Source organism: Dendrobates tinctorius, unplaced genomic scaffold (genome assembly GCF_039654945.1).
Source record: "Dendrobates tinctorius isolate UK_male_01 unplaced genomic scaffold, ASM3965494v1 ptg000048l, whole genome shotgun sequence".
In the NCBI taxonomy this organism is placed as follows: domain Eukaryota; kingdom Metazoa; phylum Chordata; class Amphibia; order Anura; family Dendrobatidae; genus Dendrobates; species Dendrobates tinctorius.
In genome coordinates, this window is record NW_027361716.1 from 16,545,242 (window position 1) to 16,689,420 (window position 144,179).

The window sequence follows — 144,179 nt, forward strand, 5'->3', positions numbered from 1 at the left end:
CAATGTCTACATCTGTCCCTGTGATCACAATTTGATGGAGATGAGTAACGGTGATGGGTTCCACGGTACTGCGATACAGCAAACCATTCTTCACAAGAACTGTTTTCGCTGTCTCCACAGACAAAGTAATTGAGGGTCAGCATCGCCTCTGAGAATTCTCCCGGGAGTTTTTACCGTGATTAGTAATTCCAAAATTTCTGCAATCAGTCGACTAGACCGTCTGAGTCTGCCTCATGATATATAGACATAGGTTTTTAATGTTTAAACTATGCTATATATACCGGTTATCCGGTGATACTGTACCCTTTCTCAACTTTGTACAATCACATCAAATCCATACTGGGCCTGAGACCCTCTGAGTCTGCCTCCTGATATATAGACATAGGTTTTTCATGTGTACAATATGCTACATATATTCCTGTTATCCGGTGATACTGTACCCTTTCTCAACTTTGTACAATCACGTCAAATCCATACTGGGCCTGAGACCCTCTGAGTCTGCTCCTGATATATAGACATAGGTTTTTAATGTTTAAACTATGCTATATATACCGGTTATCCGGTGATACTGTACCCTTTCTCAACTTTGCACAATCACATTAAATCCATACTGGGCCTGAGACCCTCTGAGTCTGCCTCCTGATATATAGACATAGGTTTTTCATGTGTACACTATGCTACATAAATACCTGTTATCCGGTGATACTGTACCCTTTCTCAACTTTGTACAATCACGTCAAATCCATACTGGGCCTGAGACCCTCTGAGTCTGCCTCCTGATATATAGACTTAGGTTTTTAATGTTTAAACTATGCTATATATACCTGTTATCCGGTGATACTGTACTCTTTCTCAACTTTCTACAATCTTGTCGAATCCATACTGGGCCTGAGAACGTCTGAGTCTGCCTCCTGATTAGAGATGAGCGGTGTTCGAGTCGACCTGTTCGCCAAGTTAAAATTCCAGCTCTTTTGGGCGGTGTTCGAGCCGTTCATCGAACTCGAACACTTTGCTTAAAATTCGGCTGTTCGAGGTTCCGTTCGAGAACGGTTCATTCACCAAAAGCGTAACTTCATTTTCACATTAATAATGGTTTTCAATGTTAATAGACTGTTTCATGGCATAGTAGCGGTGCGTGGTATCAAGCGGTGTAGTACACCTGTCAAGGAGCTACACCGTGTGTGTTTCTAATTATTTTTTACCGCATCTTGTCCAGAAAATCCTTTTGGGCCTTGTAGCACTGTCTGCTACTCAGCAGAGGAGCCCACCAGTGAACCTAGCTATGCCACCTGTTTATGAAAGAACCAGTTTTTGACTGCATTTAGCCCGGTGAATACTTTGGGACTAGTACTGGTGTCTACTGCTCAGCAGAGGAGCCCACCTGTGAACCTAGCTATGCCGCCTGTTTAGGTAAGCACTGTCTGCTACACAGCAGAGTTGCCCACCCGTGAACCAAGCTATGCCGCCTGTTTATGTCAGAACTGCGTGCTACTCAGCATAGGAGTCCAGCTGTTAAGCAAGCTACAGCACCTGTGGTTTGGACACTTAATTTTTTCATTTTTTCTGGAATGCCGGTTAGGCCTAATTCCGGAATTCCGGTTGACCTGCACTTACTGGGAAATCCTCGTTCGCGGGGAAGAATTGGAATCCCAGATTCCCATCACTAACGGGGTTCAGCGGGTTATCTGCACCTGTAAGCGACACACGCTGGACCTTTCAGTGTAGCGCGCATGCAGCCCCAGACATGTAAGGGCATGACAGACCTGTTATTGATCGATCTCGCGTGCCAGAGCCTCGCGTGTCCCTCTATTAAGCTTGACGCGTACCGCGGGGGCATGCCGGAGTCTCGCTTGTTAACGGAATTAAGCTGACAAATCGCTAGCACAACTAAAAACCGACATCCACCACCACCCACAGAATCGACAAAGCTTGCAATCTGTCAATCTTTTCTGTAGTTGGCATGGTTGAGGTTTCCCGGGTGGACTCGAATTAAGCCGCAGGCTCCACTCCTGGTGGTGCCCTTCTGGACATTCCTTTAAGGTTCAGCTTTGCAACCATACTGCCCCCGGAAACCAAACACTTTGCCTTCATGGACGCTGCTCGCAGGTTCGTGGGAATAATGCCGCCCGATCGGCAGTTGGCCTCATTTATGGTGGGAAGTCCGACGGTATATGATCGTCTTCGATTTCAGATTTTTACTGTTTTTTGATACAGGAAAGATGTATATCTTTGTACCGTGTTAGCCAGTGGATAGAAAAATATTCAGGATTGAGAGTCCTCAGTAGTTGATACCTTTTAATGGCTAACTGAAAAGATGGTAACACATTGCAAGTAGTCTCGAAAGCTTGCAATGTGTTACCATCTTTTCAGTTAGCCATTAAAAGGTATCAACTACTGAGGACTCTCAATCCTGAATATTTTACTGTTTTTTGGTATTTTACATTTTTATTCCAGACTTTCTTGACTTCATAAGGGCATGACATGCCTATATCTGTGACTCCTCCTCCTCCTTTTACTCCTCCACCTCTTTTCTATATGTAGTTGCCATTTTCCATATGTTATTTTTGTATTCTGAGCATTTTGTCTGCTTTGGGACACCTTTTAAGGTGTTTTGTAATTGTTTTCTATGTGTTTGTATGTGTTTGTGTTTGCCTGCCATTGTTTTCAATGGTGTTCGACGTTGTTCGTCGAACATTCGACAAACATTCGACGAACTTGCCTTGTGTTCGATGAACCAAAATGAACTGAAACACTAGAGGGGTGGCTCAACACTACTCCTGAATATATAGATATTTAGGCATACATTTTAAATGTTTAAACTATGCTATATATACCTGGTATCTGGTGATACTGTACCCTTTCTGCCAGGAAGTCCTCCTCCACCCACCACTCTAAGTGTATCATTGACACCTGGAACATTGGCCCACATGTGTGATTATTTCTTGCGGATCTTCTTGTAATATTGTCGTGTGATCCATCATGAGCGTGTGACAGTCTGTGGGTTACTTCTGCAATTTAGGTGTACATTTAAAAATTATCCCAACACTAGTGTATACAGCTCTACGCTTGTGATACATTACTCATTTACTGGTTTTTATATTCTGGTCTAATCCAAACTGACCAAGTGAGAGTTATTTTCTGACTGTGGAAATAAATACTGAGATTAACAACAATGACCCCTACACTGTGTACAGCTGTACTCTTCAGATCCATTACCGTTTACGGCTTTTTACATTGTGTTGTAATCCATACTGAGTCTGAGAGCGTCTGTGTCTGCCTCCTGAAATATCTATGGAGATTTAGAATGTTTAAACTATACGATATATACCTGCTATCTGATAATACTGTACAATTTTTCTACTTTTTATATTCTTGTCTAATCCATACTGAGCCTGTGAGCGTCTCTGTGTGACTGATGGTATATATAGGGAGATTGACAATTATCCTTTCACTGTATAGAGCTGTACGCTTCTGATACAGTACCATATATCTGATGTTATTTTGGGTTCATTTTATACAACATTTTGAAGTTTGGTGGAAGAGGCCGCGGATGAGGGCGTGGGGGGGCAGCTGGTGCTGATGGTGGTGGTGCATCTGCTAGTTGTGGCAAAAGCACAATAGCAGCTAAGGCAGGAGGTGTTGAGCCTGTGTCATGGTCTGGCTCCGAAACGCCTGGAAGGCTACCTTTTTTGGGAGTAGGTTAACCGCTTTTAAAGCCGGAGCATGAGGAACTGGTTTTGGGCTACATTGCAAAAACAGACCCCAGCAAATATGCCCTCCTCTTCTGAAGTTTCAAAAAATGCAAGCACTGAGTCGTCAAGTGCTGGCTCCTGGTCAGGAAGAACCTCTTTCCTTGTGTCCTTCACCCCCACCAAAAGTGAATGATGCAGCAGGCCACACTTCACATTAGTCCATGTAGCTCTTTCTATCATACCATGCCTGGGTTATCAAGTCAAATCGTGAATTCCCCAGTCCATGATGAATCTGACATGGAGTGTGGGTGGCCAGCCAGGGCAGTGGGGTTAATCGGTACTGGGCCGGTGTCTCAGAGGGATGTGTCACGTTGGTGGTGATGACCCGTTCCGTGGCCCTGAGCGTCCATGCAAAGGGGTGAATAACGTTTATAGGTGAATGATACGTGACGCCACCTGTGGTTTCTGATCAGATTGATCCGCACTGCAGTGTCGCTTCTCTGGGACAGATGTTGTGGTGCAGCTAAGATGTAGAAGCCCTGCACAGGTAGGGCAGTAGTCGCAGGGCTGATGAAAGAGTTGGTGGATGGTGTGCAGTGCAGGATGTAGCAGAGCCATGCGCCAGGCGCAGGAGAAAGATGACAGACACAGTCATGCAGTTCCTTTACGTGTACTTGGTAAGTGCCGTCCAGGACCCAGAGTACAGATGGAGAAGGAGTTGGTCAGCCTGGAAGCAAATTTGGAATTCTCTCTCTGCAGATAGGTAGTGTGGCCTCCGTTCTAGCGCTTATCTGAGGTATTCGCAGTACTGAGTTCACTGAAGTTCCCCCTGTTGACTCTCTTTTGGAACTTTCTCGTATGGCAGGCAGCCATAGCCTTTTCCTTCTGGCTCACACACGTCGCTGCTGGGGCCTCCCAGCCTTAGTTGGGAACAGAGCATTTACAGTTGCTACTTCCTCCGATTTCTGCTGCAGGACCGTCAGTGTCCCTACAAACTCGGAGACCGGAATCCCGACCATGCGCTCCAGCTAGGAGTGAGCCTTAACTCTGCTCATCCTCCAGCTCCCCTTCTCACGTCCACACACTTCCCCTTCCCTTCACAGACTGCCCTAACTTACCTCCTCCCGACCACAGAGAGCAGCTCCTCAGCAGTCAGGTTCAGAGGTCTCCCTGCTGGCCTGGAGTGGGAACTGTGTTGTGTGTTGGTTTAACTGCTAGAGAGATCCTTCGTTGCTCCCAAGCATGACATCACACTCCCTAGGAGGAAGGTAATGCCACTGTGGCGACCGTACTCCTGGGGGCACCACAAGTGCACTGATGCCCAGCAACTGCTAGATGATTCTGCTGGTACATTGACCCAGACCACTACATTCCCCTCGCACTCTACACAGCCAGAATCTGACCCTGATGAAACTCAGGTTCCCCTTCCCGCATACTATACCACCTTACACGGTGACAAAGAGGAAGGTGCAGATGAAAGTGCAGGTTCCTTGAGCAGGTGGGGGGGCATACTCATGGGCGACGGCACTGGCACAGGGCCCCTCATAGTACGCAAAAGTGTCTCTGCCGGTGGGAGGGCCCACCACCCGCCGTCAGACACACCGCCATACTATGAGGGGCCCTGTGCCAGTGCCGTCGCCAACGAGTGGCCCCCCCCGCTTGCTCAGGATCACAGCACTTGCAAAGTTGAAATACTTACCTCTCCCTGCTCCACCGCCGTGACATCTTCCGCGTTTCCTGACAGTGACATTCTGGTCAGAGAGCGCAATGACATCACGTCTGTACGCCCTCTGCCTAAACAGTCCAAGTGCAGTGAGATGGAAGATGGGGATGACGAGGAGTCCAGACTAGTAAAGGGATTCCCTAGCGAGGAGACTTATTTAATTGTTTTCAATGTTGGGAGCAATTTTTGGGAGCACTATACTCTGGAGAATGATACATGAGGCCCTCCATACACTGGAGCATTCCAAAGGTGGACATCAGACACTGGAGCAGCATTTACAGGGCCCATTATGCACTGGAGCATTAGAAATGGGGCCCATTATATATGGAGCATTATTTGGGCCCATAAGACAGTGGAGCTTCTTCCATGGGGACCAACATATACTGTAGCATTATGTGGAGCTCATCATATACTGTATGGAACATTATATGGGACCAATGATTCTGTATAGAGAAATATATGGGCCTCATTACTCTGTATAGTGCACTATGCGGTGGCCATAATACTGTATGGAGTAATATACTGTCCGTTTTGGGAGCTATTGGAGAATTTAAAATGGATATCAGTCATGAGATGTAAGAAGTGAAGCATTTTTCATTGTACTATACCACTATTTCTCTGCCGTATCAGAGGATCATGAATTGTGGCATGTGTTAAAAGAGCCCAGTGACACTCTTTGGCCCAGGGCCCACGAAAATCTGGAGCCAGCCCTACCCTCCCACAACTTTAGCCAAATAACCCCCAGTTTTCAATGCCTAACTATTATTATAAAGTAAATTAAGGTTGACAAGCTTAAGTAATAAGAATTGATGTTTTTGGCATTAAAATGGGCACTGTAGGTGTGCTTCCTGTCCTCCACTCCCTGCCGACCTTGGCTCCCCATTGACTTGCATTGGGTTTTGTCCTTCAGTTGGCCTTCGACTTTTCATGATAGTCAGACGATTTTGTTCAACCCGACTTTTGAGAAAGTCGGGTTTCATGAAACCCGACTCGACCCGAAAAAAGGCAAAGTCGCTCATCTCTAGTGGCTAGTCCTGCACGTCCTGTGCACTGCTGCACTTTTTGTCTGTTATTTGCACACGTTCCCCATTTTGTCCGTTTCTGTCCGTTCCCTAATAAAGATGATATATTTATATATACTAATATGGGATCTTTGGTCGTAATGTTTTGTGGTTTCCACACTCCCGCTCTATGAATTATAGCGATTGATCCTCGACTGTCCAGGATTAACAGCACCTGTGTGTTGCATTGTCATATACAGGATGCTGTTATATACCTTTGCTATTGTGTTGTCATTATTGTTCTGTGTTTTGCACAGGGATTTGCTTTGGTAAAATGGACTACAGGGCCAGGGAAAAATCCTGGCTGGGGCAAGCCGATGAAGTCTTTGGACAGGATGGGACCAGTGGTATGCGGGCTGACGATCACAGGAATGATGTTTTATTTGAGTCTATGAAGAAATTACTTATCATACGAACCAAAATTTGGTGGAATAGAATCTTTTTGGAAAAATATATTGCTAAGAATATGATACCGAGGGGCCTTCGGGTCCGCGTTCTACCCACATTTCCCATTGATGATGCTGAATTTGTGTCTAGATGGGAGGATGCATGTGGGACATGTTCTGTTGTCTTCATGAAATTGCTTGTGGGCCTTAATACGAAATCGATTGTTTGGATAAGGATATTGAGCAGGCTTTGATAGATCTTCGTGCCAATTGCTCTGCGGAACAGTTGAAATCTTATGAGGATAAAATTGAAAAATCGGTAGATAATGTGGTGAAGGAAATCAATGATACGCAGGTCTCTAAATTCAACAGAGACCTGAAGGACTACCAAGCAAAAGTGGTTTACCGATGGAAAAGATATGCTGGTAATCCGTCATCTATGCATTGTAGTGTTTCTAACACTTCGGTGTCATCACTCAGTACCCTGTAGTAAACTCATTTTCTGGTTTACCTCTGGCTTCTGGTGAGGGTGGTGGAGATGGCTGTGTTGACAGAGGAGTCGTGAGTTCTCCATCCGGGCTCCCTCTGGTGGTGACAGCAGGTAATGAAGCTGATCTAAATTGCAGAGACCTGCCACCTGAGGAGGAGGACTTTGAGTGGACATCAGGAGTCTCTGACTGGATTTAATTTTATGCTGGTGATTTTCTCCTGCCCTAAGGTTCTGGTTTCCAGTTCTGTTCCTGCGTTCTCAAGCTAAGTGTGCTCTGCTATTTTTCACATGAGATTTGGTCTGGTTTAGTCAGGTTTTGTGGCCAGCCAGCCCCTGCTGGGGCTGTGCTGAATTTCCATTCTTATGTCTCTGTTTATGCCAGTTTGCTTTTTGTCCCTGATCAGATTGGTCTCATTTTGCTCTGTCTTCAGAATATACCAGAGTGCTGATATAGGGAATTGAAGTCTAGCGACTTCAGGGTTTTTGTTATCAGAAAGTGTTGGACATTTTTTGGCAGGGTTTTGTGCGTGATTGCAGACAGCATCTTTCCTTTCCTGTCCTTTCTAGTTAGTGTGGGCCCCATCGTTTGCTCAGCCTATTTTTCTATCTGTGTTTGTGTTTTCATCTTGTCTCTCCGACAATACATGTTTGGGGGCTGTCTATTGCTTTGGGGTCTGCTCTGGGGCAGTTTAGATTTCCCCTTTTCTTGTTTTAGGCTTATTTAGTTCTCCGGCTGTGACGAGGCATCTAGGATCATCGTAGGTACACTCCACGGCTACTGCTAGTTGTGTGGATTGGATCAGGGGTCTGCAATCCGCTTAGCTACCAACCTCTCTGGTTTTCTGGGGCTTAGCTTGTTTTTGTTTTTTCCTCCTCGGTGACTCATTCATAACAGTATCCAGTCCGATGTTTCCACCTCCTCAATAGTCACCCGGTCAAGGGTTAAGTATGGGCGGATGAGAAACCACAACTTTCACCCATGTAAATGGAAGAAACATCGCTCACCTGAAGGCACTAATAGAGACAACAAGGTAATTAATCTCAGTAATCACACGCTCACTAGAGCTGATTGTACATTATTACATAAAGGCCTGTCTGTTTCACCAGTGGCGGGATTTAATAGATTCACGGCTATTAAAGACCTGCATATTTTTGCTAGGCCTCTGTTATCTAAACGTTTTTTCTTTGATGATAATGTGAGCAAATTGTTCCCCACAGAAAAAGAACAATCAGCTCTGAGGATTCTTGAGGAATTGGCTGATGAACATCTATCCACTGAGGGAGGTAAGATACCTCTATCCTTGAGGGTGCGCTCCAAGAAGTTCCCCCCTCTCTCGAACTGTAGTGTCATTGACCTTTTTGTGAAAGTGGTCAGTAATGAATTCCTGAAGGTGCCACAGTACATATAGAGGGATAATTTAACTGGGGAGGAGAGGAAGCGTTTGAGCTACCTAAAGGGTCTCCCTGATGTTGTGATCAAACCGGCGGACAAGGGGGGTATCATCGTATTATGGCCTAAATAACTGTATGAGAAGGAAGCCATGCATCAGCTCTCCAACACTACGTGTTATAAGAGACTGACATACAACCCCTTGTCCGCCTTCTGTACACAATTAAAGGGGATCCTGACAAGAGCCAGGGAAGCTGACATCATTTCCAAGGAGCTCTTGACTGCATTAACAGTAGTTGAACCTACGATACCTACCTTCTATCTCCTCCCCAAGACCCACAAGAACATCCAGACCCCTCCTGGTAGACCTATAGTTTCGGGGCGGGGGGGCTACTTGGAATGTGTCAACAGGTGGTTGGATTCTTTACTTCAGCTGCTTGTGGAAGATCTACCCTCATACCTCAAGGACACAAATCAGTTGTTACGCCAGACAGATGGCCTCACCTTCGATAGTGACACGATTCTAGTCATTATGGACGTAGAATTGTTGTGAGCTACGGAATTTTTTCTATCTACATCATGTCTCTCTCCGAGTTTAAGGACCCTTGTCTTGGAAGTTCTGGAATTTGCCCTTATGCATATTTTTTTTTACTTTCAGGGGGTCTTTCTTCCTGCAGCTCCAGGGGACAGCCATGGGTGTGGCATTTGCGCCCTCCTATGCTAATCTGTTCCTGGGGCTGTGGGAGAGAGACCTCCTGATGTCTGATCGTCTGTCATTTATGGAGCACGTCCCCTTTTGGACGTGCTACATAGATGACATTCTATTGATCTGGCAGGGGAACATGTCATCATTAGAGAGTTTTATTTTGGAACTAAATGACAATGGCCTGAACATTCATCTCACCGCCACTTTTGATAGGGATAGGGTAGAGTTCTTGGATGCCTTACTGAGTAGGGGCGATGAAGGGACCATCCAAACAATTATCTTTAGGAAGCCACCGGCCACGAACATGCTCCTACATGCATCCTCCTCATATCCGACGCATATGGTGCGTTCCGTACCTGTAGGCCAGTTCCTACATCTCTGTCGTCTCTGCTCAACCGATGAAGAGTTTGAAATTCAGGCTAAGGATTTGAGGAGCCGTTTTTCTGAGAGGGGGTATAGTAATCGGTCAATCAAAAGAGCTTATTTACGGGCCAAGTACAGCAATATAAACTCCCTCCTTTATAAAACTAATGATGAACCAGGTAAACATGATGTTGTGAGATTCATCACTAATTTCAACGCTCAGTCTGAGCAGGTACGCGGCATTTTAAATAAATCTTGGAATATTTTGAAGACGGACCCACATATAGCTAAGATTATCCCTGATAAACCTCAAATTACCTTTAGGAGGGCTAGGAATTTACGGGATCACCTGGTACGTAGTCACTACGTTGGGGACCCCCCTAAGACCTCTTTGGATGATTTTGCCCGGAATAGAAGGGGTGGTAGTGCGGTTTGCGACCATTGTGTGGCATGTGTTAATATGATCAAAGATGACACCTTTATGGATTCTACGGGACAGAAAAAATATAAGATTGTTCAAACCATTAATTGCATGTCCCGTAATGTCATCTACTATGCCACATGCCCCTGTTCACTGATTTATATAGGGCTCACCACCCGACAATTGAAGGTCAGAATCAGGGAGCATGTTCTAGGCATACAAGCCGCTGCTAATGAAGAAGAGGTGCATCTACTCAAAACATTACCCAGGTATTTTAAGATACATCATAACTGTGACAGCAGTGGCCTGAAGGTTAAGGGTATTGATATGATAGATACAGGGATTCGGAGTAGGAGAATATCCCAACGTCTAGCTCAAAAAGAGACGCGGTGGATATGGACCTTGAATACGGTGCATCCTAATGGGTTAAATGAGAGTTTGTCATATATTCCATTCCTGTGATTGTGTTTGTTCGCTTTGGGACTGTGCTTTGGCACACATTAGTGTGGCGGTTTTTATGTAATTTTATTTGGTTTTAATTTTGATTCCCCTTTTTTTAGTTTGTCACTATTGCCTACTGACTGGAGCTGCTTTTGGACATTTATATCCACTACTTATGGTTTGTTCGGAGGAAGAATTCCATGCCATTTTCTACCATTAATGGAAGAAGTCGAGAAGAAGAATTATTAACTTATATAAGCCTGGTGCCTGTTGTTACCTATATATGGTGTATGTGAATGCATTTTACTCTGTTTTGTATTTTTATATAATTTATATACGGTATATTGGTTATTAATATAATATCTCCAATGTCAGATTCTAGCGTATTATGTATATAAGGTATCATGGTATATACTAATGATCTGTATATATTGATCTTTATGCAGTTTGAATATAATGTGGCACTGAGGGTATATCTTCTCAGTGGAGGTATTTCTTCTATAGGGATATATCGCCATTTTTGCACAATGGCATATTTTGGATACCTTCCCCCTTTTTCTTTCTATTGCAGTGTTCTAATGACGTGGCGACAGTCCTGTATGCATGCGTGTTGTGCCCGGGCACGCCTGATGGTCTCAGCATCTATATGTTTGTGGGGAGTGCCTCCTCTGGCGCCTCCCATTGCATGATGCGGCGGCCATCTGGCGTCCTCAGGTTGCCACGGCGCTTCATGCGTCACTTCCGGTCCGCATCACGGGCATTTCCGGTCCGGCGTTTTTTAAACCTCATGTCTTTTCCTCATTCTACGCCCCCTGACGAGGGAGTATAGCTCCGAAACGCGCATCGGGGAGACGTGCGGACCGCCCACCCATCTGAATTTTCATTTGGAAGTAATGTTGTCTTGGGGTATTAACCCCTATCTGGGTGGGCGCTACATATGTCCCCCAGTGGGAGGGATAAGAGGTCTCTCTGATTTACTGCGTGCTCATTGGTAATATTCCTTGTTCCTGTGGCAGCAGCACATAATTGTCCTACTGGCATTGTAGCCGTATAATTTATAGGAGCATATATTTAGATACTGTTCTATATTGACACATGTCTGTTTAGTATAGTGATCTTTTTGTATATGCCGTTGTGAGCTGTTTAGGTGTTCCATTGTTGCGCGTCGGGGAGATGGGCGGACTTCCCGGCCATCCAAATTTTTGTTTGGAGGTAATGTTGTCTTGGGGTATTAACCTCTATCTGGGTGGGCGCTACATATGTCCCCCAGTGGGAGGGATAAGAGGTCTCTTTGATATAATGCGTGCTCATTGGTAATATTCCTTGTTCCTGTGGCAGCAGCACATAATTGTCCTACTGGCATTGTAGCCGTATAATTTATAGGAGCATATATTTAGATACTGTTCTATATTGACACATGTCTGTTTAGTATGGTGATCTGTTTGTATATGCCGTTGTGAGCTGTTTAGGTCGTCCATTATTGCGCGTCGGGGAGATGGGCGGACCGCCGGGCCATCCGAATTTTCGTTTGGAGGTAATGTTGTCTTGGGGTATTAACCTCTATCTGGGTGGGCACTACATATGTCCCCCAGTGGGAGGGATAAGAGGTCTCTCTGATATAATGCGTGCTCATTGGTAATATTCCTTGTTCCTGTGGCAGCAGCACATAATGGTCCTACTGGCATTGTAGCCGTAAAATTTATAGGAGCGTATATTTAGATACTGTTCTATATTGACACGTCTGTTTAGTATAGTGATCTTTTTGTATGCTGTTGTGAGCTGTTTAGGTGTTCCATTGTTGCGCGTCGGGGAGACGGGCGGACCGCCCGGCTATCCGAATTTTGGTTTGGAGGTAATGTTATCTTGGGGTATTAACCCCTATCTGGGTGGGCGCTACATATGTCCCCTAGTGGGAGGGATAAGAGGTCTCTCTGAAATAATGCATGCTCATTGGTAATATTCCTTGTTCCTGTGGCAGCAGCACATAATGGTCCTATTGGCATTTCAGCTGTATAATTTATAGGAGCATATATTTAGATACTGTTCTATATTGACACATGTCTGTTTAGTATAGTGATCTTTTTGTGTATGCCATTGTGAGCTGTTTAGGTGTTCCATTGTGGTTCACCTTTATGTGGACCACATTTGGTAACTGTTTTTGTGAGCACATTTAATACATTATTTGCCTCCATAAATCTCATTCAATATATATTTGAACATCTTGATAAAGGTTTTCTTTGGCCGTGGCTAATCCTGCATGTCCTGTGCACTGCTGCACTCTTTGTCTGTTGTTTGCACACGTTCCCCATTTTGTCCGTTTCTGTCCTTTCCCTAATAAAGATGATATATTTATATATACTAATATGGGATCTTTGGTCGTAATGTTTTGTGGTTTCCACACTCCCACTCTATGGATGAGAATTAGGCCAATTTTTCCTACAATAGTGTGAGCAAACCCCAAAACTGAATGTCCACATGTTTATTTGAAGAAACCCCTCTAGTGTGCACAGGGAACTCCAACACTGCCTTTCAAGCTTTCAGTAACAAATATACCCCTTCCTGGATATTATTTCTGCATGATTAACACTATATGGGATACAATGAGCATAAACTGCTAACAAATGACAAAACAACTATTTCTTCTCTTTGTATTACATTTTAATACCATTTAAGCAGCATATTTACAATTATTGGCCACAAAACCAGTGCAGCCTTTACACTGTTCACAAATGTCAAACTGCTTCCAAGAATTGAACATCATAATTTTTCCTCTGAAATACATGACAATACTGGAAATGGATATGCAATCAGATAATTGGTTCATAGAGAGAACTTGGTTGTTGTAGTTGTGGAATTTACTATTTACCCATCAACAAGTATTACATTAATTCCAGAGTTAACTCTAGTGCCTTGGATAAAGTAGAAGCATGCTTGGTCCCTAGGCATGTTAATTGGCAAACTGTTCACTTTTATTCAAAGCTGTAAAATAAATTAAAGTCTACAAAAAATAATTCTTCAACGCAACATTCAATAATAAAAATATAAAAAAATCCCACTCACACACACGCTCTTACAATATTAATCTATTGGACTCATGTATTGCCCCTTAAAAATTTGGATATTTTATGTCCAATCTTTATAAATGTGATGAAAGGATGAGTGCAGTATATGCAACTTGACTTTATATACTTTTTAGAAGTTCTGCACCTTTCTCTGTAAGTGCAGTCAAGCCTACATGATTGCCAGAGGCGTATCTAGGGGGAGCAGGCAAGGCATGGGACCCGGTCACAGGTGTCAGGTGATCCAAGGTGTCTCCCTAGCAGCTGCATTTTGCTGTCCCCCAGACTGGGAAACGCTGCTAATGTCAATTGCCGGTGCACAAACTAGATTGGTGGTAAGTGCTCCAGTAGAGCTGAAAACACCGAAGATTTTGTGTAGCGGGCTTTAAGAGTGAGGGTGTGGGGAAGGTTTAGTAAAGCAAGGAGAATGGGAAGATTTAGTATAAGGGGGGAAGATTTAAGGACACAGTTTGGGGGACTGGATAAATTTGAGGACACAGTATTAGGAGCAAGGTGTGAGATGGGAGGCTTCTCAGATTTTCACTGAACATTGAGAGAATTAAGGAGAGCAGCAAGACGGCTTGTGACTGTAAGTATGTAAATTGCATATGTGGGAGGGGGCGGCAACTGAATTCTTGCCAGGGTACCAGAAAATTTATCTGGAGAAATTTGCCTTTCATCCTAACTCCCAACCCAAAAACAAAGCTTTCAGATATGGGGGCATGTGCAGGAACACACCAGTGCTCATGCTGAAACACTCTGTGTTTGTGCTGTTTGATCTTCATAATATTGCCTAATCTTGGATGGAATGAGTTTCAGTGGAGGAGGCTGATGAGCATATTTCGCACACGTGTCCTCCACTTGTGGCCATTTTCCCAATAGGGAGGGCTTATAATTAAGGCAGTTCACTTTGGGTTGAGTAGCCCTACAGATAGAGAAAAATAGAACAAAACTTCTATAAAGTACAGTATATTTTAAAAAGTTGCTTTCACAGTATTCACATTTCCAACATGTTTGTTAACATTAGACACAAAATGGCCAGCGGGAACAATGGTGGATCCAAACCTCCTTCACATCATGGAGTTTGTGAATTGTAATATATACAGTTAGCAAGATGTCTATACAGGAGGACAACTTACTTCCATTTCCATGACATAAAGTAAGATGATAGTAGTTTGGCCCAAAAATGTTGAAGATGTGCAGTATCAACTATGAGATGGAATGAGATATGGTCTCTGGACAACCAATCTTAGAGTTAAAATCAGATCCTTGCACTATGGTAGCAATTTTTAATTGTTAGAAATTGTGTTTTCTATTCAAACATTTTGATCAATAGGAGTATTTTTCTGGGCTTTTAGTCTACCTCATGATGGAGACCAAACCTTACGAAGCTGAATGCTTTCTTTGTGAGCCATGCAGCTGTACCTTTCCTCCCATCACTCCAGTTCCAATCAAACTGCATAGACAATGACAAATGCCATCAATGAAGTGAGATGGTTGATGCAACTGTCAAAGATACCCATGTGCTGGTAATATTATAGCATTAAACAGAACATCTAGCAGTTTAAACTATGCATTGGTATCAAGGCTTTTTCTCCTGTGAGGAAAATCAGAAGCTCTGACACCTCATCACACAACACTACATCAATGTCACCACTATAGATTTGTAGTTCATGCTGTAGATTATATTGCATCTCTGCAAGATAAATAAGTGAAATATGGTTTATATACAGCATAAGTATAGCCATTCAATTGACCAGTGTTATCCAAAGTTGTCCACATCCAGTTCATGGGTCAAACACCAATTTTATCCAAAGGAGTCTAATGATCATTCCAAGAAAGTGACAGAGCACTAAAGGGATGTCGAAAGAAGCTATGTGTCTCTTTCTTAATGGCCGTTAACAAAGATGAACACGCTAATTCCTGTGGTCAGGTCAGCCAGCCAGAATCGCACTTCTTCAGTAATATCTAGTAATCCGCTGGGTGGATGTGCTGAAAGCTTAATATATATATATAATACAGTAGACGTAAAAGTCTAATTGACCTCATCCCTCAGAGCCTATAGAGCCAGCTGGAGTTTGGTCATATTTCTTTGATGCATGTTGTGATGTCGGACCAATTCATCAGACCTGGCAAACTTTTTCTGACAGCTAGGCCATCTGCAACTGAAAGGTTTCTCACCTGTTAACAAAGAAATGTCCAGTTATCATAGAGGAACATCTAAAACCAATAATTGAGAAAGAGAAATGCAAAAAGTAAGCATGCAAGGAACTCATAAAAAAGTTAAAAGGATTTGACCATAAACTAAATTTATCACGCATCACAGACTAATCTCTATCAATCCCATAAACTATGAATAAAGTGGTGGTGCCCTGTGGATATATGATAAATGTTGTCAATTGTCCCATCCCTGTAAACATAGAATTTATGAACAATTCTCTACATGCAGATACGCTAAGCCCAGATTGGACTCATCTGCACGTGTCCTCCTCCCCTACAAGCAGCAAACAGTGCCACAGCTCGCTAAATTGTATCCGGTAGTGTCTTCTAAAGGGTGCCTGACATTGGCCAGTAGTACAGAGATAATTGCAGCTATGGGAAAAGGATTCTGCAGCTTTGATTTGCTCTGTGGGCCCATTGAGGGTGATTTACCACTTACAATATGCAAGTACTCTAAAGACAATAGCACCTGCTTACATTCCCTACACCAAATGACTATTATGTTTCTGGCACTTTTTGTGCTTTGAGAATATTGGTGTTAAGTATTAAGTAAGTCAGTCAAAATATGGTGCAAAAAGAGGAAAGTGTTGGACGTATGTTGAATATATGGTCAGCTATGAACCACACCTTACAACTTTCATATAGATAACAGGTTATATATATCAAGGTAAATACACCATAAATCTTGGGCCAAAAATGTCTTTCATGCTTCTAAAGCCAGTAAACTGTATTACCAAAGAGTTTTTTTCTTTCTACACTGTATTACACTTTCCAGAATGTAAATCCCCCGAGAACGCTATTGGCAGCACTGAACAAACAGGGAATGCTGGAAGATTATAGCACGGCAGCAAAAAGAATTGGAACTGCAGCTGTGAATGAGAATGAACGTTAATACAGGATGTTACTAGGAATCAATACAAGGTATCGCCCGGCAATCAAAATACTTTCATCCGGGGTTCTTTTGTTCATTTGTTTCTCCAACTTTCCTTCTACTCCTACTTTCCTTATTGCACATCCTCCATTTACATTAGGGGATGTGCTAACCAACAATCATTTTTATAGGCACACATTTTGGTCGGTATATCTCCTCATGGAAATGGGGGATATGCTGCCAACAATATGGAAAAGTAGGAGTAGCAAATGACTGGATGAACCACCAGACTCACTGGTACGTGAAATTATGCTGAATCACTTGCTGTAAATCATCGATTGGTGCTCACTAGTGATGAGCGAGTATAGTCGTTGCTCAGTTTTCCCTGTTGTTCTCCGATTATTTTTGTGTGCTCGGAGATTTAGTTTTCCTCGTCTAAGCTGCATGATTTGCGACTGCTAGACAGGCTGAATACATGTGTGGAATGCCTGTTTGTTAGGGAATTCCCACATATACTCAGTCTGTCTACAAGTCGCAAATCATGCAGCTGAGACGAGGAAAACTAAATCTCTGAGCACGCCAAAATACTCAGAGAACACCCGAGCATGCTCGGGGAGACCCGAGCAACAATGCTACTCGCCCATTACTAGTGTGGGGAGGTTGAACTGACGGACAGGTTTGCTTTTGGAGAGAGGCAGAGGGATAGCGCAGTGTAGGCTGAGATACAGAGAAAGGGTTGTCATGTGGTAGTTTGACCATTAGAAGGCAGTGGGGAGTGTAGGAGAGAGTGACTGTGTAACTGCCATTGGTCGAGGTAACTGCCATTGGTCAAAGGTAACTGTCAGGTGATATTGGGCGGAGCTACCAGAACTGGGAGTATAAAGGCTGAGGGAAGGTTCTGGAAGGTCCAGTCAGCCAGGGGAGCTCACTAGAGAGGAGGATCTGCCGTAGAGAGAAAGACGGTAAAAGCTTTCCGGGAGTAGCTGACAGTGGAGATGGTCACGGGGGGGGTGAACCAAAAGGACAGTAGCAGCAGACGGAGACGGTCTGGGGGTACCAAGTGGATGGTGTACTTTGAAGGGTGAAACACTGTGGTGGAAGTGCCTAGGGCAGCCACGGTGGGAAGAGCCACAAAGGACGCCACGACAGTGAAACTAAAAAGTGAAGGTACCCGGGTCTGTAAGCAAGAGAACAGTGAAATTCCTGTGATGAAGTGCAGTGGTCGTTAGAGAGGCGGCCAATAAAATCGGACCTGTTGAATATAACTCATGTCTCTGTCTCGTGTCTGTCGCCGGCAAGAAGTGGGTCACCCCCCCATTCCTATTGGATTATCACCTCCCCTCGCCTATCCTACACTAGCACTGCTCACGTTTATCTGATCATGTAGGTAGACACACTGTTGTGGAATAGCATTAGGACAGTAAATGAATAAATAAATATGAATAAAGGTTTACGCACTTGTTTTACCTGTATGAGTCCTGGTGTGCGTCTTCAAGTGGTCAGAACGGGAAAATTTTCTCTCACATGTTTTACATTGGAAGGGTTTGACACCTGAGGGCAAAAACATGATGGTTACAAAGAAATATTCACTTTTCACTGTACTTTGTTACATTCAGTACAGATATCAATACTACTAACTTGCCTTGTATAGCTGGAGTGCATTCCAGAGCATTAATAAAGTTCAGCCATATGGTCTACACTCATACAAGTTCACGTTTTACCTTTATTACAAAAAATAAACACTTCACTAATTTATTAGTTCTGGTAAATTAACAAATTAAAAAAAGCTGTCAATTATTATATAGAGCTTCATAGATTTCTATGTTGCCATCACATTGGCTGCAGATGGGACTCTAGCTGTCTACGGCTAAGGAGGTATTGGAGAGAAGCTCTGGATGCAAAAGGATCTTCTAAACATTGAGTCAGGTTACATGTTATCCCTGTATTTTATATACTAGGATGTTAATGGAGTTTTCCTAAGAAAGTAAATAAGAATAGGGCATTACTGATTCCTGGGGTTCTGATCTTTTGAATCCCTAGAAAATCGCATTCTGCGGAGCTCCATCTGAATGGACCAATGTTATTCAATGAGGCAGTGCAGATGTGATTATTTTTTTCTCAGCTGTATTCGATATATGAGAAAAATCGCAGCATGCTCCAATTTTACTCCAAAATAAAACAGTGCAAGAAAAAAATTGCATCCCATACGGACTATCAGGACTTCTGGATGAGTATGGGGACGATCTTTTATACCCAAGTGTAAGCAAACCCCTATGATTAGTAGGTGCAGTTGTGTCTCCCATTTTCTTGATAAGCATATATTCATAGCATCATTTTCACACACATTTTGGCTCGTATTGTGCACCAAAATCTATGTGGAAATTTTTTTCTGTTTGAATCCACACTGGGTTTTTTTTTCTAGCAGCATATTTGGATCCCAAGTCCTAAAAATAACAAGTAAAATGTGATTTTTCAGTATTGAATAGAGCTGATGGAATCTTTTGAAATTTAAATTTGTTTGATTGACACATTTTTCAAAAAATTAAGTTTTATGCAAATTGCAATACTGTAAAGCCTTCAATTTACCTGAAAAGATGGATGTGTGCAACACTCTCCGCCTGACTGTTGGTCTCGGGATGGTAGGCAGAGGAGAAGGTCAAGCTAATACCCAATCTTTTGTAAAACGCCCTACAAAATTTGGACATGAATTTCACCCCTCTGCCAGACATCAAATTCAGAGGCACACCATACAGCGTGCTCAATATACAACTTAGATAGTGCTTTAGCGTTAGGTAGTCCTGCCAAAGGAACAAAATGCGCCTGTTTGCTAAATCTGTCAACCACTACCCAGACCAGTGTTTTGCCATTGGAAAAAGGGAGATCAGTGATAAAATCCATGAACAAATGAGTCCAAGGTCTATCTGGAATTGGTAATGGCACCAATTACCCTGCCGGCCAGGTATGGAATGCTTTAGCACGAGCACACGTATCACAAGTAGACACAAACACGGCGATGTCGGAAGACAAGGAGGACCACCAAAACAGTCTAGCAATAGCTCTCTGGGTGGCCACTGGGAGCAGATTCATGGAACTCTCGGAGCACCCTCAACCGATACTGAACTGGCACGAAGAGCTTGTTATCGGGCAATGACGGAGGAGCAAGAGACTGAGCCTCACAAATTTCAAGTTCCAATTCGGAGGACACCCCAGTCACAACCACCCCATGCTGATGAATGGAGGAAGGAGGTTCGGGAGGTGGTATCGGATCCAAGCTGCAAGATAAGGCATCGGCCTTGACATTCTTGAAACTAGGCCGAAAGGTTATAGAAAAATTAAAACGTGAAAAAAATGCGACCACCTAGCCTGTCTAGGAGTCAAACGTTTGGCAGACTCAATGTGGGACAGGTTCTTGTGGTCCGTAATCACCGTGATCCGATGAACATCCCCCTCCAAAAAATGCCTCCATTCTTCAAAAGCTATGGCTAATAACTCCCGATTCCCGACATCGTAATTTCTCTCAGCAGGAAAAATTTCTTGGAGAAAAAGGCACAAGGTCTTAAGTTAGTCACAGTGACGAGTCCCTGAGACAGCACTTCCCCCACTCCCACCTCCATTGTGTCCACCCCTCTACAGTGAATGGATCAGACGAATCAGGCTGGACCAACACAGGAGCAGATATAAAGCATTTTTTACATGTAGAAAAGGCTTCAACTGCCGAGACGACCAGTTTTTAAGATCAGCCCCCTTATGAGTGAGATCAGCGAGAGGCTTGACCACCTGAGAAAACCCTTTAATAAATTTGCGATAATAATTGGCAAAACCTAAAAAATGCTGAAGACCCTTGAGGTCTCTGGGCTGCACCCACTCAAGAATGGCCTGTACCTTTCCATGGTCCATACGAAACCCATTGACAGAAAGGATGAACCCCAGAAAGGACAGCTCTTGGACACAAAATAAACACTTCTCAGGTTTAGCGAACAGAGAGTTCTGCCGTAGCCTGTGAAGAATTGCATGTAAATGACCCATGTGAGATTCTTTGTCACATGAAAATACAAGAATGTCATCTAGATATACCACCATAAGGCACCCAATGAAGTCAGAGAATATATCATTAATGAAATTTTGAAAAACTGCTGGCATGACCAAATTTTCAAGCAAACTCTCAGAGGTGAGAAATAACATTTTCCACTCATCCCCCTCCCGAATACAGAAAAGATTATATGCTCCCCTGAGATCCAACTTGGAAAGCCACTTAGCCCCAGATAATTGGTTGTAAAGATCTAGAATCAGTGGGAGAGTGTAGGTATTTCTCACCGTAATTTTATTTAGTTCCCGAAAATTGAGGCAAGGGCGTAAACCACCATCTTTCTTTTTGACAAAAAAGAATCCATCAGTCACAGGAGAGACAGAGGGACGGATGTGACCTTTGGATAAACTTTCTGAGATATAATCTTTTATAGCAGTATGTTTCAGGCCAGAAAGACTGTACAAATGGGCCTTGGGCAATTTAGCACCTGGAATAAGATTAATAGTACAATCATAGGGGAGATGTGGTGGCAAGACCTCAACCTCTTTTTGGAAAACACGTCCTTAAAATCTTTCAGGTACTCTAGAATACCCTCCAGATATATTGATGACACCAGAACAGCAGAAAGACAACAATTTCAACAATTAAAACCCGATTTCACAATATTCCAAGATTCCCAGTCAATAACAGGATTAATCAATTTTAACCAAGGGAATCCCAACACAAGTCCCGCTGGAAGAATATTCAGAAGATAACATGAAATTCGTTCCTGATGCACGGAACCCACCTTGAGGAGAAACTCCTCAGAGACAATCTAAACAATATTTTTAAAAGAAGAAAAATATCCGGCACCGTTGTGTGAGAAAAGATTACCCTCAATGATAGCACCTGTGACTTCACATCCGTGGTCAGTAACACATTTTTTTCCCTATAGAACGGGTGCTCAATCCCATGTAGAAAAAACATGAAATTTCATTGTAAGAAAAGGAAACAGGATGGCACTCACCGTTCTCTTGTAGCAATTTACTTTATTTCATAAAACGAGGCATAGGCATCGGCACAGGAGCAATGTGTAAAAGACGGACAACAGCCGTTTCGCGCACAACGTGCTTCAACAGGTCCTATGCTCAGACTGAGTGAAACATCTATTTAAACCACATGTGTAGGTAAAAAACTCCACCCCTTCACCTGAACTTGTTTCATAACCCTTCTATCCCAAAAAGACCAAACAACAAAAAAAATAACAAAAATAACAAATATCCATATATTACAGACACCATATCATAATTAAACACATACAATCATAACTGCAAAGCCGGTCCGGGTTCTTCTGTTGGTGGTTCTCCTCGCACCTCCGTCTGCCCTGGGTCCATCCCGCCGTGCCTCCTGTACTCCTGCTTTCCGGCAGTTGGCTCCCCGGCGCGCTCCTCCTCCTCTGCCGTCGGCCGCGCGCACTGTGCCTCTGCACATGCGCCGGAGGGCCAGGCCGCGCGTCCCTGCAGCTCGTGTGCCCTCTCATGTGACCTGACCCGGAAGCCCCCTCTGACCTATCGGAGGCAGCCACCAGGTAATTCAGGCCGCCCTCCCTCAGTGGAGGCGCCTGACTATTGAGTTAGTTCTCTTTGTGTCCAGGCCCTGCTCGCTCCCGCTAGCCTCGCTTGCTCCCGCTCGCTTCCTCTGGTCTCCGTTGTTTCCCGTCACTGGTTCCTGCTAACCGCTGTTTGTCCTTTGCTTTTCAGCTCCTGCTCCAGCCCCGTCTCCTTCTGGCCTTCCGCTTTTCTCCACCATCCTACACCCTACTAGCTCCTCCCTCCGGACTCTGGTTATCCCGGACCCCTCTCCGGATCCTCAGCTGCTCTGCATCGTCTGGCCATCTTCTCGAGCCGACCCCTGGTCCTGGCTGCCGTGGCGCTTGAACTCCCTGTGCCTGCTCCCTAACAGTCCCTGTATAGGGGTTGGTCCCACCTGGCGTGCTCGCACAGGAAGGGTTCGGCGTCACGGTCCAGTGGGTCCATTCTTGCCCTCGTCGCCCGGGACGTAACAGTCCTGTTCTGATTTTAGGGGGCATAATACTCTATGGCTAGGAAATCATTCCGCATAAGGACCTTGAAAGGGTTGTTGTAGTGTGTGGGACACTAAGAGGCATTAGTAGGGGCTTTATTTATGCTAGCAATAAATGTCCCACTCCCTGTAATTAAAAGTTGGAAGGTATGCTCTTTTGTGACTACGCGTATGTGTCATAACCCCACCTACTGTGCTGAATAAATTTATTTGGAGGGGCAAGGGTCCAATTTGGACTTTTGCTATGAGGTCCCATGATTTCTATGTACGCCCTTGTACATGCAGGTTGTTTTCACAGGTTAAACTTTTGGTATCTAAGGGACTGCGTTATTATACACATATAAACATATGCTGAGAAGGACTGACCTATTAAAAAAATAATAGGGGCAAGGCAAATAACGTTTGAAAATAACAAACTGAGCTTTACTTTACCAATGAGCAGCTCTAGTGCCTCAGTGGTCTTGTGCTGTCTATCCCTGCATGACTGCTGGTGTTACCTGCAGTGGTCACATGTTGTAGAGGTGTCACCTCTGCAACCCTGTAAACCATAAAGTCCAGAGAAAAGGTGTGGAGAAGCTGCACTAGAATTTCTGTGGGTCACCTGGTAAGTATTGCTTATTTTGTTATTTTCAAGTGTTATCAGCCTTCCCCCATTTTTTTGTCATCAAACAACACTTTAAGTTGTTGATTTGAGTTCTATTTGTTTCTTGCATTTTAGGTTAAATTTAAAAAGCACCATGTTCAAATGCTGTATGAGTCCTAAATCCTGTCAAAATACATACAGTAATAACACTGCTTCTCTGTCCAGGATAAATGGCTACCTCAGATGAGACAGTGCCAGCTCACATATGACCACAAGTCATCTGTCACTTTAAAAGTGTAATCCAGATGCACTCACTGCTGTTTTTGGAGCTGCTTGGGACACTGGTGGTGTCATGTCTACAATTACCTGTCAGCACACAGGTACCACGCTCTTGCCCTATCTTAATAGAACTGATTTGGGGTGTTATGTATTGTTGGTTGTAGTTACCACATTATGCAGGGTGGGCCATTTATATGGATACACCTGGGTGGGCCATGTATATGGCTACACCTAAATAAAATGGGAATGGTTGGTGATATCAACTTCCTGTTTGTGACACATTAGTATATGGCGGGGGGAAACTTTTCAAGATGGGTGGCGACCATGGCGGCCATTTTGAAGTTGGCCATTTTGGATCCAACTTTATAAATGGCCCACCCAGGTCTATCCATATAAAAGGCCCACTCTGTAGATTGACTTGTTTCTAAAAATCTAAATTATCGATGAACTTTATGGTAGTTGATTAAAATTCACTTGACTGTGGGTTAATCCTTTGCAGCATATGTGGACAATTCAGTTTTTTTAGTGGCTCCTTTGTAGGAGGAAAATTCTGATGATGCGCAGTTTGCCAACAACATTTCCAATAGGTAGAGAACCTATTGCTTAGCATATTAATCCCACTTCTGGTATGAAGTTTTGAACTCTAGAACCTTGTTCCAAAACTTTTCAGACCCCATACGTACTGTATATTTCACCAAGGTACCAACCTGTGTGTCGTCTTTGATGCCTCTTCAGTTGATCTGATCGTGAGAACCTTCTCTCACAGTCTTTGAAATCACATTGATAGGGTTTCTCACCTTAACAGAAAATATGTGTAATAAGACACAGAATCTGCTTTTTTGGTAGCCCCAAAAACATTCATGGCATCTGGACATTTGCCTGTATATCCGAAAACTATTTACAAGATGATCAGCACCAGAAATGCAAGGCTGACAGTTGGATTTCTGCCCCACATGTGCAGTTGATGTGCCAAGAATCAACAAGAGGGCTGACTCCTTTAAATGGGTTAATCCACAGTGGGGCTAATGCTAAACTTTTCCATATGGAATCTACAAGAATAAACATGAAACAACATCCTCACAAGAGAAAACCTTCTCTTTCTTATCAAGGAGGGAACATATTAGTGGTGCTGACAAAAATCTGCTCAATTTTACTCCCAAATCCTCACTAGCTCCCAGACGTGAATGAGACCTCTACTGTATAAGCACATTAGTTTTCATGTAAATAAAAGACTTTCTACACAAACCTTTTCTCACGTGACCTACAGCTATAGACTTAGCGCAGAGCTCTGAGCACTGAATTACCTGTGTGCTTCCTACTGTGCATCTGCAGATGGGACAACTTAAAGTATCTCTTGTTGCATCCCGGATAGGCGCACATGAAGGGTCGCTTTTCATTGGTTTCTGATGTTGACCGTACAATAGTTGGGGTCACTCCCGGAACACGTCTGACATCCTAAAATAAGAAATACATAAATATTAAGTCTTTGGTTTAATGATACTGTTGATACTCCTAAATATGTAAATAATTAAATTACTCATCAAAGTTACCATACTTGTGTCCAATTTGCAACTTCAACATCAGTCATGTTGTGCGTTTTTGTATCACAGTTGTCTCGTGCTACAGATTTTATATCTGCGTTGTTAGCACTGCCCCATAGTATAACAATAGCCGAGTGCTATATGATAAAACATTGTAAAGTCCTCAGCTGTGAAGTAAGCTCGTGTTATTGAATCCTAAAGGGAAAGTCACAGCTGATTCATGCTTCCCTAACCACAGGCAACAATTAGAGCAATTAGGGCTCTGTCATTTCGGCCTATTACGTCTTAGTCTGAAAAGCTGCTGCATTTCAGCAGAGACTTACATTTAAAAACCATCAGGGCACCAAGCAACTTGAGGAACTGTCCAAGATCCTAGATCCCGGTGATTTATCCTCGGCCCTCTCCCCTAAAGTGACAGTTCTGTCCCTACTTGTGTGTATGGGGAGAGACCTATCACTCACCAGGAATGGAGTGGGAAGAATCCCTGGGGATTTGGACTTGTCATATGAGCCGCATTTCAAATCTAAGTTTTCTCTGAAACATTGCAGCTCTTCAGAGCAAGACATAGGTATGGAATAATGGAGCCAGTCTCTTATTCACACGGCCTTTTTAGTCAGTTGACAGGTTCCCTTTAAAGAGTTTTCATTCTTCAACAAAGCAATTGTATAATGAAAATTTATACAATTTACTGTCATTTTTTTTACCCTTTCTAGAAAATTTTCATGATCTTTCCTTGCTGCTAGGGTTGATAGAATAGCTTCGGATAAGTGCTTATCCAAATAGCTATAGCGCTTACCGAATAGCTGCATCGGGAACCCCGATACCTGTAGCACTCCCGATAATCAGCTGTTCGGCGCCGCAGGTGCAGGTGTCAAGGCTGTGTGACAGTCAAAGCACATGCATGGAGAGCCTGTTTGTTGTGACTGTCACACAGACACAACACATATAGCTGCAGTGCAGAACAGCTGATCATTTGGAGCGCTCCAATTATCCGGGGTCCCGATGCAGCTATTCGGTAAGCGCTATGGCTATTCAGATAACCTCTTATCCGAAGCTATTTGATCAACCCTACTTGCTGCCTTTCTATATGAAGTTTCATTGAGTAACCCCAGGGCATATAAGATGTCTCACTCATGCAATCACACAGGTGCTCCTTACAAGACCCAGATTTGGGAACTGAATTCTAACTGTAATAAATTGTCCATCCAGATGTCCATCACAAGACCATGGTGAATTTTTATCTACTAGAGGTCAACAATGAAGATTCCTTTTGAATCACAATAAACGGAGATCTTGATATTTGATGAATAAATAAAGGGAATCTGTCAGCAAGCTTTTGCTGTGTAATCTGAAGACAGCAGGAGATAGAGGCTGAAACACAGAATTCAGAGATGTGTCAATTGTCAAAGTGTGTGCTTCTGTTTGCTAACTGTGAATGGTTTATCACTAAGAGATTAATACTGCTGGACTAGTCCTGCAACTAAGCAGCTCACTGTCTATGGACTTTGTACACAGAGAGTCTGGTGTGGGCGGGGTCAGCTGTGGTGTGGGCGGGGTTAGCTTTCTCAACTCTGCTTCATTCTAAATCTAAAAGCTCTGATTGTGTCAGAACACCTGTTCCCAGTAATATAAGTGACACATTGTTGGATTTAGCTTCTCTTTGCCTACATCAGGCTGCTCTAAGATAAGGTAGCAAAAACCTGCTGAAAGATTCCCTTTAACCCCTTCACCCACCCCCACCCAAGCCTGTTTTCAACTTCATGACCAGGCCAAATTTTACAATTCTGACCAATGTGACTTCATGTGATAATAACTCTGGAAGACTTCAACGGATATCACTGATTCAGAGACAGTTTTTCCATGACATATTGTACTTCATGATAGTTCAGTATGACTTGCATTTATTTTGTTAAAAAAAAAATCAGAAATTTGTTGAAAATTTTCAAAATGTAACAATTTTCAAAATTTTAATTTGTATGCCCTAAAACCAGAGTGTTATGTCACACAAAATACTTAATAAATAACATTTTCTGCATGTCTACATTATAAGAGCACAATTTTTGAAAAAAAAATACTTTGTAAGGCTGGTTTCACATTAGCGCATTTTCAGCGCGCGCACGGCCGGGGGTAGCTCCGCCCCCGAGCCGGCTCTCTGCCCGGCGTGCCCGCCCCTTCCTTGTAGCGCCGCCTCCTAGCGCACAGCGGCGCCTGCGATCGGCGCACCCTATCTTTAGCATAGGGTGCGCAGATCGTGCGCAGGCCGTGCGCTAGTTGCGCTTTGACCTGCGCTGCGCACTTTTGACGGTGCGCCGTGCGCGCCAAAATCAAACTTTTCGGATTTTGGCGCGCACGGCGCACCGTCAAAAGTGCGCAGCGCAGGTCAAAGCGCAACTAGCGCACGACCTGCGCACGATCTGCGCACCCTATGCTAAAGATAGGGTGCGCCGATCGCAGGTGCCGCCGTGCGCTAGGAGGCGGCGCTACAAGGAAGGGGCGGGCACGCCGGGCAGAGAGCCGGCTCGGGGGCGGAGCTACCCCCGGCCGTGCGCGCGCTGAAAATGCGCTAATGTGAAACCAGCCTTAGGAAATTAGAAGGGTTAAAAGTTGAAAAAACATTTTTTTAAGGACATTATTTTTTTAAGTAACTTTGAGGGGCCTACTGTATATGACAGATAATACCCCAAATTGACCTGATTCTAAAAAAAACTCATTCTTCAAGGTGCTCAAAACCACATTCAAAAAGTTTATTAACCCTTCAGGTGCTTCACAGGAACTGAAGTAATGTCGAAGCAAAAATGAACATTTAACTTTTTTCACAAAAATTTGACTTTAGACCCAATTTTTTTATTTTCATGAGAGAAAATTGAACCCAAAATTTGTCATGCAATTTTTTCCAGAGCACATAGATAACCTATATGTGGAGGAAATCTACTGTTTGAGAGCATGGCAGTGCTCATAAGTGAAAGAGTACCATTTTACTTTTTGGACGCAAAATTGGCGTGGACACCATGTCACATTTGGAGAGTCCCTGATGTGCTTAAACAGCGAAACTCCCCCCCACAGGTAATGCCATTTTGGAAACTAGATGCCTCAATGAATGTATATAGATGCGTGGTGAGCACCTTGAACCTCCCATTTCATCACAGAAGTTTATAACGTAGAGCCGTAAAAATAAAAAATAATAATTTTTTTCCCACAAAAATACTTCTTTTTAGGCCCAAAATGCATAGTGCAATTTGCTGGGCAATTTCTTCTTAGTTCGTTGATATCCAATATGTGAAGGAAAATTACTGTTTGGGCGCACGGCATGGCTCGAAAGGGAAGGAGCGTCATTTGACTCATTAATGGATGCCATGTCATATTTGGAGAGCCCCTGATGTGCCTAAACAATGGACACCCTTCACAAGTGACCCAATTTTGGAAACTAGACACCTCAAGGATTGTATCTAGATTTGTGGTAAGAACCTTGAATCCCCAGGTGCTTCACAGAAGTTTATAAAGTTGAGCTGTAAAGATAAAAAATCAATTTTTTTTCCACAAAATTGTTCATTAAGCCCCAATTGTTTTTAATTTCACAAGGGTAACAAAATAAATTTCACCACACAATTTGTTGTGTAATTTCTTCTGAGTATACCGATACCCCATATGTAGTCGAAAACTACTTTTGAGGCACAGTGCAATGCTCAGAAGGAAAGAAACGCCATTATGGAGGTCAGATTTTGCTAGAATGGTTTGATGGTGCTATGTCACATTGGCAGAGCCCCTAAGGTGCCATGCATGACATCATTTTACAAACTTCTCATCTCAATGAATTCATCTAGGTGTGCAGTGAGCATGTTGACACCACATGTGCCTCGCAGAAATTTATACCAATGGGCAGTGAGGAAAGAATAATTACATTTTTACCACTAAAATGTTGTTTAGCCCCAATTTTTTCATTTTTATAAGGGTTAATAGGAAAAAATGGAACTCAGTTTGTTGTGCAATTTCTCTTGAGAACGCCAATACTCTACATATAATCAGAAACAGCTTTTGAGACACAGGGCAAAACTCAGAAGGGGATGAGCGACATAATATAGTGCAAGTTTTACTGTTATGGTTTACAGGTGCCATGACCAACTGGGAGAGCCCGAGGTACCAGAGCAGCAGAACCCACCATAAGTGATCCTATTTTACAAACAATACTTCTCAATTAATTCATAAGAAAATAGTCCAATGAACATAGTGGATAAGAGAATGAAAAAGTATATATTGTAATGGACACAGTCACAATCTCACATATCCACCATAAAGAGGACAAAGGAAGACCAACTGCAATGTAAACTCACAGACAAAAGGCAAATACAGTCAAAAGGTCAAAACGCTGAATAAAAACAATTTTATTAGTATATATAAAAATATGTATACACATATATACAGACAAACATGCATGGAAAAGGGCTGAGTGATGGAAAAAGGCTATAGCAACCACATACAGAAACCCCGGTAGGTATGTCACAGGGGAATAGCAATAAACAACAGGGTATTGTGAGTATATCAATCACTCATGGCAATGTGCCAGCAGGTAATGCATCACAGGTACCCATGCTAACAAATATACCATCCCCAAAAAGAGGGTCACACATCCTAGAAAAGGTGAATACCACCAATAATAATGAAGGCACGCCGAAACGCGCGTTGGGGTTGGTAGGTCGGTCCGGGAGGGTTGCCTCTTGCCTATAAGGTACCTGTATTTCTATATATTTTGTTTATTATTGGTGGTATTCACCTTTTCAAGGATGTGTGACCCTCTTTTTGGGGATGGTATATTTGTTAGCATGGGTACCTGTGATGCATTACCTGCTGGCACATTGCCATGAGTGATTGATATACTCACAATACCCTGTTGTTTATTGCTATTCCCCTGTGACATACCTACCGGGGTTTCTGTATGTGGTTGCTATAGCCTTTTTCCATCACTCAGCCCTTTTCCATGCATGTTTGTCTGTATATATGTGTATACATATTTTTATATATACTAATAAAATTGTTTTTATTCAGCGTTTTGACCTTTTGACTGTATTTGCCTTTTGTCTGTCAATTAATTCATGTAAGGGTGCAGTGATCAATCATATTGACACCACGTGTGTGTCAAATAATTTCAAACCATTGCGCAGTAAAGCAAAAATAATTACATTTTTACCACAAAAACTTTGTTTTAGACTCAGATTTTACATCTTCACAAAGGGAAATGGGTAAAAATTTCACCTAAATTTGTCACACAATTTGTAGAAATACCTCAAATGTGCCTGTACAGTACTGTTTAGCCACACGGTGAGATTCAGGAAGGACAAAGTGCTATTTGCCTCCTGGAGTGTAGATTTTCATAGAATAGTTTGCATACCTCCATATACAGAGCCCCTAAGTGCTAGAAGAGCAGAATACCCCCACAAGTGACCCCAATTTGGAAATTATACCACTTTTATCTACAGGTGTAGTGATGATTTTGACTCCATGGGTGTTTTCCAGAAACAAGCAGCATTGGTTGTTGCTGTGTGAAAACTTAAATTCTGCTATTGCAGACCCTGTACATTGTAGTGACCAGTACATTATGCCCAGCTTGTGCATCTGGAGACATGCATCCATAAATTAGGTGGGTTCACATCATTGCAAAAATGCCAAACATGTGGACGCCAATTGTGGTTTGGGCACACTATGGGGCTCAGAAGGGAGGGGGGCATTTAGATTAGGGAGTGCAGAATTCCCTGGATTCTTTTGGGGGGCGAGGAGCCATTGTGCTTTTCCAGAGCCTTTGTACTAACTGTAACATGGAAGCCCCTTATATTTCCATACCTGAGTGCGGACTTACTCTTTTGTGGATTGAGTTGAAGCTTTTATTGGGATCATTTTATTTAACATTTGGGATCACATTTATGCTATGCTCTTTGCTGAGCATTTATATTGGGGTTTTTATCTAAATTTCCAAATGTCGTGATTCCGCAAATGGCTCTATTCACTATAATGAGGCAGCAGAGTGACTCTGGACTCAGTCTGGCCTCTGTTCAGCGATATCCTTCTTTTCAGAGGTGCACAAAACTGTGACCGACCACACTTTTCTGCATGTCTAGAAAGACGGACACAGCCAGATCACAGGTCAGACAGCATAAACAGTGCCACCATATGCCTCATTATAGGGAATCTTCCTCTGGGGGTTCCGTCTGAATCACGTGTTTCAGAGATTTACACAGAAAACCCAGTGTAAGAGCTCAGCGCAGAGCGCAGGATAAATGTGAGCTGAGTCTTACTGTGGTTTTTGAACAAATCAACAGCAGGTGGGGAATTGGTTTTGTTTATTTTTTACAACGTTCCTTGTGCAGTATAAGTGATTAGATGACTTTATTCTTTGGGTCTTCGCAGCGATACCAGATTTATATAGCTTTTTTATGTTTGGCTGCTGTCACAGCCAAATATGCTTTTTTTCTATGTATCAGCCACCAAAATCATATGAGTGCTTGTTTCTTGTGGGCTGAGTTGCCGTTTTTATTTGCACCATTTTTGGAGACATGACATTTTTTGATCACTTTCTATTCTGATTTTTGGGAGGCAGAATGAACTAAAAATAGCTATTCAGGAATTGCTTTTAGGGGGTTTTATTATACCGTTCCGCGTATGGTAAAATTAATAATAATAATCTTTATAAAGCGCTAGCATATTCTGCAGCGCTTTACAGTTTTCACACATTATCATCACTGTCCCCGATGGGGCTCACAATTTAAATTCCCTATCAGTATGTCTGTGGAATGTGGGAGGAAACTGGAGTACCCGAAGGAAACCCACGCAAAGACGGGGAGAACATACAAACTCCTTGCAGATGTTGTCCTTGGTGGGATTCGAACCCAAGACTCCAGCGCGGCAATGCTATCCACTGAGCCACCGTGCTGCCCTTGATTAAACAGTTTTATTCTTTGGTTCATTACGATTACAACAATACCACATTTATCTTTTTTAATGTTTTGGTGCTTTTAGAAAATAAAAAGTATTTTATAGAAACAAGAATTATATTTGCATTGAGCTATAACTTTTACTTTTCCGCTAATGGAAAGCTTGGCAGCTTGTTTTTTGCGCGACAAGATGACGTTTTCAGCTATTCCATTTCTATTTGCATGCATCTTTTTGATTGTGTTTTATTACACTTCTTGTTTGACAGTATGATGAAAAAGCATTGTTTTCTGCCTCCTTTTTTATATAGTGTTTTCACTGAAGGGGTTTACTATTGAAACAGTTTTATATGTCGGGTGGTTCCAGACACAGCAATACCAAATATGTGTACTTTTTGTATTTATTTTTTTTTCATAAAAATATTTAATTATGGGTACAATATATTTCTATTTTTTTAATTATTTTGGGATTTTTTTAAAAAATATTTGCACAATTTTTTTTTTACTTTTTATTTTACTTTTTTACTTAGTCCCTCTATGGGACTTTCACTTTCACATCTCTGATCGCTGTTATAAAGCACTGCAATGCAGGAACATTGCTATGCTTTATAACTGTTAGTCCTGGACTTACACAAGTTAGTTATATCATGCACTGCGCATGATCAAACAAGCAGCTTGCTAGCCCTGGTGACCTAGATGTCATCATGCCCCCTCCCTCTCCCTGCCTTCTAAATGCTGTGATCGATATAGATGGCAGCATTTAGGGGGTTAAACTGCTCCGGTGAGGGCACCGCTCCTGGCAATGAGTGCCGGATGCCAGCTAAACACCTGGCGGCATTCGTGCTCCCACAGCTGCTGTGCACACAAAATCGCCATGATGTATCCATATGTCCAAGGTCGGGAAGTACTTCCCAACCTGGATGTATGGATATGTCTAAGGTCATGAAGGGGTTAATACAGAAAGTAAATTACACTAAAACCAGAATACTAAACTAGGAGATGACCCTGGTTAGATCTTTACATGGTCATGGTCAGTGCATCAGGTATACTTTCGTGGTTACCAAATTCAAATTTCAAAGGCTTTAATGGCTTATTTTAATCAATCAGTGATTAGTGGGGTCTGATCATTCTAATATACAGTCCGAAATGTACAGTATAGACACTTTTTTAGATTTTTCTCTTTAAATTTTTTTAATTTCATTTTTTAATGTTCCTTAAAATGTAATACAAAAATAAACCTGTAAATTTTGTAACGCCATCGCATACAATACAAATGTTATCATCGCATGGCTTCAAGCATATTTGGTCTTATTTATATCCCCTTTCAGCATTGTGTAGTGCTACAATGTAATATTCCTTGTCCTGTTTGTGTTCTTTGCTGTCAGATGACCCTTTAGTGATACAATATTGCGGGTTACTATATGTCCTGGACAGATCAGAATGATGACAAGTGATTTTCCAGTAAACAGCCCATCTCTTGTTCCTCTGCTGCTTCTATCTCTTTATAATTTGTAGTAAATAATTTAGAAGCTAAAACTGATTCATGCAGCAGAATTGAATCTGGAACCTGAAACCTATTCTTCACCAACAATACAAAGGAAAATGTGGGGTAGTTTTGTAGTGAAGAAACAAAGAAGGAACATTATGGACTTCGTTGGAAAAGTGTCTTATGCCTACTTTGGTGTAAAGCTAGGTGATCAGGACAAGTCATGGGCTCCACACGTAGTGTGTTCTGTTTGTGTAGAAGAACTACAACAGTGGTCTAAAGGGAAGAAAGGGAACTTTAGTTTTGGCTTATCTTTGATCTGGAGGGAGCATAGTGATGACTGCTACTTTTGTACATGCTATGTGGAGGGATTCAACCTTAAAAATATGAAGGAAATGATATACCCGGACCTCCTGTCTGTGATTCAATTTGTGCCACACGGTCCAAGGATACCTGTCACTTCACCTCCGGAAAAACTTGACAATACACCTGATTCAGAAGATTCAGAACATGAAGAGCAGGATTCTGATCACGCTAGTCCCAACATGCCACAGCTTTTTTCACAGCTTGAATTAATTGATTTAGTCAGGACTTTGACCTTCCTAAACATTCTGCAGAACTTTTAATTTCTAGACTGAAGGAAACTAACCTGCTAGATCCTGGTATCCGTTTTTCATTGTACAGAAGCAAAGAAAAGGAATTCCTCCCATACTTTTCTAAAGATGGTGCTCTAGCGTATTGCAGTGATGTTCTGGGGCTGATGGAAAAGTTTAACATTGAGAACAATGTGAGCGAATGGAGACTCTTTATTGATTCATCCAAAAAAAAGTCTGAAAGCTGTGCTACTGCACAATGGCAGCAAATAAACTTCAGTGCTTGTAGGGCATTCTGTGCACATGAAGGAAAGCTATGAGAATTTAGACTTTATTCTCAAGAAACTTAACTGCGGAGATCAAGGATGGTCAATATGTGGTGATCTGAAAGTTCTTTTTTTGGTCCTCGGGCTGCAAGGAGGATACACAAAGTACCCAAGCTTTATGAATGAATGGGACAGCCATTATAGGACTAATCACTGGAGCCAAGCAATTTGGCCTATGAAACATCTTTGTAACCTGCACTCAAGAACATAGTAACAGAAAGTTTAGCTGGTCCCACTAAAGTTCTCCTGCCACCACTCCACATAAGCATGGACAGATGAAGCAGTTTGTGGAAGCTCAAACGAAAGAAGGAGAGACTTTTAACTACCTGTGTGCCAAGTTTCAGGGACTGTCACAATACAAAACTGAGCAAAGGCATTTTTTGTGATTCCTGATATTTGGAAAATGATGAAGGACAATGTGTTTGAAACAAAAATGAAAGCTGTTGAAAAAAGGTTTGGGATTTTTTTTAAAGAAGTCATGAACAAATGTCTAGCTAAAAACAAAGGTCCAAAATTGAAGTCCATCATGGAGAACATGCTGCAGTATGCTGCAAGTCTTGAGTTGACTGATGAATTTTTTACATTCACATTTGGACTACTTTCCTGAGAACGTTGGTGTTGTTAGGGAAGAGCAAGGAGAAAGATTTCATCAAGATATCAAGGAGATGGAACAATGATACCAATGTAGGTGGAATATGAACAAGATAGGGGACTACTGCTGTATGCTTAGCAGAGAAGATCTGCAGACCTTCTATAAGAAAAAAGGTACCAAGATGAACTTTGGATAGAAAAGGAAAGGCGCAAGAATTCATTTCCAATAAAGTTGCAGAATAAATGTACAATAACTTTTTATATACATTGTGTACATTTTTGGCTACAATAAAAATGTTTCTTGTTCATCTCACTTATACTTAATTTCACATTTGTTTTGTGCAAAATCCATATGTGATGGTAAAAATAGAAGTGTTTTTTTAAAATCAGGGCATCAGAAAACATACTGCAACAATCAGTCACTGCATTTGAAAAAAAGTGTCATAAACTCAAATTTTGCATACCTGTGTAATGTGGGTGTCAGGAAGGAGCATCAATATCTCCTTTGTCCACTAACTGTCCCCTGACTTGTAATTCAAAGAATATCAAATATGTCTTAATTTCTGTGTTAAAGTGAACTTGTCACATCAAATATGCAGTCTGATAGGGGCATCATGCTACAGAGTATGTGGGGCATAACAGGTAAGAAAAGATTCAGTATAACTTGTACATTTTATTTTCCTGCTCATTCTAGACTTAGGAGCCAAGTGGGCATTGATCAGAGATTAACAGTTATCTGGATATATGTAATCTGTACACTAGCCACTAGGACTAATAAACTCATTTCACATAGACAATCAGTAACTTACTGGATCTAATCATACTGACTTATATAGAGGTCAAAAGATTTGAGAGTGACACAAACTTTGTTTTTTGCTGCTTCATTTTTGTGTGACAATTTGCAAGTACTTTAGAGTGTTACAATAATGGACCATATGAATTTTAAAAAAAGGATTTTCTCGCTATTAAACTTACCGTAACTTATATATAAAAAAGGCAGCATGAATCACAGATGGGCTGCAAGCTTCCAACCAAGTGTGTCAGTCTTTGCAAAATGTAAGTATTTCAGAAAAAATATTCTTTAACCCTTTAGAGACAGAGCCAGTTTGCAGCTTAATGACCAGGCCAATTTTTACAATTCTGACCACTGTCACTTTATGAGGTTATAACTCCGGAACGCTTTAATGGATCCCACTGATTCTGAGAATGTTTTTTCGTGACATATTGTACTTCATGCTAGTGGTAAAATTTCTTCGATTAGTCTTGTGTTTAGTTATGAAAAAAATGGAAATATGGTGAAAATTTTGAAAATTTTGCAATTTTAAAACTTTACATTTTTATGCCCTTAAATCAGAGAGATGTGTCACACAAATTTCTTAATAAATAACATTTCCCACATGTCTACTTTACATCAGTACAATTTTGGAAGCAAAATTTTTTTTGTTAGGCAGTTATAGGGGTTAAAAGTTGACCAGCGATTTCTCATTTTTACAACAAAATTTACATAATCATTTTGTTTAGGGACCACATCATATTTAAAGTCATTTTGAGGGTGTACATGACAGAAAATACCAAAAGTGGCACCATTCTAAAAACTAGACCCCTCAAGGTGCACACAACCACATTCAAGAAGTTTATTAACCCTTTACGTGCTTCACAGGAACTAAAGCAATGTGGAAGGAAAAAATTAACATTTACCTTTTTTTTTGCAAAAATTTACTTCAGAACCAATTTTTTTTATTTTCACAAGTATTAAAAGGGAAAATCAACCACAAAATTTGTTGTACAATTTCTCCTGAATGTGTCGATACCCCATATGTGGGGGTAAACCACTTTTTCAGCACACGGCACAGCTCGCAAGGGATGGAGCGCCGTTTGACTTTTTCAACTCAGAGTTGGCTGGAATTGAGATCGGTTGCCATGTTGCGTTCGGAGAGCCCTTAATGTGCCTAAACAGTGTAAACCTCCCATAAGTGACCCCATTTTGGAAACTAGACCCCTTAAGGAACTTATCTAGATGTGTGGTGAGCACTTTGAACCTTCAAGTGCTTCACAGAAGTTTATAACGTAGAGCCGTGAAATTAAAAAATCATTTTTTTTCCACAAAAATGATCTTTTCGCCCTAAAATTTTTATTTTTACAAGGGTAACAGGAGAAATCATACCCCCACAGTTGTTGTGCGATTTGTCCTGAGTATGCTGATACCCCATATGTGGAGGGGAACCACTGTTTGGGCGCATGGGAGATCTTGGAAGGGAAGGAGTGCCATTTTGGAATGCAGACTTTGATGGAATGGTCTGCGGGCGTCATGTTGCGTTTGCAGAGCCCCTGATGGGCCTAAACAGTGGAAACCCCCCACAAGTGACCCCATTTTGGAAATTAGACCCCCCAAGGAGCTTATCTAGATGTGTGGTGAGCACTTTGAACCCCCAAGCGCTTCACAGAAGTTTATAAACGCAGAGTCGTGAAAATAAAAAGTCTTTTTTATTTCCACAAAAGTGATTTTTAGACTCCAAATTTTAGACCCCCAAAGTTGGTAAATAGAGGAAACCCTTCAATTCTTGCTCCAACCCTAACCCCAACACACCCCTAACCCTAATCCCAATGCTAACCCTAATCCCAACCCTAATCCCTAATCATAATTCTAACCCTAATCCTAGTTCACCCTAACCCTAATTCTAACCCTAGCCCTAACCCTAGCCCTAATCCTAGCCCTAGCTCTAACCCTAACCCTAGCCCAACCCTAACCCTAGCCCTAGTCCTAACCCTAGCCCTAACCCTAGCCCTAACCCTAACCCTAATGGAAATCTGAAAAAAAAAATATTTTCATTATTTCGTTATGTTGGCCTAACTAAGGGGGTGATAAACGGGGGGTTAGGTACTATTTTTTTCATTTTGATCACTATGATAGTTTATCATAGTGAGCAAAATGAATGAATGGAATCTAGCAGCCGAAGCCGGCAGATTCCCGGCGGGCACACTGTGCATGCGCCCACCATTTTCTTCCGGATCCAAGATGGCGGCGCCCACCGGAGGACGCCGGTGGGACACGGGACCACCGGGAGGGGACCCTGGACCACGGAGAGGTACCGGGGGGTCGGGGACCCTAGTTCTCTCTCCTCTGATGTGCGATCACATCAGTGGAAAGAGAAATTTAATGCAAAATCGCAGCTTTTTTTTTTGCGGTCACCGTTATAGGGTTAATAACGGCGATCGCAAAAGCGGAGTCGGTAAAAACCAACCAATTCATGTTCTCTGGGGTCTCGACTACCCCGGCTGCCAAGACCCCAGAGAAAATCTGACACTGGGGGGCGCTATTCACTTTCTCCACAGCGCCGTGAATTAGCGGCGCTGTGGTTTATGTACACTTAATTACCGCCGTTAAAAGGCATATCGGCAGTCGCTATGGGGTTAAAGATCCATCTTAATATCATCAGAGGTGATTGGCATGTACATAGAGAGAGATCTGTCCCATCTCCTGCAACGGCGCTGGTCAGAGACGACTGGGTGTGGAGCCGGCTCTTTATGGTATATTATTGTGCTGCCATGCCGAGATTATTTAAGGTTCCCTTTAATATCTATTTAGTGAAGGTTTATTCAGCTAACAGCTTTTTCTCTTGACCTGCCCGCAGACATACACACACTCAAGTTTGACCATACTCATAAGTCTCCTGGTCTTTCTGAAATCATCGGGTTTGGCCACCTTTGCTCTTTTGTGTACGGACACCTTAAGATTTGATACTGGGTTCCACAATCAGCTGTGTTGTGTCGTCATCTAAATTTTACTAGTATAGGCCAGTTTATTGTTGGTTATAGGACCCCCTATAGAACAGTACATATTACCACTAACAAAAGAAAAGACAGAAAGTTAGAACGGAGACATAGAGACACTAAGGTATTAGATACATTTGAACAATGGCCTAATTTAACTAATCGGTAATCCAACCCTCCTAATAACAATTATATATTTCTTAGCTACGTTCTGTATATGTCCGTCTAAAAACAAACTTCCTAAAAAATTCATGATGCAAAGTTTCCATTCTTACTTGTATGCCTCTGAAAACGCCATGTGTATGTATCCGGTACTGACCCCCACAGCTGTATAACATTGGGGCGCTGTGACTGTCATTTTCATAAGTCGTCCCATGACTGTAAGTAGAAAAACATTGAATAAATAAGTGGATTTTTTTTTGCTGAAGAGTACATAAAAGTATTAGTAACAAGTCAAATAAAACTGGTAAAGATAGGATCTGTGCTAACATAGATACATAGTGAATTCTCCCAAGGACTGTACTGTGTAACACTTCGAAAAAACAATTTACCGTATCAAAATGTTGTTTATGTTTTTGTACAGATCAATAAAATGACATAACAGATGTATTTTATGCCATGTGAGGATTATTTTAAGGGGGTTTTACAACCATAGAAGGGTATGCATCATTTTTTGGTCACTGCCAAACTCACTTCTAGAGAAAAGGGTCCCAACGTTAGCAACGGATGTCATATACTCTAATAAAACCATGGTAATTAATGGGTAGGGGGCCATGCTTTAATATCTCTAGATTTCTAATAAGTTCATCCATCTTGGTCCAAAAGGAACTATAGGAACAACTCGGCAGCACTACTAAAAACAAACAAGTCATTAAAGGGGTTGTACCCTTTCAATAACATTTCTATCCCAACTGTAACCTTATATGAATCAACAAACCACGCTGTACTCACCTGGGTCCACCAGTTAGTCTCCCCTGCTGCATCTAGTGGACGGCATTGGCTGAGGTGCTGATGTCATCTCGACAGCCAATCAGTGAGCTCAGTCTGGACAGAAGGCCTACCTCCGAGCTACTGAGCTCACTGATTGGTTGTCGCACTGTCAATGTGACGTTAGCGCCGCTGCCAATGCCAGGCACAAGGGGGCATCGGTGGACTTGGGGTAGGTGAGTTTAGTGCAGCTGCAACAGATAGAAGCTTACTTGAAAGGGAACAACCCCTTTAAGAAAGCCAAGAAATGTTCATAGTTATAATTGTATGTAATTATGTTTTAATTATCAATGGTTCAAAAGATAATTATGAAAAAAGACCATAAAGGAAATAAAAAGGTGGAGGGGACTTCGTGAAAACTCTATATTATGGATGTATGAGGCTTATGTTTATGGCCACCGACACTAGAAGAGTTGAACTATGCATTGTAACTCTCAGCCAAACAAAGACTGATAAAAATGTTGGCATTCTATCTCAAAGATGAGGCCATGTCTAGGACTGATTTTCCTCAGATTCCGCAGCCTTGGACATAAAGAAGAGAACAAAACCTTTCATCTTCTCCTGAAGGGCTGTACATCATCCATACAGATTCTTTTCCTTTATCCTGAAGACATGCTCAGGTCAGATATTTTTTTTTCTAACAGGCTGTGAACTTTTAGATGGGCTGAGTTCCATTAATTGTAAAGCTGAGGGTCTGTATTATTTCTATTGTATTCTATTTATTAGCCATAAACTCCCATCCTCATCCTTTATGTTCAGAGTTCAGATATTCCTCAAGGTCAGAGCATTTCCTCACTGCCGCCTTTATAGAAATCCTCAACATTTTGAATATAGAGAAAAATGTAAAGTAAATCTACTTTTTTAGAACCACCTTAAAAATTTCATTATGGTACTGTACTTAGTGGTGACCTCTGGAAAATGTCATGTTTTTAGCATTTACTCATGTTTTCAATATTATGCTTTCTAGCATAATGGGTAAAGTCGCATTAATGATCTGTAATTTGGCCTGGAGAGCTGTTAGGAGACATTTTGGAGTCTAAGGGGTAACGTCCAGGCCTGATATGCTACTGTAAGAAGATTTAAAGGCCATGCAATGCTCCTCTTGGAAATTAAATATGCAAATTACCTCTACAGAGAGGAAGAGGACATGAACTCTAGTGCCACTTACTGGAAGCAGCAATCCTAAAATTCAATATCGACCTTTTAACAAGCCGTCTTGTCACATGACAAACCAGAATCTCAATTTGCAGGTACATGTTTCCTGGTGGCACTGGAATTGTAGTCCAATTTGCATATTTAATTTCCCAGAGTCAAGTAGTGAGAGAATAGGACAATATTGTGGTTCTCCTGATGAAGAAGTTGGTTCAACTTTGAAATGTGTTGAGATAAAGAGCATGGCCAATCCTGTGCGCCGTCTTCTGGATTCTTAAATTACATCAGCAGAGCAGACTACTACTCCTATCCTTCCCACTACTTGCCATATACAGCGGGATCTCCTGACCTAAGGGTACCACAGCAGCTGTCAATCCTTAATTCCTTGGTTGTGGGTTTAATAACTCTAAAAGGGAAGCCGCTTTCCTCTCTCCTATGCCAATATGGCCATCAGATAAGACCCTATTGCGTTTGGTGTTCCCTTTTTTTCTTAATTCCCAGAGGAACATTGCAAGGAGAAACATTACTCCTTAAATCCCAGTCAGAGTCCTCTCATACAGCCAAAACAGATCTCTTGCTTTGCACTGAGGAGGAGCAACACACTGAAACACGAGTCTGCAAATTGTGGTTTTGGTTTGGCTTTTATCCTAACCCCTCTGACGAGGCTCGATAAAGGGTCGATATTGACTTTTAGGAGTGATAATTCCAGTAGGTGGCACTAGAGTTCTATTCCTTTTCTCTGAAGAGGCAGTTTGCATAAGACATTTTTGGTAATGGCGGCTTAGGGATAAAGACATATTGGCTTTCTTTCATTTATGCTGCCCCATATGCACAAGCTCATTTTTGGCAGATTTGATCAACATTAATCTAATATATGTGACTGACTAGTTTTAGCCTCATCCCTGCATAATCATCAACTAAATACATGAAAATGTGATTCTGCAGTCGTTAAGGTAAATCATTTAGTCTCGGACTATAGGCTGATATTCTACAAATAACATTGTAATAGGGCTGCAATGGCTCCCCTATCCTGGTTTGTATGGTCCCCTCATCCCCATCCTGAGAAAGATGGCCCCCCTCATCCCTACCCTGGTATGCTTTGCCCCCTCATCTCTAGCCTGGTATGCATGGCCCCCTCATCCCTATCCTTGCAAGAATGATCACTCTCAATGCTATACTAGTATGCATGGTTCCATCTCTCTCCTGGTATGCAAGGTCCCCCATCTCGTCCTAGTACGCAGGGCCCCTCATCTCGGCGGTCACGTGTGCTTCTAATTAAGAGAAATGAATAATCACAGCATTCCACTCCCATGGGCATGGAATTCAGTGAATATTCATTTCTCTTTAGCAGCGGGAAGAGGAGCTAGCCGCAGCAGCTGGCTCCAGCCGATACCACTCCGTTGCTCCGCCGATACCACTCCGCCACGTCCCCACCACATTTTGGAGGAAAAAAAGTGCGTCTTATAGTCTGAAAAATACGGTACTACTCCTATTCATATAAGCTAAATAAGCAATTAGAAACGTCAGGTACTAAATCATGTAATGTACTGGAAAGTGGGGGAAAATTAAATTGAGTCAAAATTGCAAAAAAAAGTGCAATTTCAAAATTGTTTATTTGTTTTTTATATACTACATTCACTGTATGGTAAAAATGACACGGCAATATTATTCTCCAGGTCAATATGATTATTGAGATAGCAATGTTTATTAAGTTGCAAAAACAATTCGGAAATTTGTTAAAAAAAATGTAAAAAACAATTTTGCTTGTGTTGCCATTTTCTGAAACTCACCATGTTTTGAATTTTTGGTCGATGAAACTGTGTGAGGGCTTATTTTTTGTGGAAAAAAACAATTTGGCTCCAGCTGCATAAAAATTCTTCTTTATTGGATCGGTATAAAGTTCGCTATATTACATAGCCCTCCAAAGATTAGGCACACAAAGGACAGAGGCTACGCGTTTCGACCTGTACGGTCTTTGTCAGAGCCATCATGCAATAGCATAGATTTCCTGTATATTACAAAAATCAGTCTCCTATGAACACAAGCCAGAAGCTGGTTTTCACAAGAGTATCATAACATGCTCAGGGGTATTCAGCAGACCCCCAGCCATTAAGGCAACCCATCAGTGCCCTGTGATCACGTGACAGAGGTGCAAATGAGTGCATGGAATGTTGTGCCCCCCTGCCAATGCGGTGTAAGTGCCACTGTCAGAGATTGATAGCGTCAATTAAAAGGTTAACAGCGGCTCGTGGAGCTCTTAGAGCTACAATTAAAAGGTTAACAGCAGCTTGTGGAGCTCCGCTCCACTCATTAGAGGCAGATGATGGTTGAATATCACAACCATCAACTGACGTTAATGATGTAGGATCGGTTACTTGAAGCTGCTTCAAAGTCAGGGAACTGGCATATGTCGTCACTGTACGTCATAAGACAGTAAGGGGTTAAATTATTTCTCTGTGTGATGCATTACGTGGGCAGGCCTTTACTGACAGGAAATCAAATGAAAACATACATTTCAACATAAACCTACCTGGGTCATGGACTGAATCATAAGTATATTATATACTTTCATCATGCAATAGAAATCTGTAACATGAACTTTTACGTTTTGTGTCATCCCTATTTCCTCATAGATTGCAACACTTTTATGAGTAAGGACCTCATTCCTATCTTTAGCAATGATGACTGGGGTGTAAGGCTCTGTTCACACTTCCATTCGGACATTCTATATATCTGCTCGGATTTAGGAACAGGCAAGCGGAAAAAGTGATTGCATTAGTTATGCAATCAGAATCAGAGGAACCCATTGATTGTTATGGTGTCTCTTTTTCAGAACATAATATAGTGCCCCATGCCTTATTATGTGATGTCCGATTTTACTTATACATACACCCTCTATACAGTAAAATAATGTTCTTCACAGAATGTTTGTGTTCTATAAATAAATATTAGTATTAGTATTATTATAATTATATATTGCAATATTACTATTTTTTACTATTTACTGTATTTATTTCTGTTACTTTTTACTAAATGTGATAAATCTGTGCAATGTACTGGTGGCCTTACTCTACCATAGACTATGTCAAATAAGTGCTAAAGGGCCACATAAAAGTTTCAATAGCTTTGTAGTTAGAGCTACAAGTGCTTCTCATAAAATTAGAATATCACCAAAAAGTTTCAGTTCTTCAATATAAAAAGTGTAACTCATATTATATAGAGTCATTACAAACAGAGTGATCTATTTCAAGTGTTTATTTCTGTTAATGTTGATGATAGTGGCTCACAGCCAATGAATATCCAAAAGGCATTATCTCAGGAAATTAGAATAATTAACAAAAAAACACCTGCAAAGGCTTCCTAAGCATTTAAAAAAGGTCCCTTAGTCTGTTTCAGTAGGCTCCACAATCATGGGGAAGACTGCTGACTTCACAGATGTCCAGAAGGCAGTCATTGACGCACTCCACAAGGAGGGTAAGCCACAAAAGCTCATTGCTAAAGAAGCTGGCTGTTCAGAGAGTTCTGTATCCAAGCATATGAATTGAAAGTTGAGTGGAAAGAAAAAGTGTGGTGCAAAAAGGTTCACAAGCAACCGGGATTCCCGCAGCCTTGAAAGAAATGTTAAGAAAGGCCATTCAAAAATTTGGTGGAGTGTCACAAGGAGTGGACTGCTGCTGGAGTCATTGCTTCAAGTGCCACCACACACAGATGTATCCAGGGCATGGGTTACAAGTGTCGCATTCCTTGTGTCAAGCCACTCATGACCAATAGACAACGCCAGAAGCTTCTTACCTGGCCAAGGAGAAGAAGGACTGGATTGTTGCTCAGCGGTCCAAGGTATTGATTTCAGGTGAAAGTAAATTTTGCATTTCATTTGGAAATCAAGGTCCCAAAGTCTGGAGGAAGAGTGGAGAGGCCACAATCCAAGCTGCTGGAGGTCTAGTGTGAAGTTTCAACAATCAGTGATGGTTTGGGGAGCCATGTCATCTGCTGGTGTAGGTCCATTGTATTTTATCAAGACTAAAGTCAGCGCAACCATCTACCAGGAAATTTTAGAGCTCTTCAAGCTTCCCTCTGCCGACAAGCTTTATGGAGATGGAAATTTCATTATCCAGCAGGACTTGGCACCTGTCCACACTGCCAAAACTACCAATACCTGGTTTAAAAACAACAGTATCACTGTGTTTGATTGGCCATCAAACTCACCTGACCTTTAACCCCATAGAGAATTTATGGGGTATTGTCAAGAGGAAGATGAGAGACACCAGACCCAACAATGAAGACGAGCTGAAGGCTGCCATCAAAGCAACCTGGGCTTCCATAATGCCTCAGCATTGCCACAGGCTGATCGCCTCCATGCCATGCCGCATTGATGCAGTAATTGATGCCAAAGGAGCCCCGACCAAGTATTGAGCGCATTTACTGATCATACATTTCAGTAGGCCAACATTTCGGACTTTAAAATCATTTTTCTAGCTGGTGTTATAAAGTATTCTAATTTACTGAAATAATGGGTTTTCATTGGCTATAAGCCATAATCATCAACATTATCAGAAATAAACACTTGAAATAGATCACTCTGTTTGTAAAGACTCTATATAATATGAGTTTCACTTTTTGTATTGAAGAAGTGAAATAAATTACCTTTTTGATGATATTCTAATTTTGTGAGAAGCACCTGTATAACTTTTTGTTTTATATGACTTTATAAATTCTTGTCTATTAATTTAAGAAGGGGAATATTTACCTAAAGTAGCATCTGAGTAGGTATAAATTTCTGGGCTGATTAATTTTTTAAATCATAGCAGTTATCCTCTGTATAACCATAATATTCGTTTTTACTTCTAGCCACCACTTGAGGGAGCTTAAACGGCTATTCCCGTCTCCAAGATCCTACACCAATATGTAGTAGGTGTAATGATAATAGTTCAAACACCTCGAATTAGAAATGTAGTATAATTCTTCTGATTCATTATGTCATTTACCCCATGTGCAAGGCATTGCAGTAGCTTAGAGATCCATGGTTAGGATCACTAACTAACTGTCACTATGTGAGTGGTCATAACCAAGGATACCTCAGCTACTGCAATGTCCTGCACATAGGGTACATGACATAATGAACCAGAAGAAGTATACCACATTTTTATTGGCGTTATTTGCTAATACTATTATTATTATTACTACACCTAATATATATTGGGATAGGATTAGTGATGAGCGAGTATACTCTTTGCCCGGGTTGTCCAGAGCATGCTCAGGTGATCTCCGATTATTTTGGTGTGCTCGGAGATTTAGTTTGTGTCACCTCAGCTGTATGATTTGTGGCTGCTAGGCAGCCTATATACATGTGGAGATTGCCTGTTTGTTAGGGAATACCCACATGTATTCAGGCTGTCTAGCAGCCGCAAATCATGCAGCTGAGACAACAAAAACTAAATCTCCGAGCACGCCAAAATACTCGGAGGACACGCAAGCATGCTCAGGGAAACCTGAGCAACGAGTATACTCGCTCATCACTAGATAGGATCTTGAAGACAGTAATACCCCTTCAAGCACCTACTACATACAGTAGCTGTAGTAGGTGCTTGAAGGGGTATTACCATCTTCAAGATGTGATTCACTTTGGTCAGCGTAAATCACAGTCTGGTTCCACAATTACAAGAAAGTATACTTTGAAGATTTGGTTGTGAACCATAGCCGTATACAAATCTAGTCCGGCTGTGCTCTTGGAGGCTCTCTCCAGCACTGCTGCAAGTGAAGACAGGTCTCTGTCTATGTGCACGCAAGAGAGAAAGCTGTCGAAATGCTCCGTGGGGGTTGGAAAGTCAGTTCATGGTTTAAACTGCTTTCGTTTTTACCCTCAATATATACAGAAGAATGTTTTCATCAGACATTTGTGTAACTACTCATCACATGGGTTTCACCATAAAACATCCCTTTCATTTCACTTTGAGGCTCACTTTCTCTACACATCAGCTCTCACACACAATGAGTCAATTATTCTTAAAGTTGCATGAAATTATAAGAAAACATATTTTTTCTTACAGAAACAGAACTACTCTTATAATAAAATTGCACTTAATATTGTAGCTCAGCCCAATTGATTTGAATAAAGTTGAGCTGGGAGACCACACATACAGTGGGGTAAATAAGTATGGTATTTGATACACTGCCAATTTTGCAAGTTTTCCCACCTACAAAGAATGGAGAGGTCTGTAATTTTTATCGTAGGTACACTTCAACTGTGAGAGATAGAATCTAATAATAACAATCAGAAAATCACCTTGTATGTTTTTTTAAATAATTAAATTGCATTTTATTGCATGAAATAAATATTTGATCACCTACCAACCAGCAAGAATTCTGTCTCTCACAGACCTGTTAGTTTTTCTTTAAGAAGCCCTCCTACTCTGCACTCATTAATTGCACCTGTTAGAACTTGTTACCTCTATAAAAGACTCCTGTCCACACACTCAATCACTCACACTCCAACCTCTCCACCATGGCCAAGGTCAAAGAGCTATCTAAGGACACCAGGAACAAAATTGTAGACATGAACAAGGCTGGGATGGGCTACAGGACAGTAAATAAGCAACAACTGTTGGCGCAATTATTAGAAAATGGACAAAACACAAGATGACTGTCAATATTCCTCAGTTTGGGACCCTATGCAAGGTCTCACCTCCTAGGGTAAAGATGATTCTGACAAAGGTCAGGAATCAGCACAAAATTACACTGGCCAGTGACCTGAAGAGAGCTGGGACCACAGTATCAAACCTTACCGTTAGCAACACACTATGTCGTCATGAATTAAAATCCTGCAAAGCATGCTAGGTCCCCCTGCCCACAACAGCACATGCCCAGGCCCGTTTGAAGTTCACCAATGACCATCTGGATGATCCAGAGGAGGAATGAGAGAAGTTCATGTGGTTAGATGAGACCAAACTAGAGCTTTTTGGTATTAACTCCACTCACCGTGTTTGAAGGAAGAAGGAAGGAAGGATGAATACAACCCAAAGAACATCGTCCCAACCGTGAAGCATAGTGGGAGAAACATCATACTTTGAGGGTGCTTTCCTGCAAAAGGGACAAGACGACGCCACCATTTTGAAGGGAGAATGGATGGGTTCATGTATCGTTAGATTTTGTCCAACAACCTGCTTCCTCCAGTAAGAGCGTTGAAGATGGGTCATGGCTGGGTCTTCCAGCATGACAGTGACCCAAAATACAGCCAGGACAAGTAAGGAGTGTCTCCGTTAGAAGCATTTCAAGGTCCTGGAGTGGTCTAGCCAGTCTCCAGACCTGAACCAAAGTAGAAAATCTTTGGAGGGAGCTGAAACTCAATGTTGCCCAGCGACAGTCCCGAAACCTGAAAGATCTGGAGATCTGTATGGAGGAGTGGGGCAAAATCCCTGCTGTAGTGTGGACAAACTTGGTCAAGAGCTACAGAAATCAACTGAACTCTGTAATTGCAAACAAAGGTTTCTGTACCAAATATTAAGTTCTGTTGTTCTATTGTATCTAATACCTATGCACTTCATGCAATAAGATTCAGACTAATTATATAAAAATCATACAATGTGATTTTTTGGATTTTATTTTAATATTTTGTCTCTCACAGTCGAAGTGTACCTACGATAAAAATTACAGACCTCTCCATTCTTTGCAGGTGGGAAAACTTGCAAAATCGTCAGAGTATCAAATGCTTATTTTCTCCACTGTAACCCATGGACAAGAGTGGCACTGTTTTTGGAAGAATTTAGCTTTAGAATTTTTTTTGCCTATATATAGCAAAATAAAGTGCAACCTGGGGCAATTATTACGGTAAATCTCATCTAGCCGAGACAGTAACAATAAAAGTGATTGAACATGTTATAAAATACATATCTATCACTTGCCGCAGTAGAAATTAGATTCCGCTCACGATTTTTGCTTCTGCTTTTATGATAAATAATTTATGGGTGGTGTGTCATTCACAAACTGTTGGACGGAATTTACAAGTCCTCAAGTCACCTATAATAGCTCTAAGTCGCCTTATGTAGAAAGTGAAAGGAATAAAACTATAAAATAGTTTAGGCAGAGTCTTACCTCTTCAGTGATGTACCCAAGTTCATCTGATTCCATGTCATACATTCCAGCTGTGAGGTCATTTGGTAGAGGTTATCACTGTAAAAACCCCAACATAATAGACACTGGTTGTTGTAGTGTACAAAACATACATATCTCAAAACTTATTTAATGTGCCTCTCTAAATGTATCTATAAATTTCAAACTTAGACGTGTAAGCCATAGTTCTAGAGTTCTTAAAGAAGCACTCCTATTAAAGTTTTTATGCTCTTAGTATATTGCAGTCATCATAAACCGCTGCACGACCAGCTCTACCCTCGCCTACTGTATTATCACCCATCCCTTGAAGATTGTGAGCCCTCGCGGGCAGGGTCCTCTCTCCTCCTGTACCAGTTATGACTTGTATTGTTTAAGATTATTGTACTTGTTTTTATGTATACCCCCCTCACATGTAAAGCGCCATGGAATAAATGGCGCTATAACAATAAATAATAATAATAAATAATAATAATAATCATATTATATAGCATTGTGCACTTACAATTGCTCATTTCTCCCTTCTACTCTGTAAAGCCATCTCTGTTCCATTAGGTCTATGACATCACGTGATTAAAAACAGAATATAACAATAATTTTTAGCTCTATGTAGAAACAAGAAGTCATTTTTTTCTGCATGAGTCATCATTAGAACTACAATTCTATATCACTGCAAAGTCCCTGGCAGCCCAACTCCACCTACTGTTCAAATCCAATTGCAGCTGCTCCCACCCCATTGATTTTACCTCTCTTCTTTGTTTCCTTTTGTCAGTGACATAGGATTGTGTAGTTCTAATGCTGACTCGTGAAAGAAAGGCTTCTGGCTTCAACATGTAGCTTAGAAGGATTCAGCTAGTCTGTTTTTAGTCATGTGATGTCACAGACCTAATGGAAAACAGAAGATTTAATTGGGTAGAAAGGCAAAATGAGAAATTATGAGTCCACAGTGCTGTATAATATGATGTCTGCAATATATTGAAAGGATAAAAACTTTGATTTGAGAGTTTTTTAAGGACAAGTTTTTAAAAGGAGTCTGTCATCACAAATTTATACTTCAAACTAACCACCTAGCATTGTATGAGTATTGCTCTTTTAGTTTTAGCATCTGTTCTTCCATTGTCCCCAAAAAATAGCATTATTGTAATATGGAAATAAAGGTGTTTAGTGCAGCCTTGTTGTTGCTAAATTACTTGGTGCACAGTTCCACCTCTTATTTAGATTATGTCCCCTCTTTGTATGTTGTCTTATCCAGAGCAAGTGCTGCCTGAAGTTAAACCTCCGTTATGTGTGCACTGTCACTGTACAGCACAGACACCACTCTCTCCTCATTGCTCGCATTCCCACAAACTGGTGCCCAAGCAATGTGAGTAGTGAGGATAGGGGGATTTGTGTGCATTCACATCTGCAGTGAAGTGACAGCAAAGAAGACAAGTGAATGTCAGAAGCGAGGAGAGAGGGATTTGTGTGCTCACTCCTGCACAGTTAAAGTGCGCGCAGGCAACGCTGGCTCTGAACAAGACAACACATAGTCAACAAACATGGAAGGAGTGGCTGTAATCTTAATAAAGTGGGACTAATGCGAGCCAGAGCACTCTCATTTACATATTACAATATAGTTCTTTTATAAGCAACAGAAGAACAGATCAGAAAACCAGAAAAATGTTTTTTTTTTTATAGTTGCTGCAGCTCCTACAAGGTTATGCCATTAGTTTAAGCCTAATTTGGGGTAACACACTCCCTTTAAATTGTCCTGCTTATGCCAGGTCTCGTACATTGAAGACTTTAAGGCCACATTCACACTATCAGTATTTGGTCAGCATTTGACATCAGTATTTATAAGCCAAAACCAGGAGTGCGTGATAAATACAGAGGTGGTGACGTGTTTCATTTAGACTTTTCCTCTGATTGTTCCTCTCCTGATTTTGGCTTAAAAATACTGATGTAAAATACTGACCAAATTGTGGCCTAAGCCCTAATGAATTTTCTTAATTAGTGTTCATCATCCAGTAATCAATACATTTTGATTATATGAGGCTAATTAAGTTTTATAAATTTACAAAAGAAATTGACTATAGAGTGAGGAAAATGAATATTTGATTCACTGCTGATTTTGCAAATGTTCCCACCTACAGCGAATTTAATTTCTATCGTAGGTACACTTCAGCTGTGAGAGACAGAATCTAAAACTAAAAGGAGAAAATCACATTGCGTGATTTTTAATTAAATTGCATTTTATTGCATGACATAAGTTTTGATCACCTACCAACCAGCAAGAATTCTGTCTCTTACAGACCTGTTAGTTTTTCTTTAAGAAGTCCTCCGACTCTGCACTCACTACCTGTATTAATTTCACCTGTTTGAACTCGTTACCTGTAAAAAAGACACCTGTCCACACACTCAATCAATCATACTTCAACCTCTCCACCATGGCCAAGACCACAGAGTTGTCTAAGGACACCAGGGACAAAATTGTAGACCTGCACAAGGCTGGGATGAGCTACAGGACAGCTTGGTGAGAAGGCAACAACTGTTGGCCCAATTATTAGAAACTGGAAGAAACATAAGATAACCATCAATCTTCCTCATTCTAGGTGTCCATGCAAGATCTTGCCTCGTAGGGTAAGAATGATTTTGAGAAATGTCAGGAAAGCCCAGAACTCCACTGGAGGACCTGGTCAATGACCTGAAGAGAGCTGGGACCACAGTCTCAAACACTACCGTTAATAACACACTGCGCCGTCATGAATTAAAATCCTGCAGAGCACAGAAGGTCCCCCTGCTCATGCCAGAACATGTCCAGGCCCATTTAAAGTTCACCAATGACCATCTGAATGATCCATAGGAGGTATGGGAGAAGTTCATGTTGTTAGATGAGACCAAAATAGAAATTTTTGGTATCAACTCCTCTCGCCGTGTCTGGAGAATGAAGAAGGATGAGTATACCCCAAGAACACTGTTCCAACTGTGAAGCATAGTGGAGGAAACATCATATTTTAAGGGTGCTTTTCTGCAAAGGGAACAGGACAACTGCACTGTATTGAAGGGAGGATGGATGGGGTCATTTATCGTGAGATTTTGGCCAATATTGTCACTCTCTTAGTAAGAGTGTTGAAGATGGGTCATGGCTGGGTCTTCCGTCATGACAATGACCCAAAACACCCAGCCAGAGCAACTAAGGAGTGGCTTGGTGAGAAGCACTTCAAGGTCCTGGAGAAACATAGCCAGTCTCCAGACCTGAACGGAACAGAAAATCTTTGGAGGGAGTATTAAATTTTTGTTTTTCTATTGTATAAAACACCTATTTCATGCAATAAAATGCTAATCAATTATGTAAAAATCATACCATGTGATTTTCTGGATTTTATTGTTAGATTCTGTCTCTCACAGTTGAAGTGTACCTACGATAAAAATGACAGATGTCTCCTTTCTCTCTGTAGGTGGGAAAACTTGCAAAATCGGCAGTGTATCAAATACTTATTTTCCCCAACTGTATGTTGTGGAAACCTTTCTGATACATAAATCATAAAATGTCTATATTTATATTAGATGTATATATAGATATATTTCTTTATATATTTTGGATTATTGAAAATTCTAGTAAAATAAACTTAAGAAATGTATCTGTAAATTAAAAAGAAAGGAAAATGTTAGCCTTATTAAATGTCCATATCTGAGTCTTGCCTTTAAGAGTTAGTCTTCATTTATATCGAATAAATATTAATACTTTTTTTTTAATATGTCAGTTGGTTTGAAAAAAAATAAGAGAAGGCATGAACATTAATTTTTAAGGTTTTTTATATATTTTTTTCATGGTACAGAACTTCATCTTAAAAACACAAAACAATTCCTGTAAAAACTAGGAGCAAGTTAAATGAAGTTATGGACATAACAGTAGTGTTTATTTGAAAATTCTTGGAATTCTTTGTAGGACCTGTCTCCCCCTTTTCTCCAATTATAAGTCATGACAAAGAGAACTCACTGGTTATTTGGTTATTATTAAGCAGACTGTGTAAATATATGACTTAAAATATTTCAATTCTTGAGGGAATCCAAGAATGGCATACATGTATCAGATCGAAATTGAGTGTTCACACACGTGAGAGTAGTACAAGTGACAGGTTTTATAGATCACAGTTCTCATTTAGTTTAACACAGGTTGGTTTTTTTTTAAATCCATATTCACATACATATCAACATTTAAATCCTCAAAATCTGAATGTTTAAGGTCCACAGTGGAAACACCTCGAAAATGGCCACTTTGGGGCAAGCTTTAATAAACCCTCTTTTATATACCAGCTCGGTGAATTGTCCTACCAAAATCAGACATCTTTGTATGCAGTGAGCTCCCTCTAGCGGTTGCTCTAGGCAGCTAAAGTTTTTGTCTTTTAACTCTATCATGGTGCAAATTAAATTAGGGAAAAAAGACCTCTATCAGAAAAATCCAGATATAATATGTAATAACTGAACATAGAGGTTTTTCAAAAAAACAGTGTGATTAATGGGAAATGGGATGTATGAACAGTATGCAATTAACTACCAACATGTACAGCTCCAAAAAAGTTGACAAGCTGTGTAAAATATAAAGAAAACAAGAATGCAATGATTCGGAAATCTATAAGTCATTTTTTACTTAGAACATAAGACACAGATCAGAAAGTTAACGTTACAGACATTTCCATTCTATTTGAAAAAAAAAATTATTGTGGAAATTGAAGGCAGCACAAAAACCTCAGGACAGGGTTAGTAAAAGGCCCAAAAAGTAAGTGGAACTGATACAAAAAACCCTGTGTCATTTAAGATTCTGTTACCCAATCTCTGTGGTTCTCTGTGGCCAAGTAATGCTACCTTTTTCCCCAAGGCAGTGCTGAGTCAGTAAAGAAATAGTCAGACAGTTCATATCAGGAAAAGAAGGGTTTAAGTGGCACTCGTCACATAAGGTATCCAGGCCCATAGAAGCACTACAAGGTGTGAAGCTGCCATTCCAGGGACATGTGTTGCTGACATCCGTGTAGCCTTTTACAATGATTTGAATACATTCCTAATATGTACTAAACAAAAACAGCTGGAGGGTCAATGTTCAACCAAGTCACATGACTGTATAAAAAGAGTATATTAGAGAGGTAGAGTCTCTCAAAAGCAAAGATGGTCAGATGTTCACCAATCTGTGAACAACTGGAACAATTTCAAAAAAATGTTTCTCAACGTAAAATTGCAAAGAGTTTGAATATCGCTCCATCTACATATCATGAAAAGATTCAGAGATTGGGAGAAAATGAATGCACAGAGCAGTAAAAACAATAAGCATTTGGTTGTGCCTATCACTTCATGGGTTCAGGAATACTGTAGAAATCACTGCCTGTGAACACAACTCACTGTGCAATCCACAGGTGAATCAAAATGTTAAATACTTTATGGAAATCACGAACACTATGTCCTATGGATTCAAGAGTAGAGAGACCATCCAGCTTGTTATTAGCACACAGCTCATAAGCCGGCATCTCAGCTATGGTATGGAGTTATTAGTGCCTATCGCATTGGCAGCTTATTTATCTTGAAAGGCACCATGAATGCTAAGCATTATAAAGAGGTTTTAGAACAATTTATGCTCCCATCCAGACAAGGTAAGTAACGAACCCTGACCACTGCTATGTCGCTGGTGAGATCTGCCTGTGTGGCAGCTCACTAGTGACCACTTGGCGATGCACCAGCGATCCTGACCACGGCGTATCTCTGGTCGGGATCGCTGGTGCATCGCTAAGTGTGACAGTACCTTAAGGGTGTTGAACTGACCTCCTGCAGTCAAGACTTTTCTCCAACAGAAGACCTTTGGTGTATTATGTAGTGAAAAATTTGGCAAAAATGATGCAAGACTGTGGAGAAGCTAGAATCCTACATCAGTCACGAATAAACTAAATGAAGAAACAAAAATAAAGTGCCAGCCAACTGGAACATGAGTATGTTGTGGAATACAACAAAACAGTGGCGCTAAAGGGAGGACGTAGTCTCCCCTAATACAGATTCACCTTTCCTCCACAATGAATTGGGCTCCAGAACATGGAGTAAAACAAGCTGTAGCAGTCCAATAATATGGAACCGGATTTACTCAAATACATAATCAGCATAAATGAGTACACACCAACAGCTTTGTCAGAAAATCTTTAGTTTCCTTCCAGAGTCAACATTTTCTATGGGATACCATACTACTAAACACTCTTTCAAATGTGGGCCACTAGTTGCAAAAAGAAAAATAATAATTTTGCTACCAAATTCATTCAAGACCATGTTGAAGTGCTGGCACCCTTGAATTGTTCCAGAAAATGAAATATTTATCCCAGGAAATCATTGCAATTACACGTTTTGATTTACACATTTATTTCTTTTGTTTGTATTGGAACAACACAAAAAAATGGCAAATTTGACATAATTTCACACAAAACCCCAAAGATGGCCCAGACAAAATTGTTGGCACCTTTCTAAAATTGTGGGTAAACAATTTTGTTTCAAGCATGTGATGCTCATTCAAACTCACCTGTGGCAAGTAACAAGTATGTGCAATATGAAAATCACACCTGAAACCAGATAAAAAGATTGACTCAATCTTTGCATTGAGTGTCTGTGTGTGCCCCACTAAGCATGGATTACAGAAAGAATAGTAGAGAACTGTCTGAGGACTTGAGAACCAAACCTGTTGAAGCATGTCAACAATCTCAAGATTTCAAGTCCATCTCCCAAGATCTTGATGTTCCTTTATCCATGTTGCAAACATAATTTAAGGAGTTTACAGCCAATGGCATAGTAGCTAATCTCCCAGGCCATGGATGACAGGGACAAAATGACAAAAGGTTGCAATGAAGGATAGTCCAGATGGTGTATAATTAGCCCCAATCAAGTTCCAAAGAAATTCAAGCTGTCCTTCAGGCTCACGGTGCATCAGTATCAGCGCAAACTATCCATCAACATTTGAATGAAATGAAACACGATGGCTAGAGACCCAGGAGGATCCCACTGCTTACCCAGACATACGAAAACTAGACTGCAGTTTGCCAAAATGTACATGAGTAAGCCAAAATCCTTCTGGGAAAGCGTCTTGTGGACAGGTGAGACCAATTTAGAGCATTTTGGTAAAGCACATCATTCTACTGTTTACAGAAAACGGAATGAGGCCTACAAAGAAAAGAACACAGTACCAAACCTGAAGATTACCAAAGGATTTTGGGCTGCATTGTAGTGCTTAGTGTCAGAAAGCTGGATTTGTGTCTAAGGTCATGGGTCTTCCAGCAGCACAATGATACCAAACATAATTCAAGAGGCACCCAGAAATGGATGGAAACAAAGTGCTGGAAAGTTCTGAGGTAGCCAGCAATGAGTCCAGATCTAAATCCCGTTGGACAACTGCAGGGAGATTTTAAAATCGCTGCTGGGACAAGGTGCCCTTCAAACATGAGAGACCTGAAGCAATTTGCAGAAGAAGAGTGGTCCAATATTCCAGTTTAGAGGTGTAAGAAACTCGTTGATGGTTATTTATTTCAAAGGGTGTGCATCCAAATATTAAGTTGAGTGTGGCAATCTATTTGCAGGGCATCACCATTATGATCCATCTACCATCAAATCTCTTAATAAACTGACATCTGTTCTGGAAGCACGTTGAGATGCCCTGGAGGAGCATACTCATGAACTGATAAGTAGCATGAAATTTGTCATATATATAGAATAGAATAGAATACATAGAATCCTAGAGTATGTAATTTGACTTGCAATTTTTGCACTTATGCTCATCATGGCATCATGTATCATTGGCTGATTAATATTTTGGCAAAATTTGTTTATATGTCCTCCCAGGAAATTAGTATAGTTCTCATTGTGGTACTACAATACATGTGTGTCTATCATGGCATTACATGTGCTTTTTGTGGATCTATTGTAATCTTTGTCAGACTAGACTTTAGGAAGGTCCCTTACTTGAGGTTATTTGTTGGGGAAATATGGAATGAATGTACTGTACTGTATATTTATTTCCTTGGTTCTGCATGTATATTATAGTATTATCACTATTTTTACCTGTATGCATATCAGATATTGAGTGACCCTAATTCATCCTTGTCTGCCTGTGTACACTGCCAATTTTTTCTTAATTGTGTGGATATTAGTTTGTGGATTATTTTTATCTTTTTCCTTTGCAGTACAAACCTTTTATTAACCTTCTGTGACCAATGGTTAGGGCTTTATAGGGACTTCGATAGGGACAGATAGCTTGGGAGTACTGTCGTACTAATATAGGGTGCCAACGCCTGCTGTCAGGAAAGTCGTCCTAGGGCAATGTTTCCCAACTCCAGTCCTCAAGACCCACCAACAGGTCAAGTTTTCAGGATATCCTTAGTATTGCACAGGTCAGGTCAGAGAAATACGAGGACTAATCTCATCCTATTATCCCCTAGGACAGTGTTTCTCGACTCCAGTCCTCAAGACCCACCAACAGTGACCTTTTCCTGGATCTGTTATCCTATAAGTCTATGTCTAAATAACTATCTTGAGGAATGGACCATATGTGATCTGGATCACTCTTTCTAAGCATGCGGCGAACAAGAAGTGTCATGAAACCCCTATGCGCAGTGGGGCTTATCTGACACCGTAAGAGAAAGAGAATAGTCCCTTATTAATTATTGTACTCTTCAATTCAACCACTTTTTAGTGTTTTTCAGTGTTATCATTACACTTGCACAAACATTTCACACTATAAGATTTTTTTGCACACTCATCTTTGTAAAGACATACGGTACATTGTTTATGGACAATTTTAATCTACTGTAATAAAGGTTATATTTTACAAGGGTTTTTTTCTTATGTCAATCTGTTATTCATATTGAGATTTTGTAATCTGTTGGTCCAATACACACAAAGGAAATAAATGTGTTTAACAAAACGTGTGTAATCGCAATAATTTTCTGAGAGAAATACTTCATTTTCTAGAACAGCTTCAAGGCTACCAACATTTCAACATGGTGAATTTGACTGAGTGACTGAATTTGTATATATATAGTGACAAAGTCACTGGCAAAGTACTGGAGGAGAGATATGTGTCACTGAGGTTATTAGCTTCGGTGATATGAACCTAGGTAAAATGCTCCAGCACACTAAGTGCTGAGAGGGGTTAATTGACTATGTTAAGGGCTGTGTTTAGTGAACATCTGAAGAGTGGGTGGGAGGCTATTTACCATATCTTCCCCCCAGAGTGGTGGAGTCCAGAAGGTAAATGAACAGCTCATTCAGGGCTCAGTGTCTCTGGAGAGGAGAGCTCCAGAGGTATGCTTGTGGCAAAGGAAGCTGAACCTTGCTGGATTTTTTTATGTTTGTTTCTTGAGTGGGTGGATTCCCACAGCAATATTGACTGTACCATATATTATGTTTTGTTTTCCCGTTAAGCAAGAAAGGCTGTGCTTATTTTTGCTAACTCTGCACTCTTTTATGCAGTACCATTAATAAACCAGCGCAAGATTTGAAGAGACAGCGTTCCTGTGTCTACCTCTATGTGAAGCCGAGTGAGCTGATCTACTACAGTTGGTGCTTGAAGTGTGGGCAACTTCCCCAGGGAGCACGTGTGATGGCTGTGGATAACCTGCATTTCTTGGGAGAAGGCAGCAGTGAGCCTGGAAACAAAGAGACAGCAAGGAGATGAAGTATCTGGTCCAAACCAAACAGCACCAGCAGCCAACACAGCAGGAAATAAGTAAACTATTGGAGCAGCAGCTCCAGCAACAGCAGAAGCAGCAATGGCAACAGGAGGTGCATATGCGGCAGATGAAACTCCTTGCAGAGATCATTCGTGGGAGACCAGCTGCCCCTCCCCCAAGTCCAGCTGATGACTCATAGATCCTGAATGCGATAAGATGAGCTATGAAAAAGATAACCCCAGGTGATGATGATGAGGCATTTTTGACTGTTTTAAAGGAAAGTAGAGTGGGAGAAGCTGCTGCCTCTGCAGTGAGTGGAAGTGCTGGCAGCCTATTTAACTGCTGAACCCCAAAAGGCTTATTATGGCCTGGCTTTATAGGATGCACAGGAGTATGACAAGTTAAAAACTGAGATATTGGCATGTTCAGGAGTGACTATTTCTGTCAGAGCACAAATGGTCCACCACTGGGCGCATTGTAGGGACAAACCCAATTGCTAACAAATATTCGACTTACTGCTGTCACGGTCACGCGCGGCTGGACAGGGCGCCCCCAGCAGGGCGGATTTAGATGACACGCGTGACCCTGGATACACCGCCTCCAGTGGGGCGAATTTAAATAATAAGACGTGCAGCTGGATATGCCGCCTCCAACAAGCGAATTTAGGTAATACACGTAACACGTAAATCTGGAAACCCCGCCTCCAGTAAGGCGAATTTAAACAATAAGGGAAACCTGGGTAACAATAACAATGGTGGCCCTGTGATAGGGAACGGGGAAGTGGAGACCTCCTGCACTCCCCTGAGTCAGTGTCTCTACACTCCCTAGGCTGGTTCTGCACCGGGCACCGATCTGGATACCTGATATCCCTAGCTCGCCCTGCACCTAAACCCTCACTAGGGAATTGGTCGGTGCGGAAACTAATCCCACCACTGCACTAAACACACATAAGGAAAAATGACAATACAGGGGAACACCACTTAGCTTTGCTCTGTTTCTTACGCTCCCAGCAGCAGAGCCACCACCTGCGTGCATCTTTTCCTCCAACCGGATCCATCACCATAACTGGATCCATCATCATAGTGCAGCCTTGGAGCAAACAGAGTCCACCACCCGTGTGCAGCTGTCCAGAAACAGAGTCCCGAAAATGAGTCCAGCTTCTGCCAAAAAGTCCATCATGCTTGAATCCAACTTTTCTGCCAAAAAGTCCAGCATGCTTGAGTCCAGCTTTCAGCAACCAAGTCCAGCATGCTGAGTGCAACTCTACACCATAGTCGCCACTCCACCAAGCCATGCAAGCACTTCCTGCTGACACCATAACTGCGACTCCACCCACCATGCCAGCCCTTCTTGCAGACACCATAGTTGAACTCCACCAATCCATGCCAGCACTCCTTGCAAACACCATAGCTGCTACTCGAGGGCTCTGACTGAGCTGCCCGTAACTCTCCTTCAGCTCCCTCCTTCACCCAGGCTTGCTTATAACTGAAGACCTATCACCAAAAGTGATTGAAACACCTGTGACTCTTTTATAGCAGAGCCAGCAATCACACTTGCATTATAAACATGTGCACTTAACTAAAGACTAAAGTGCAATGCTGCTCACCACCGCCGGGGCAAACTTAGAACAAACGACACCACAGTGCAATAATCCTAATGGCCACAGGGGGCAAACCCACACTTTGGCACACAGCCAATGGGAAAAAAGTTACCTTGTGCATTTAAACTGTCAGATCCCAACTGGATCATGACAACTGCATCTTGTGCAGAAGTGGTTGCGGACGGAATCCCCCACCCCAGCCCTGATGGTCCAGCATATTGTCATGGACAGATCTATCCAATCCCTTCCTAAGCCAGTGCAGACCTGGGTTGCCTAGGGGGACCCTTGGAATGAGAACAACCTGGTTGGCCTATTGGACAGATACCAGGTAGTCGAGACGTCCTTTAGGAAACCGAGTGTTGTTGCATCCCCATACTGGAGTGCTCAGAAGGAGCCTGACGCTCAAAAGAAGGGTAATAGAGCCACAACTGGGGAGAGTCCGAGGTTCTAAGAGGTAACTGAGGGATTGCCAAAGGCCGCTGGGAAGGACTTAATTTGTTGGAGATGTCACGTCCGGGGCACATAGCTGTGCGTTGTCCTATGTCCACCAAACAGATGGACTGTAGCATAGGGAGGTGCTGTTTGCATTATGCCTATTCAGCTTGCAGTGTGGACTATCAGCTCAGTGAGGCAGCACAGGCATGTCCCTTGTCATTAAAAGGAGTACTGGTGTAGGGACATTTGGACTCAGGGAGTCTTGTGATCAGGGTAAGGGCCACACTCCCCCACCAGTTGATCCACGTAAAACTCCTGGGCGACCACTGTATTTATGGGGATGCCAAGGACTACCCTGTTGCTAGACTGTCTATAAAAACAGTCCCATGAGGTCAAAGTAGTTAAATATCTGCTAAACCAAGTTATAATAGGGAGGGACTTTAGCTTGTTCTGGGACTTATGGCAAAAGATGTAGTAGGTCTAACATTTGAGAGTAAGGGGGTTTGTCACTGCAGTACGCTCAGTGGTGGACCCTTTGTGCTCTGAGAGACATTCACTTCTGAGAGTGGCAATATCTCAGTTTTTAATTTGCCATAAACCTGAACATCCTGTAAGGCCAGGTCATAGTAAGCCTTTTGGGGATTGCCAGTTAGATAGGGAGTCAGCACCTCTGCCTACTGCTAAGGTGGCAGCTTCTCCCACTCTTTTACCCTTTCAAACATATTCAAAAATGCCTCAAGATCTTAACCTGGGGTTATCTTTTGCATGGCTCAATTTAGCACTTTCTGGATTCATGAGTCATCACCTAGACTTGAGGAAGGGGTGTTTTTTCTGCTGCGGACACCCCCTGCCAAGAATTCCATCTACCATTGCTGCTGTTGGATCTGTTGCATCAGGAATTTATATGTCTCCTGCTGGGCTTGCTGCTGGTGGTGCTGCTGGCTTTGGATCAAGTGCTCGACTCCACTTTGTCTGACCACTGTTCCATCACTATAGCTACCTTCACCAAGGACATGAAGTTTGCCCACAGCCATCACACTTGCTTTCTGGGGATCATGCCCATACTTTAAGCACCAACTGTGGTATATGGGCTCACTCGGCTGCACATAGAGGTAGACATAGGAACGCTGTTTCTTTAAATATTCTACTGGTTTATTGAAGATACTGCATAAACCGGTGCAGCATTAGGAAAACAAAACACAACCTTTTTTGGCCTAATGGTTAAACAAAAAAACATATTGTATGGCACAGACTGTGTTGCTGTGGGGTTTGCCCACTTAGGAATAAGCAAAAAGTTCAGCTTTCCTTATCATGAAAACACAGCTCTGTAGCTTGTACCTCCAAACACACCCAACACTGAATGAGCCAGAAGGCTATTTATTCTCATGGGGTGGAGATATGGTGAACAGCCACCCAACCACCCTGCACTGTTCACTCAACCAAGCCCTAAACATGGCTGATTAACCCCTCTCAGTGTGCTGGAGCATTTTCCTAGGTTCATATCACTGAAAGTAACAATCACAGTGATACATATCTCCCCTCCAGTACTTTCCAAGCAACTTTACCACAATATATATTGTATCATGAGTGACATGTGGTACTAAAAGAAGGATAAAAAATGTGTTTGTGGTAAATTACTGCATCATTCAGTGCAGCATCTGGCAAGGCATTAAAGGGAATCTCTCAGTAGGATCAACCCTTCTAAGCCATCAATATGGACACACTTTTAATGAAAATAAGCCCCGGATGCAGATTCTCGTACAGATCTATATCCGGCCCACAGATCTTTACAGCTCATTTACATGTAAAAAAAAAAACTTGGATATTTCTGGAATAAGACACTGGATTACAGCTATCAAGGTATCATTTTATTCAGCTTCCTATAACCTAGATGCCCATATAGATGGGCCTTGAGGATTTATACAGCTGACAGATCCCCCTTAAGCTCACAAAATATCCTTCATATCAATTCTAGAATGAGAGACGCTCCTGCAGTTTCCCCATCGTCCCGTGCTGGTCTGTACCATTACATTTAGCAATTCCACAAATTCTTCCTGTAGCACAGTGTAATTAATATCTTTGAGACCAGTTTTTTTATTAGAAATACCAGCTCAGGATCTTGCAGCAGGAGTTTCTTTTAAACCTGGGCTGACACGTCATTATTAACTTGAAATGTTTTTTCGTTCTTCATGTTCGGCTGGGTACTGTTCAACATGTGATGCCATTCTTTTCCAGTTTGTCATTAATTTTAGATTGTTACATATCATTATGTTTCCTTGGAAGAGCGCCACCAGAAATAACACACAATCCTGCATTTATTAATGTGTTTACACCGGTTTGAGAGTATACTGTGTCTTAAATAGTCGCAAATCACAGAGCTTTCAATGTGTGCACAACTGTTCTCGGTAGATTTGAAAAGTGTAAAGTAAAAGAAGGCATGGGCAACAGTTAGTGGGGGTTGTCTCCTAATTTTTGACAGATGTATTAACTGAGAAAACAAAAATAATGTACAATTTTTTTATATAAAAGTATATCCGTTTAAAGAAGATGTTTCAATTTTCTGATTTTTAGACCATTTCAATAGTATCGAATTTATTAAGGCACACTTTAAGAATTTTCATACAATTTATACTTTCTCTTATACTGGCATAAGGAAAATCAGTCTGTGGGTCTCGAACAGTTCCACTAGTTGGTGCTGTTTTAAATACTAGAAGAACCAGTACAGAGACTTTGGACACATAAGAGGTTCCAGAGGCATCATTTTCCCCAAATGCAAAATTCCCCTCATCTACTAAGTGCAATTTAGAATACTAATGTCTTCTTATATGGCAGAAGGCTGCACAACCTCTCAGATGCCTGAACTTGGCTGTGACTGTTTGAAACTTCTATGCTTAATCCCCTATATTGTGATCATAGGCAGATTTTAATTAAGGCAATCAGGATTACGGCCCAAGATAGATAGATAGATAGATAGATATTAGATAAATAGAAATTAAATAGATTCAGTCATGCTCAAAAGTTTACATACCCCGGCAGAATTTTTGCTTTCTTGACCTTTTTTCAGAGAATATGAATGATGATAACACCAAAACCTTTTTCTACACTCATGATTAGTGGTTGGGTGAAGCCATTTATTGTAAAACTACTGTGTTTTATCTTTTTAAATCACAATAACAACCCAAAACATCCAAATGACCCTGATCAAAAGTTCACATACTCTGGTGATTTTGGCCTGACAACATGCACACAGAAGTTGACAGAAATGGGTTTGAATGACTACTAAAGGTGACATCCAATTCCTCATCTGTGACCTGTTTTCTTGTAATCAGTGTGTGTGCATAAAAGCTGAGTGAGTTTCTGGGATCCAGACAGACTCTGGCATCTTTCATCCAGCCACTGACATTTCTGGATTGTGAGTCAGGGGAAAAGCAAAAGAATTGTCAATGGATCTACAGGAAAAGGTAGTTGAACTGTATTAAACAGGAAAGGGATACAAAAAGATATCCAAGGAATTGATAATGCCAGTCAGCAGCATTTGAACTGTGATTAACAGATGGAAAATCAGGGGTTCTGTAAAAACAAAACCACGGTCAGGTAGACCAACAAAAGTTTAGTCCACAACTGCCAGGAAAATTGTTCGGGATGCAAAGGAAAACCCCCAAATATCATCAGCTGATATACTGGACTTTCTGAAAACTAGCGGTGTGGCTATTTCAAGATGCACAATCTGGATGCACTTGAAGAAAAATAGGCTGCATGGTCGAGTCGCCAAAAGAAAGGCATTACAGCGCAAATGCCACAAAGTATCTCACCTACAATACGGAAAACAGCACAGAGACAAGACTCAAAACTTCTGGAACAAGGTAATTTGGAGTCATGAGACCAAAATTGAACTTTTTTGTCACAATCATAGACGTTACATTTGGATAGAGGTCAACAAGGCCTATGATGAAAGAAACACCATTCCTAAAGCACGGAGGTGGATCGCTGATGTTTTGGGGATGTGTGATCTACAAAGGCAAAGGAAACCTGGTAAAAATTGAAGGAAAGATGGATGCATCATATTATCAGCAAATACTGGAGGCAAATTTGCAGTCATCAACCCGGAAGCTGCGCATGGGACGTACTTGGACATTCCAACATGACAACGATCCAAAACACAAGGCCAAGTCGACCTGTCATTGGCTACAGCAGAACAAAGTGAAGGTTCTGGAGTGGCCATCTCAGTCACCTGACTTCAAAATCACTGAGCCACTCTGGGGAGATCTCAAGCGCGCTGTTCTTGCTAGACAGCCCAGAAATTTACAGGAACTGAAGATTTTTTTCCAAGATGAGTGGGCAGCTTTACCATCTGAGAAAATAAAGAACCTCATCCACAACTACCACAAAAGACTTCAAGCTGTTATTGATGTTGAAGGGGGCAATACACGGTATTAAGCAATGGGGTATGTGAACTTTTGATCAGGTTCATCTGGATGTTTTGGGTTGTCATTATGATTTAAAAAGAGAAAACACAGCAGATTGACAATAAATGGCTTCACCCAACCACTAACAATGAGTGGGGAAAAAGTTTTGGTGTTATCATTCATATTCTCTGAAAAAGGCCAAGAAAGCAAAAATTCTGCCGGGGTATGCAAACTTTTGAGCACAACTGTAGATAGATAGGTAGATAAATAAATGATAGATAGATAGATAGATAATAGATAGATAGATAGATAGATAGATAGATAGATACTAATGTAGAATATTGTCATAAAAATACAGATTAAAAAGTGGTATAATTTAATTTTACTATTCGACTGTAAGACTGTGGAAATTAGAAGCACATGGAGAGTTAAAGTTTGGAATGTTTTGGGCATCTGACAAGTGAAACCCTCCAGCAGTATAAAAGTGACGACAGTTTTACTATACTGCATGATTTTAAATGTAAGATCTGGGCTACCCATTGTTAATCAGAATAATTATCTGGGATCATCTTGGATAAGAATAGGCAGAAATAAATGAAGTGTTTTGTATAGTTCTGTAAATTTAGAACTAAATGATGCCTCCTAATGGAACACATATAAGTCAATGCTGAAACGAGGACTGCTACATAGACCTGCAGAAGTCATTAGGGTCCTTGGCAACACATTTCTTTCCATATTTCACTATCCCCATGTGTCTGTTGTTAATACCCTCTTGGATGAAGAGATAGATAGATGATAGATAGATAGATAGATAGATAGATAGATAGATAGATAGATAGATAGATAGATAGAGAAACACAGAAGTAAAGTCAAATAAAGAACGAAATAAAGAGAGAGAGAAAGAAAGGAAAAAAGGAAAAGAAAGGAAGGAAAGAAAGAAAGAAAGAAAGAAAGAAAGAAAGAAAGAAAGAAAGAAAGAAAGAAAGAAAGAAGAAAAAGAACAAAAGGAAGAAAGAAAAAAGAGGGAAGAAAAATAGAGAAAAAAAGAAAGAACGAAAGATTGGCATTTACCTCCATGCTAGTCTGCAGTTAAATACTGTTTTGAATATATGTGTGCAGGGAGAAAATGAAGTTATATCCTTACTGCAGCCACTCACTTCCAATAAAGTGTTGTGAACACTCAACCTATAATGTTAGCCCTAGAAGCAACACATACTAATGTAGTCATCAGCACTGTACAGATTATAAATCAATACTTCTTCCTTTGGGGATGTCACCAGTGAACAGTCAGAGCTCACTACATATAGAGCTTGCTGTAATCTTACCCACTGATCCTTGTCTGACAGTTCACTCAGCACAGACACTGCAGAGCAGGATGCCAGTCAAGAACCAGGGATTGCGATTACTGTGTAGTGAGCTCTGACTGTTCACAGCCCCCGACGCCACCCACTTGACTGTTGGCAGATTACGCCTTCTTTTTCTCCTTGTAGCAGAATTTACAGTTAAAATGCCACATAAATCTCAACTGCGATTACTTACATATTATTACAATGGTCTCAGGCAAAGACCATAGTTTTTAATAAATTCCCTTTAAATTATTGTGAAATTAATTCACATTAATATCATTTTCATTTAGATTTCTATGAAATATCACCAAGTAGGAATCTATAGCAAAAACTATAGTGAGCTCCGCAAGGAAGAGGTAATGATGTCATTAATGTAGTGATTTGCAGTCTGTACAGTGCTGTGCCGCATGTTAGGATGAAAGCTAATCAGAGGATTGTAATAATAGTGAATGTCCACCATTCATCTCCATGTCATTATTATTGATATTGAGTGCTGCACAAACCATGGGCAGCATGACTCAGAGCCGAGCTGCACAATGGCACCTAGGTCTTTTTCTAAGACTCTTTCCACCCTTCACCAGGTGATGGACAGGTGTCTCCCATGTCTGTACATAACGGGAGAGACATCAATAAACTAGGGTGTTAACTCAACACAACAGACGTGACAAGTGTGCAAACATCAGTGCATGGCACAAGGGGTGATGGTGTGAGCTGACCATGCATAAACACTCCTGTCTACCGAGGAGCACAAAGCCATCCCTTAATAAACATCTTGACTAATACGGAAACGGTCACTAGATATTCATGGGGTTGATGGTTCTTGGTGTATGTTGGTCATCAAATTAATTAAAAACTTGATGCTAATAATTGGAACCATCTATGAGGTTCTGTTCCCTGAAGATTAATATGTCAAACACTCCCATAGACCTTAATACTTTTCTGTACCGGCCAGTAATGATAGGTCACTGCCAACAGTATCACATTGTCAAATATACAGTATATATTTTTAGAACCATTTTCTGCATGAAGGCAGAAGCCATTCAAAAGTTGTGATCCTCTGATAGTCTTCATGTGTCTGTCACCTACCTAAATAGGTAAAGTCTCAGGTCTGCTTGCACATCATTAGTACTGCAGGATTTCTTGCGGTAGATATATCATGCATATCCACAGCGTATGTCATAAATATCTGATACCTGCTAAGGTCTGGTTGGGACAGAAGCCAGAAGCGTAAATGGAAGAAACCATTGCATGCTATGATTTTTTTCAAGCACAGATTCGGTCCATAAAACAAAAATTCGCTACTTTGTATTCCTCTTCAGAATGACATTAGTTCAAGTGTAGTACATTTCATGTCTATAGACAACCATCCGACCAAAAATATAGTTGCGTGAACTTGGCCCAAATGTAAACAAAGAATACATTGCTTAATAGACCAAAAGATCTTAGGCTACGTCCATGCATGCTACAGTTACTGTGACAAATTTCAACAAAATTTGCAGGCACATTCAGCAGCCACAAATCTGCATCAAATCATGGATTATTTTGGTGCTAAATTTATGTGGCTTTGTCTTTTGCAGAAGATAATCTGCATGCTCTCCATAATTAGCACCTGTATACTGTCCTCCAGGAATGATGTGACAGGCACTTCACTGGCTGGCATTTGTCATTAGGACACATCAATGCTAGAGACCACTACAGAGATTAGCTGATGACCAGACAAATGTTGGCACCAAAGTGTCAGGAGAGGCTGATAAACTCTGTATACTGTTTTATGTATATATATATATATATATATATATATATGTAAATCAAAATTATATCCCATGGAGATCTGGATTGGAATGATACTGAAAATCCACACAGAAAATCAAATTACAGGCTAACTTCAGTGGAAATGGGTCAAGACAAGGAAATTATTCTCAGCAGTGTGTATGGACTCAGTGTGCCCTTATGACTTCACTACAATGCCTGGGCATGCTCCTGATGAGGCGGCGGATGGTCTCCTGAGTGATCTCCTCCCAGACCTGAATTAAAGCATCATCCTGGACAGTCTGTGGTGCAATGTGGCATTGGTGGATGGAGCGAGACATGATGTCCCAGTTGTGCTCTATTGGAATGAGGTATGGGGAACAGGCAGGTTATTCCATAGCATAAATGCCTTTATCATGCAGGAACTACTGACACACTTCAGCCTCATGAGGCCTAGCATTGTCATGCATCAAAAGGAACCCAGGGCCCTGTGCACCCACATATGGTCTAACAATGGGTCGGAGGATCTCATTACAGTACCTAATGACAGTCTGGCTAGCACACGGAGGGCTGTGCAACCCTCCAAAGAAATACCTCCCCACATCATTACTGACCCACTGCCAAACCAGTCATACTGGAGGATGTTGCAGGCAGCAGAACTTTCTCCACCGCATCTCCAGACACTGTCACGTCTGTCACATGTGCTCAGTTTGAACCTACTCTCATCTGTGAAGAGCACAGGGTGCCAATATGAAATCTGCCAATCTTGGTCTTCTCTGGCAAATGCCTATCTGTTATGAATGGGAAACCGAGGAGGAAAAAAACACAACAAGCTAAGTCTCAGAAAACCAGAGAAGTTGGTAACTATGCAGATTGCAGACCCCGATCTTAACCGCAACAACTAGCAGCAGTCGTGTAGCGTTCCTACGTTGGTCCTAGACACCTCATCACAACCGGAGAACTACATAAGCCTAAAGCGGGAAAAGAGGAAAACTAACTGCCCCAGAGCAGACTCCAAAGGAAAGACAGCCCCCCACATGTATTGACGGTGAAACAAGCTGAAAATACAAACAAAGGCAGGAAAATAGGCTGAGCAAACGATGGGGCCCGGCTAACTAAAAAGGACAGAAAAGGAAAGACACTGTCTGCAATCTGCCTAAAAAAACCTACAAAAATATTGTCCAACACTTCTGATAGCAAAATTAACCCTGAAGTCACTAGACTTCTAAACCTATATCAGCACTCTGAAATATTCTGAGACAAAGCAAAAAAGAGGCCAATCTAATAAGGGACAAAAAGCAGATTGGCAAATACTGATCAATAGGAGTGGAATTTCAGCATAGCCCCAGCAGGGGCAGGTTGATTACACAACAAACTGAATTGACCAACAAGCGCAAGTGTGAACATTAGCAAAAAACAAACTTAACTTGAGAAGACTGGAAGAGAGCTGAAGTCCAGGACCTGAGAAGCAGACTGATTCACCAGCACCCGGATAGGGCATCGGCTGACTTATATCCAGTCTGATACTCCAGAGATCCAATCGTTATCTTCCTCATCAGGTGGCAGATCACTACCACTTAAGCCAACCGCACTACCTCCTGTCACCACCAGAGGGAGAACGGAAGGGGAACTCTCAACTGGTGGAGCAGAAAATGAGTTCATGACACCTATCACCCTGCACATTGTTGGTCTGTAAGCACAACACCCACTTGTGGATGTCGAGTCTTCATATCACCCTCATGGAGTCTGTTTCTGACAGTTTAAGCAGACACATGAATGTTAGTGGCCTGCTGGAGGTCAATTTGCTGAGCTCAGGCACTGTTCCTCCTGCTTCTCCTTGCACAAAGGAGGAGTTAGCGGTCCTGCTACTGGGTTGTTGCCCTCCTACGGCCCCCTCCACGTCTCCTGGTGTATTGGCCTGTCTGCTGGTATCTGCTCCATGCTCTGGACACTGTGCTGACAGACACAGCTACCATTTTTGCCACTGTTCGCATTGATGTGCCATCCTGGATGAACTGCACTAACTGAGCAACTTCTGTGGGATGTAGACACCAACTCATTCTACTGTACAGTACCGCTAGGGGCGAGAGCAATGACAAAATGCAAAATTGACCAAAACAACAGCCAAAATGGATGAGAACAGAGAAATAGTCTGTGGTCAACCCCTGCAGAACCCCTCCTTTATAGGGGATGTCTTGCTAATTGCCTATAATTTCTACCTGTTGTCTGATCCATTTGCACAACAGCAGGACAAATTGATTCACAATCAGTATTGCTTCATAACTGGACAGGTTGATTTCACAGAAGTGTGATTGACTTGGAGTTACATTGTGTTGTTAAAATGCTCCCTTTATTTTTTTGAGCAGTATATACTCTTTATAAACTCGGCATAGTGTTTTATGTTTACATATACACATATATGAAACAGTATGCAGAGTTTGTCAGCTTCCCCTGTCATGTATATATATATATATATATATATACAGTGGGGCAAAAAAGTATTTAGTCAGTCAGCAATAGTGCAAGTTCCACCACTTAAAAAGATGAGAGGCGTCTGTAATTTACATCATAAGTAGACCTCAACTATGGGAGACAAACTGAGAAAAAAAATCCTGAAAATCACATTGTCTGGTTTTTTTTCATTTTATTTGCATATTATGGTGGAAAATAAGTATTTGGTCAGAAACAAGCAAGCAAGATTTCTGGCTCTCACAGACCTGTAACTTCTTCTTTAAGAGTCTCCTCTTTCCTCCACTCATTACCTGTAGTAATGGCACCTGTTTAAACTTGTTATCAGTATAAAAAGACACGTGTGCACACCCTCAAACAGTCTGACTCCAAACTCCACTATGGTGAAGACCAAAGAGCTGTCAAAGGACACCAGAAACAAAATTGTAGCCCTGCACCAGGCTGGGAAGACTGAATCTGCAATAGCCAACCAGCTTGGAGTGAAGAAATCAACTGTGGGAGCAATAATTAGAAAATGGAAGACATACAAGACCACTGATAATCTCCCTCGATCTTGTGCTCCACGCAAAATCCCACCCCGTGGGGTCAGAATGATCACAAGAACGGTGAGCAAAAATCCCAGAACCACGTGGGGGGACCTAGTGAATGAACTGCAGAGAGCTGGGACCAATGTAAAAAGGCCTACCATAAGTAACACACTACGCCACCATGGACTCAGATCCTGCAGTGCCAGACGTGTCCCACTGCTTAAGCCTGTACATGTCCGGGCCCGTCTGAAGTTTGCTAGAGAGCATTTGGATGATCCAGAGGAGTTTTGGGAGAATGTCCTATGGTCTGATGAAACCAAACTGGAACTGTTTGGTAGAAACACAACTTGTCGTGTTTGGAGGAAAAAGAATACTGAGTTGCATCCATCAAACACCATACCTACTGTAAAGCATGGTGGTGGAAACATCATGCTTTGGGGCTGTTTCTCTGCAAAGGGGCCAGGACGACTGATCCGGGTACATGAAAGAATGAATGGGGCCATGTATCGTGAGATTTTGAGTGCAAACCTCCTTCCATCAGCAAGGGCATTGAAGATGAAACGTGGCTGGGTCTTTCAACATGACAATGATCCAAAGCACACCGCCAGGGCAACGAAGGAGTGGCTTCGTAAGAAGCATTTCAAGGTCCTGGAGTGGCCTAGCCAGTCTCCAGATCTCAACCCTATAGAAAACCTTTGGAGGGAGTTGAAAGTCCGTGTTGCCAAGCGAAAAGCCAAAAACATCACTGCTCTAGAGGAGATCTGCATGGAGGAATGGGCCAACATACCAACAACAGTGTGTGGCAACCTTGTGAAGACTTACAGAAAACGTTTGACCTCTGTCATTGCCAACAAAGGATATATCACAAAGTATTGAGATGAAATTTTGTTTCTGACCAAATACTTATTTTCCACCATAATATGCAAATAAAATGAAACAAAAACAGACAATGTGATTTTCGGGATTTTTTTTTCTCAGTTTGTCTCCCATAGTTGAGGTCTACCTATGATGTAAATTACAGACGCCTCTCATCTTTTTAAGTGGTGGAACTTGCACTATTGCTGACTGACTAAATACTTTTTTGCCCCACTGTATATATATATATATATATATATATATATATATATATATATAAATTTTTAATGATTATTCATGTGAATTTTGATGTAGAACCACAAGCAATCTTCACCTAAATCCTGGACACTAGGGCCTAATTGTGCATTTCTATGTCTCAATTGAATCTATTTCCATGCAGAAAATTTCTACAGAATATGGAAAAGATTTGTTAATATGTTATCCACTAGTCTGCTACTGTACTGAGTGCAAACCCACAGCAGTACGGTCCAATCTGAACTCAACATGAGGCTAGGGTCTCACGAGCGTAGATTCTCTCATCTAAGAGAATTGGATCGATTATACAAATCACACTCTGATTAGAGTTTGATCTGAGAGTCAGTAGAGTGATCCGATTCTCTCTGATGAGGAGAAGATGGAGAAATAAAAATCTATGTTCTCCATTCTGTCAGTCCATGGAAATCAGACTGCACTGAAATGACACCGTCTGACTCCCTGACGGAGTGTTGTCAGGGGATCAGTGGTGTTCCATCTGGGTTGGTATTTATGACATTCTTTGATAATAATAGGGCTAAAGCAATTATCATGGCTGCTATCTATTTAGGTTTTAGTTAAAGAAAACAATTTTTTTTTTCAGCTTATTTTAAAAATTTTGTGAGTATCATCCACTTGGATACTATACTCATAATTATGGAGAAAATCGCACTATGCATCTTTTCTATTACATGATCTATTGTATCAACTGTTAACTTACTTTATTATTTTTTGAAAGCTGGATATTGATTTTTCTTTAATATATTTATTGATCTCTATGTAATTTATATTATTGATTGTTGTTTTTCCCCATATGGTATTGTGCACATCCTGTTCCCCTCGTACACACATATATTTTTTATATATATAAATATACAGTACAGACCAAAAGTTTGGATACACCTTCTCATTCAGAGTTTTCTTTATTTTCATGACTATGAAAATTGTAGATTCACTTTGAAGGCAACAAAACTATGAATTAACATATGTGGAATTATATAATTAACAAAAAAGTGTGAAACAACTGAAAATTTGTCTATTCTAGGCTCTTAAAAGTAGCCACCTTTTGATTTGATTACTGCTTTGCACACTCTTGGCATTCTCTTGAAGAGCTTCAAGAGGTAGTCACCGGGAATGGTCTTCCAACAGTCTTGACGGAGTTCCCAGAGATGCTTAGCACTTGTTGGCCCTTTTGCCTTCACTCTGCGGTCCTTGGGTTCAGGTCTGGTGAGACTGTGGAGGCCAGGTCATCTGGTGTAGCACCCCATCACTCTCCTTCTTGGTCAAATAGCCCTTACACAGCAAGGAGGTGTGTTTGGGGTCATTGTCCTGTTGAAAAATAAATTACGGTCCAACTAAACGCAAACCGGATGGAATAGCATGCCGCTGCAAGATGCTGTGGTAGCCATGCTGGTTCAGTATGCCTTCAATTTTGAATAAATCCCCAACAGTGTCACCAGCAAAGCACCCCCACACCATCACACCTCCTCCTCCATGCTTCACGGTGGGAACCAGGCATGTAGAGTCCATCCGTTCACCTTTTCTGCGTTGCACAAAGACACGGTGGTTGGAACCAAAGATCTCAAATTTGGACTCATCAGACAAAGCACAGATTTCCACTGGTCTAATGTCCATTCCTTGTGTTCTTTAGCCCAAACAAGTCTCTTCTGCTTATTGCCTGTCCTTAGCAGTGGTTTCCTAGCAGCTATTTTACCATGAAGGCCTGCTGCACAAAGTCTCCTCTTAACAGTTATTGTAGAGATATGTCTGCTGCTAGTGTGGCATTGACCTGGTCTCTAATCTGAGCTGCTGTTAACCTGCGATTTCTGAGGCTGGTGACTCAGATGAACTTATCCTCTGCAGCAGAGGTGACTCTTGGTCTTCCTTTCCTGGGGCGGTCCTCATGTGAGCCAGTTTCTTTGTAGCGCTTGATGAGTTTTGCCACTGCACTTGGGGACACTTTCAAAGTTTTCCCAATTTTTCAGACTGACTGACCTTCATTTCTTAAATTAATGATGGCCACTCATTTTTCTTTACTTAGCTGCTTTTTTCTTGCCATAATACAAATTCTAACAGTCTATTCAGTAGGACTATCAGCTGTGTATCCACCAAACTTCTGCACAACACAACTGATGGTCCCAACCCAATTTATAAAGCAAGAAATCCCACTTATTAAACCTGACAGGGCCCACCTGTGAAGTGAAAACCATTTCCGGTGACTACCTCTTGAAGCTCATCAAGAGAATGCCAAGAGTGTGCAAAGCAGTAATCAAAGCAAAAGGTGGCTACTTTGAAGAACCTAGAATATAAGACATACAGTATTTTCAGTTGTTTCACACTTTCTTGTTAATTATATAATTCCACATGTGTTAATTCATAGTTTTGATGCCTTCAGAGTGAATCTACAATTTTCATAGCCATGAAAATAAAAAGAAAACTCTTTGAATGAGAAGGTGTGTCCAAACTTTTGGTCTGTTGTGTATATATATATATATATATATATATATATATATATATATATATATATATATAGTTTTTTAATTGTTAATTTTCAGTTGTGCAAAAATATTTTTTTATCATGCTTTTCTGATCAATAAAGTTATTATATTACCTTGTTTGACTACATTTTGTGGGTTGCACACAAATGACATTTGAGGTCAGTCCAGTGTTTTCCTCGAACTCATTGACATCATTGGCTGAGAGCGATCCAAATATCAGATCAAGCTCGAGGTTGCTGAGATCTTTGGCGATAAGGGCTTGAGCAGGTGACCGTATTTTTGCACATGTCCGATTTTTTCCTTGCACAGAGGTCGGATCATTTTCGCCCATGCAAGTCAATTTTTTTCTCCATCTTCTCCTCATCCAAGAGAATCGGATCACACCGTGCTGACACTCGGATCAGAGTTTGATCATAGTGTGCTTTGCATGATCCTTACTTGTATCAACTACTAGTGAATTCACATTGAGTGGAGCCATCTGAAAATTGAAGCACAGTCATGGGCTTACGGCTTTATGTTATTGTGTAAAAATAGTTTCCATTCAATTCTCTCTAAAAATATTCTGTTATCAAACCCCTTCATGCACATTTCTTCTCTACCGCTAAATGCGTAGAAAGATTGAATTAATGTACTTTGGAGAAGAATAAAAGGAAACCGAGTCCAAGTGAAAAAGAGAGACTTTAAAGGAACTCAGTAGTAGATCATTCTGAGTTTGTTTTGGCCTGCAGAGTAAGGATGACGAGTTCTTGACCCCGGCAGTGGATGAAGCTTTAATCTACACTGCAACTCCCCCAATCTGTAGACCCTGAAGGTGAGACTTATGTGGCTGGGACTGCATGTTCACTGTCCGAGAGGCCAGCAATAGGCTAGGTTCAACAACTGAAAGCTAAGTGTATAGATAGCAGAATACTTGGCTACAAATCATAATAGTGATGATGGACAATTATTATTATTATTATTATTATTATTATTAACCAATTTATTTATTCAATGTAACAATAATGGCAGAAAATATATGTTAATTTAGTAGGATACATGTAAAAGTACTACACAAGTGTCCATTGCATCCGACTCAGTATTTTTAGCCTGATGCAACAAAGTGGAACAGAACGTAAGGCAAATCTAAAGCAAAACTGCATCAGTTGCCTTTCGGCTTTTTTACCATGAACCTCCTGGCATTGGTTCCCATCATGACATGAAAGGTTATGATCAGGTCACCAGACTGGCACAAAAACTGGTGCATTGGACTGATGGGAACAGTGTAAACAATGTGATCAGGTCTGCCATCAGTTTCTATCTAGTGTTTTATTTAAATGCAAGATATAAATTAAAACACAAAACAGGAAACTTGTGGACCCAACCTAAGAAATGGAATCTCTGAATTTAACTTTTTCTTTCTTTAAGGATGCAGCTCGCAGGAGATTGGAATGTTCTTCATTGTGGGCGAGGTGGTGACTGCCCTTTTTATCACAATGTATGCAAATTGTCTCTTCAGAGAGGAAGAGGACTAGAACTCTAGTGCCACCTATTGGAAGTAGCAATACTAAAAGTCAATGTCGACCCTTTAGCGAGCCTTGTCACCTGACTTAGGATAAAAGCCAAACCAGTATCTCAATTTGCAGACACTGTGTTTCGGGGTACTGCCCCTCATCAGTGTAAAGTGTGAGATCTGGTTTGGCTGTGTGAGAGGCGTCTGACCGATATCCAAGAAGTATCGTTTCTCCTTGCGGAGATTGACAAATTGAGATTCTGGTTGGGCTTTTATCCTAAGTCATGTGACAAGGCTCGTTAAAGGGTCGACATTGACTTTTAGGATTGGTACTTCCAATAGGTGGCACTAGAGTTCTAGTCCTCTTCCTCTCTGAAGAGACAATTTCAATATTTCCCAGAGGAGCATGGCGGCTTTAAGTCTCCTCAACTCGGCATGCTTAGCATGTCAATCTCCGCAAGGAGAAACGATACTTCTTGGATATCACAATGTATGGCACAGAACATTTATGACAGGAGCAGTAATGGATTCAACTGTACATCACTTTAAGCAAGAGGCCTGGACTTACTTTGCAAAGAATAATTCTGCTCAGTGAAACATTTTTATGTCTCTAAAAGTTGTCTGATTTAGATACCGTCTCTCCATGTCACCTGTGAGTGAATGAAAGTAATGTAGAATCTTCTCTGAACAAGGCCAACCCCATCAGTCAGCGTGAAGAGCCAATATAAGAACAGCTTCCACTGTGGAGGACCACATGGGTAAAGCAACCTAGGTAAAAGGCAAAGCAACTGCGAAGGGACCCAGCAGCTGAAAGACCTATTTCCACTGTTAAAATAGCCTCCATGATAAGTAAAAAGGCATTACTTGGGGAAAGAGTTGCAAGAATGTTTTTGAACGCGGAGCACAGAATGTCCATTGGTCATGATGATCATAACCCTTCTATTTCTTGACCGTAGTCATCACTGATGATGGTCATTGCACATAGGGTCCTCTAAGTTTTGTTCTGCATCTTCATTGTTACTTGTTAGACTTATGGAACCTATGGTCATGGGTTTCAATTGGGACCAAGAAATGGTTTATTTTCTCCAATAGTTTTAGAAAAAACAGTTTGGAATTATAATTGGTAACTTGTGTACTTTCCTTATTTCATCTACACTCATTTTTTTTCTCATATTTCCTGCTATTGTCAGATGTCCTTAGCCACTGAACATCTATAGTAAATGTCACTCTATCCATTCATGAAATACACCATGGCTGATAAATGTAGAGCCCAATCCACTATATCATTCCCTACAGCCAATGAATGAGGAATATGATGGTTCAGAATCCGTGCTGCCAAAAGTTCAAAGATATGATCACACATGAAGGTGAATCATGAATGTGGCTAATTGTCAAGGTTTCCAAACTTCTTCATCAGGAGGACCAAACCTTGGGCAGCACGGACTCTGAACCACCATATTCCTCACTGCAACATATCTCCTTGGTGGTCCTTCTGCAGCTTTACATGCTTCTATAGGAGTTGTCACTGTCACAACCCTATCAGGTGAACGTACCTATAATATTTTACACCACTTGGTTATCAGATAAGACCCTATTTGCGATTTTTTGTCTCTCCAGTTTTACCATTTGATTCCCTACAGCCAAAGATTTTTAATGCATGAGATTACCACCTGATATAATTTTATGTTGGTATGACATGGATCAGTACAAGGGCATACATAGATGAGAAGTAGTCTGGCACCTTCTAGCGGGGCTTGGAGAGTGGAGACCCAGTCTTGGTTGGTCCCAACCTCTTAATAATTAGGTAGCAAGAATTTATGAAAATTGGACTTGGATAGTGACGTTGTCATTTCGCTACCCCCACTGCTCTCGCCAAGTAATCATTAAAAACCAGAAATAACAAAAAAAATAAATTGCTTTGTCGATCCTAAGACATTATGGGAGTAAAGTTCTGGAAAAAAAAATTCCTTCTACACATGAGACCGATTATTTCACATCATGTATTACTGAAGAAAGAAAATGTAGGAAAAGATCTCATGCCAAGACAGAATGCATCAATATTTATTGGATATGGAGTCATCCTAGGGGAAATATGACTTAATTTTCCCCACTGGTTTTATGGTGCAGTTTGTACCAGTCACCAGACAAGTCTTATCAGAGTGATACAGGACTGTATCCAAGTTCACCGAGAGTTGAGAAATGATTTCCTATTCACTGCTGAAATTGTTAGGAAAGGGAATGTGATACTTTAAGTGTGTCTTGAACCTGCACTATATCTTTCCTGCTCTTACAAAAAAGGTGGAAATTCTTCAGCTTTAATTATGATTAAAAGCTGTTCAATAATATTTGGTGAAACTGAAATTTAACAGCAAAGTCCATTAAAGTCCAATTCATTTAAATGTCTAAATTGTTAATCACTATAGAAAAACACAGACACACAGCTAAGACTATTCCACGGACAACTAATGCAGTTAAGAAAAGTTCATGCAACCTTTATTATTGGGATTTGTGTTTAATTGGGAAGAGTACGAAAGAACTTTGGGGCTATGGTAAAACTAACTATACATTTTTTATATGAAAAGTCTATATTTGGGGGAAAAAAAGGCAGTATTCAGAATTACAACTTCTGAATTCTGAGAGCAAAATCTACATTTTGTGAAGAGGTCTAAATAAAGTTACACATACTTGTCAGATTTCTAAATTGATTAAGACACAATCTCCAGGTAAAAGGTTTGAAAACAGTCTAAAATTGTTCTATTTTTTTCAAAATTCGGAGTATTTTTAATTTTTGCATTTTTCCAAATACTTTTGTTTTAGTTTTCGGTTTTTTTTCTGGGGGCTTATTTTTAGGCTTCTTTGTATAGATACCCTCCCCCCCCCTTGGTAAAAGACCATAATATACTGATAAAAAAAGTGCATCTCTCCTGAACTGTATGGCAGATTTAATTAAAAAAAACAATACTCAGGGAAGGGCAAAAATTGGACATCTTTTGCCTTAAAAATGGAAAATAGAAGCTGTAATACTAATACACTACAAACAATAGTTCTAGCAGCTGTTTCTCTGAGAACAGAATAGTCAATCAGAAACAAAATTGTGCCATGACTTTCAGGTATTATCATGTCACATTTGTCATGAAAAGTGACATGGGAGCATAAAGAGAAGTGATGAGGAGCCAAAAGTACCAAATGCAGCTAGAATGAAACATTTTTCAGTTTATAGCTTTGCTTTCAGCTTTACAACATGTCAGCCCAGTCTAAAGCCTGTGTCTCGGGCCGGGATCACACATGTGAGAAAGTTGGACGAGTCTCGCATCTTGACACCCGGCACGGGACCGGAGCGTGCGGCCTCATGGAAATACATGCAGCCGCATGCTCCGCTCTTGAGTGCCGGCGGCAGTGCTGGATATCAAGATGTGAGACTCGTCCGACTTTCTCACATGTGTGATCGCGGCCTCAGAAAGCAGATCACCTGTAGCAACTTTAACCTATTAACATACAGCATTGCCTTTCACTCATACATATATTCAGGCATTCAAAATCAGTATCACATTTATCTCAAATTAATTTTCTCTCAAATTTTCTCTTAAAAACACAAAAGAATATACAAAACTTCTTAACAATTCTATAATGCTAGAGTTGTTCCTACTTACACCCTACAAGTAGAGTAGCATCTGTTATATAGGGCATTAAATACAGTTGTGGGCAAAAGTATTGACACCCCTGCAATTTTGTCAGATAATACTGTTTCTTCCTGAAAATGATTGCAAACACAAATTCTTTGGTATTATTATCTTCATTTTATTTGTCTTAAATGAAAAAACACAAAAGAGAATGAAGCAAAAAGCAAAACATTGATCATTTCACACAAAACTCCAAAAATGGGCCAGACAAAAGTATTGGCACCCTCAGCCTAATACTTGGTTGCACAACCTTTAGCCAAAATAACTGCAACCAACCGCTTCCGGTAACCATCAATGAGTTTCTTACAATGCTCTGCTGGAATTTTAGACCATTCTTCTCTGGCAAACTGCTCCAGGTCCCTGATATTAGAAGGGTGCCTTCTCCAAACTGCCATTTTTAGATCTCTCCACAGGTGTTCTATGGGATTCAGGTCTGGACTCATTGATGGCCACCTTAGAAGTCTCCAGTGTTTTCTCTCAAACCATTTTCTAGTGCTTTTTGAAGTGTGTGTTTGGGTCATTGTCCTGCTGGAAGACCCATGACCTCTGAGGGAGACCCAGCTTTCTCACACTGGGCCCTACATTATGCTGCAAAATTTGTTGGTAGTCTTCAGACTTCATAATGCCATGCACACGGTCAAGCAGTCCAGTGCCAGAGGCAGCAAAGCAACCCCAAAACATCAGGGAACCTCAGCCATGTTTGACTGTAGGGACCGTGTTTTTTTCTTTGAATGCCTCTTTTTTTTTCTTGTAAACTCTATGTTGATGCCTTTGCCCAAAAAGCTTTACTTTTGTCTCATCTGACCAGAGAACATTCTTCCAAAACGTTTTAGGCTTTTTCAGGTAAGTTTTGGCAAACTCCAGCCTGGCTTTTTTATGTCTCAGGCTAAGAAGTGGGGTCTTCCTGGGTCTCCTACCATACAGTCCCTTTTCATTCAGACGCCGACGGATAGTACGGGTTGACACTGTTGTACCCTCGGACTGCAGGGCAGCTTGAACTTGTTTGGATGTTAGTCGAGGTTCTTTATCCAACATCCGCACAATCTTGCATTGAAATCTCTTGTCGATTTTTCTTTTCCGTCCACATCCAGGGAAGTTAGCCACAGTGCCATGGGCTTTAAACTTCTTGATGACACTGCGCACGGTAGACACAGGAACATTCAGGTCTTTGGAGATGGACTTGTAGCCTTGAGATTGCTTATGCTTCCTCACAATTTGGTTTCTCAAGTCCTCAGACAGTTCTTTGGTCTTCTTTCTTTTCTCCATGCTCAATGTGGTACACACAAGGACACAGGACAGAGGATGAGTCAACTTTAATCCATGTCAACTGGCTGCAAGTGTGATTTAGTTATTGCCAACACCTGTTAGGTGCCACAGGTAAGCTACAGGTGCTGTTAATTACACAAATTAGGGAAGCATCGCATGATTTTTCGAACAGTGCCAATACTTTTGTCCACCCTCTTTTTTATGTTTGGTGTGGAATTATATCCAATTTGGCTTTAGGACAATTCTTTTTGTGTTTTTTCATTTAAGACAAATTAAATGAAGATAATAATACCAAAGAATTTGTGTTTGCAATCATTTTCAGGAAGAAACTGAGTATTATCTGACAAAATTGCAGGGGTGTCAATACTTTTGGCCACAACTGTAGGTACTACAAACAGTTAGGGCACTTTGGCCAATGTTCAAATACAATATGTAATTGGGAACACTGTGATATAATTGCCCCTGGGCCTATTAATGTCACTGAGCAGCACCAATATCTTTCCTGTTTTCTACTCCTTGTAAAAAAAATGATATATTGAAAAAACTAACTACAAGGGCTAACATGATTTAATGATTTCATCAGCATATATAGTGTATGGACTAGTTGCAGAATTTAGAAATATATTTTCGCTATTTTTCTATTTAATTAATTGTTTAAACGGAGCTTACGAGTTCCCTCGACACTAGACACAGTTACACACTTGTGTGTTGCAGAGATTGTGTGTCTACAGGGATTGTGAGTTACAAGGATTGTGTGTTTCAGGGATTGAGAGTGGCAGGGATTGTGTATTTGCAGAGATTGTGTGTTTGCGGGAATTGTAAATTGCAGGGATTATGTGTTTGCAGTAGAGATGAGTGACTTTGCCTTTTTTAGGGTCGAGTCAGGTTTCATGAAACCCGACTTTCTCAAAAGTTGAGTCGAACGAAATCGGCCGACTATAGGGAAAAGTCAGGAAAAGTCGTGAAACACGAAACCCAATGCAAGTCAATGGGGAGAAAAGTCGGCAGTGAGTGGAGGACTGTAAACACAACTGGCATGAATTTTAACCCTAGAGGCAGCGAAATCTCTCTCTCTTCTCTCTCTCCCTCCCTCTCTCTCTCTCGCTCTCTCCCACTCCCACTCCAGCTACGCTCCCGCTATGCTACGCTCCACTTCTCTCATTGGCTGGAAAAAGTCACGTGCAAGCATTCGGCGAAACCCGACTTTGGCGTTTGGGTCGCCGACCGCATGGCCTACTTCACACTGTGGTCGGGTTTCGTTTCATGAAACCTGACTTTGGCGAAAGTCGGCGACTTTTGAATCTGACCGACCTGTTTCGCTCAACTCTAGTTTGCAGGGATTGAGAGTTGCAGGAATTGTGTTTTTGCAGGAATTGTGTGTTTGCAGTCACAATATCTCCTATTCACCTGCTATGATCATCACTAATTTTCAGTTTCCTATCCAGTTCAGGATGAATTTATTTGTCACATGTGCTGTCATTTCATTTTTGGAAGGGAATAAATGTTCATTTTAATGGAAAACCTTCACAAATCATAAGGGGAAATCATTATTCATGCTTTTTTTTGCACGACTGTGTTCTTGCATTTTTATGTAACTTGTTTTGAGTGTGATTGTCTATTATACATCAGTAATATTTATTTCTATTTATCATTTTTATAATTTTTACAGTTCATTTTATTCCTCTGCATTGTTAAACGCAAGAATTTCTACCATATGTCTACCATGTGCATCAATCTATGTTCTCATGATGCTTTAGCCATATCAGTGGCTCAGTCGGACTTACATTTGAGCATATCCGCCGATGGAGCCACTGACTTTAATGAAGCAGGCGACATCACTGTGTGCTGTGTCATATATCGTTTTCAGCAGTACCCGAATCTGGCACTAAAATGTTGTCATCCATATTTTGGTCACCGCATCAAATAGGTGGTTACTGCTGAACATTACCTCTGTGACTCTGTCTGCTTCATTAAGGTCAATGGCCCTGTCAGAAGATATGCCCAAATCCCATTTTTTCAGGGCTTCAGACTTAAACCCCAATGGAGACACATTGGTATATGAAGACAAATGGAAGGGGTTACATCAGATTACAAAAGAGCACCCCTTTTGTCCATTGTCTAATTCTCATTTTGCAGGGAAGCCCCATTCAAGGAAAATGAGCTGAGGTGCAACACCAGGCACCGGTAACGGACAAGGTTGGTGCCAAACTCACAGATAGAATACTCGCATTCATCCTCACATCCTGAGAGTCATATGAGGGACCACGGCAAGCAGTGTCCACATGCAGACGGGTTTGTGATCATAGTTGTGGTAGTTTTCTCAGACACTAGTAATTGGGTTGTGCGATAGGCAACAGCTGCCAAACAAAGCTGCAACATATAAAGAACAGTCCAGAACCATGGTAAGGATTCAGGGACGTCACTACTAGTACATGTCAGTCACAAGCGTTATTGATGGCTACAACTATCTAATCTGTTACACAGTGGAAATCTAGACATCTGAGGAGCATACCTGTTGTATGGCGATCTGAGCAGGAGGGCCTGGCTGCCGGTGCAGCTGTCAGTAGGGGTATGGCAGCCATACACTGGAGGAGGTACAGAGTACTGCTGGTCCCCTGCAGGGAAATGAGATCCAGTTTACAAACATCACCCTGACATGTCATCAGCTACATCAATTACCCTCCTGTTCTCCATGCACATTTCTCATGTAAATCACATATGGAATGCATTAAGTCCCAAAGACAGATAGATTGGACTGTTCTAAACAATAGATACTGTAGTTTTCTAATGTTATCTGAATTGAATCTAAGTTTCAGAATTATGGCTCAACTAGCTGCAAATGAGATAGATAGATAGATAGATAGATAGATAGATAAAAAATCAGAAATGATTTTAATTGGCAATTGTCTATCTTTCTGTATTACACTGTAATAGACACTGGATGTGTCCTTTGTACTTACCATTGCACTTTTACTGCACTTTATTTGGTTGATTCCTTTCATTGTGAATCTCTTACTTGCTTCATATTTTGTACTATTCACTGATTGTTATAAATTGTTTTGCTTATTGCATTCACTATATATATGTATGCATTTGCACTTTACAACTGCTTGAGAAAGGTCCACATCTTGGACCGAATTGTCGCACATGGGCCAATAAATCACACTTATTTTTTCTATTGGAGTGCTGCCTTCGATTATTTGGACGATAGATAGATAGATAGATAGATAGATAGATAGATAGATAGATAGATAGATAGATAGATAGATAGATAGATAGATAATAGATAGATAATGAAAGAAAATTTGGCAGCACTACTAAAAGAAGTCAGGTGCAATAAAACCTGTTACGGCTCATACTCACTTGCGAGAGACTCCCACCATTCTCGTGTGAGTCTCTCGCATTAAAACCTGGCGCTGCCGCCGGCACTGGGACCGGAGCATGCAGCTACATGTATTTCGGTGCAGCCGCATGCTCCGGTCCCAGTGCCGGCGGCAGTGCTGGGTTTTCATGCAAGAGACTCGCACAAGAATCATGCGAGTCTCTCGCAGGTGAGTATGAGCCGTAACAGGTGATGTCCAAACCTCCAAAATAGAAAATCAGAAAAAAACAGGTAGCACGTGAAAAATAAAAGTGAAAAAATGTGGCTTTACTGATCAGCTAGCAGCTAATGCTAATTGCTGCTAATAGATCTGTTTTTCACTTTAATTTTTGGAGTGCTGCCTGTTTTTTTCCTGATGGATAGACAGACAGACAGGGCTGGAGTGGCTCGTGCAGGGTGGTGGAATATTGCACCCAGCTGTATACATTACGTTGTGTATTCAGACAAGCTCGGCTTAGCAGGGATCCTCAGAAAATGTCATGTGTGGTGTTCCCCATCCCACATGGGAATTGGGCAGGGATGAGTTTTATAGTTAGCATGACTAGGAGTGAAGATACATTTTTCTACTTATGCTTTCATGTAGAGATGCAAATACACCTACTGCAAAAAGTCACAGCCATGCACACGTACTATCTGCCAAATCCTATCAGGGCAGACTCTGCTCTGCTACATCTCTGCAATGGTGAACTTAAAAGTCACCTCAAGATTACAATGCAATAACAGGAATGTACTATACTATGTATACCGAATATACGAGCCTTACTGAATAAGAAGTTGGTGAAGTTCAGCCACATAATTCTCAGGCACGTGCACCGAGTTTGCTACCATGGCACTATGCACCACATATGAGACGCACAGAGCGCACTTACCTAGGGAGGTTTGTTGGCTGATGGGGTCTTCATGTTTGAATGAGTGGTTGGGAAACTGTGCTGTATGGTGAGATGGAGTGTGGCCATAACTTGGGGTGCCATCAAAAGCCATTGCACTGTAGCCTGCAAAAATCAAAACATTTCCATGTGACATGTAGAAGTTAAGTAACAACTACTAGTTAATGCTAGACACAGCAAAGACAGAGATACATGGATTATCCAAAATAAACCTTTCTGTGTGTGTGGTAAACGTAACTATGTCTCAAAAATTAATGAAAATCTGAGTTAGGCCTCATTCAGACATCAGTGTTGAAACATGTATGTGAAAAAATGGTATCTGTGTCGTCAGTGTTTTGGATCAGTGTGTCATTAGTGTGGGGTCAATTTTTACAATCAGTGTGTCATCAGTATTTGGTCAGTGTGTCCTTTTTACCATCAGTGTGTTATCGGTGTTTGGTCAGTGTGTCCATTTTTACCATCAGTGTGTTATCGGTGTTTGGTCAGTGTGTCCATTTTTACCATCAGTGTGTTATATGTGTTTGGTCAGTGTGTCGTCAGTGTTTGGTCAGTGTGTCCATTTTTACCATCAGTGTGTTATCAGTGTTTGGTCAGTGTGTCGTCAGTGTTTGGTCAGTGTGTCCATTTTTACCATCAGTGTGTTATCAGTGTTTGGTCAGTGTGTCGTCAGTGTTTGGTCAGTATGTCCATTTTTACCATCAGTGTGTCATCGGTGTTTGGTCAGTGTGTCCTTTTTACCATCATTATGTCATCAGTGTTTGGTCAGTGTGTCATCAGTGGTTTTTATGGATGGATAAATTAATTACAAACCTTCTCCTACACTTTGCAGTGTTAATCTCGGGCAGTACGCAGATGGCACACGGATGCCACTCATGTGCTCAATGCATTTTTTTTCGACCCATAGGCTTATATTGGTAATTTTCATCCATGATACCAGAAAAATAAACAGACATGTCTCCATAAGTTTTGCTCAGATACACGGTCCGTGAAGAAAACACAGACATGTGAATAGCCACGTAAATTATTAATGGGCACATGTTGTATCCGTGAAAAAATGGATTGATCACGCAGGCGCCACATGGACGTCTGAATGAGGCCTAAGGGCAGAGACACACTGGCGAATTTTTCGTCCGAGAATCGGATCGTAAAACTTGCCCTGGCCGGCACCTCTCCTGACCTGAGCATGACAGTGTGATGGATTACTATGCAGCTGTCAAGTTCAGGTCAGGAGAGGTGCCGGCCAGGGCAAGTTTTACGATCCGATTCTCGGACGAAAAATTCGCCAGTGTGTCTCTGCCCTAAAAAACTGACATTGTGTAATGTTTAGTTTCACTAAATTGAATAGACCAAAATCATGCGGCTTTGTGGTTGCGGTTATATGTACCACAGCTCAATTCTGTTTCCAACTATTCAGCTAATATTTGATTGAAAAAGACAGCTACAAGTGAGCACTATGGGGTTGGCTTCACACAACTTTGGGGCAGTATCTCAGTGGCTTCCGTCTGGCCTAACATATTCTTGGCATCAGGTTCAGTTTTTTTAACCTGAACTAGCTCAATAGATTACAAAGGATGGAAAATAATGCAAAATATATCCGATGCCCTAAGGCATTTTATGTCCATGCGCTCATCCAGAAACCGTTACGTGAAATTTTGTGACCCGACCTCCGGACTACGCCTGGACTAATGCAATGGACAGGTGAGAACAATGGGATCTGTTCTCCCATCAATTTCCAAAAGGCATTTTAGTTTAATGCTGGTTGGAAACGACAATGCCGTGCTGGAGATGTGTGCAAGGGGCCTCAGATGGAACAGGTGGGCCCAAATACGGAGGAGACTTTGCTGGACTTTTCCTTCATTTTGGATTCACTCTTTTGTCCATACAAAAACTGCACCAAAATGGATGATTCAGCTTTAATGTCTACGAGCGGAAGGGGAAAATGTCCAGAAAATACCTAAGACCATGACAAACCCCCACAATAACGCACCTTTATATTATGGACGCTGTGTTTCCAGGACACAAAACCATCACTAGCCCAAAAAGCTTGGGATATAAAAAGGCACAATACTAAAGACACACAGTGAAGAAACACTAGTGGGTATGCAGCCCCAGATGTGACAAGCAACGGATGGTGTAACCCAGTGAGCGCCGTTCCTCAACAAGACAAATCCTGAGTAATCACCACCAAAGCCTCCACGCTGACGGTTTGGCAGTAGGATTATGATGCGGCAGTTTACACCAGACAGAAATGAGCAGAACCCATCAGGATCAGATAATTTTGCCTTAAAAAATTGAAGCTCGAACGTTAAAATTCTTACACACAAATGCGAATTATGTTATTTATTACACATTGTTATTATTATTTATTACTATTACACGTGTGACTTTCTGCAAGCCCCATTTAAATAACCAGGACAGTCACAGATATTTCTGCAACCAATGTGAACAGTCACCGGGATCATCAATGAGGTATTGTGCAGACTTCTGACTTCAGCCCATCTACAGTAATGTTACCATCATCCATGGAAATGTAAAAGCAAATCTTACAAAATGAACCCTTTCCATTCAGTATGGTTTGCTCGGTAGAAGATGAGTTGGCCCATAGCATTATTCTTAAAGTCCATGACCCTATAGCCTACAATAGGTATATTAGTATGTCACCAAAGATGAATGAAAATGCATGTATAAAAACTTAAAGAAAGCACAATTTGCATTGGACATATCCAGTCACTAAAATCTCCCGTGTTCCTGAACTTACAGACCCATTCCACACTTTTTTCCTAGGGATTACGGTTTTAAATATTCACTGTAAAATAGCTGATCCCGGAGATCACTCCCAGAACGCACAGTACCAGGCACTGAGGCTCGTTCACATTCAGCAGGAGTTTTCTCTCCAATTATTTTCAGAAAAGACAATCAGATTAGATGGGAAATTTTACACATAATACTTCATCAGCAAAAAAACAACTCAAGTATCCAAAAAATGAATAGAAGGAAGAGAGAACTTGAGAGAAATGGCAGTGAGTGAACCTTTGTCCAGGACAGTTTGCCATATATCCACTCTATTCAATATCTTAATCAGTGACTTCTAGTATCCTGGGACTTTAAAGATTAATCTGCAGCCTGTGCACTATCATTATGGGGTTTTTATCTTCACATATAAATGAGGTGTTTCTCCAGTGATATATATATGTATGTGTGTGTACAGTATGTATATATATATATATATATATATATATATATACTGCTCAAAAAAGTAAGGGGAACACTAAACAATACATTGTATTGTTTAGTGTCCCCTGTATTTTTTTGAGCAGTATATATATATATATATATATTGGATCTCTTAGTCTGCAGTATGTAAATATACCCAAATACTCCAGTTATTTCTTCTACAGTAAATGGATCATGAGGTTGTAAGTTTCCATTTACAGGCATGAATACAGGCAGGTAGAGCATTCTATTATCTGGCTACATATTTTAACATTATGTCCATTTAAAATGTAGCTAAGTATCTTGTATACACAAAAAGAGATTTACATAATCTATATTATCAGACAGAGGAACCTTAAAAAAAAAAGATACAGCCGTGAAGGAGAAAATCTAAATAATAAAAATAATAATAAACTATATAATTATATTAATGATAATAATAATAAACATCATCATCCATGTTTTTAATAAGGATGATGACTGAACATTCCATTTGTAAAGAACTCATTCTCCTAGATTTTGTCCTTTGCTTTGTATTTTTGCAGATTTTTTTACCTTTCCAAAGAAAAACATATATATATATATATATATATATGTAGAGAGAGAGAGAAAAAATTGGAAGCAGCACACCATCTCAAGTAGTAAGACATGCTATTTTATAGCCCATTATGCAAAGTTTCGGCCTTTCTAAAGCGTATTATATATATATTGAACAAAAAAATTAATATATAATTACCCCCAGTGAATGGAGAATTACCTAATATCCATTTTACGTGGCCATAATCTTTTTTTTGTGCGCTCCACACAACTGCCTTGTGATACGGGGCCTGATGGCATACTGTACTATGGGATCGTTACCAATTATTGTTCTGGATCCTTCCATGAGCCGCAGACACAACGCTGCAAGCTTCGTTCTACAATCCAGCTCCTTGATTTTGGAGTATAAATTAGTAATAAAGAGAAGTGACATGATCTAATGCAGCTTTGACATCAGCTGTGATGATAAATCTAAACCTAGCCTTAGTAATGACAAAAAAAGAAATAACCTCCTCCTATCTATGCCAAACAAATTGTGTCAGCTTTAAATATTTTATCTATTTATTCACAATATATATTTAAAAGTTGCATATTTGATCGTAATATCTCATATATGTTTGCCTGGATTGATTTATTTTGTAACATTTTTTCATTATATACAATTATATTATTTTTTTTCTACATATAGTTACTGTTTTTATTCATATCCCCAAAAATATAGTCGTAGATTGCATTATCCTTAGTGAATGGAAAATAACCAAACCGATGTAGAATAGAATTGAGGCGCACAGGAGCAATTCTTGTGCAAAAATTCATGTATGAGCAAATGTGCCAAAAGTCCAGCAAAGTGCAAAATGACCTGTTATATTTGTCATATGATCAAAATAAGAGCCCATGCTTGGGAAAGAATTTCTGTCTGCGCCATTCTTCAGCCCTGAGATGATCTGTCAAGCCATGGGGCTGGCATCTCCATTAATTACACAGGGCTAGTTAGGGGCAATAATGCCAGTAAGTGGACTCCTCACAGTGACATATCTTCTTAGCTCTCTGCCTCCTTTTTCTTCAACTTATTACTGCAAATATAGGAAAATTGTCATCTAGTATAGGTTACCTTTACCTGATTATTTGCAGATATTGTTTTTTTATTGTAACCAAATAAATTAGATTCTAATTTCTGAAAAATCTCTCTTGATAAAAGCACTATACAAATGTGTGTCCGTAAAGATACATAGCCAAGTAGGTGTGTCTTTACACATACAGATATACACTAATATATATATTTTATATATATACATACAGATATATACTAATATATATACATACAGCTATATACTAATATATATATACATACAGATACATACTAATATATATATACATACAGATATATACTAATATATATATATATACACATACAGATATATACTAATATATATATACACATACATATATATACTAATACATATATACACATACAGATATATACTAATATATATACATACAGATATATACTAATATATATATTTTATATATATACATACAGATATGTACTAATATATATATATATATATATATATATACATACAGATATATACTAATATATATATATACATACAGATATATACTAATATATATATACATACAGATATATACTAATATATATATATACATACAGATATATACTAATATATATATATACAGATATATACTAATATATATATATAAATAGCAATATATATGTATATATATAGAGCTAGATAGATAGAGATATATACATGGATGCATATATTTTATTCTGTGCTTGTTTTATAATGCTGCATTACAGATTGTATTTATTCTCATTTCTTGTATTTTCTATTCACCTATTTCATTATTTTTTATTACAAGTCACTATATTGGTTTGGAATTGTTCATTTTCTATTTATTTTAAGATTATCTTCTATTTTCTTTTTATCCTGCTGATTTAACTAACTGCGCTAACATATACAAACTTGGCTGTTACTATTATGTCCCTTATTTAACAAAAAAAAAATGTAAAAAATCCCCTGAACAATCCCCAGCCGCTGCTTACAATGTATCTCAATGATGCGTCTCATCTGTGACCTTGACAAGTCCATCTGAAAGGCAGAATGATGTTTTGGTCACATCTCCTGGTCCTTCCTGACCCAAAACCTCGGGAATGTGATAAGGGACTGAAGCTCTGAGCAAAAACCTCTGCTGATAGCAAGTTCTGTGTCATTAGAGTTTTATCACCCCAGAACTGATTACAGGGTGCTGAAAACCAGAATGCCCCCAGCTGGGTGCCTGAAGAGGGGTCCGGAGGAAAGAAGGAGCCAAGGAATGGAGGAGATGTTCTCAGGGCGCTCTACAGGACTTGGCAGAATGGGGCATTGTTCTATCAAGGTAAAAACTTTCCCACGAAGAAGACCAAGTATCATGGCTATACTAGCCTTGAGCAGCTCTACTCTGACACCAGTATGAAGAACTAGAAGTACAAAAAGAAATAAAGAGAAAGAAAGAAAGAAAGAAAGAAAGAAAGAGGGGAAAGAAATAACAGAGAGATAGAGAGAAAGGAAGGAAGGAAGAAAACAAAAGAGAAAAGAAAAAGAAAGAAAGAAAGAAAGAGGAAGGGAGAAAAGAAAAAGAAAGGAAGGAAGAAAGAAAAGAAAGAGAGAAAGAAAGAAAGATAAAAGAAAGAAAGAGGAAGGAAGAAAGAAAAGTAAAGAAAGAAAGAAGGAAAGAGAGAAAGAAAGAAAAGAAAGAAATGAAGAAAGAAAAATTAAACATGTAGAAATGAGTAGACATGAAAAACAGGAAATAACCCTTTTATTTTTTTTATTGAAATATCTTTTCCTACTCTTATCTGTCTGTCTAGCTAATAAATTCTCTGTATATCTAGCTAATAAAATGCAGATTCTGTCTTTCTCTCTGCAGATAGTTTATGTGAGGGAAAAAAACTATTAAATTGAGTTACAGGAAAAATGTCTCTCTGTGTACCGTTTAGTTATCAATGTATCATCACCCACCGAGGACTCTAAATTATTAATATTTTTGTAATTAAATCGAGCCAATAACTTCCTGCAGGTCCGGTTCTTCCCTGGTACATGGCGCATCAGAGAGCGGTATAATAACGCTGCCGTATAACGCTCAGTGCCGCAGATGGCTGCAGATCACATGCATCAGGCGCCGCTTCAGATTCTGGGGGATCATGTCCCCATCAACCATACAGAGAGGTATTTGTACATCCAGTGATCCGGCCCCATGGGGAGCCTGTGTGTGCGGGGATTACATCCTAAAGCCCGGATTACTGATCTCTGCTGCGCTCTCAGGTGACACCTATGATGACAAGCAGTGTGAACTTGGACATGAAGGGCTAGCATCTACTAACCCCGACTCCTCATTGTCCAGGCTGTGGCAGCATGTTGTATACTAAACATATAGAGATATATATATATAAATATATGTTGCACCGTGTTCTATGCTGAACTGCATATATATATATATATATATATATATATATATATATATATATACATACATGTATCCTCCCTGGTACATACCAAATCAGGGAGATAAAAAGTAAAACTGGAGGTAACACACAAGGAGACCAAAAGCCCAAAAGAGTGAATAAAAGTCCAAACACCTTCACTGCCCCCACCATGGTCTTATAGAGCAACTCTCACTATTTGGACCCATCTTCTCGGGTGCTGCCTCCAGTTTTATTTTGGATAGATACATAAATAGATAATGGAATGGTAAAATGTGATAAAAGATGATGAAGCAAGAAAGTATGAAATATTAGAGCGTTCTGCTTGGTGTTAAGACTTGCTGATCTCCGACTTTCGAGCACTTCTCTGACCCTGGACCCTGCGAGGTCTCTTCCCTCCTCTCTGACCCTCAGTACAGTATAATCTGCACTGTGCTCTATACAAAGTGTTACAAGCCTCCTATATAACAGTAATGAATTGCCCCTGATATTAAGCGCAATCTCTCTACATGATGCCTCCATGTAGGCGCTGAGGAGCACAGACCCACCTTGGTTCCTGATGCTCTGCTGGTTCTCCAGGCAGTTGGACAGGTAAGGGGCGTTGGGGAACATCCTGGGCTGCCCCCCTGAGGCCTGGCCTGGAGGGGCAGCAGGGAAGGGCCCATACCTGCAGGCTCCAGCCGCGGTGCCAGAGAACTGCCCCGAGAAGTGCACGGTGAAGGCGCTCAGACACTGGTCCTCATGGAGGTCGGGGTTCCAGCTGGGCTCCTGCTTGATGAAGGAGTGGGAAGTGAGCGAAGTGTATGGAGCCCCTGGGGGGAAGTCCAGGACGGGGGCCCACTGCCCACTGCTGCTCACTGGCATGCTACAGCTACTGTTCCCGGAGAGAGAGGAGACAGGGGGCAGCAGGGCACTCATGTCCCTCACATCAGACCCCATCTGAAGGCTGAGGATCACTCAATAGCTCCACGGCTGAGAATTCCCTGGGAGCTCAGAGTCCTGCAGGAGCTGTGGAGTGTGGGAGCTGCCTCTCCTTGTGTCTCCTACTGGCCAGGTCCCTGATGCTCTAATAGGGGCTTCTCCTCACTGGGGGGGGGGGGGGGTGGAGTCCCAGCCCCATCTCCATTCATTCACATCCCCTGGTATCTACATCACCGAGTCCTACCCCAGCCACAGAGGAAGAGGAGTCAGGGAGGGGGATCATGGACCCCAATTACAGAAAATGCAAGTGATGCCTCAGAGATGGGCTGTGAGGGGCTGCAAGAGACAGAGATGTGAGTATCTGTAGGAATGGAAGCAAAGAACTTCTGATAGGAGATACAGGAAAATGCAGAGAAAGTCACAGATCAAACTATTGTTCCAGTGTAACAATACACAGAGTAAAGAAGAGATCACACAGAGATGGATAGATAGATGGATAGATAGAAAATAGATAGATAGATGATAGATAGATAGAAAATAGATAGATAGATAGATAGATAATTGATTGATAGATAGATAGATAATGGATAGATAGAAAATAGATAGATAGATGATAGATAGATAGATAGATAGATAGATAGATAGAAAATAGATAGATAGATAGATAGATAATGGATGGATAGATAGATAATAGATAATAGATAGATATATATAGATAGATAATAGATAGATAATAGATAGATAGAAAATAGATAGATAATAGATAGATAGATAGATGGATAGATAGATAATAGATAGATAAATAGATAGACAGATAGATAATAGATAGATATAGAGATAGATAGATAATAGATAGATATAGATAGATAATAAATAGATAGATAGATAATAGATATATAGATATATAGATAATAGATAGATAATAGATAGATAGGTAATAGATAGAAAATAGATAGATAATAGATAGATATAGATAGATAGATAGATAGATAATAGATAGATATAGAGATAGATAGATAATAGATATATAGATAATAGATAGATAATAGATAGATAGATAATAGATATATAGATATATAGATAATAGATAGATAGGTAATAGATAGATAATAGATAGATAGATATAGATAGATAGATAGATAGAAGGGCAGATAGATAATATATAGGTAGATGTACAAGAGAGAAAAGCACTTGATTCTGAGAGACACCACATTATTATTATTATTACTGGTGATCGTGCTGTATGTGAGTGCTGTGACTCTGGGGCTTTGTCTCTTTAGGGCTCTGCTTGGCTTCTGCCCCACGAGGGAGCGATCACTAGCGGAGTGGCCCTCCTCACTCTCACATCCCCCGATAATGAACTCTCACCTTGCCCCGATCACTCCCCGGTGTCACTTGTTGCTGCACTTTCACACGCTCCAGGGGGGCTGTGTGCACCCCACCGTCCGGCAGAGACCCTCAGCACCGGACCCCACAGCGCCCAGGCGGCTAACGACGATCCTACTAATGAATGAATTCTACTAATTACAGTGATTAGCGGATTCCAGCAGGTTCATTACGGAGTGGCATGATGACTTGTATCTCTCTGATCTCTCTCTACTTGTGACTGCACTTTACACGCACACTTTTCTGCAATGATAAAATGATAAAAACTTGTCACTAAAATTTGATGGAAAAGTAGAAAATTATCCTCAATATTATTAGTTAGTTTATTGCTTCAGAACTTACACAGCTTGTGGTCAAAATTGTGACATTATTATTATGCTACATCTCTGTATCGCTATATATATTCACTGTATATATATATATATCTCCACACATATGTACATGGATCTGTTGTACAGGTACATGAGGTCTTCTTTTGTTGTAGATGTTGCTCGTTGATACATTCATTCCATTGATGCATTGTTATTATTGTCCTAATTATTCATTATTTGCATTATCCACTTTTGTTATAATTTATTCTTTTCTTCACAAACAAAATCGCTTGTGACAGTTGTTACATTTGTTTTTTGTTTTTGATTTTTTCGAAATTCAATTTTTATTGAAAGGTTAAATATTCACTTGCAAAAATACAAAACAAAACAAAAGAAAAAAACTGTTTTTCACCTGAAACTCTCCAATATGCGATTCATTTTTGAGAATTGTGATATTTCACAGCTATGTATCTTTTATCTTTTTATTTAACTACCTACTTACAATTTTTAACTAATCATAAGATTAAAAAAAAGGAAAATCAATGGATGCCTGTGTAATTGGGTGGGTGTCTCCCCCCATATAAGCCTATGAGTCCTGTGGTCAGTAATCAATGAATAGTGCCATAAAGAATTGTAGTGGAGTCAATTTGCCGGTCAATTAAGCAGCTCCTGCCATTGGGAAGCCTGTGCACTGATTTAATATCCAGCAGGGGAATTATAGCCACCCAGTGTTAATTGGCAGACACCTTTGCCTCCATTTCCTCGTATTGAAAAGCTCTACAAGGTTACAGAGCAAAAAATAGAGCAGTTATTGTAGCAGTAGCGGACACAAAGTCAAGGTCAGTGGAGGCTACAAGACATCTGGGGATCACTGGGGGACAGGCAAGAACAGGAGGCTCACCCCAAATCCTGTGGGCATGTGATGGCACCATGTCTGGCCAGGGGATGTGCTCCCAGCTCTCACATGGGTATAATGCAGCTCTGTCTATGTACAAAGATGTGATGTGTATATGGAAATATACAAGTCACCATAGAATGTACAGATTTACAAATGTCAGTATTTACAATGTATGCAGTATGTGTGGATAAGGCACTGATATATGGAATTACTGGTGTGTGTGTGTGTATATATATACATAATATAAATATATATATATATTTATTATTGCACCATTTATTCCCTAGCACTTTACATGTGAATGTATATCTATATATATATAGATAATAGAGAAAAAAAATAAAAGCAGCAGCAAAATAGTAGTGGTGTGGACTGTTTAATAGCCTAGTGGCGTGGCAATGTTTCGGATATAGCAATCCTTTCTCAAGCCATTGCCTTTTCTATTATCTAAGGACATACAGGTGTCTGGAGAAGCATGCACTGCTCTAAGGTATTTTGTGCTGTTCCTACTTTTTACACACATATATATAGATATATATATCTATATTTACATATATATCTTTATATATATATATCAATTAGTTTCAATTTATAATACTTTTTTTGACACTTTTCTGAAAAACCTCTATCTTTGTACCATGTTAGCCAGTAGATAATAGTCCACTGAGGATTCCCATTTTAATATTGTTCTGAAAGACCTCAGCATTTTATGATTTTCACGACTTTTCGATGGCTACCTATCATGTTTTCGTTCCGTCAGATAACACATTAAAGTCCGTCATGCAGTGTGAAATGTGACAGTAGGATTGCAGTGTGTCTGAGTTGCTCTGGTGGTGTTTTTTCCCCTTTCGTTAAACGCTGCATTCGGCCACATTCACATGTTCAGTATTTCGAAGTCAAAACCAGGAGTGGGTGAGAAATCCAGAAGTGGCGACGAGTTTCTATTCTACTTTTCCTTTGATTGTTCCTCTCCTGGTTTTAGATTACAAAAACAGGTAAGATGCTGAATGTGTGAATATGACTTTATGATCTTTTCAGCATTTTTTTTCCCTTATAGTTTTCTCTAAGACTAAAAAAAAATATGCACATTACACATTCAAGGAGATAATAATAATAAAAAACATTTCTTCAATTCTAGGTATAGTTTTTTTTATACAGGTGGAGACATTTTTTTGTTTTACATAAATTTGTCTACACCTGTATAATATTAAAAAAAAAGTGTGGCTGTATTTAAGGAAAAAATAAAGGAAAGTTCTCCAGCGATGAAAAATGATCCCATGGGGAGGGATAAAAACAACTTTTCATTTAAACCATTTAAAGTTGTATGCAACCAATATGAACTGCACAGATAGGGTTAGATTAGTGAGTTGATATGATAGTACAGCCTGAGAAGATGCATTTTTTGGGCATACTGTGGACATTGGTTATTAATCAAGTTGTGTGGGGTAGTGCATTCCAGAGAACCAGTGCAGCGTGAGAGAAGTCTTGAAGATGGGAATAAAAGGCTCAGATTATGGAGGATAATAGTTTTTAGAGGAGTGGAGGGCAGGGGTAGGGTGGTAAACAGAAATGTGGAAGGAGATGTAGGATGCATCATTGTAGATCGGACATGTCAATTCTTTCTGCGGTTTTGAAACCGCAGCAAATCCGCGCGGAAAATTCTGCACCGTCTGCACTGCGGTTTTCATTTTCCATAGGCGATAAAGGTACTGTACACCGAAGCAGAAACTGCTGTGGATCCGCAGGGCCAAATCCGCTGCAGATCCGCAGCAGAATCCGCAGCGTGTGCATATACCCCTAATGAACAGCAGAGTCTTTGACATTTCAAAGCCAAGACAAGTTTGGATCTTGGAGATGTTTTTGAGGAGCAATGACATGAGCGAGTGAGTGATCGAATATAAGGAGTGAGGGCGGGGTCAGACTTGCGAGTGTGATGCGAGAGACTCGCTCATCAATACCTGACACTGCTGCCAGCACTCGGAACCGTAGTGTGCGGCTGCATAGAAATACATGCAGCCATACACTCCAGTCCGAGTGCCGGGTATTGATGAGCGAGTTTCTCACATCACACTTGCAAGTGTGACCCCGGCCTGGAGGAGAGATCTTTGTCCAATGTGAACCAAAGACTGGGATGGTGGAGCAGTGCTTCCCAAACTCCAGTCCTCACGGCCCTAACACATCATGACTTCAGCCTTTCCTTGGTGTTGCACAGGTGATGGAATTATTATTAAGGCATCATACATTTCCAGAGGTTCATACCTGAGCAATGCTATGGAGATCCTGAAATAGTGATGTGTTGGGGACGGTGAGGACGGAGTTTGGAAATCACTGGTAGAATCACACACAGAAATAGAAGAAGTGTCAGGTGTAAGAGAACTACACCTACAACATAATAACACTGTGGGATCAGTTCTGGTGACTTTTTCCTTCAACATTTCACTGACACATGGGAGAGACAAATACTCTGGGTATGGAGTTTTATGGCATTTTCCTATAAGCTTTCTCTATGTATCAGTCACCAGGAGCAATCCTACTAAAATGCCATAACAAAGATTTTTAGATATAAAAAAATGCAAAAAGACTGCAGAGGAGCCAGAAGTTAGATAATATAACATGATGCAAGTTAGCAGTTCAGCTAATGTTTGGAATATTCTATGGCCGATACCCACCACTTATGGGTGTTTGGGAGCTAGATATACTAAGGCTTTTCATTCTGGCAGCCCTGTCTAGATCTACCTGCCTATTATCTATCACTTAGGAAATAGACTAATAGACTAGAGGGATTTGTGTTTCCTTTCACAATTGGTGCCTCACTTCTGCCTGCAATCAGCTCTATAAATCTTACAGGCACCTATAGATATCTGTTCACACTGATAAGTCATAACACAGGGGATCTGTCTCCTCTCAAGAGTCCATGAGAGCGATCCTCTTCTGGTGGTCACACTAGTATATATCATCATGACTTCAGCTGCACTTTGCAGTGTGGTTTATACATTTTTCTGGAGTATTAAACGACGAAGCAAAAAAAACGAAAAAATGTCCAATAATCAATTAAATAGTTTATTTAGAAAAATCAAAGATGATACAGGGAGGTGTGGGAACAAAATACCAAAAAGAGGGGCTACACTTGGGATCAATTGCACTAATATATTGCACAATAATAAATATGAGTATAAAAGTGGCTACATATTATACATAAAAAGTGTATATGTATGTATATATCCAACAATGTAGACCAGCTCACTCCTGAGAACCACCTGGAACCTCAGCTGACCTGGTTAACTCCGTTGTGCCCGGATCTGGATGTAGGAGTCCATCCATACAAATGTGAACAACGACAAAGCAAAGTCCAGCAATAACGTGAGCAATCTGATTCTGGACCGTGAAGAAGGCGGGTTCTACCGCTGAAACGCGTAGTCCTATCTGCACGACTTTCCTGCGTTATTGCTGTTTTGAACTGCTTGGACCATTGCATTTTAATGGATTTATGAATAAAAAGAAAAAATTTTTTTAACAGCATCCTGGATTGCTCACGTTATTGCTGGACTTTGCTTTGTCGTTGTTCATGTATGTGTATATATATATATATATAGCAGGCCACAAATTAATAATCCAATCAATAGGATATAAATATTCCCATATATGTGCATATACAAGATAAAAAAGTAAAGTGCAAATGCAGGACAGTACTTAAATCAGTTCACAAACATGGAACAAGGGGGTATAAATAAAGTGCAAATGCTTAAATACATATAAGTAACACCAAGATGTAAGTTGCAGCTACTCCAAAAGGCAAAATATGTAGCATATAATCTGTTTCAAAATATACGCCACAGGAAGAAGGAAGTATAAAATGGCGGTGGGTTTATTTAAAACATATGCCCACTAATCAGAATATAAGGTGAAGGTACACATGCTAATAATAAGTGTGATTGCCATATATGCCCAAACTATAAGGTAAAAGTGCATGCGCTGCTAGCAGAAATAATTATTAGGTGTCCACAAATATTACCTTATGTCCGTGTGTGCGATCCCCAAGATGAGCCTAACCCCGATGCGCGTTTCGGCGTCTGCCTTCGTCAGGGGGTCTGGAGTAGAATAGAAATTAGTTTTCTGTACTAACAACCTATCTAAATATCTTATGACCATGACAAGTTAATGGCAAGATGGCACCTCCAAATGGCACTGAGAATATATACCCTGCCACGTCCAGTTATGCCTGTAAACTAGACTTGGGAAAACTGAGGCTCGCTGGCCCTCTGTGACCATTTTTCCATCCAGTCCAGCCAGCAGACAGGTACAGCAATCAAAAGCTGCAGTGTTGCTCTGGGGGTTCTCTTGCATAGTGTGACCTTACTAGTATAGACAGAGAGAGCTGCAGATCAGGTGCATGTGCGATACTGCATGCTGCATGTGCCATCTGCAAGCGTTCCTCTCTGTGTGCATTCGGCATGCCGGTCTGCTGATGGTTGTCCCTTGTCACAGTGTGACGACTGCTCTGTGAGCTTGAGCATCACAACTATTTGTGACCACCGCCTGAGCACCACATGCTGTATAGCATGATGAGCAACCATTTATGGCCACACAATCAGGAATGCCTCAGTATTTGTTCAGGATTTGACGCAGGTGAAATCTGCACCAAATCTGCATCTGAGATCACTGACAGGTCACCTGCGTTTTTGATGCGTTTTTTTACATGTTTTTGATGCGTTTTTTCATTGCATGCATTTTTTTGGTCACATGAAATATAGTTAATTGAAAGTTGGCTCCTGGGCAAGAAAAAAAGAAATCCCATGCCCACTATCACTATGCGTGCACCGACGCCGCGGCTCACCCACGGAGATGGACATGTGGCGCATCTTTCCTGTCAATTTATGTAGCGGAGATGCTCAGTCTCCGCTGTGTAAATTACCCATGCACTTTCATTAGATGCGGAAAAACTGCATTATCTTTCTAATCACATGCGTATTAAGTGTGGGAACGCAGCTTACTATGCATGCATGCTAATTTAAATAATGGTAAATCTTGTGACACAGCCGGAAGTACATGACACAGGAAGTAAAGGAAAGCACAGAGAGAGGTCCCCTCCTTTTTAATAATTAATAAAAAAAAAATAGCATGGGGTCCCTCTATATTTGTTAACCAGCCAGAGTAAAGCAGACTACTGGGACTGGTATTTCAGGCTGGTAAGGATCCAATATCCATGAACCAGGCTGCAGCAGTCTGCTTACCTTGGATGATTAACAAAAATAGAGGGATCCCCTAAAGAAAATACTGTGGGGTCCCCCTATTCTTGTTAACCAGCCAAGGAAAAGCTGGGGGCTGGTATTCTCTATCTGTCGAGGCCCATGGATTTTGGCCCTCATTAGCCTAAAAATAGCAGCCCACAGCCGCTCCACAATTGGCACATCCAAAATGTGTAAATTGTGGCACTTTACCTGGCTCTTCCCATTTGACATGTAGCGGTGGCAAGTGGGGTTCATATTTTTGGGTTGATGTCACCTTTTGTATTGTCAGGTGACATCAAGCCCACGGCTTAGTAATGAAGAAGCGTCTATAAGACACCTAGCCATTACTAATCCTATAGTTGTACGGTAAATAAATACACAGCCAGAATAAAGTCTTTTAATTTTAATAATGACCAGTGTGTGGTCCGATTTTCTCAAAAGTAGAGGAATAAAAAAAATAAAGGACTTTTCCACCTTCTCTCCATTCTGGCAGTCTGTGACAATTGGACCGCATTTGAATATTGTCTGGGCACGCTATGATTTTTTTTTTCTTGCATTGCCGATTTTTATTAATCTCTCAGATCAAAATAGGATACGTCTCAAATTGAGAAAATCGGACCTGTGCACAGCCCCATAGAAGATCAGAGGTACAAGAGAATCAGTCATGTGCACAAGTCTGAAAAGCGACTTTCAGCTCACACACAGACCCCAGTGTTATCTAGCAGTCAGTATAGCTGTCATGTGACCCAGAAGAGGACCAGAGCGGCGGCAATAAAAAGTTTGGTGGAATGTTTCTTTAAGTTCAGTCAGGCAATTCAAAGTGCATCAGGTATATAAAAAATATTAGGCACAGTTGTTGCCATTTACCTTTTTCAATTTCGTTGGCGCAATAGTCACTTTTATTTATAAATGGAAAGTAAAACCTCCTCCAGCAAAGCGGCAGGTACTTGAAATAAAGCTCAGCGTTTATTGTTGCCGAAACGCGTTGGTTGTATGTTTAAACTATAGAATTAAATCTCTGTAGTGCACTATAGTTTTATACTATGGGATCTATGTCTCCAATGAAATGCATAGGCACCATATTGTGGATTAGTGCGATTTAAATCCAAATATGTCGGTGTAAATAAGAGCTAAGGTCAGATCCCAACAAGGCCAATTTCACAAGTCAGTGAAATGGGGACCATACTCCGATTGCAATCCTCTGCCCTGTTGCCAGGTCTCCTGACCTTCACTGATTGGGCCATATGTGCCTATGAGGCTGTCAGGTCAGGAGTCCCGGCAGTTGTTCCATGCGCTGCAATCCAACCACAATCTGTGTTTCAGGGGTGTGTGAAACTGACCGAAAGAAAAGAGTCCTTACAATTAGTGCTACCGTATTCATTTCTATGGGATTACATGATGATGCAAAATTGAATCTGTTTCCATTCAGCTGTACATCATTCAAGATGCTAAATCATTCATCATTGTATTTAAAAAAAAAAAAACAAAGAAGAAAAGGGATGCATGCAACCAGATCAGCTTGCGTCAAATTGTATAGCATATAACATTATACTAATACTTTAGTATAGAATCTTCAGTAATATGGGCTCAGTCATCATTGGGACATGAGTGCAAGATTGTCAAATGTTCCTGTATTTTTGAGTAATGTATTCAGTATTTTCTGCTTTTAAATACTAATAAAAAATGTTACTTTTCATATTTTTAATATTAACAGTTTGGTGTCTTAAAATTACTTGTCGCCTGGGTTTTTGATCCTTGTTTTATGAAATCAGACATGTAATTCAGCAATGAAATACCAGAAACTCTTGATTTATATTCCTAGCTGAAGGTATTTGTTACGTTTGTAGTGTATATGTGAATAATAATTTCCATGCCCCCACCTAAAGGGCCCGTTACACGTAGCGAGATCGCTAGCAATATCACTGTAACGTCACCGATTTTGTGACGTAGCAGCGATATTGCTAGCAATATCGCTACCTGTGATACTTACCTCCGACCGGCTCCCCCGCTATGATCGCTGATCGCGTGAGAACGGCCTGGGCCATTTCTCGTCGGCCAATTCCTGCTGGGCTTCCTGTGGCGCCGACGAACGACGCGTGGACGCGGGTGGGAGGATGTCAGGATCGCTGCGTCTGACAGGTAAGTAGCGACCCCCGACCCCTGCGATGTCGCTGGTGAGATCTGCCTGTGTGGCAGCTCACTAGCGACCACTTAGCGATGTACCAGCGATCCATATCGTTGTCGGGATCGCTGGGGCATCGCTAAGTGTGACAGTACCCTTAGTCTGAACAAATCACCAGATTGATCATCCAGCAGAAGCTGCTGCGATAAATTTGGTGCATTTTGAGAAGACTGTCTACCCTAAAGGTGTGATTACCATGAAAGAGCGTTCCCAGGAACTACCTTTTCATGATAATCTTGGGCTGATGATCCCGTGAACGAGTAAAACACTAAGGCCGGGATCACACATGCAAGAGTCTCGCATCTTAGTACCCGGCACTGCCGCCGGCACTTGAACCAGAGCGCTCAGCAGCATGTATTTCTATGCAGCCACACACTCCGCTCCCGAATGTCGGTGGCAGTACCAGGTGTTGACGTGCGAGACTCATTCGAGTTTCTCGCAAGTCTAACCCTGGCCTAATTCGACAGGTGACATGTCCTTTTGGTTTCTCCAACAGCTCATTGTACCCAGCAGCACATTATCTTGTGTAAACTTGATTCTGCTGAAATATAATGTAAAAACAGCTCGCCCTCTCTGTTCCGAACAGTAAGGAAGCACGAGGCAGCGCTACTGCCCAGCGTTGGCAGAGGCAAGTTCAAGAAAGATAGGGGAACCGGCCTCGAGATCCAATTACAGAAAATCATTATTTTATTGTTAATCCGTTAAAAAGATATACCATTACAAAAATAGAATGACTAAAGGGAGACCTCCGTGAGACCCAAGAGTTCTTAATCCTCGCTGCCAAAAAACAATGGCATGCGGAATGATCTATTATAGGCCACTCAGTGCACATGTGAAGAATGGTCTGTCTGTAAAAACAGGCTATTAATGACCACAGACCGGCAAACAGTTTGTGGGTCGGCGGTCATTACGCATTGCCCATTGTAAATATACCCAATATTTTCACTGTCTTAATTCTTGGGCTAAGTTCACATGTTGCGGCTATGCTGCATTTTTTGACACACACTATTTGGCAGCAACCAGAACTAAATTGTGTAAACTCAGCCCAAGGCTTTATTCACACACCGGTAGTTCAGCAGTAATTTGTATGCCAAAATGAGGAGCGTAACCAAAACACAGAACACGTGTCAGTCTCTCAACCATCGTTTTCCTCGGTAGATTCTACTCCTGGTTTTGGCATAAAAACACTGATTCAAAATATTGACATGTGAATGAGCCTTTGCTTTACATAGAACATAGGAGATAATGATGATTAAATTATGTGGAGACACATTTTGCGTGATTTGTACAAAGGTTACTGTGTAGCGAGGGGGAGCAGGTGAGCTGTGACCATCACCTACTGTATATGGCAAATCCTGAGTTACCTATATGTACTAAAGTATTGTAATCCTGCCTGTGCGGTCTCGCTCACACAACCACATTAATCGGACGAATGCTATCATATTTTTATCAGATAGCACTTAGGCCAATGTTATTCAGTGAGGTAGTGCTGATGCACAATTTTTTTCCACTGGCAAAATCTGTGAGTGAAAAAAAAAAATCGATAACAGCATTCTGCAATTTTACTTTAAAATCGGAGATACTCGCCCATTCAAGTCTATGGGTGCGCGGAGAAGATGACATCGGAGTACGGTCACACCATGGAGACGTTTTGTTCTCCACCTTCTCCTCACTGGGTGCTCCGATCAGAGTTTGGTCAGTGTCTTTTGCATAAATGAGCGGATTCTCTCAGATCAGACAATCTACAGCCGTCTGACAGTAGCCTGATCATAATAATGAGATTATTGCTGAGTAGTGAACCCTACAGAGCAAACGTGTCAGTCTAGTAACAAGTTCAGTGGCCAGAGTGAAAACTGCAGGATTTTGATACTTAAAAAAAATAAAATAAATAAAATATAGTGTGTGTGTGTGTGTATGTACGTATATATACGGTATATATACTGTATATTATATATATTATAATAATAAAACAAAAATCTTAAAAGCTAATAAAAAAACAAAAGAATGATTCAATATAAAAGCTTAACCCTTGGAAAGCCACTGATGACAAATAATATCACTTTGAGCTGTACCAAACTACAAACACCGTTCTGCAGCATTGACCATATCAACACTCCTACATCTTGCCTGTGCTTTTCGTTTTCCCTGTATGTGTTATTCCTACTGAAGAGAAACATGAAAAAAATCCAGGCTTCCCAACTAGATAACACTTTTCTTTCATTACACTTTAATACTACAGTGACGAAGAATTCATCTACACTACAATAGAACCTGAACTTCATACATTATCATGAGATCAGAAGGAGTGTGTGCTCGGGGAGTAAGTCTCCCACTGCCCCCTACTTTAAACTTTGGCATATTGTCATCAACATCTGAAGACTGGAGAGTTGGATCCTGTTAGACCCTCTCCATCGGGGGATTTGAATCACTCTCCGCCTGTCTATATTGTACTTCCTCTGTAACCTTACAAGCAATGTACAACTGTAAAAACAGGCAGTAGACCAGCTATCTGTCAGGACTGTGAAGGAACTTAGCAAAGTAATAAATAGTGGCTGTGACCTCCAGGTGGCCTTTACCAGAACCAAACTATGCACATACTCCATCCTACAGTGAACCTTATTGGTCTGAGAATTCCAACATGTATCCGAAAGAAAAATGAACGCGGATTAATGAACACACAGAACTCATTATCCAACACTACATGATGTGGACCCAATTGCTGCTGAGCTTTCCAGATCCGTCCGACAGTCAATGCAAAACTTTGGACCTCTTATAATACAAAAAGTTAATATATTATTAGATGAGTTGGTTAGGTATGTGCACACCCGGCTCTAACATAAATCATGGCACTGCTAGGGTGATTGGGGATGGGGGCTTATGGCACCATTGTCTGCTCTGGATGAATGATGTGTTTTATGTGGAAGGTCCATTATCAGCTGGGCTTCTTTGATGTTATTTTTTTTACTGAGGACCTAGAGATAAAGACAAGAGAAAAAAAATGATTGTTACTAGTCAGGAAAGAAAACAGCACCTTGCATGGTAATAGTCAAGGATGAGAGAAGGATCCTGCCATGCCATACAGATTCTAAGTTATTTCCAAACTATAGCAGAAGTTCTTAGCTTAGAAGTCTATAAAGTGGTGATGAGGAGGGGCCACAGTCCTGTCCACAAAATAAAACTTACTTTACAAAGGGTGTCAAGAAGAAACAGATCTAACATGTGTAAAGTTGATATAATTTACTCAATATATTAATATTGTGTGATGATAAAAAAAAATTATATGCAGACTACAAATCAAAAATATATCCCGGATCCACACATTCCGCAACCAAGAATGTGCCAAAAACCGAAGTTCATGCACTCGTCATCTCCCGCCTCGACAACTGCAACCTTCTGCTTTGTGGCCTTCCCTCTTACACTCTCGCACCCTTCCAATCTATACTAAACTCCGCTGTCCAACTAATCCTCCTATCCCGGCCTCTTCACTCTGTCAATCCCTTCACTGGATCCCCATTGCCCATAGACTCCAGTTCAAAACTCTAACCTTGAAGAAAGAAGTCAGCCACAATTGTAAGATTAGTGCAAAAACAAACATCTCTCCTCCATACACCCGTGACCTCGTCTCTCGATACCTACACGCAACCTCCAATCCTTACAAGATCTCCTTCTCGACTCCCCTCTTTGCTCCTCTTCCTACAATCACATACTATATTGCTGCCGTGCATCCCCCCTACTCTGGAACTCTCTACCCCAACACATCAGACTCTCGCCTACCATGGAAACCTTCAAAAGGAACCTGAAGACCAACCTCTTCCGACAAGGTCCTCTCTTCTCCTGTACCAATCAGTGACTCCTTTTGTTCAGGACTATTTTATTTGATTTTGTTACATGTAAAGCACCATGGAATAAATGGCACTATAATATGTACTGTACTCAACTACTTAACACTTGAACTACCGCATGTTTCTTAATACCTATAACTACCATTAGGGGTCATTTTGACCCCCATTCAAAAGTACTGACTCTGGAGTAAAAATAACTTTTTTGTTGCCAACAAATTAAAGAACATTTATTTTAACTTAGTAGGAACAGTGTTAAGATCAAGTACAGCACGCATTTTCCTTTTACATGGTCATAGCATGCGGTGTCCAACAGTTAACACAAACAGTACTTTCTTCCACTTTCCCAGTACATTTTCCACAAACTGGTTTGTTACAGCTTGCGCAAGTTTTAGTTGTTTTGTTTTCGTTGCATCTTCCAACTCCACATTTTCGACGCTTGCAGATTTCTTGATCTTTTGTTTGTGGTTCAGACATTGGGGATGATGGGCCACGTCTTCTGACTCATTGTCAGATAAATTCTGAAGACATTTCAAAATGTCATCACTTGTCAGACCCCTCTGCTTACTCATGCTTCAAATATACGTCGCAAAAAGGGACTTGTAAGATCGCAGAAGTAACAGCAGCTTGGTATACACTTTTTGCAAAAAACGTATCGACTAAATACCCAGTATTTGTTATCCAGCACTTGCTGATTACTGTCATTTTTTACTGCAGAGTATTTTTGCAAATTTGTCATTTTGTGTTTTCTTGTAAGGTTTGGAATAAGTATTAGGCTGCAAAGGTAAAGCAAAACATGCGGAAAAAGGAAATTTATGAACTCCTACTGCTGTCTGGACTGTTGCTTGGAAAATAACAACGGCACCAAGCGTAAAAAAAAATTGCAATAAAATGGTTACGTTTTGAATTTGTGGTTGGTCTTAAAATACGAAGAAGTAACATACAGGACAAAAAAGGAAAAAAGTGGAAGAGAACCTTCTGCAGTCTGCTGAGAATTGTCAAAAAAGATGTCTGTGTCAGGTATTTGTTCAGTCCCAATAAAGTGAGTAGAGCAGAGTGGAGCGGTTTCTCGACACAAAAAAATGTAAATGAGTTTAAGTAACTTTGTAAACACTTTGTTTTGTTGTTTGCTAATAGTTATTTCATATTGTGTTCTCCATTTCTGTAGAGTCCCTTAAAGTACACCTTCAAGTTCAAGTACACCTCCTTTCTTCCAACTGTACTTTCAACCCAAGCCCACCTCTACCCTCCCTTATCCACGCCTCTTTTGAAGTCCACTCTGTCCGCATCTACTCTCCCTCCAACCTCCAAGTGGCTGTCATATACTGACCCCCAGACCCCACCACTTCCTTTATTGACCAATTCTCCACCTGGCTCCTTCACTATCTCTCTGTTGACATTCCCACCATCATCATGGGTGACTTCGACATCCCCATTGACACCCACCAGTCGACAGCCTCCAAACTCCTGTCCCTTACATCAACTTTTGGACTTACTCAGTGGTCCTCCTCAGCCACCCATTTGTCTGTGTCGTGGAGTGAAGATATGGAGGCCAGTGGTAGAATACAGTCGGAATGTGCGGGTGTCTAGATGTGCAAGGTTTCTGCAGGGTGCGAATGTTGCTGGACATGGGTGACAGGTGAGGAGGACAGGGATGAGAAAGTGAGTAGATGGTGGTCAGATAGAGGGAGAGAGGAGGTTATGAAGTTAGATAGGGAACAGAGACGGGTGAAGACCAGGTCTAATGTGTGTCTGTCTGTTGCATGACAGGGGCGACCGAGTTGATGTCTGATGCAAGAGTGGCATTGTAGAAACTAGTGGCAGTGTCTGGGAAAATAAAAAAATTGGGGACTAAAAGATCATGTTTGTAGAAAAAATATTATTTTTTTTTTATTTTCACGCCTGGACGTTATAAACTTCCGTGAAGCACTTGGGGGTTCAAAGTGCTCACCACACATCTAGATAAGTTCCTTGGGGGGTCTAGTTATGAAAATATGGGGTCACTTGTGGGGGTTTCCACTGTTTAGGCACATCAGGGGCTTTCCAAATGCGACATGACACCTGCAGACCATTCCATCAAAGTCTGCATTCCTAAACGTCACTACTTCCCTTCCGAGCCCCAACTTGTCCCCTTACAGTAGTTTTCTCCCACATATGGGGTATCAGCATACTCAGGACAAATTGGACAACAACTTTTGGGGTCCAATTTCTCCTGTTACCCTTGGGAAAATAAAAAAAATGGGGACTAAAAGATCATGTTTGTGGAAAAAATCTGATTTTTTTTATTTTCACGCCCAGGCGTTATAAACTTCTTTGAAGCACTTGGGGGTCCAAAGTGCTCACCACACATCTAGATAACTTCTTTGGGGGGTCTAGTTTCGAAAATGGTGTCATTTGTGGGGGGTTTCCGCTGTTAGGCACATCATGAGCTCTCCAAATGCGATATGGCGTCAAGCCAATTCTGCGTTGAAAAAGTCAAACGGCGCTCATTCCCTTCTGAGCTCTGCCATGCGCCAAAACAGTAGTTTACTCCCACATATGGGGTATCAACGTACTGTGAGGTGCCAAGGGGAGAGGTACTAGAAAACAGGTATATTTCTCCCCGTTTCATTTCATATGTCTCCCTGTACTGATGATGAAGCCAGTTTATTTCACTGTAATCCAGTCCTGGTTTCCTTAGTGATCAGCATGGAAAGGACTGGTAGTACCCCCTCCACTTATTCAATCCAGGTTTTGGTTTCCTGACTGGTCCAGCTGATATAATCAGGAGGAGCTGGGATCTCTCAGTCTATCTCGTCTGCTGAGCTGGGAGCTGACACAGTAAGATTACATGGACTTCTTTGCTGTTATATAGGTTTATTTTGTAGTTAGCCTGCTATTGTTAGTTAGTGGCCAGACGGCCTTAGATGTTTTATTTCATGTTTGGCATGTGTAACATTGAATAACAAGTGTGCACAATAAATATGCCGTGTCCATATTCATGTGGAACTTGCTAGTCTGCTGAAGTGACTTCATAGCCACACGCTTGTGCCAAAGCAAAGATCCCAGCTGAGCTATCTATTCCCCACAAATGGTGTTTCGAATGCGGGCACTTGTGGCTGCTGGACTGTGACTGCAGAGAAAACGCTGTGTATGTCCTGGCTGAAAGCTTCTGCGCTTTTGAAGAGCCAAGAGTCCAGTAATATGGAGGAACTAGTGAAGCAGTTATTGCAAGCAAATGTGCAACAACAGCAGACTAATACTTGCTTCCAGAAGGCTCTGGAGCAGCAACACCAGATGCAGCAAGAGCAGTTGGAGGCAATAAAACAGGCCTTGGTTAGGCAACCCCGAGATGAGGGAGACCGTGCACAAAGCGCTGCTAGTGCACAGAAATCCGTACAGAAGACTTTGCTTAAAATGACCGCAGACGATGATGTGGAAGCATACCTCACTGTGTTTGAACGTATTGCAGAACGTGAGCACTTACCACTGGACAGATGGGCTGAGGTAGTTGCTCCATTTCTGAGCGGAGATCCACAAAAGGCCTATTACGATCTGAGTGGAGCGGATGCTATGGACTATATCAAACTCAAAGGTGAAATCCTGGCAAGGCTGGGAGTAAACACGTATGTACGTGCACAGAGGGTCCATTTATAGAATTTTGTGGAGCATCAGCCAGCCCGCTCACAAATGCATGATCTCATCCATCTAGTAAAAAAATGGCTGCAACCAGAGGCTTTGACGTCCGCACAGATGGTGGAGTGTGTTGTTCTAGACAAGTACCTGCGGTCCTTACCCGCTAAGATCCAGAGGTGGGTTGGACAGGGTGACCCAACTACCGCTGACCAGTTGGTGAATATGGTTGAACGCTACAATGCTTCTGAAAGCCTACTCCAAGGGACGTTAGCACCCCACTAGCTCCCCAAGAAATCGCTGGAGAGTCCTGCGAAACCTACTTCATCTTCAAAAGAAGAGAACGTCATAATGAAGGGTAGCAGACCTACAAAGGCCTATGGAGGTGGTACGGGCTCACATCAAGCCAGCAGACCTCGTCTGGGATCTCCATCGAGGAGACAAGGGCCTATACAATGTTGGCGATGTCGCGGGCTTGGCCATGTAGCAGCTAACTGCCCAATGACTACAGAGCCAATGGACTGTAACGCTATGAGGCATCTTTTGTTATATGTGCAGTCAGTCTGTGTGGTGGAGACCCTCACGGGAAATGAACAACACGTGTGCCACATCGAGGTTGACGGTTATAGTGTGAATGCCGTCTTGGATTCCGGCAGTCAAGTAACTTTGGTACATGCCAGTTTGGTGGACTCTAGCGCCCTAACGAACTTAACCGTGGGCATTAGTTGCATCCATGGGGATACTAAGAACTACCCCACTGCCTGGGTTACTCTTGCCACGCCAGTAGGGACCAAAAGACATCAGGCGGCAGTCATAAAGTCTATGGGACACAGTGTAATCCTGGGGAGAGACTTTCCCTTATTTTGGGACTTGTGGAACTTCAAAAGTGGCATGAACCCTCTAGTTGAAGACGGTACTCCGGAGCTAGCCCCTGAACCATTGCAGCAAGACGACGGAGAACCCATCTCAGAGGAAGCACTAGAATCTGCAGACTCTCCTCTGGCTGTGTATGCAGGCGAGGCAGACCAGCTAGAGGATGTTTTAGAAATGCCTGATCTTGAGGTGGCCCGTGGTAAGTTCGGGACCACTCAGCACCAGGATCCTACTCTAGCAAGGGCGTGGGAAAACATAAAGGTCTCCGAGGGAAGACCATTGTACCCAGGGGCTCAAAATGAGTTCCCACACGTGGCGGTGCAGCAGGATATGTTGTATCACATAGACAAGGTGCGAGGGGTGGTGGTAGAACAACTAGTGGTACCCAAGTCCTTTCGCCAGGTAGTTTTGGAGTTGGCACATAAACATCCCTTGGGAGGACACCTGGCAGTAGAAAAGACAAAACACTGTATTCTGCAACATTTCTTTTGACCGGGTCTAGTGGGAGACGTGACCCAGTACTGTCGGTCATGTCCTACGTGTCAATTGACCGCACCTATGTCACATTTTAGAAGCCCCTTAGTGCCCTTACCAATAATAGAGGTGCCCTTCGAGAGGATAGCAATGGATATAGTCGTTCCATTAGTTAAATCTGCCAGGGGTCATCAGTACATTTTGGTAGTATTGGATTACGCCACGCGTTATCCCGAAGCAGTGCCCTTGCGGAATGCCAATGCGAAATCAATTTCAAAGGAGCTGGTTAATATGTTTTCTAGCACCGGCATTCCGAAAGAGATACTTACGGATTAAGGGACCCCCTTTATGTCTCGTATACTTAAGGATTTATGTAAACTACTAAAAATCTCCCATTTGCGTACCTCAGTATATCACCCTCAGACTGACGGTTTGGTGGAGCGCTTTAACAAAACCTTAAAGGGAATGTTGAAAAGGGTGGTGGATAAGGACGGGAGAGATTGGGATGCCCTACTACCATACCTCCTGTTCGCTATACGTGAGGTACCCCAATCCTCCACAGGCTTTTCACCTTTTGAGTTGGTTTATGGGCGGTGTCCTAGAGGCCTGTTAGATATTGCCAAGGAGACTTGGGAACAAGAGGTGACTCCTTATGGTGACTTATGTGTAATTGAACACATAACACTTATGCAGGACCGAATTGCATCAGTTATGCCAATAGTTAAAGAGTGTTTAGAGCGCGCACAACATGCCCAAAGCACGGTATACAACCGAGCGGCAAAAACACAAGTCTTTCAACCCGGAGACAGGGTGTTGGTATTGGTGCCTACCGTAGAGAATAAATTTCTTGCGAAATGGCAGGGACCATACGAAGTGCTGGAACGAATAGGTGAAGTAAATTATAAGATACACCAACCAGACAAGAGAAAGCCCAAACAAATATACCACATAAACGTGCTTAAGGCCTGGCGGGACAGGGAGAGTCTGGTGGCAGGAGCTGCCCTTGAGAATGGGCCTCGAGGCGCACCACCTTCTAAGGTAAAGGACCTCCAGGTAGCTCCACCTGAAGTGGGTATTGCAGACACGCTATCCGAAAGCCAAAAACGAGAGACCAGGGCGTTCATACAGAGATATTTTCTCGGAACTTCCTGGCCGGACTCACCTAATTAAACATGACATTGTTACTGATCCACAGGCGCGGGTACGGCTAAAACCATATCGAATTCCGGAGGCTCGGAGACAAGCCATTTCCCAGGAAGTGAAGATGTTAGAGCTCGGGGTCATTGAGGAGTCCCGGAGTGATTGGGCTAGCCCTATCGTACTGGTGCCCAAACCCGATGGGACTATCCGATTTTGTAACGATTTTCGGAAAGTAAATGAAGTATCGAAATTCAATGCCTACCCGATGCCAAGAGTCGATGAACTGATAGAGAGACTGGGTTCAGCCAGGTACATATCCACTATTGACTTAACAAAAGGTTATTGGCAGATTCCCCTCACGGAATCAGCCAAAGAGAAAACTGCCTTTGTTACGCCCCAGGGATTATTCCAGTACCGAGATATGCCATTTGGGTTGCATGGTGCCGCAGCCACCTTCCAACGTCTAATGGATATTGTCCTAAAACCCCATGGCCAGTATGCATCCGCGTACTTGGACGACATCATTATCTTTAGCGATGACTGGGACACGCATTTGTCAAAAGTACAAGCCGTCTTAGACTCCCTAAAAACAACTGGGTTGACTGACAATCCCAAGAAATGTACGTTGGGATTGGAAGAGGCTCACTATCTGGGATATAGCATAGGGAGAGGCGTCGTGAAGCCTCAAGCCAATAAAGTGGACGCTATTCAAAATTGGCCACGACCGGTAACCAAAAAACAGGTTGGAGCTTTTTTAGGGATCGTTGGTTATTATAGGCGGTTCATCAAACATTTTGCGACCATCGCAGCTCCTCTCACAGATCTTACTAAGGGGTCGAAATCTGTCACAATAAAGTGGAACACAGAAGCAGAGGAGGCCTTTCAGCGATTGAAAACAGTCCTCTGTAACCAACCAGTGTTGGTTGCACCAGACTTTAAACGGGAGTTTATTGTCCAAACGGACGCCTCTGGGGTGGGCCTCGGCGCGGTTTTGTCTCAAGAAGTAAATGGCGAGGAACACCCAGTGGCCTATCTAAGCAGAAAGCTTACGAGAGCAGAAAAGAACTACAATGTAGTTGAGCAGGAAGCCCTGGCTGTGAAATGGGCCCTGTGCACCTTGCGCTACTAGGTCGCCAGTTTAGACTAGTGACGGACCATTCGCCCCTAACGTGGATGTCCCGGGCAAAAGAAGGCAATGCGCGGGTGACACGCTGGTTCTTAGCATTACAAGGGTTTAAATTTTCCGTTGAGCACAGGGTGGGCACAGCGCACAGAAATGCAGATGCGTTGTCTAGAACGCACTGCTTGGTGACTCATCGTGTCCGACCCCACGGACTCGAACAGAGGAGTTGGGTGTGTGAGGTGCCAAGGGGAGAGGTACTAGAAAACAGGTATATTTCTCCCCGTTTCATTTCATATGTCTCCCTGTACTGATGATGAAGCCAGTTTATTTCACTGTAATCCAGTCCTGGTTTCCTTAGTGATCAGCATGGAAAGGACTGGTAGTTCCCCCTCCACTTATTCAATCCAGGTTTTGGTTTCCTGACTGGTCCAGCTGATATAATCAGGAGGAGCTGGGATCTCTCAGTCTATCTAGTCTGCTGAGCTGGGAGCTGACACAGTAAGATTACATGGACTTCTTTGCTGTTATATAGGTTTATTTTGTAGTTAGCCTGCTATTGTTAGTTAGTGGCCAGACGGCCTTAGCTGTTTTATTTCATGTTTGGCAAGTGTAACATTGAATAACAAGTGTGCACAATAAATATGCCATGTCCATATTCATGTGGAACTTGCTAGTCTGCTGATGTGACTTCATAGCCGCACGCTTGTGCCAAAGCAAAGATCCCAGCTGAGCTATCTATTCCCCACAGTACTCAAGACAAATTGCACAATAACATTTGGGGTCCTGTTTCCCTTGGGAAAATAAAAATTGGGGGTGAAAAGATCATTTTTGTGGAAAAAATATGATTTTTTAATTTTACGGCCGTACGTTATAAAGTTATGTGAAGCCCATGGAGGTTCAAAGATCACACCACACATCTAGATAAGTTCCTTGGGGGTCTAGTTTCCAAAATGGGGTCATTTGTGGGGGGTTTCCACTGTTTAGGCACATCAGGTGCTCTCCAAATGCGATATGGCATCAAGCCAATTCTGCGTTGAAAAAGTCAAATGGCTCTCATTCCCTTATGAGCTCTGCCATGTGCCCAAACAGTGGTTTACTCCCACATATGGGATATCAATGTACTCAGGACAAATTGCATAATAACATTTGTGGTGTTGTTCCCCTTGGGAAAATAAAAATTGGGGGTTAGATCTTTTTTTGGAAAAAATATGATTTTTTAGTTTTACGGCCGTACGTTATAAACTTATGTGAAGCCCATGGGGATTCAAAGATCTCACCACACATCTAGATAAGTTCCTTGGGGGTCTAGTTTCAAAAATGGTATCATTTGTGGGGGGTTTCCACTGTTTAGACACATCAGGTGCTCTCCAAATGCGATATGGCATCAAGCCAATTCTGCATTGAAAAAGTCAAACGGCTCTCATTCCCTTCTGAGCTCAGCCATGTGCCCAAACAGTGGTTTACTCCCACATATGGGATATCAAAGTACTCAGGACAAATTGCACAATAACATTTGGGGTCCTGTTTGCCTTGGGAAAATAAAAATTGGGGGTTAGAAGATCTTTTTTTGGAAAAAATATGATTTTTAAATTTTACGGCAGTACGTTATAATCTTCTGTGAAGTCCTTGGGGGTTCAAAGTTCTCACCACACATCTAGATAAGTTCCTTGGGGGTCTAGTTTCAAAAATGGTATTATTTGTGGGGGGTTTCCACTGTTTAGGCACATCAGGGGCTCTCCAAATGCGATATGGCATCAAGCCAATTCTGCGTTGAAAAGGTCAAACGGCGCTCATTCTCTTCTGAGCTCTGCCATGTGCCCAAACAGTGGTTTACTCCCACATATGGGATATCAATGTACTCAGGACAAATTGCACAATAACATTTGGGGTCCTGTTTCCCTTGGGAAAATAAAAATTGGGGGTTAGAAGATCTTTTTTTGGAAAAAATATGATTTTTTAGTTTTACGGCCATACATTATAAACTTATGTGAAGCCCATGGGGATTCAAAGATCTCACCACACATCTAGATAAGTTCCTTGGGGTTCTAGTTTCAAAAAATGGTATAATTTGTGGGGAGTTTCCACTGTTTAGGCACTTCAGGGGCTCTCCAAATGCGATATGGCATCCGATCTCAATTCCAGCCAAAATAGTCAAAAGGCGCTGCTTCCCTTCCGAGCTCTGCCGTGCGCCCAAACAGTGGTTTGCCGCCACATATGGGGTATCAGCGCACTCAGGACAAATTGCACAATAAATTTTGGGGTTCTGTTACCCTTGGTAAAATAAAAATTGGGGGTGAAAAGATCCTTTTATTGGAAAAAATATGATTTTTCAATTGTACAGATGTCCATTATAAACTTCTGTGAAGCCCTTAGGGGTTCAAAGTTCTCACCACATATCTAGATAAGTTCCTTGGGGGGTCTAGTTTCCAAAATGCAATCACTTGTGGGGGGTTTCCACTGTTTAGGCACATCAGGGGATCTCCAAACGTGACATGGCGTCCGATTTCAATTTCAGCCAATTTTGAGTTGAAAAAGTCAAATGGTGCTCCTTCCATTCCGAGCTCTGCCATGCGCTGAAACAGTGGTTCCCCCCCACATATCAGGTATCAGCGTACTCAGGACAAATTGCACAATAACTTTTGCAGTCCAATTTCTCCTGTTACCCTTGGTAAAATAAAAATAATTGGACCTGAAGAAATTTTTTTGTGTAAAAAAGTTAAATGTTCATTTTTTTTAAACATTCCAAAAATTCCTGTGAAGCACCTGAAGGGTTAATAAACTTCTTGAATGTGGTTTTGAGCACCTTGAGGGGTGCAGTTTTTAGAATGGTGTCGCTTTTGGGTATTTTCTATCATATATACCACTCAAAGTGACTTCAAATGTGATGTGGTCCCTAAAAAAAGGTGTCGTAAAAATGAGAAATCGCTGGTCAACTTTTAACCCTTATAACTTCCTAACACAAAAAAATTTGGCTCCAAAATTGTGTTGATGTAAAGTAAAGGTGGAAAATGTTACTTATTAAGTTTTTTGTGTGCTATATCTCTGTGATTTAAGGGCATAAACATTCAAAGTTGGAAAATGGCAAAAATTTCAAAATTTTTGCCAAATTTCCATTTTTTTTCACAAATAAACGCAAGTTATATGAATGAAATTTTACAACTGTTATGAAGTACAATATGTCACGAGAAAAACAATGTCAGAATCACCAGGATCCATGGAAGCGTTCCAGAGTTATTACCTCATAAAGGGACAGTGGTCAGAATTGTAAAAATTGGCCCGGTCATGAACGTGCAAACCACCATTGGGGGTAAAGGGGTTAAAATAATTTTTCAAGCTGGTGTTAGAAAGTATTCTAATTTACTGAGATAATGACTTTTGGGTATCCATTGGTTGTAAGCTATAATCATTAACATTAGCAGAAATAAACACTTGAAATAGATCACTCCGTTTGTAATGACGCTATACAGTGCCTTGCGAAAGTATTCGGCCCCCTGGCACTTTTCAACCTTTTTCCACATGGTACTGATGGTGGTGGTGGTGCATCTGCTGGTAGTGCCAAAAACACAATAGCAGCATAGGCAGGAGGTGTTGAGCCTGCATCATGGTGTAGCTCTGGAAGGCCTGTAAGGCTCCCTTTTCTGGGAGTAGGTAGACTGGTTTTAAAGCCGGAGCAACAGGAACTGTTTTTGGCTTACATTGCTGAAACAGCCTCCAGCTCTATTGCCTGCTCTTCTGAAGTATAAAAAAAATCAAGCACTGAGTCGTTAGTGCAGGCTTCTGGTCAGGAGCAACCCCTTTCCTTGTGTCCTTCACCCACACCAAAAGTGAAGGATGAGGCAGCACACACTTCAGATTACTCCATGGAGCTCTTTTCACATACCATGCCTTGGTTAATTAAAAATGGGGCCCATCATATACTGGAGCATTCCAAATGGGGGACATCAGACACTGGAGCAGCATTTACGGGGCCCTGTTATGATTGGGTCACCGAGAAGAAAAAAGCAAAACAAGCTAAGCCACAGAAAACCAGAGTGGTTGGTAACTATGCAGATTGCAGATCCCTGATCTTACGACACAACTAGCAGTAGCCGTGGAGCGTGCCTACGATGAACCTAGACGCCTCGTCACGGCCGGCGGACTACATAAGCCTAAAGCAAGAAAAGGGAAAACTAACTGCCCCAGAGCAGACCCCAAAGGAATAGATAGCCCCCACACATGTATTCACGGGGAAACAAGATGAAGGCACAAACACAGGCAGGAAAATTGGCTGAGCAAATGATGGGGCCCAAACTAACTAGACAGGAAAGGAAAGGGAAGACACTGTATGCAACCTGCAAAAAACCCTACAAAAATAAAGTCCAACACTTCTGATAGCAAAATTAACCCTGAAGTCACTAGACTTCTCCCACTAGATCAGCACTCTGAAAGATTCTGAGACAGAGCAAAAAGAGACGAACTAGTAAGGGACAAAAAGCCAATTGGCAAAATACTGATAAATAAGAGTGGAAATGTAGCTCAGCCCCCAGCCGGGGCTGGCAGACCACACAAAAAACTGAATAGACCAACAAAATCAAGTGTGAACTTTAGCAGAAAAACTTAGCTTTAGATGACTGGAACAGAGCTGAAAACCAAGAGCTGACAAGCCAGAAGGAATCACCAGCAACTGAATAGGGCGTCAGCTGTCTTAAATCCAATCTGAGAATCCTGAGATCCAATCGTCATCCTCATTCTCAGGTGGCAGATCTCCACCGATCATACCAGCCGCACCACCTCCCTTCACCACCAGAGGGAGTCCAGAAGGGGAACTCACAACTGGTGAACCAGAGAATGAACTCACAACAGTACCCCCCCTTGAGGAGGGGTCACCGAACCCTCATCCACGCCACCAGACCGATCAGGATGGGCCCGGTGAAAAGCACAAACCAATCTATTGGCATGAATATCGGAGGCAGAGACCCAAGAATTATCCTCCTGACCATAACCCTTCCAGTTGACCAAATACTGGAGTCTCCCTCTAACCAAATGAGAATCCAATATTTTCTCTACCTCATATTCCACATTGCCTTCGACCAACACAGGGTCAGGAGGTGCTGCCATAGGAACCACTGGCTCAACAAACCTCTTCAACAGAGATTTGTGAAATACGTTATGGATCTTGAACGTAATTGGGAGAGCCCATCGAAACGAAACAGGATTAAGAATTTCCAAAATCTTATAAGGTCCAATAAATCTTGGCTTAAATTTAGGAGATGCAACCTTTATAGGAATATTCCTAGACGACAACCAAACCATATCACCCACTTTAAATCGGGGACCAATGGTCCTATGCCGGTTGGAAAATCGCTGGGCCTTTTCCTGAGAGAGTGACAACTTATCCACCACTTGGTCCCATATCTGCTGCATTCTCTCCACCACAGTGTCCACACCTGGGCAGGACGAAGATTCCACTTGCCCTGAAGAGAATCGAGGATAAAACCCAAAATTACAGAAAAAGGGTGACATCAAAGTGGCAGAACTAGCTCTATTGTTCAGTGCAAATTCAGCCACGGGCAAAAATGAGACCCAATCATCTTGATCAGCAGATATAAAACATCCCAAATAAGACTCCAAGGTCTGGTTTGTTCTCTCAGTCTGTCCATTGGTCTGGGGATGAAATGTGGAGAAGAAGGATAACTGAATTCCCAGATTGGAACAAAAGGCTTTCCAGAATCTGGAAACAAACTGGACTCCTCTGTCGGACACAATGTTCTCAGGAATCCCATGTAACCGAACCACCTGTTGTAAAAACAAGGGCACCAACTCAGCAGAAGATGGCAACTTTGGGAGTGGTACAAGATGGACCATCTTCGAAAATCTATCGCAAATCACCCAGATAACAGTCATTCTCTGAGAGACAGGAAGATCAGAAATAAAATCCAATGAGATATTGGTCCATGGCCTCTTGGGCACCGGCAAGGGCATCAGCAACACACTAGAACGAGAACAGGGTTTAGACCGAGAACAAGTCCCACAGGACTGTACAAAATTCCTGATATCACGAGATAAGGCAGGCCACCAAAAGGACCGACTCACCAAATCTCTGGTACCAAAAATACCTGGATGACCAGCCAATGTGGAGCAATGAATTTCAGACATCACTCTCTTTCTCCACTGGTCAGGAACATACAATTTTCCCATAGGGCAACGCTCAGGTTCATCCTCCTGAAATTCCTCCAGGGCGCATCTCAAATTGGGTGAAATGGCAGAAAGAACTACCCCCTCACCTAGGATGGTAGTAGGCTCGGTCACACTAAGAGAATCAGCAAAGAAACTCCTAGAAAGGGCGTCTACCTTAACATTCTTAGTGCCCGGAAGAAAAGAGACCACAAAATTAAAACGCGTGAAAAACAAGGCCCATCTAGCCTGTCTAGGATTCAAGCGTTTCGCCGACTCCAGATAAATCAAATTCTTGTGATCGATGAGGACCTCAACTTGATGTCTAGCTCCCTCCAACCAATATCTCCACTCCTCAAATGCCCACTTCATGGCCAACAATTCCCGATTCCCCACGTCATAGTTGCGTTCAGATGGGGAGAACTTTCGAGAAAAGAAGGCACAGGGATTCATCTTAAAAGTCACAGGGTCATTTTGGGACAAAACAGCTCCTGCACCAATCTCAGAAGCATCTACCTCCACCTGAAATGGAAGTGAGACATCAGGTTGCCGTAAAACTGGAGCTGAAGTAAATCTCTGCTTAAGCTCCTGAAATACTGAGATAGCCTCAGGAGACCAATTCAGCACATCAGCACCCTTCTTGGTCAGATCAGTCAGTGGTTTGACAATACCAGAAAAATTACCTATAAATTTACGATAGAAATTAGCAAAACCCAAAAACTTCTGGAGGGCCTTCAAAGAAGTAGGCTGAACCCAATCATAAATGGCCTGTACCTTGGCTGGGTCCATTTCAATAGTCGATGGAGATAAGATAAATCCCAAAAATGAAATCCTCTGTACACCAAAGAGGCATTTCGATCCCTTAACAAACAGGGAATTCTCCCTCAAAATCCGGAACATAGTCCGGACGTGTTCCACATGAGAATCCCAATCACTAGAAAAGATCAAAATATCATCCAGATAGATGATCAAAAACTTATCCACAAAGTCATGGAAAATAACATTCATAAAGGACTGGAAGACAGAAGGGGCATTAGTGAGCCCAAAAGGCATCACCAGGTACTCAAAATGTCCCTCCGGTGTATTAAACGCCGTCTTCCATTCATCCCCGTGCTTGATGCGAATAGGATTATACGCCCCCCTGAGGTCAAGCTTAGTAAACCAGCAGGCACTCTTAACTGTGGCGAATAAATCAGACATCAGATGTAACGGGTACTGATATTTAACCGTCATTTTGTTAAGGGAACGATAATCAATACACGGTCTTAATGAACCATCTTTCTTGGCCACAAAAAAAACCCCAGCACCTAAAGGTGACGAGGATGGTCTAATATGACCTTTCTCCAACGACTCCTTAATATAGGATCGCATAGCATCATGTTCAGGTACTGATAAGTTGAAAAGCCGACCCTTGGGAAATTTACACCCAGGCATCAACTCAATTGCACAGCCATAACTCCTATGAGGAGGCAAAGGCGCAGACTTGCTCTCACTAAATACATCAGAAAATCGGCTAGATAATCAGGAATATCATGAGACTGAGGAGAGGTGGAGAAAACAGAAGCATCCCTAAGAACACACTGACAACCCCAACTCACCACAGACCAAGATTTCCAATCCAAAACTGGATTATAAGTTTGCAACCAAGGAAAACCCAGAACAATAGTATCATGCAAATTATGCAGCACCAAAAAATTAACAATTTTCTTGGTGGTCTTGGGCAACCCGCATCGTCACCTGGGTCCAAAACTGAGGTTTATTCTCCGCCAAAGGAGTAGCATCAATACCCCTCGAAGGAATAGGCGTCCGCAGAGGCATCATGGAAAAACCACAACGTTTAGCAAAGTCCAAATCCATCAGATTCAACGCTGCTCCTGAATCCACAAAAGCCTTCGTGGAAAATGTGGATAAGGAGCAGATCAGAGTAATTGCCAAAAGAAACTTAGGTTGTATACTGCCCACAGCAAATGTGTGTGCAAAACGTTTCTCTCGTTTTGGGCAGACAGAAATAGTATGAGAGACGTCTCCACAGAAAAAACACAGCTTACTACGCCTTCTAAACTCCTGACATTGTGCCCTAGACAAAACTCTATCACATTGCAGAGGTTCAGACATTTGTCCAAAAGGTGGCAACTCCTCTCGTGTAGTTTTGCGTTCACGTAAGCGCCGATCAATTTGAATGGCTAATGACAAAGAATCGCCAAGACCAGAGGGAACAGGAAATCCCACCATAGTATCTTTTACGGTTTCTGACAAACCCTTCTGAAAGAGAGCTGCCAAGGCACCATCATTCCAGGTAGTAAGGACCTCCCACTTTCGGAATTTTTGACAGTATAACTCTGCAGAATCCTGACCCTGGTTCAATGCCAATAGGGATTTCTCAGCTTGATCAATAGCATTAGGTTCATCATACAACAACCCCAAGGCTTGAAAAAATGCATCCACATTAGTCAGAATAGGATCTTCAGGTGTCAAAGAAAATGCCCAATCCTGGGGATCGCTGTGCAGCAAAGAGATGACAATTTTAACCTGCTGCACAGAGCTCCCCGATGAATTAGGCTTCAAGGCAAGAAATAATTTACATTTATTCTTAAAATTCAAAAATTTAGACCGCTCCCCAAAAAACACATCAGGAGTAGGGATCCTTGGTTCAGCAGCATGTGAATGAGCGAGATAGGCGGAAATTCCCTGCACTTCAGCAGTGAGCTGCTCCACACGATCAGACAATTGCTTAATCTCCATTGAAAAAAATCCTCCTCCGGCCCCAGAGAAAAAGAGGAAAAAATATACATATAAAAAAAAATAATAAATTCTGACACTTTTTTTTCTTTTTTCTTTTTTTTACAATTCTTTCCTGCTTTTGAGTACCCTAGAATCTGCGGTATGGCTGGTGATTCTGCTATGAATGGGTCACCGAGGAGAAAAAAGCAAAACAAGCTAAGCCACAGAAAACCAGAGTGGTTGGTAACTATGCAGATTGCAGATCCCTGATCTTACCACACAACTAGCAGTAGCCGTGGAGCATGCCTACGATGAACCTAGACGCCTCGTCACGGCCGGAGTACTGCATAAGCCTAAAGCAAGAAAAGGGAAAACTAACTGCCCCAGAGCAGACCCCAAAGGAATAGATAGCCCCCACAAATGTATTGATGGTGAAACAAGATGAAGGCACAAACACAGGCAGGAAAATAGGCTGAGCAAATGATGGGGCCCAAACTAACTAGACAGGAAAGGAAAGGGAAGACACTGTATGCAACCTGCAAAAAACCCTACAAAAATAAAGTCCAACACTTCTGATAGCAAAATTAACCCTGAAGTCACTAGACTTCTGCCACTATATCAGCACTCTGAAAGATTCTGAGACAGAGCAAAAAGAGACGAACTAGTAAGGGACAAAAAGCCAATTGGCAAAATACTGATAAATAAGAGTGGAAAGTTAGCTCAGCCCCCAGCCGGGGCTGGCAGACCACACAAAAAACTGAATAGACCAACAAAATCAAGTGTGAACATTAGCAGAAAAACTTAGCTTTAGATGACTGGAACAGAGCTGAAAACCAAGAGCTGACAAGCCAGAAGGAATCACCAGCAACTGAATAGGGCGTCGGTTGTCTTAAATCCTATCTGAGAACCCTGAGATCCAATCGTCATCCTCATTCTCAGGTGGCAGATATCCACCGATCAAACCAGCCGCACCACCTCCCTTCACTACCAGAGGGAGTCCAGAAGGGGAACTCACAACTGGTGAACCAGAGAATGAACTCACAACAGGGCCCATTATACACTGGAGCATTAGAAATGGGGCCCATTATATATGGAGCATTATTTGGCCCATCATACACTGGAGCATCATCCATGAGGCTCATCATATACTGGAGCATTCCAAATGGGGGACATCAGACACTGGAGCAGCATTTATGGGGCCCATTATACACTGGATAATTTGAAATGGAGCCCATTATATATGGAGCATTATTAGTGCCCATCATACACTGGAGCATCATCCATGAGGCCCATCATATACTGGAGCATTATGTGGAGCTCATCATATACTGTATGAAACATTATATGTGACCAATTATTCTGTATGGAGAAATATATGGGGCTCATTATTCTGTATGGCGCACTAGGTGGTGGCCATTATACTGTATGGAGTAAGATACTGTCCATTTTTTGAGCTATTGTACAATTTAAAATAGATTAGTCATGTCATGTAAGCAGTGAAGTATTTGTCATTGTACTATACCTATATTTCTGTGCCGTATCGGAGCATAATGAGTTGTGGTATGTGTTAAAGGGGTGCACTGACACTCTTTGGCCCAGGGCACACGAAAACCTGGAGCCAGCCCTACCCCCCACAACTTTAGCCAAATAACCCCCAGTTTCCAATGCGTAACTGTTATTATGAAGTAAATTAAGGTTGACAAGCTTCAGTAATAAGAATTGATGTTTTTGGCATTGAAATGGGCACTGTAGGTGTGTTTACTGTCCTCCACTCCCTGCCGACTTTGCTGCCCCATTGACTTGCATTGGTTTTCGTGTTTCAGTCGGCCTCCGACTTTTCCCTATAGTCGGACGATTTCGTTCGACCCGGCTTTTGCGAAAGTCGGGTTTCATGAAACCTGACTCAACCCTAAAAAAGGCAAAGTCGCTCATCTCCATTGTTGACTCTCAGATGTTTTTTTCACATAGTCCGCCAAATCCAGCCTTCGGATACAAAGATAGACAAACCCTTAACGTCACCATGGGTCGCGAAACCGATGGCTACCCTCACCTGGTGTAGCCCTTCTGCTAAAGTGGTGCTCCAGGGTGTACCAACTGCTGCATGCGAGTAGTTATTTGGAGGTACAGGCAAGAGCTTAGTACCAGATGAGGACCAAAGATGGGCAGCTGCCCAAAAAGGACACCACAAACCCTCCACAAGAGGTCCAACCTCTATCTGGACACCTGGACACCCGATACACCCTACACAGTAATCTAAGAAACGATTCACTGTGCATATGTTCCATCTTTCATCATTTCTTTTAACCACATCAGGCTTAGAAAGATGTTAAGCTGTTAAAGTAGCATGAGACTAGCAGCTGTGAGGAAACACGTGGTGTGTGTGGCGCATGAAGCCCCACGCCCAACCCCTATACCATGTGACTTCCAGTATTGGGCTAGTTAACAGCAAGCATGCAGTATCTTCAAGGTAACCCTACATGACAACAACCGTGAGTGTCAGCCGACACTATTTTTGAAGACTGTGAAAGTCAGAGGGGCTATCTAGTGCACCACTAGTGTGAAGATGACAGGAAAGAATATCATACTGTCTTTACAGCATCCCTATCATGAAGCAATATAAGAATGATTGAAAATGCAAAAATATGTGGCAAATGAACTTAATATAATAGCTCAAGACAACAGAGAATAAACACGCATAATGAACAACAAATATAACTCCACATACACGAGGCGCCTATAAAATGATCAGATACAATGTCATCCTGTCATCATTATTGTCAAAGTCCGAATTGGAATAGGTTAAGGAGGTATTCAATAAAAACTAGCAAGCCTAACGCACAGCGCGAATGCTCTCGTCTCACAAACCGCAGGGAAACCGCCTGAATCCTCAGAAAACGTTATTAACTAGGAAGGTGGTGCATCCCAACTAATTAGAAAATGTATCGCCTGAAAAGTGCAACTTAAAAAATTACTATCCCCATATTTATTAACTATATATAAGTGATACTGTGATATAAGTGTACATGCAAATGTGAAATAAAATCCTGTACCATTAAGTGCATAATGTAAATATTAGGTTTACTGTATTGTTTCAATTAGTATTTCAAGTTTAATATATGTAATAATAATGCAGAGTGAAATAAAAGCATACCTAAATGATCGAGTTTATGGTGAACACCTAATACACAATTGAAAGTGTAAATAATGCAGTGATATTTGGCATAAAAAAAATCACAACAAACAACACCAAACATGCACCTTCCTAGTTAATAACGTTGTAAAATATTTAAGGACCCCTGAAGAAGCAACACCACAAAAAGCAAAACGTGTTTTGGGGCTCTTTCCATGTCTGGCAACCTGATTTGGTTTAATTTATGATAGGTAAGACGGACTTTTCAATCTTCTATATATATGAATAATGGCATTTTAGGAAAGCATTTAGTATGACCACAGTGGTTAGTATTTCATATAGGGGCGCTCTCCTTTTAATTCATGTGCTGTCACTTCTATATTGAGAGTCTGGTCTCTTACTTTGTAACTATTTAGTATATTCCATGTGGAACATATTGTATATACCCATCTCAGCTTATAACTTTGTTATCTGGTAGTCAATGTGCTGGTCTTTCAGCTATTTAACACCTTGCTATTTTTCTTTGTAAAGAAAAACTTGAATGGCACCACTTCCCACAGTGTTGAAGCATCAGAGAGCAGATAAATGTCTTTTGCGTGGCCGCTGGCGTTTCCCCATAACTCCCTATTTCTATGACGTCTAGCTGATTATCATACCAATCTACTCCAACTACTACATGCTTTGCACTATTGAGAGTTGCTCAAATTTATTTGCAGAGAATCAAATTTTCTGGGAAAATTTGGTAAATTCGAATTTCAAAAGATTCACTCACTGCTACTTGTAAAGCCACATCTAGAATTTATACACACGTGGTCAAAATTGTTGGTACACCTCGTTTAATGACAGAAAAACCCACAATGGTGACAGAAATAACTTGAATCTGACAAAAGTAATAATAAATCAAAAATCTATGAAAATGAACAAATGAAAGTCAGGCATTGCTTTTCAGCCATGCTTCCACAGAATTTTAAAAAAAAATAAAACTCATGAAATAGGCCTGGACATAAATAATGGTACCCTTAACTTAATATTTTGTTGCACAACCTTTTGAGGCAATCATTGCAATCAAATGATTCCTGTAACTGTCAATGAGACTTCTGTACCTCTCGACAGGTATTCTGGCCCACTCCTCAAGAGCAAACTGCTCCAGTTTTCTCGTGATTGAAGGTTGCCTTTTCCAGACGGCATGTTTCAACTCTTTCCAAAGATGCTCAGTGATTTAGGTCAGGGTTCACAGAAGGCCACTTCAGAATAGTCCAATGTTTTCCACTTAGCCATTCTTGGGTGTTTTTAGCTGTGAGTTTTGGGTCATTAATTATCCTGTTGCAAGACCCATGACCTGCGACTGAGACCAAGCTTTCTGACACTTTCTGACCAAGCACATTTCTCTCTAGAATCCCTTGATAGTCTTGAGATTTCATTGTACCCTGCACAGATTCTAGACACCCTGTGCCAGATGCAGCAGAGCAGCCCCAGAACATAACCGAGCCTCCTCCATGTTTCACAGTAGAGACCGTATTCTTAGTTTGATATGCTCCATTTTTCTGTCTGAGAACATAGAGCTGATGTGCCTTGACAAAAAGTTCCATTTTTGTCTCATCTGTCCATAGGACATTCTCCCAGAATCTTTGAGGCTTTTCAACATTTAGTTTGGCAAATTTCAGTCTGGCTTTTTTATGATTTTTTTTCAACTATGGGACATTAAATTGTGAGCCCCAATTGGGACAGTGACAATAATGTCTGTAAAGCGCTATGGAATTAATGGCACTATATAACTGAGTAAAATAAATTAATAAATAGATAAATAGATTCAAGGGAGGAGTAATCCAACTTTGTTTTTGGTATTTTTTGTATTTTTTATTTTATTTTATGGAACTGACTTAAAACAACATATAATATGCTAGTTTTAGTTTTGTAATCTATAACAAGAAGGCATAGGTCCTATAGGAGGAAGAGGTGGATGTGTCAATATCTGTGGAAGATGCAAGGGAGGAGGAAGAGGCAGCTTTTTTGTAACTTTTTGCTTTTTTCATTTTTTATGTAACTCACTTAAAACAACCTAGAATTTACAAAACTAAACTAGCTATCTAGAACCATGAAGTGTAGGCCCAAGTCAAGGAAGAGATGAATGTGGTAGTATGGATGGAAGAGACAAGGGAGGAGTAATCCAACAGTGATTTTCTTTTTTTCTTTTTTTTTTCCTTAAGGGAAAAAACTTTTAAGAATATAGAATGAACCCAAAACAAAACTAATAAGCTACAATCAGGGGGCAGTGGATGTCCAACTGGAGGAGGAGGTGCAGGGGATGGACGTGGCAGTGTAGGTAGAAGAGGTGGAGGAGGAGGTAGCCAACAGTTTTTTGTTTTTTATATTTGGGGAGGAGGCACACAAATGAAAGGAATGGCAAATAGTTGAAGACTGGCTGGGTGCGGTTGTTATAGTTGTCTAGTCATCCAAATGTATGAACAAGTCCTGCTGGATCCACGACTGGTTCATTTTAAGGAATGTTAGTTTCCCCATGGATGTGGACAGGTGGATGCGCCTGTCTGTGATGACACCCCCTGCTATGCTGAACTCAAATTCTGAAAGTACACTTGCTGCAGGGCAGGTCAGCAACTCTAAGGCATAAAGGGCATGCCCAAGCCATGTGTCCAATTTGGATATTTGGCCATGAGTTCCAATTTCGGGGTGCCCCAGCTGCATTGGTGACTTCCTCCTCCGCCTCTGCCTTGCTATTTCACTGAACCTCCACTGTCAGGCAGGAAAGCTATTAGTAGTTTTTCAACCACCATGTGCTTGTATTCACACATTTTGTCATCCCTCTCCAGTGACGGAAGTAATGATGATACATTGTCCTTATGGCGGCGATCCAACAGGGTGGCAACCCAGTAATCTGCACTGCTAACAATATGGGCAACTTGGTGGTCATTGCACAAGCATTGGAGCATGTATTGGCTCATGTGTGCCAGGCTGCCCATGACAATGACAAGCTATCCTTGGTGGGAGGTATATCGTCTGGATACTCTGTATCCCCCCTGCCAAGCTCCAGTGATTTTTGTGAGCTGATCTGAGTGCCACCCTGCTATTGTTTCTCCTCCTCCTCCATTGGGTATCTAGCTGATGTTGGGACAGTTGTTAGGCGTTGATTTCCCGCTACTGCACAGGGGGAATCTCAAGCCATGTCCTCTGCAGTCTCCCATTCTTCTGCAGGCTAATGCTATGCGTCTGGTTGCTGCTGCCACCCCAGGTTCAGCGATAGCATCCAACATTAGTCAGCAGCGAGCAGACGCTCCTGGGACTAAGTACCGCTTTTCTCCATCTGAGCATGCCCGTGAGATGACCGCTCATTGGCGGTCGGAGGTCACATGCTCAGGTCCTCAAACAGCTCGGATTGTGCCATTAGCAAGGACCCGAAATGCTGCGGTTATAAAAGGATCGCACGGCCGTGCGCTAGTATAGACAAAGTGGAGTGAGTGTTGCATGCACATATGAATGTCTCTGGTAACTGACTCATTATGAAACCCCTACCCTTGGTACGCATGTGTTGATCAGCCTTGCCAGTTAGTGCCTAGGCTGATAGTGCAGGTAGGAGGCAGAGTCAGGGCCTAGCCTAAGTGCCAAGTAGTGGCTTTGCCTGTACGCCACTGTGTACTTGGTCTGCACTCCACAGTAGCCAGCGTATATTAGTGGCATTCGCAGGTGCGACGCCATGCGCCTAGTGGGTCTAGAGAGGCAGTGTGTTGCAGTGTGTTAGCAAAGTTATTAACAACTGTTTGCTATTAAAAATAGTTACTTACAGGCCAGCTATTTAAAACTGGTTTGCCCATCACATGGATCACATATAAGTGTGCTCAAAATTCAGCCATTTCTAGCCTCCACTTAAATTTTGTTGCAGTGTGTTAGCGAAGTTATTGACACCAGTTTGTTGTTACAAATAGTTACCTATAGGCCAGCTATTTAAAACTGTGGTTTTCCATCACACAGATCACATATATATTCGCTCCAAATTCAGCTTTTTGTAGTGAAAGTGGAAAATATTGTTCTCCATTTAAAATGGGCAAGGCGCGTTGCAAGGGATGGGGAACTGGATGTGATGATGATGGTGCATGCAGAGGCTGAGGCTGTTGGTAAGCTGAAATTACACCACAATAAACACCCACCTTCTCACCTGACCTTCCTGTCCCAATTACCAAGGGATCGCAGCACACAACTATTGAACCCAGAGCAGTGTCAAAAGTTTGTTGGTTGAATAGCGGATAATGCTTCCAGTCACTTTGCCACCACCACCACCCTGTCTTACACACGGTCAGGTCTCAGTAGCCATGAGTCTGGACCACATATTCCTCACCCTGATCCTCCTTACTCCCACCATGCCGAGTGCCTGGAGACAACTGATCCCACACTTGGACACTCCGATGAGCTGTTCACGTTTCCATTTATAGATTCGGGCCTCTCACGGGGCAAGAGGAGATTGCTTATAGCGATGCCAAAATATTTGAGCAGCCACGGTCACATGAAGGCAACAGTGGGAAAGTGCCAGAAGAGGTGGACGATGATGAGTCACAGTTGCCAGAAAGTCAGGAGTAGGTCCAGGGTGCGGAAGTGGAAATCGAGGTGGTGGATAATATAGTAACTGACCCAAGCTGGCAGGAGGACATGCAGAATGAGGACAGCAGCACACAGGGGGAGTTAAGCGTAGCACCCCAACTGGCTGGAAGAAGCAGTGTGGTGGCCGCAGACAGAAGGTGGGCAACCGTTCCCCGTAACACCAACATGACGGAAGTTGAAAATCCAACTGTTAGGTCTTCCTGAGTGTGGTTGTTTTTTAAAGACTCGGTCAATAACCCCAAAAAGGCCATTTGCACCATCTGCCAGGCCAGCATTAGCAGAGGTAGCAAAACTACGTGCCTGACCATCACCAGCCTGATCAGGCACATGACAGCAAAGCACCCGACTTTGTCGGCCGAATCCCAGGGTCCAGGAACAGTGTCTGCGAGTGACACCACTGCTTCTTCCACTGTTGTGCGTGCAAGCCAATCCCCTGTCCATGGTGCATACGAAGATGCCTTCTGCCCTGCACCTGTCGTTGTAGACACTCAACTAGCTCAGAAGGCACATTCATGTCCTTGTCCCAGTGCAGTGTTTAGTTGACCATACCCCAGTCCTTGGAACGCATGCGCCAATATGCAACCAACGCCCTACAGGCCACACTGGTAAATTCCCACATTTCGTGACTGCTTGCGCTCGAAATGTTGCCTTTTAGACTCGTGAAGATGGAAGCTTTCCGTAACCTGATGGCGGCAGCCGTCCCTCGGTACTCAGTCCCCAGCCACCACTATTTCTCCCAGTGTGCAGTCCCCACATTACATAAGCACGTATCCCACAACATTAGCTGTGCCCTCAACAATGCAGTTACTGGGAAAGTCCACCTAACCATGGACACGTGAACAAGTGCTTGTGGGCAGGGATGGTACATCTTTCTGAAGGCACACTGGGTTAACATAGTGGAAGCCGGGACCCAGTCGAACCTTGGGATGGAACAATTTTTTATGAAGCCCTCGTATACATCTCTTCCAAGGAACATTGGAGTGCCTCCAAATTTTTGGCAACACTGGCATTCACTGCATAGGCAAACAGTATGGGAGACCCACTTCCTAATAATGGGAACATTTTTTCATGAGGCTCTCCTCTATCTTCAAAGGGGCATTGGAGTACATCCAAATTTTGGGCAGCCCTACCACTCACTGTATACACAATAACAGTATAGGAGACCCATTGTTTAATAATATATTTTATTTAATTATTTTACTCATTTATATGGTGCCATTAATCCACAGCGCTTTACAGACATTATTGGCACTGTCCCCGATGGGACTCACAATCGAAATTCCCTATCAGTATATCTTTGGAATGGGGGAGGAAACTGGAGTACCCGGATGATACCCTCACAAACACGGGGAGAACATACAAACTCCTTGAAGATATTGTCCTTGGTGAGATTTAAATCCAGGACCCCAGCGCTGCAAGGCTACTACAGTGCTAACCACTGAGCCACCGTGGTTGGGATGGGAACAACACAGCACAGCCTGCTGATGGCTCTCTGAGAATATTGAGGGCCAACTGCTGGGCCTTTAAGAATAGTAAAGGCCGCCTGATGGCCTATAAAAATAGGCTTTGTGACTTTCAGAGTCCCTCCTTTATAAATGAAACAAGATGTGTCTGATGATGTGTCATACCCCACATGGCCAGATAAGGTTGTAAAATGTTAAAATGACATTTCCCAGTGAATGCATTTGTCTTGGTTGAAAGCAATGCTAAAGTTCAAAAATGCTACGTGTGACCATAGCACAAGGTGTGGAGGAGCAATTTTGTTTTTGGTTATTTATTTTGCCTTATATACAAGTCATTACCCTGGAAAGGAGGTTCCTTAACATATTTCACAGGAAAATCTATTTTGGTTTTGTTTTTGTATATTTTATTGTGTCTGTGAAAATGACGTAAGACTCTGACAACGTTGTTCATGGCAGTGACGTGGGAGTCAGAAATGCTTCCATGGGTCTTCCCCATGCTGCTCCCATGTCATTTGAGCACTGTTCCCATCGATTTCTGCAATTTCTAGTCCCTCTGCAGACCGCCGGGGGGGCCGCGAGAAAAATGCTCGAGATTCTCATAGATTTACATTTGGCTCATTGATCGCGTCGAGCACCTGAGCATTCCAATTTGCTTGACCCGAGCAATGAGCAACCGAGCATTTTAGTGCTCACCCATCATCACTATCCCCTATTTATTATACTGATAGATGGACCATACACTTGTGTTTCCCCTATTGGCTCATAGAATGTAAGCTTGTGAGCAGGGTCCTCACTCATTTTGTAATAATTGAGTTGTGCTACTCTGTAATGTGGTATTTTACTTGTATAACTTTCCCTCTGATTTGTAAAGTGCTCCTGAAAATGTTGCAGCTCTCGAAAATAAAATTTTACACGTGACTTGAGGAGTTGTTATTTCCTCCACTGTATGTGCTGCAAAAAACACACTAGATTGATGGCTTTCTATTCCCACGTTAGAGCAGAGTCAGAACATTAAGCCGTTATTTGTGGCCCTCTCTATTATTTCACCGTAAATCTTTTAAATTCTGGAACTAATTACACTGAGGACACGTCTCAATTTGTTCTGCATTAATGCCACAGCCGAGGCTGCACCCAAAGATGATTCTCAGCTTCATGGAGTTGTTGAACTGAGTCTAGCACAGGGCGAAATAACCATCTGGAATTTCAGTCTGAAGTTACCGGGAAGAGCCTCTGACCCCACATTCAACTTTTATAAGAGAAAACCTATACAGAACATACGCAGTACACCTGTAAGAAAGGGAAGTCACAACATTCAATATATTATTATTATTATTTAAGCAGTAATTGCTAATATTAAGCTTAAATGGAACCTGTCACCCCAAAAAACATATTAACCTGCAGATATGGGGTTAATCTGTAGGTTAAAGGCATTACTAACCTGCCCAGAGCCTTCACTTAGCCGAACATTTTAGGGAGAAAATGAACTTTACTCCCTCCTGGCAGCATTCTGTTTTCAGTCACAGGGCGGCGCTGGTGCTGGTTCAGTCACCTCCCTGAGTATACAGAGCAGTGGATGTAACTGCGCCCCCAGCCCTGAGTAACAGCCGGCCACAATGCAAACCAGTGTCAGTCAGTGCTGTGGGTGCCGTAACTTTTGCTTGAAGATCCACCATGTGAACTAGAATTAATAATTGTACCACATGTTGTGTATAAGGGATAAGTATTAGGATACTAGAATATCCCCTTTAAGACAGGCAACTGTACCTTATTGCAGGCAGACAGATAGGCAGCAGTCAGCAGGGTTGAATTGAGTAGTACTTAGTGGTTTGCAAGCAGGCATTAGACAGAGACGGCCTCCAAATTAACACTGCACATGCAGGGAGGGGTGCAGAAGAAGAGAAGCAGTTGGGTGGGCCAGTGGGTGGGCGAATGGGAGCTGAGATGGGGGAATGGGAGATCAGACGGGCGAGTGGACTGGTGACTGGGTGTCACGCACAGTGTGGGAAGACTAAGTGCAACACGAGGGGAAGAAGGGAAGGAAGCCCAAATGCTGGGGAAAGGGAGAGTGGATACCCCTAGGCAGATCTAATAGCACCCTGCCTCCCCCACCATCCCTACATTGGCTCCAAACCAATCGTCGAGCAGGAACCCAAGCCCTGTATATTCTTAGAGCTAGGCCCTGAATAGGGAAGGGGGATGAGCATTGATCAGTCCCCACTGTACACTAAAGAGAATGAGGGAGACAAACAAGGGAGAAGCAACTTGAAGCTTGAACAGACTCGGAGAGATAACACCAAACATCCTCTAACAAGCACCAGAGAGGAAGTTAGCCGACTGATATAGCTCCAAGCCTTCACAGGGGAAAATCTGAATATCACTGGTGACTAGTGTTGAGCATTCCGATACCGCAAGTATCGGGTATCGGCCGATACTTGCTGTATCGGAATTCCGATACCGACTTCCGATATTTTTTCAATATCGGAATTCGGCATCGGAATCGGAAGTTCAGTTGATTGACGGCCTGACGTCATCATGATGCGCGGTGTGTGCGCATCATGATGCGCCGTCATTTCGGGCCTTCCGGGGGTCTCTGCCGGCCTGCCGGGGGGCTGTGCCGGCCTGCCGGGGGGCTGTGTGGACTGCCCGGGGTCTCTGCCGGCCTGCCGGGGGGCTGTGCCGGCCTGCCGGGGGGCTGTGCACCCTGTGGGGGTCTGTACCGGCCTGCCGGGGGGCTGTGCCGGCCTGCCGGGGGGCTGTGCTGATGTCCGGGGGTCTGTGCAAGCATCGTCCGATGGGACTACAAGTCCCATCGGGCGATGCCTGCTACCATGACAGTGATTGACACATTAGCCAATGATGGGACAGTAGTAGTCCCATCATCCGGCTAATGTGTTAAATGTTAAAAAAAAAAAAAAAAAAAATACTACATACATACTACATGCTACATACATACTACATATATACTACATACATACTACATACATACTACATACATACTACATGCATGCTACATACATACTACATATATACTACATACATACTACATACATACTGCATGCTACATACATACTACATACATACTACATGCATGCTACATATATACTACATGCTACATACATACCACATACATACTACATGCATGCTACATATATACTACATGCATGCTACATACATACTACATATATACTACATGCATGCTACATACATACTACATGCTACATGCATGCTACATACATACTACATACATGCTACATATATACTACATACATACTACATATATACTACATGCATGCTACATATATACTACATACATACTACATATATACTACATGCATGCTACATATATACTACATACATACTACATATATACTACATACATGCTACATATATACTACATACATACTACATATATACTACATACATGCTACATACATACTACATACATACTACATATATACTACATGCATGCTACATATATACTACATGCTACATACATACCACATACATACTACATACATGCTACATATATACTACATGCATGCTACATACATACTACATATATACTACATGCATGCTACATACATACTACATGCTACATGCATGCTACATACATACTACATACATACTACATGCTACATACATACCACATATATACTACATACATACAATACATTCATACAATACATACATAGACATACAGTACATATAACATAGAGTAACATACTTACCAATACTTGTCACATTGTTCCCCGAAGCCATTGTCTTTCCGGAATAAATATTAACATAACAAACCACAAAAATACTCACCCACGATCCGAAGCAGTCCACGAGTGTGTCCCACGACGATCTTGGGTAGAGAACTGCAGCATCAGATGATGCTGCCGTTCTCTACGGGCTGCAGGAATCCAATGACGGAAGGTAGGTATCCTTCCGCACTGTATTCCTCCGCCACTTAAAAAAAAAAAAGTCCCTAGTCTCACTTTATGCCATTGCTGTGTGGGAAATTCCCACACAGCAATGGCATAAAGTGAGACTAGGGACTTTTTTTTTTTTTAAGTGGCGGAGGAATACAGTGCGGAAGGATACCTACCTTCCGTCATTGGATTCCTGCAGCCCGTAGAGAACGGCAGCATCAGCTGATGCTGCAGTTCTCTACCCAAGATCGTCGTGGGACACACTCGTGGACTGCTTCGGATCGTGGGTGAGTATTTTTGTGGTTTGTTATGTTAATATTTATTCCGTAGACGACAATGGCTTCGGGGAACAATGTGACAAGTATTGGTAAGTATGTTACTCTATGTTATATGTACTGTATGTCTATGTATGTATTGTATGAATGTATTGTATGTATGTAGTATATATGTGGTATGTATGTAGCATGTAGTATGTATGTAGCATGCATGTAGCATGTAGTATGTATGTAGCATGCATGTAGTATATATGTAGTATGTATGTAGCATGCATGTAGTATATATGTAGCATGCATGTAGTATGTATGTGGTATGTATGTAGTATATATGTAGTATGTATGTAGTATATATGTAGCATGTATGTAGTATGTATGTAGCATGCATGTAGCATGTAGTATGTATGTAGCATGCATGTAGTATATATGTAGTATGTATGTAGCATGTATGTAGTATATATGTAGCATGCATGTAGCATGTAGTATGTATGTAGCATGCATGTAGTATATATGTAGTATGTATGTAGCATGCATGTAGTATATATGTAGCATGCATGTAGTATATATGTAGTATGTATGTAGTATATATGTAGCATGTATGTAGTATGTATGTAGCATGCATGTAGCATGTAGTATGTATGTAGCATGCATGTAGCATGTAGTATGTATGTAGCATGCATGTAGTATATATGTAGTATGTATGTAGCATGCATGTAGTATATATGTAGTATGTATCATGTAGTATGTATGTAGCATGCATGTAGTATATATGTAGCATGCATGTAGTATATATGTAGTATGTATGTTGCATGTAGTATGAATGTAGCATGTATGTAGTATGTAGTATGAATGTAGCATGTATGTAGTATGTAGTATGAATGTAGCATGTAATTTTTTTTTTTTTTTTTTTACATTTAACACATTAGCCGGATGATGGGACTACTACTGTCCCATCATTGGCTAATGTGTCAATCACTGTCATGGTAGCAGGCATCGCCAGATGGGACTTGTAGTCCCATCGGACGATGCCTGCACAGACCCCCGGAGCCTGCACAGACCACCGGCAGGCCGGCACAGCCCCCCGGCAGGCCGGCACAGCCCCCCGGCAGGCCGGCACAGCCCCCCGGAGCCTGCACAGACCACCGGCAGGCCGGCACAGACCACCGGAGCCTGCACAGACCCCCTGGCAGGCCGGCACAGCCCCCCGGCAGGCCGGCACAGCCCCCCGGCAGGCCGGCACAGCCCCCCGGAGCCTGCACAGACCACCGGCAGGCCGGCACAGACCACCGGAGCCTGCACAGACCCCCTGGCAGGCCGGCACAGCCCCCCGAAAGGCCCGTACAGACCCCAGAGAGGCTGTACAAGGGCAGGAAAGGGTTTTTCTTATTCCGATACCGGAAGTCCCATAGACTTGAATGGGACTTCCGGTATCGGAATCGGCGATACCGATACTTTTTTTAAAGATCGGCCGATACCATCCGATACGATACTTTGAAGTATCGGATGGTATCGCTCAACTCTACTGGTGACTTCTTGAACCAGACTGGGAGTCTATAAATACCCAGGTCCAGGTGTGTCAATTAGATTTGGAGGGAGGTTGCCACTTGGTCCAAAAGTAAGAAGGATTAAGAAGGCGTCTGCAATGCCAAACGCAGAGATCTTATGCAGCCAGATGCAGAGCGACTGTCTGTAGGATGTGACACAACCGTGACATTGGGTGGTCGAGTGCTCATACCTTATCACTTTCAAGCCCTCTATTCCTGCATATAATGTGCCGAAAAGGTGTGGGGCGTGGAACAGAGGGTCAAACACAGCCATCCCCTCTGTTGCGGCCATACAAAGTAAGTAGCCGCGGCTGGGAGTGACTGTGGCCCCCTGGTTTAATAAAGCAAAGTAAAGTAATTAACCCGGGCTCCAGTGTGCCACGCAGTCTACCAGACTGTTTGTACAGTGGTTGTCCAGCATGTCGCAGCCAGTCCAGGACCCCCCTCTTTGTTGCTGCTCACCGGGCCCCATACACCAGTAATGGCAATAATGCCCTGATGGCGGCCCTGCTTATATGAGCCCTGGCTAGGGATATACTGTTGCGCTTATTTACTGTGTTAATTATTGAATTTTGTAGGGAATTTGAATTTCTCTTTTGGGGGCTTTGCCGTTAATTTTAGTGGACTCGCAAGTGTGAGGACCTTTGACGTGGGTTGCGAACATGCGTAATTTGGCCAAAATATCGATCAATAACTCATATATTATACAGTATTTATATTTTTTAACTTTGTATTTTCATTCAGGGTGCAGCCAAGCCCAGTCATTTTGACCTTGTAAACTAGGGTGTCTGTCCTCATTGGGTGCACTTACAGTAGATAGTGCTCGGCAACCCGCCTAATGTAATATTACGGGCATCACTAATGGGCTGTAATCCAGACACTGTGCACTACCTGTGTGTGACCAGTGCCCTATACAAACCTTTTTTGTGTGCAATTTTAACTCTAAGGCCGGCATCACACTAGAAATACAGACGAGAGAGAGGCATAAAAACCACTCATTTCACACGGACCAATGTTTCTCTATGGGGCAGCTCCCATCAGCCATATATTTCTCATCCGTAGTTTACGGGCCGAGATAATCGCAGCATGCTGCGATTATCATCGTGTTACGGGCAAAATACGCCAATGCAAGTCTATGGGGGTGAGAAAAATACAGATTACACATGGACCAGACGTGTGACTTGCGAGAAATACGCACCGGTGTCCTTTAACAAAAGCCGGTAATTCATTTTGCGATACACTAAAATCACACTGACATGTTTAATAAAGAAACGAAAGAATAGATATAGACACATAGAATACATATGTATATATATATATATATATATATATATATATATATATATATACAGTATATATATACATGTCATTGAGACACATACACACATATATACAGTACAAACCAAAAGTTTGAACACCTTCTCATTTAAAGAGTTTTCTTTATTTTCATGACTATAGCCACCTTTTGCTTTGATTACTGCTTTGCACACTCTTGGCATTCTCTTGATGAGCTTCAAGAGGTAGTCACCGGAAATGGTCTTCAAAAGTATTGAATGAGTTCCCAGAGATGCTTAGCACTTGTTGGCCCTTTTGCCTTCACTCTACGGTCCAGCTCACCCCAAACCATCTTGATTGGGTTCAGGTCTGGTGACTGTGGAGGTCAGGTCACCTGGCGTAGCACCCCATCACTCTCCTTCTTGGTCAAATAGCCCTTACACAGCCTGGAGGTGTGTTTGGGGTCATTGTCCTGTTGTAAAATAAATGATGGTCCAACTAAACGCAAACTGGATGGAATAGCATGCCGCTGCAAGATGCTGTGGTAGCCATGCTGGTTCAGAATGCCTTCAGTTTAGAATAAATCCCCAGTGTCACCAGCAAAGCACCCCCACACCATCACACCTCCTCCTCCATGCTTCACGGTGGGAACCAGGCATGTAGAGTCCATCCATTCACCTTTTCTGCATCGCACAAAGGCACGGTGGTTGAAACCAAAGATCTCAAATTTGGACTCATCAGACCAAAGCACAGATTTCCACTGGTCTAATGTCCATTCCTTGTGTTCTTTAGCCCAAACAAGTCTCTTCTGCTTGTTGCCTGTCCTTAGCAGTGGTTTCCTAGCAGCTATTTTACCATGAAGGCCTGCTGCACAAAGTCTCCTCTTAACAGTTGTTGTAGAGATGTGTCTGCTGCTAGAACTCTGTGTGGCATTGACCTGGTCTCTAATCTGAGCTGTTGTTAACCTGCGATTTCTGAGGCTAGTGTCTCGGATGAACTTATCCTCCGCAGCAGAGGTGACTCTTGGTCTTCCTTTCCTGGGGCGGTCCTCATGTGAGCCAATTTCTTTGTAGCGCTTGATGGGCTTTGCCACTGCACTTGGGGACACGTTCAAAGTTTTCCCAATTTTTCGGACTGACTGACCTTCATTTCTTAAAGTAATGATGGCCACTCGTTTTTCTTTACTTAGCTGCTTTTTTCTTGCCATAATACAAATTCTAACAGTCTATTCAGTAGGACTATCAGCTGTGTATCCACCAAACTTCTGCACAACACAACTGATGGTCCCAACCCCATTTATAAGGCAAGAAATCCCACTTATTAAACCTGACAGGCAACACCTGTGAAGTGAAAACCATTTCCAGTGACTACCTCTTGAAGCTCATCAAGAGAATGCCAAGAGTGTGCAAAGCAGTAATCAAAGCAAAAGGTGGCTACTTTGAAGAACCTAGAATATAAGACATATTTTCAGTTGTTTCACACTTTTTGTTAATTATATAATTCCACATGTGTTAATTCATAGTTTTAATGTCTTCAGAGTGAATCTACAATTTTCATAGCCATGAAAATAAAGAAAACTCTTTGAATGAGAAGGTGTGTCCAAACTTTTGGTCTGTACTGTATATATATATATTTATATATATATTGTGGTGTAGTAACCACTGTGTCCGCTAGGGGGCGCTGTGTGGATGTCCCAGGAGAAAGGATGAATGGCAGAATACTGAATGGCTGTTATGTATCTCAAAGTGGGTGGCTTTGAGATGGAGACTTATGTGTTGATCAGCAGTGATACCGCGGAGCTGCTGCTTTAATGTGTCAGGGAGAAGTTTCAAGGTAACTAGGGAGATGGGCAGGCCAGTTACCTACAAACCCACCCAAGGGGTGTGTTTAAGAGAGTCATAATAAAGTATATGTGTATGAATGCTTGTAGGACCTGTGATGAGGTCATAGCTATGTGACCCGGTGGGCGTGGCTACGGACCATATAAGGTAACCAGAGTAGGTCACATGAGGGAGAGTGCATGGATCTGATTGGGCCATGTGGAAGGTCCCGGCAGGCCTCTGTGGAGGAAGGTGTGCTACCTTCCTGAAGACCACGTGCTGAGGCTGCTGACCTGGTGAGGCCTTTGGTCATTGGCTGTATGTGAGGATGGATAAACCTCCTGTGTTTTGCTGAGGCTCCAGGACTGAGCCTAAAATAATGGACACTTATGCTTGCTTTTGCCTGATCTAAAGACTATTCCTTGTGTTGTGTGCTGCTTGATGGATTATGAAGCAATAAACCCTGTGAACTTTTAAAAGGAACGTGCCTCCTGATTGACTCCCGTGGCTCCTGAGCGAGTTGAATCCCTACAATATATATATATATTTCATAGTGTTCTACATAGCAGAATAGCCGCTAATTTAATTGCTGGCTTCAGTAAAATCATTCTAAAACCCGACATGAAATGACTCATGGTTTACATACAGTAAACCATTTAATTTGATTTATTTTTTTAAATGTCTTTGACTAATAATTAGATTAGGGTTTGTGTGTAAAATTTGGGTCATGTAGGTGTTCAATTAAGAGGTTAATTCCTTGAAAAAAAATGCGTGGGCTCCTGCGGTAAATTATCAACCAGAGAGAGAAAGCCAGTGAGTGAGGGCAAATAATAATAGCCTTGAGAGGGTACAAAAATCTGCCCCCAGACACCCCAGAAAAGGCGCATCTATAAGATGCACCTTTTCTGGCACTTAGCCTCTCTATTCCCATTGCCCTGTAGCGGTGGCTAATGGGTTAATAATAATGGGTTAATGTCACCTTGCTATTGGAAGGTGACATTAAGCCAATTAATAATGAAGAGGTGTCAATAAGACACCTATCCATTATTAACCCTAGACGAGTAAATGGTTAAAAAAACACACACAGACATTAATTAAAAATTCTTTTAATGAAAAAAGACACCAAGTTTTTGACCATATTTATGCCTCTGCTAATCCATAAATAAACCATGGACCTGTAACAAAAATAAAACAAAAAAATCAACAATATACTTACCTCTCTGCTGGTCAGTCAGGTCCCCCGCTGCAATCCATCAGATGGGGTTAAGTGGTTTATAACGGGACTGGTGCTAATGCGACCAGCCCGCTGTAAACCACTGCCAGAATGAATTAATTAATCTCTGCGCAGCCTCCCTGGCTGACCGGAGATGAACTAATGAGTGTGGGATATTTTCTGAACTTTTTGCCATGCTCATCAGTTACCTCAGGTCAGCCAAGGGACTCAGCACAGCCTCACTGACATCCATGGCTGACCTGAGGTGAACTGATGAGCGTGGGAAAAAATTCAGAAACTTTCCCATGCTCATTAGTTCATCTCTGGTCAGCCGGAGAGGCTGCGCAGAGATGAACTAATTCATTCTGGCAGTGGTTTGCAGCGGGCTGGTTGCATTAGCACTGCTCTTGTTATAAACCACTTAACTCCATCTGATGGGTTGCAGCAGGGGACCTGACTGACCAGCAGAGAGGTAAGTATATTGTTGATTTTTTTGTTTTATTTTTGTTACAGGTCCATGGTTTATTTATGGATTAGCAGAGGAATAAATATGGTCAAAAACTTGGTGTCTTTATTTCATTAAAAGAATTTTTAATTAATGTCTGTGTGTATTTTTTTAACCATTTACTGGTCTATGATTAATAATGGATAGATGTCTTATAGACACTTCTCCATTATTAATCGGCTTAATGTCACCTTCCAATAGCAAGGTGACATTAACCCATTATTATTAACCCATTAGCCACCGCTACAGGGCAATGGGAATAGAGAGGCTAAGTGCCAGAAAGGCACATCTTATAGATGCACCTTTTCTGTGGTGTCTAGGGGCACATTTATGTAGCTAGGGGGGCCAAAAACAATGGTTCCTCTCAAGGCTGTTATTATCTGCCCTCACTCACTGGCTTTCCCTCTCTGGTTGATAATTTACCACGGGAGCCCACGTATTTTTTTTCAACAAACTAACCCCTTAATTAAACACCTACATGTCCCAAATTTTACACCCAAACCCTAATCTAATTATTAGTCAAAGACATATCAAAAGTAAATGAAATGATACTTTACTGTATGTAAACCATATGTCATTTTATGTCGGGTT

The 144,179-nt window shown here is 41.6% G+C and overlaps 1 protein-coding gene across 4 annotated transcripts; it reads right to left on the reverse strand.

Moving 5' to 3' along the window:
* Window positions 1–13,309: 13,309 nt before the first annotated feature.
* On the reverse strand, window positions 13,310–101,084 carry WT1 (WT1 transcription factor). Of its 4 annotated transcripts, none has more exons than XM_073576323.1 (9): window positions 100,512–101,084; window positions 85,732–85,854; window positions 83,993–84,095; window positions 49,226–49,303; window positions 39,274–39,376; window positions 25,078–25,228; window positions 24,481–24,570; window positions 18,282–18,374; window positions 13,310–15,913 (listed from the first exon to the last, which is right to left on the reverse strand). In XM_073576323.1, the coding sequence occupies exons 2-9, from the start codon at window positions 85,841–85,843 to the stop codon at window positions 15,792–15,794; spliced, it is 852 nt and encodes a 283-aa protein (XP_073432424.1). In that variant the 5' UTR covers window positions 85,844–85,854; window positions 100,512–101,084; the 3' UTR covers window positions 13,310–15,791. The 4 variants fall into 4 exon arrangements, with proteins under 4 accessions (XP_073432424.1, XP_073432422.1, XP_073432421.1 ...); XM_073576321.1 differs by lacking the exon at window positions 100,512–101,084 and adding an exon at window positions 93,532–94,001 and having other exon boundaries at window positions 18,291–18,374; XM_073576320.1 differs by lacking the exon at window positions 100,512–101,084 and adding an exon at window positions 93,532–94,001.
* Window positions 101,085–144,179: the final 43,095 nt, after the last annotated feature.

What these genes read in the sequence shown, in the direction of transcription:
- WT1 (XM_073576320.1), bottom strand. Translation starts at nt 93,922, where the DNA reads ATGGGGTCTGATGTGAGGGACATGAGTGCCCTGCTGCCCCCTGTCTCC. An exon ending in GCAGAGCATCAGGAACCAAG is followed by an intron (nt 85,855 to 93,531) that starts GTGGGTCTGTGC and finishes TGATTTTTGCAG; the next exon opens with GCTACAGTGCAATGGCTTTT. An exon ending in GACTCATACAGGTAAAACAA is followed by an intron (nt 15,914 to 18,281) that starts GTGCGTAAACCT and finishes CTTTGTTAACAG; the next exon opens with GTGAGAAACCTTTCAGTTGC.